At 40.6% G+C, this 144,179-nt stretch overlaps 1 protein-coding gene and 1 long non-coding RNA gene across 3 annotated transcripts; one reads left to right on the top strand and one right to left on the bottom strand.

The window, feature by feature from the left end:
• The first annotated feature begins 24,678 nt into the window (after positions 1-24,678).
• LOC126473357 (zinc finger protein 239-like) lies at positions 24,679-123,137 on the top strand. Of its 2 annotated transcripts, XM_050100362.1 has the most exons (5): positions 24,679-24,849; positions 26,458-27,307; positions 46,783-47,046; positions 91,637-91,921; positions 122,588-123,137. In XM_050100362.1, exons 2-5 carry the CDS (start codon positions 26,978-26,980, stop codon positions 122,798-122,800), a joined length of 1,092 nt encoding a protein of 363 aa, XP_049956319.1. In that variant the 5' UTR covers positions 24,679-24,849; positions 26,458-26,977; the 3' UTR covers positions 122,801-123,137. The 2 variants fall into 2 exon arrangements, with proteins under 2 accessions (XP_049956319.1, XP_049956318.1); XM_050100361.1 differs by lacking the exons at positions 24,679-24,849; positions 26,458-27,307; positions 46,783-47,046; positions 91,637-91,921 and adding an exon at positions 97,396-99,926 and having other exon boundaries at positions 122,588-122,722.
• On the bottom strand, positions 92,997-96,457 carry LOC126473358 (uncharacterized). Its single transcript, XR_007586441.1, has 3 exons — positions 95,878-96,457; positions 93,646-93,758; positions 92,997-93,477 (listed from the first exon to the last, which is right to left on the bottom strand). It is a non-coding gene; the product is annotated as an uncharacterized LOC126473358 (long non-coding RNA).
• Positions 123,138-144,179: the final 21,042 nt, after the last annotated feature.

Raw genomic sequence — 144,179 nt, 5'->3', positions numbered from 1 at the left:
CACTCACAAAGACAGACATTCTTAAGTTTGTTAGAGTTAAATTCAAGATACCAAGATTCCATGATGTGTTTATGCGGGATACGTTACCGAAGATTATGTGGAAAACTGGTGAATGCGGTTTTGTGAATTTCGATGGTGCTGGAGGCCCCGGCACCCACTGGGTGGCATAAATTATGAAAGACGTGGATACTTTCTACTGTTTCGACTCATTTGGCGAGTTGCAGTCACCAGAACAATTACAACAATACTTCAATCACAGAATACATGTGCTCTACAATTATCGACGCTATCAGGACTTTAATACACACCTATGCGGACGTCTATGCATCATGTTTCTCTTGACGTTCACAAAGAAGAAGCACACTATATAAAGAGGACGTTTAAACATTCATTCATCAATCAATCAGATGCAATGTTGTACTCTTTGATGTTGAAAGGACGATCATCTGTATTATGTACAAATTACTTCCTGCCAATTGATCTGAGCTCTGGTCAATAGAGTATAGCATTGATTGGACTAGAGACGTACAACAGCATCCCGAATATCACCGAGACTAGCAATAAACTGCATCTCGATATTAATGGTCAAAAAGATATTCTGGAAATAGAACCGGGTGCATACAATATCGACGATTTAAACGAAGTCTTAAAACAGTCTGGAAAAGGTATTGAACTACGAGCAAACCTCAATACACTTAAAACTGAAATAAGGATTGTAAATGCAACGATTGACTTTAAGCACAAAGGTTCAATAGGGCGTCTGCTGGGATTCACAAAAGGACAGATTTTGAAGAAGGATCCAAGTATATTTTACAAGTCGGATCAGACAGTGGACATACTCCAAGTCAGCACAATACATGTCGAGTGTAACATTGCAATGAACTCCTATCTCAACGATAGTCTAATTCACACTATTTACGGATTCTCCCCCTCAGTTGCAACGGGGTATAAGATTGTTGAGACCCCTGCCAATGCAATATATCAGCGGCATAAAACAAGCGCACGCAGTCCACAGCGCGCCGCTTCGCTAACATCTGCGAACTACAAGTTTCTTAAATCGGTTGGTCTGAAGCCGCGCAAAGACGTCATCACTCAATATAGCCCATCCAGTAGAGTATGATGAGAGAATTATACGTCAGGAATACTTCTCTCATAAACCTTACGCTTCAGCCACGTTTAACAAGAATGATGAAATCAGGATTGTCATCCAGCACCAAGACGCGCTCACGCTTCCGTCCAAGAGTTTCATATATCTGGAGAGGTCATTCAAGAAAACAGACGGCAGCGATACAGTGGGATCCAAGCTGATGCGTAACTCTTTAGCATTCCTCTTCCAAGAGATACGCTATGAACTCAATGGCTCTGAGATAGACCGTACACTCATTGTTGGCATAACATCAAGCCTTAAAACATACGTCTCGGCATCACCAGCAGATTAGCATAGTTTAGAAAACGCAGGATGGTTCATAGACGAGCCAGAGGATAGATCAGTTGAAGAGTACAGGCGATTTACTGCATGCATACCTCTAAAAATGCTTATGGGATACTTTGAGGACATGAGGCAGATTATTATAAACGCTAAACAAGAACTCATTCTCATGCGGAGTGCGACGGACAATAACTCATACATTCAAGGAGCTCAAGAGGAGAATATGATCACAATCAACAAGATAATATGGAAAATGCCTCACATCAGTCTATCCAAAGAGGAGCGTTTGAAGCTTTTAAAAGTCCTGAATTAAGGTACATTTCTGTTACTGACATGGGAGATTTTCGAGCACCCAGTGTTACCGACAGCGAGCAGACAAACATAGGCTATTAAAACATCAAGCCATCTAGAGACACCAAGATTCATCATACTTACGTTTCAGACTGATAGAAGAGGTAATACAGCAAATGATTCGACTGTGTTCGATAGCTGCAAGTTAACTAATGCCAAAGTCTACCTCAATTCAGAATTCTACCCATATGACAATCTACAACTGCAGTGAATCAAAATGTATTCAGCCTAGCGTATGACATGTATGCAAGATTTCGCCCTTCTTACTATGAAATTGCTGAATGAGAGGGAGGGGAATGTCTACTCAGTCCACGTAAATTCAAAGAGCTTTCACCGATAATTGTAATAGACTGCTCTAAACAGAATGAGATAATTAAGTCTGGACCTACAGATGTGCAAATTGAATATGAATCATCGACAAATTTCCCAGAACACACTGCCATGTATGCTTTAGTTCTATGTGATCGTGTAATCAACTACTGTCCGCTCACAGGTGTTGAGCAGCGAACTGTATAAATGGTTAAGTACTGCCCCGTACATAGATCATTTGACGATGGTGTGTCACCAAGTGAACATAATTGCGGATGCTCAAGGATTCTATGACAGAGAGCGTAGACAGTTTGTATTTAAAGATGTTGTGTTTGTAGCGTACACACAAGATGCTGGAATAATAGAGACATTTGCTGCAAATATTTCGTCACGAAGACCCTTCAAGCAAGTATAATAATGTCGTGTGACGAGAGCCTCCCGTCGGGTAGACCGCTCGCCTGGTGCAAGTCTTTTGATTTGACGCCTCTTCGGCCACTTGCGCGTCGACGGGGATGAAATGATGATGATTAGGACAACAGAACACCCAGTCCCTGAGTGGAGAAAATCTCCGACCCAGCCGGGAATCGCCGGCCGCGGTGGTCTAGCGGTTCTAGGCGCTCAGTTCGGAACCGCGTGACTGCTACGGTGGCAGGTTCGAATCCTGCCTCGGGCATGGATGTGTGTGATGTTCTTAGGTTAGTTAGGTTTAAGTATTTCTAAGTTCTAGCGGACTGATGACCACAGCAGTTAAGTCCCATAGTGCTCAGAGACATTTGAACCATTTTGAGCCAGCCGGGAATCGAACCCGGGCCCTTAGGATTGACAGTCTGTCTCGCTGACCACTCAGCTACCGGGGGCGGACTTCAAGCAAGTGATGTGCGCTAAGATGAGGAAGAGTGCAAAGTGGTTAACTCATTTCTCCATGGAATTCACTGGGATGATCCTGGCATACCCTGTAAAGATATGGTGACTGTGCTTAAATTATTCGATCACATGGAAACCATAGTCTACGTCAAGGGAAAGGACAAAATCTCCTGGATGCGATGAATGTTTAAATTTGCTTCTATTCAAGACCTGGAATTCTACGGCTGTCCATCAACCCATCGACTCAAGAACATTTATCAAAAAAGTGCTATTGTATCTGTTTATGAGAATGTAAAATTACTTTGAAGTTGGATGAGAAATAAATAATTTTTTGTTCGGTAACAAGGTTTGCATTTTTTTTTCTTTGACACTCACGTCCTCAGCGAGTAAGTTTATTGGCGATACTCTACCTGAAGAGCATTCCACTGTAACTGCCTGAGCCACCTATCGCAGCCGTTGAGAGCACTTTCACCTGACGAGTAACGCCACCTGCACCATTAATATACGCCTTTCACCTCGCCTGCAGTGAAGGCTCTGAAAGTGAGCACTCAGGGGCAGTGCGTCATGTACCAACAGTGCACGGGTGATCGCTGCCACAGGCTGCAGCCCATCGCGTACCATTCAGAACTCTCGTTGAAACAGTCTTTTAAAGCAACATACCTTATAGGCATGTGCTGTGCAATGTGGATGTAACGAAGCATTGTACACAAATATATTTATCATGTTTTAATAAAAAGAATCATGATTGAGGCTTGAAATAATAACAATCGACATTTTTACAATAAAATAAGTTAATTTATTATTAAATTTACATTTTTAACAGTATTTGTGTAATATGATTCTAGACATATGTCAATCAGATTTTACATTATATAAGTTTACAGATACATGATTGAAATTTAGATTTTTTGACGAAAAATATCAACGTTATGCTGTTTGCAGATATGTGATTCAGATTTTACATTACACCAGTTTACAGATAAATTATTCACAATTGCATTTTTTTGACAAAAAATGAACATTATGCTCAGATAAATGATTCAAATTTACATTATATATCAGCTTACAACTAATGCAGAGGTACTACTGCTACAAGCTAATTACACTATATTACATGGTAAATACTATCACTAGTGAAGTCTCACCCGAAAAAGAAACGACTTTTAAGTAAAGGCGAACGTATTTCTTTGAAGTGGGTGGCTCTAAACATTTTCCACTACCCCAAGCAATTGAACATATATTTCTTTGAAGTGGGTTGCTCTAAACATTTTTCGCTACCACAAGCGAGTGAACATATATTTCTTTGAAGTAAGTCGCTCTAAACATTTTCGACTACTATAAACGAGTGAGCATAAGTATAAACAATTTAATTGGGTGGAACTGACATACTTAAAATTAGTTCTGACTGGATGGCTAGCAGTAGGTGAAACTTACAAACTAAAAATATATTCTATAACCACTCATACACAAGCAGATATCAAGTGTGAAAAACTTTGTATTTTCTTGATATATTAAGTAGTAATAACGATGAAAAATATTTACATAAATAGACTTTTTTCTAAATAATTTTTAGGTTTACATTTTTTTCGTTTTTATGATTTTCTTTTTTTCTTTGGTAAAATAATGAATATCTATTTACACAGACATACACTTAACACAGGCTCCCACACTCATTCACGCACTCAGACATACATGGAAGCACGCAGACTGATACACACCACACACGCACTCATCCAATATTTATACTATGATAAAAGAGCCATACTATTCGATGCATAATCCCGCCCCCCCATCACCACATTCAGACGCTCATTCTCTCTCTATCAATCAACCAAAGTCCCCCACCCCTACTTTCACTTCAAGTAAATAGTGTGAGTATGGGAGGGTTTCCACCCCATCCTCACAAATGACTCTTTTATCGCCATGAGGAGACAATCCGACTTTAGACTGCAGCACAGTGTACACGTCGTGACCTCGAGATTGAATGCTAGTTTGCTGAATCATGTGTGGATGAGCGCCTTGAATGATGCGACCATACAGACACTGCAAATAGTCTTCAACCATAACAGCACGAGATGTCGCGTATCTAACACCCTTTGCCTGCATCTGAGTGCCCCCATATATTGCACGATATGCATACATTTTGGACCTCAATCCCACCAAATCTACAATCGGTAAACCATTCGACTTGTCTTTCGTGAAACCGATAACCCTCTTGTTCTGAGGAACAATACTGTAAGGATTATCGGCCGCATAAGAAGATGTGTCGAATTCTTTACCATTGCATCTAATTACTTCATATGGATTTGCAGTTCCTGATCCAGTAGATAAAGCTGTCTGTATCCATATAAAGTAACTTTGGTTCTATGAAATGAGGTTTCGCAAACTCGTAGAATTTTGAAATATCCAGTATGCACATCCCCAAATAGATAGGCTTCATAAACTCTACTGCAGTCTTCGACATCTCCAAAGCAACTAAATGTTCATTGAAGATAGTGGCACGCTTAAAATTTGGCCTGGCTATACACTTTCTCACGCCATAACGCCCTTCCCATTCGGTTCTAATCAAAATATCACGTTCATTTCGTGCTTTCTGCACAGTTTTCCTGAAAATGGAATTATTCATTACTTTATAAAAGTCTTTTTCAAAATCATTACTCGAGACCGCCCTCTTTTCGGTATTTAGTTCAATATACTCCTTCAACCAGGGGGACTGCTTGAAGGAGTGTGCCCGGATGATTCTAACAAGCTTCAACCCTAACCTGATGCACTGCTGGAGGTGACAATAATGAATAATGTACCTCTGCTTATCTCCAACAGTAGCCAACAGTTTAGGGATGGTGCTTCCTCGCGGAATTGGCTGCTCTGGACATAATGGCAAGTCGCTTGTCTCTCCATGCAAATTATTAGGATATGTGATGTCTGTCACAAGCACATACCTTACATCAGAATCAAGCCCAAGACCCATTATTTGTCCACCTAACCCCTTCAATTTGTTTTTGGGCACCCATCGAAACCCACCAACCGACAGTGGCTGCATCATGGCATGCCCGTTTAAGTTGTTCACATCTAAGTGCACAATGTAACTAGAATCAAGGGGTGCGTTGAACTTGAAACCCATCCATGGGTTATTTGCCTTGGCGTGGATGTGAACACATTGACAAAATCCCCCAGGGGTCCCTCGCTCAAAAAATAGAAGCATTGCAGCATCGGTCAAAAGTTCAATGCTGCACACCGTTTTTTGAGCATAGCGTCCCAGGACAACCCAGGTGCTGTGTAATAAAAGGCGTGGTCCAGAGAGTATGTGGTCATACATACACTCTGGAACTTTTTGAAAACATCTGCAAGCAAATGCACTTCCGTGTCCACGTATAACCTTGCATATTCTCCAATATTGGGGATGCTGAATTCCTGATAGACATTCATGGCATGCACATAATCTGCTGTCGTTATGGCATCGCCTGTGAGAGTACTGGTAAATGCAGATATGTGGGAAGCATGGTTTCCTTTAGTTTTGCCATTCTATCAACATACTCATATCGAAAAACTCCTTTCCTAGTCGCAAGTTGGACCTTTTCCTCATCGGGAAATACAGTCAAAGTGATATGCTTATTACTCCGAGGTAAAGTCTCAACCAGTTTCTGGAGTGAAGTCTGCGTAAAGCGTAAAGAGTCAAGGAATCAGAGCTTAAATTTTGGAGTCAATTGTTTTGAGAAAGAAATGTACTTCTCAACACTTTCAGGGAGGACACTGACCTGATCTTTCTTCATACCGAAAGTAGCCAAATTCTCACAAGAAAATGAGCATCATACCCTCTCAAATTATGAAAAAAGACGGGTATGTGTCTAAGTAACTTGTTCTTCAAATTGCATGCGTTATGAGCTGTACCATGGAACTTACCTGTAAGATGGCAGTGGTCTTTACGAGGAGTTTCTGCTTTTCTATCTAAGGCTAGGCTACAAATATGACAATTAACCGCCTTTTCATACATTTCATAATCTTCCTTTGAATCGATCATGGGAATGCTGGTGCTGTAGAGCCAATCAACTTCCCATGAACGTTTTTCAAGCTCAGTGAGAAGCCAAACCATAGGATCGTTCCCTACATAAGACTGGTAGCGGTTAAGTTTAGAATCATATCCACATACAACTTGGAACACTGCTGTATAGGGTAGGTGTTTTTGTGCGAATTTTGTGTGCGAGGCTAAGGCGTTCCCTTCACAATGAGTAATAGGAGCCAGCAGGCATTAAAAGTTGTCATACACTACAAAAGGACAACGCTGCTGGTGGTGAGCATTTTGAAATTTAATGAAGTTATTTTCCTCAGTGGGCATAATCACACGTACCGCGTCCTTGGAAGCACAATCTAATAGATGTAACGCTAATAACTCTTCAGATGAAAAATAATTCAAACACTTTAAACAAATATGCTTTTTATAGCAATTTTCTGTTAGTTGGGAGGAAAGGAGTCGCGACATGTCGTTGATCCAGATGTTGTGATAGTTATCACCTTCAGAGAAGAGCAACATGTTTACATGCAACTCTCACTCATCTAAAGATTTTGAGAAATGGAGGCGACTACCTACTGTGTGCTTGTCTTGCTCATCTGACTTGTCATTCTTCTTCTTCTCCAGGCCATGAACGTGAACCGATATTCCGATATTCTGAGACAAATTTATGTATGTCCTGGGTCTTTATAGGGAACTCTATACCATCAAAGTTATACTGTCTTGTAATATCATTGACTTTGTAACTGCTCGGACGAGCAGGATGATATTTGTAATTTCTCTCACAAGCCAGGACTGACCATGCAAAACAATCTTGATCTTTTGTATTTTGGACATTAATGCAGGCCCGCGTCTTCTCAATATCCTTAGGGAGTTTAATATAACTGGACGCCCCATTTATTGGATCATAGACATATATATGGACGTCGAGGTGTGGTATACAGCTAAGTGCTTTAGCGGACCCATGTACTTCCATCTCGGAAAATCAGGCCATAATAGAGCTCAAGGTGGATTCACCATACCACTCAGCAATGGATGTGCTCCAAGAAATAACGCCATTATCATCCCATAAATAGTACAGAGTCGTTGTCTCTGTGTCAACTTGATGTTTAGGGGGGTGACTCAATTTGCAGCATAATACTGCACTGCACTTAATGGCGATAAATCTCGGATCTTCTAGGACTTTGATGAGCTCGGTCTCCAAGACAGGGAGGCATGCCTCTAAAAACCTGACAGGGTCGCGGTACCTCCTTCCCGGATTCTCAATCCTAGTGAAAGAGATGCGCCCCTCAAAAGCCCTAGCAACTGCTGAGTATTCTAGGGGGGTCATTACGCCATTATTCTGATCCAGTTCACTATCAATAGGACGGGGGAGAGCACTACCGCTAGCCACAGGATAATTATTATTACTATTGGTACTACAACTAGGGGTCCAGCCAGTCAAAGATGGAGCTGGCGATGGCGCGTAATCTGCAGGGAGGGGTATGCGGATGGGCACACTAACCTTGCATTGGAGGTAGGGATGAAATGGCAGAGGAGGAGGTGGAGACGGTGATTGCCGGCTGGAACAACTGGGCTGCGGCGATGGCCCCTGGGGTGCGATGCTCCTGCTACCAGCCGGTGGGGCAGGAGACCATTTCATGTGCTGTTCTTCCTCTCCTGCCGACTGCATTACCCATGGGTGCCAGAGAGTCTGGGGTGGTGCTGGGGGAGGCGCTTTGGCTTCTGCTGCTGCCTCTTGCACATCTCTGATGTGGGCTACACATGGCGGAGCATGTCTCTGTAGCTGTGTGCCCCCGATTCCCGCCCCTGCAACCACCGCTCTAAGTATACGGCACACACTGTGTGATATACCTGTAACATAGGGTATACGGCACACACTGTGTGATATACCTGTAACATAAATAAGAAAAATGTAAATTTAATTATGTAAATTTGAAAGAGCAATAAATAATAAGACTAAATAATGGTAATTACTTGATGCAATGATAATGTTCAAAACTATTCACCTTCTCTGCTCTGGCTCCATGGTTTGAGCAACTCATTGCCACATTCAGTCAGGTTTCCCACCCACTCAGTCAGATCGAGCTCCTCCGCTAAAAGATCGTTAATTTGGAGTCTTTCTGCAGCGGCTGTCATTTCATCCCCCGCCTTGCATGCCATCCACAGTGCACCCCTCCCTATGGGTGGAATGATCATCATCTATAATAAAAAGAAAAGAATATGTCCAAGAAAGCTCAATCTAGACACTTGGAAAACGAGTATATATATTATAGGAAATTATTTGATTTAAGAAGTAAGTTTTTATTACAAATGTACTTACATTCAAGCTGTGCTTGAGCCCTCTCTAACTCCAGCTGCTGATCAAGCTCTTCCAGCATTTGCGGTATGTAATCTAGAAAGTTGGAAAAGACCGAGTATAATATCGAGTATGGAAGAAAATGTCTGTAGAACAAGCGCAAACACTTAAAGGGTGCAGCAGTCAGTGGTCCAAAACAGATATAGAGGCACGGAACACACGTATACAAAAACACATACAGTCCATTTAAAGACCTAGCAATCTGCATAGAGAGTGGACCGAAACAGATGTAACATAGAGACACAGGACACATAGACACACACATGCACAAAATCTGTTAAAGGACGAAACATTCTGTACAGAATGCTGTCCAAAACAGATATAACTTGCACACACTGAGTTAAAGGTTGCAGATATCAGAACAGTGAAAATGTACTGACCAGGTAATTGAACTTCCTCTACATGGCACCTTTTGCTGCTGCTGCCATTGGCACTATCGCTGCTGTTGGTGCTGCCTGTACACTTCATATTGTACGAAAGTAGACTGACGATGACGACACACACACGTACTGAACCAAGTAAAGGAGCTGAGTGAGGGTGAGTTGGGTTGTTGTTTAGTTTATATAGGGTCTATGACGTAGAGTCACGTGACTAATAGGAGAGCAGCATTGTAGGGGTGGAGTGTGCTACGTCATGAAGGAACACTATGCCCCTAGTGGGAAAATGTGAAATTTCTCATTTGTTCATTGAATATCGAATTGGTACATTAAAATTGGAATGGAATTAAGTAATTAGGTAATTGATAGGTTAGATAGGCAATGTGGATGTTACAATAGTTAGGGTATTTACAGAAGACTATCTCTGGTGCGAGTATGAAAATGCAGGCATCAGGCTGTGGCGTCAGGGGTGTGCCCTCGCGGGCCGCTGACACTACGCGTATGCTGTTATGAATGCGCGTGAGAGAGAGGCACTGTGCAGTGGTCGTGTGTGTCCTAGAGCACATGGTGAAGAAAATCCATGCAGCCATATTGAATAACAATACTTGCGTCATCACCCGACGTCATGGTAGCGCCCTCTGGTGGCGACGAACTGAACTAAGCCAGTTGGAGTCCAGACCCAATGGCGAACACATCTACTTGAAACTGGTTAAATAATAGTCCTTTTTTCTCATGAGTCCTTAGGTGGAGGAGTCGACTGAGGTTAATACAAGTGTCCTTTCTTTCGCACCAGCAGCGAAACCCCAAGTGACCTATTCCCCCCCCCCCAAAATTCAAACTTGGCGCCAGTTCGTAGGAGTAATTGGCGGTCGGTTGACTTAGGTTAGTGGAGATAGCCCAAGTGAGATATCTTCCCGCGATTTTCATTGCTTAGTACAGATACTAGAGGTGGGGTGCGTTATCCTGTTGGAATTTGAACTTTGTGCAATTTTTCCGCCAAAATTCAAACTTCCCATCATTTTGGATGACGTCATGGCCGCCCTTTTGGATGAGGTCATGCACTGTTGCTAAGATTACGTGACGCCATTTTGGATGACGTCATCGCTGCCATCTTTGGTACATCTGGCAACAATGCAGAGTGGACTGAAATATACATTGTCCCAATACTTGGGCTGGCATGAAGATCAAGAACGAAACAGCAGAGGGGGGCACTAGTAGACCAGCACTAGGAGATGGACTAGAAGAGAGACACAAAAAGAGCTGCATTGGTATTAATGATAGCAGTGGCTTATGAACTTGTGTGATGAACTTGCGTGGAAACTGTATCTCTCAAAGGACATTGTTTATTTGCATGTCGCCAATTGCTTACAAGCTATCATGTAAAAAGGAAAGTTGAGTATTGTCAGTTCAATTACTGTAATAAATTCCATTAATATAATTTGCTTGTATGTTTTCTAGTTGTCCGTGAAAGCTTCCTACGCACCCTATAAGAGATGAGTGGGCAGGATTCCACAATAATAGGAACTGTTGGTCGTTCATCTTCTCTCTCTCTCTCTCTCTTTCTCTCTCTCTCTGTACATTGCTCTAAATGTCCTACAGTGACGTTCTACACTGCTAGGAACGAACGTGATTGTTGATTTTATGTATTAGTGCTGGTAGTGGATTACTGTATTTGATATTCTTGTTGAAACTTTCTTTTCTGACTCCGTGGTGATAAAAGTGGAGGGTTGCGCCATTAGCAGCAGTACCTGTGAAAGAATTGCACGCCATATGTATCCTCAAGAAATATACTAGGAAGTGTGTTTGCCATATTTAGCATGACCAAAGAACTGATGATTTTGTAATTTGATAAAGCGCAATTGGCGTGGTCCTTTGATACTGTTTGCCAGTTTTGTGTTTAATGAAATTAAAAGTACAAGTGTAAGAAATTTTTGTCACGCCCGATAGGGCCGCCCCCTAATTCTAGGTTAGATGTGAGTGCACTACACTCTCTTAGGATAGTGACGTAGCATAAGTGGTGTCTATGCAGATTTATCGCTAATAAGCTAGTTTACTTCAGAATGTATCTATCTTAAGACGTGCTAAGCTATTTAAGCTTTGTTGCATGAGAAATAACTAATTTGGACCGATGATTTAGCATATAGAGAGCATAGCACGTAATTGTGTACCATTAAAGTACCATTGGGCATTAGTAGTTATGTGTTGTGTTGTCCTGTGGTGACTGGTGACCAGAAGTTCATAGCTGTTAGATATGATGTACATTGTTATTATGAGGTAGTTCTCTTTGACGAGAATGAACTGATTAAAATTGGAATTCACGTGTCCTTGAGTGTTTTAAGATGGAAACCTACGAAAACCAAAGCCAGTTTTTGATATCATTTATTAAACTGCATGTGTAACACATGATTTATCTTTCGAGTAAAGAAGGCCAGCCTGTTTTGCATTTGGTAATTTTGCTTAACTGAAGCTGTCGTCATTGAAGGCCTGTCTGTTTTCGATTTGGTAAGTCTACGTAGGCTATTATTAAGGAAAGCCTGGCCGTTTTCTATTTGGTAATTTTTGTTAACTGAAGCTGTTATTAAGAAGGCAAACCTGTTAACTGTTTGGTAATTGTACTTAACTGAAACTGCTATTATTGAATGCCTGTTAAGAAGGCAAGCCTGTTAACTGTTTTGTAATTGTACTTAACTGAAACTGCTATTATTGAATGCCTGCCTGTTTTGCATTTGGTAATTTTACTTAACTGGTGCTATTTTTAAAAGAAGGGCTGGCTGTTATCAACTTGGCTGTTTTACTTAACTGAAACTGTTATTGTTGAGGTCCTGGCTGTTCCCGTTTTAATTAAATTAAGAGCTGTTTTATAATTTTGTGTTAGCGGAAACTCTTATTGATCATGGCCTACCTAGTTTTATTGCCCTGTTATTGAGACCTGATATCTCACTCAGTCTGTGTTGTAATTAACTGAAATTGTGACTGCCAAAGGTGTGCTTTTTTCAAAGGTATTATGTTAACAAGGTAGTAACAGGAAATGACACCTGATGGTACAAGGACCCATACCTTTCGCTTTACATCCCTTTATCTATAATTTGTAACACCCCACCCGTCGCTTATCTGGTTTTGGCGTGTGTTCACCCCAGGTAATTGACTAACAGATCAACAGAGAGAGCAAAACTGCCACAATGTCGGATAATGCAAAGAAAGTAACAAGGCCCTGTGACTCCTGATTGAACTGCGGTGGCAGTGTTGACATCCGGCAGCTATTGAACGCACTGGGTGTGACCGGCTGCAGATAGTAGCACATGTCGGAACGAATGACGCCTGCCGCATGGGTTCTGAGGCCATCCTTGGTTCCTTCCGGCGGCTGGCTGATTTGGTGAAGACAACCAGCATCGCACGCGGAGTGCAAGCTGAGCTTAATATCTGCAGCATAGTGCCCAGAGTCGATCGCGGTCCTCTGGTTTGGAGCCGTGTGGAGGGTCTAAACCAGAGGCTCAGACGACTCTGCGACTATAATGGTTGCAAATTCATCGACCTCCGTTATTGGGTGGAGAACTGTAGGGCCCCCCTAGACAGGTCAGGCGTGCACTACACACCGGAAGCAGCTACTAGGGTAGCAGAGTACGTGTGGCGTGCACACGGGGGTTTTTTAGGTTAGAGGGACCCCCCCCCTTGGGCGAAACGATAAAATACCTGACGGCTTACCAGAGAGGACATTATCATCGTTGATAAAGAACGTCCGTCCTCAGAGACCAAAAACAGGAAAAGTTAACGTAATATTGGTAAACTGCAGGAGTATCCAGGGCAAGGTTCCTGAATTAGTATCTCTTATTGAAGGAAATAGTGCGCATATAGTATTAGGAACGGAAAGTTGGTTAAAACCGGAAGTGAACAGTAACGAAATCCTAGACACAGAATGGAATATATACCGCAAGGATAGGATAAACGCCAATGGTGGAGGAGTATTTATAGCAGTAAAGAATTCAATAATATCCAGTGAAGTTATTAGCGAATGCGAATGTGAAATAATCTGGGTTTAGTTAAGTATCAAAGGTGGGTCAGATATGATAGTCGGATGCTTCTATAGACCACCTGCATCAGCAACCGTAGTAGTTGAGCGCCTCAGAGAGAACCTGCAGAACGTCGTGAAGAAGTTTCGTGATCATACTATTGTAATAGGGGGAGACTTCAATCTACCAGGTATAGAATGGGATAGTCACACAATCAGAACTGGAGCCAGGGACAGAGACTCTTGTGACATTATCCTGACTGCCTTGTCCGAGAATTACTTCGAGCAGATAGTTAGAGAACCAACTCGTGAAGCTAACGTTTTAGACCTCATAGCAACAAATAGACCGGAACTTTTCGACTCCGTGAATGTAGAAGAGGGTATCAGTGATCATAAGTCAGTGGTTGCATCAATGACTACAAGTGTAATAAGAAATGCCAAGAAAGAAAGGAAAATATATTTGCTTAACAAGAGTGATAGGGCACAAATCGCAGAATATCTGAGTGACCACCATCAAACGTTCATTTCTGAGGAAGAGAATGTGGAACAAAAATGGAAAAAATTCAGAAACATCGTCCAGTACGCCTTAGATAAGTTCGTACCGACTAAGGTCCAAAGCGAGGGGAAAGATCCACCGTGGTATAACAATCATGTACGAAAGGTACTACGGAAACAAAGAAAGCTTCATCATAGGTTTAAGAGTAGTCGAATCATAGCTGATAAGGAAAAGCTGAACGAAGCGAAAAAGAGCGTAAAGAGAGCAATGAGAGAAGCATTCAACGAATTCGAACATAAAACATTGGCAAACAATCTAAACAAGAACCCTAAAAAGTTTTGGTCATATGTAAAATCGGTAAGCGGATCTAAATCCCCTATTCAGTCACTCGTTGACCACGATGGCACCGAAACAGAGGACGACCGAAGAAAGGCAGAAATACTGAATTCAGTGTTCCGAAACTGTTTCACTGCGGAAAATCGTAACACGGTCCCTGACTTCAGCCGTCGCACGGACGCCAAAATGGAAAATATTGAAATAAACGATATCGGAATTGAAAAACAACTGCTATCACTTAGTAGCGGAAAAGCATCCGGACCAGACGAGATACCCTTAAGATTCTACAGTGATTATGCTAAAGAACTTGCCCCCTTTCTATCAGCAATTTATCGTAGATCGCTGGAAGAACGTAAAGTACCTAGCGACTGGAAGAAAGCGCAGGTCGTTCCCATTTTCAAGAAGGGTCATAAATCAGATGCGAATAATTATAGGCCTATTTCGCTTACGTCAATCTGTTGTAGAATAATGGAACATGTTTTGTGTTCTCGTATTATGACGTTCTTAGATAATACAAATCTCCTTCATCATAACCAACATGGATTCCGCAAACAGAGATCATGTGAAACTCAGCTCGCCCTATTTGCCCAAGAAATTCGCAGTGCCGTAGACACTGGCGAGCAGATTGATGCCGTATTCCTGGACTTCAGGAAGGCATTTGATACGGTTCCGCACTTACGTTTAGTGAAAAAAATACGAGCTTACGGAATATCGGACCAGGTTTGTGATTGGATTCAGGATTTCCTAGAAGAAAGAACACAACATGTCATTCTTAACGGTTCAAAATCTGCAGATGTAGAGGTAATTTCGGGAGTACCGCAGGGAAGCGTGATAGGACCTTTATTGTTTACAATATACATAAATGACTTAGTTGACAACATCGGTAGCTCCGTGAGGCTATTTGCAGATGACACGGTTGTCTACAAGAAAGTAGCAACATCAGAAGACTCATACGTACTCCAGGAGGACCTGCAGAGGATTAATGCATGGTGCGACAGCTGGCAGCTTTCCCTAAACGTAGATAAATGTAATATAATGCGCATACATAGGGGCAGAAATCCATTCCAGTACGATTATGCCATAGATGGTAAATCATTGGAAGCGGTAACGACCGTAAAATACTTAGGAGTTACTATCCGGAGCGATCTGAAGTGGAATGATCACATAAAACAAATAGTGGGAAAAGCAGGCGCCAGGTTGAGATTCATAGGAAGAATTCTAAGAAAATGTGACTCATCGACGAAAGAAGTAGCTTGCAAAACGCTTGTTCGTCCGATTCTTGAGTATTGCTCATCAGTATGGGACCCTTACCAGGTTGGATTAATAGAAGAGATAGACATGATCCAGCGAAAAGCAGCGCGATTCGTCATGGGGACATTTAGTCAGCGCGAGAGCGTTACGGAGATGCTGAACAAGCTCCAGTGGCGGACACTTCAAGAAAGGCGTTACGCAATACGGAGAGGTTTATTATCGAAATTACGAGAGAGCACATTCCGGGAAGAGATGGGCAACATATTACTATCGCCCACATATATCTCGCGTAATGATCACAACGAAAAGATCCGAGAAATTAGAGCAAATACGGAGACTTACAAGCAGTCGTTCTTCCCACGCACAATTCGTGAATGGAACAGGGAAGGGGGGATCAGATAGTGGTACAATAAGTACCCTCCGCCACACACCGTAAGGTGGCTCGCGGAGTATAGATGTAGATGTAGATTAATTGATTCAGAATTGATCCCTGTTAATTAAAAAGGGGTGCACATTGATGTTATATTCAGCTATTGAACACCAGATGCAAATGTTGAACATAAAATTAATTAAGAAAGTGACTTGGGATTTCAACTACTTGATTGATATCAAAAGTAATTCCTGTCGACTGACCCAGGCGTAATGCGAAGTGCGAGAAGAATTCTACAATACACGGCCCATGAAACCCTCACGCAAACTTTGCCAACGTGATCCAACAAATTAATCAGTGGCCAGAGCGGGCGCAATATCACCGAATTCAGCGTGGCGGGGCGTCGTCGTTATGTGGACGTCGGCCGACCTCGTGGTGCTGCAAGGCTGCGCTCGTCTATTCACTTCTAGCTATCTTGCTCAGTACATAGCTGAACGAAAACTTTCTATCTCCAAACTCAATCGTTCCATTTGCTAAGTCCTAAACTGCAGAGATGCTCACTCTTTCTCAGGCAAGCTGAGTCAAGAACGCCACGTCCGCACTCTAGGTAAGCTGGGAACGGAAGACCACTACAGAGACATCTCCCAGTCCGCTCTTCGCCTTGGTTTCCCCTCCAGCAAAATCACTTACGCCAATTGCAGCGCTGACCAATGCCTGCTCAGGGAAGTGAACAAACTCCCACAAAATTTCCCTCCCTCTCAACTTCAGCTATTTAGCTCCTCCCAGGCCACCCATCAAGGTTAGCGTTTGCACAAGACACCAATTTTTCCGGAATTCTGACTCCCAGGAGAGTACTTCAATTTCCTTGGTCCTATGTTCCCATCGGAGGCTGGTGTATTTCATTCTGTCGCTCTTCACCTGATTTACTTCAGACTCTGCGGACCGAGAATTCAGTGTGAAGTCGCTATAGTCATGAACAAGCATATTTTGGCCTCTGTTGACTGATCCACCGTAGCTTTGCGAGGTTTTCTCGCATGTTTCACTGAAAATGGGACGACGGACATTTATCAACAGGCGTACAAGTTCTCTGTCTGCTTCCCGGTACACCAGCATGGGGTCAACCACCCACTCACTGTCACTCATCTTAAGGCAGCTGGAGGCCGCGCCCCATTACCGCTTTCTCAGACCTTGAGCCGCCCTAAACTGCCTATTGTCGCTTCCCTTCACCGCTCCCTAACCGGCCACAGTCAATTCTGAATACTTTCGTGTGATAAACCAGCCTCCAGTAAACTGACGCGTTTCCACAAAGTTTTCATGTCGTGTGAATTACTTTAAAACCATCACCTAACATTAATTATTCCAATACGTCCATACTATACCCTCTACAAGACGAATTGTGCCTTGCCAGTCATTTTTGTTCAGTCCTACTGTTCGCTCAACGTGAGTTAGGTGATCTTTAATGACTTCATGTAAGGGGCATAGTTCTTGCCATCTTACAAACTGTAGGTTTCAACTAGTATTCAGAGCATAGTTGCATTCTGTTAGCAGGATGGGGGTGGGGGTGGGGAGGTTTAGAATTGTCTACCCTTTCTGTGATCATTTGTCATTTCCTGTGATTATTCCTTTAGTGCGTAAGGATCTCTTATTGTCTGTTGAGCATTGTATTAATTTATTCCATTGTTCACAGGGAGATAGCTTGCTGTGGATCCAAGGGGATGCCCCAGAATTGGGCATCTAAAGTAGGAGCACTTACAGTAATTATAATTGTTATTTGGTGTTTGTGCATTTGTGTAAATTATCTTCTGTGCACCTGTGCCCTCAGAGATGTCGTGTGGTCAATGGGCAAGAGTTGCCTCTGATTGACAAGGAGCATGGCAGTTTGTTTTCATAGGCCCATGCTGTACTGTCAAAATTCTGGGTCCAATTAATTTGCTTGTCAGGCATAATTGGTATCTGGAGTTTGGGTATTTGTGTAAATTATCTTCTGTGTGCCCCTGCCCTCAGAGGTGTCGTGTGGTCAATGGGCAAGAGTTGCCTCTGGTCAGCAAGGTGCGCATTACTTTTTTTCATAGGCCCATGCTCTACTATCAAAATTCTGGGTCTGATTAACTTGCTTGTCAGGCATCTAGCCACTGGTAAGATCCTCAGATCCACTTAAGCCCATTATTTAACCTTATGCTTCTCCTGTTGAAGGTACGGGGGTCCAATGGTTTAAGGAGTGGAGGCTGAGCTGTGGCAGAGTTGTTCATGTCGCCTTTCGAATTCCTGGCGCCACTATCTCGATCTGTCATGTGATGTCCCTCTGGCTTGAGGTCACTAAGACCTTTGCTTGAGGTTGTACATGGAAACGGGGTATGTTGTCGCATGATGAGTTGACAAGGGGTAATGGAATGAGGAGGGCTGTGTGAAACGTCTGCCCAGCACATAAGACGAACATTGGCACAAGCATCTTGGGCACAGAGTCCGGCAAGTGGTTGCTGGACACATTTATGGGACCAAGTTGAATGCTGTCTTCACACATAGACTGACCAGCAAATGTTAGTGACTGGTGCCTATAGCCACATCATTGCTCTGCAGATTATGTACTATGGTTTGGTGCGATTAGTTGATTTGTCGGTTTGATAGGATATCAAAATAGTGTGCAGGGTCTATGGTGCAAAAGACATATACCTACTTATTGAATGGGACCATACATTTACATTGAGAAGATTGATTTAGTGTTGTACCACAGATCTGCTAGTAAGTGTTTTGGTGCAGTGTCATTGCCATAGTTCGTGGTAGTTTTCCACACGCCACTCACAAATTCAACAATCGGACCGAGTCTTTACTATAAAAAAAATAAATAAAAAATAATAATAATAAAGACTCGGTCCGATTGTCGAATTTGTGAGTGGCATGTGGTTTGTATTTGATTGCATTGTTGCTGTCACTGCAAGCTCCTTGACTTTCTTGTTTTACTGTGAGTCCACTATAAGTTAGAGAAATTATCTTAGAGTAGAAAGAGGTACTATTGCATGTGCAGCGATAAAGACAAATTTTATGTAAGCAATTGGCCAGCAGACACTACAAATTAACTACAGTCCTTGTGTGATGGGTCTTGTGCACCATCAACAAGTGCGGGACAAGGTGAGTGTTGTCTGTGTCTGATGACATGTCCTAGCATGGAGTGCAGCCCATGTCTGTTGTTCCAGCATTGCCGCATGTATTGCTATTATTCTGTTTGTCTGACATGAGACTAATAGCAAGCCGTGGGTCGTTCATTTTCTGTCTCTCTGTGTTCATTGCTATAAATGTCCTACAGTGACTTTTACACTCCTAGGGTGGAATGTGATTACTGAATTTACACATGTGTGCTGCTGGTGGAAGATTGTATTTGAAGTTCTTGTTCGGACTTGTTTTTCTGGCGCCATGACGATAAAAGTGGAGGGTTGTGCCATTAGTGGCAATGACTGTGAAAGCATTACATGCAATATGTATCGAAACTGGAGTGGCCCTTTGCTACTATTTGCCAGTGTTGTGTGTAATTAAATTAAAAATATAAGTGTGAGAATTTTTTGCCCCCAATAGGGCTGCCCCCTAATTCTAAGTTGCATGCAAGTGCACCACACTCCATTAGGATAGTGTCGTGATTAGTCATCTAGCATAAGTGGTGTCTATGCAGGTTTAGCGCTGTTAAGCTAGCTTACTTCAGAATGAATCTACCTTAAGGCGTGCTAAGCTATTTAAGCTCTGCTGTGCAAGAAATAACTTGTTTGGGCTGACGATTTAGCATATAGAGAGTGTAGCTTGTAAAGTGGTTCATTGGGTACTACTAGTTATATGTTGTGTTGTCCTGTGGTGATTGGTGACCAGAGGTGCATTAGCTGTTGGATGTGATGTAAATTGTTATTGTGGGGTAGTTCTCGTCGACAAGAATGAATTGATTAAAATTGAAATTCACTTGCCCTTGAGTGTTTTAACATGGAAACATGTGAAAACAAAAGCCAAGTTTTGATATATTTTTTAAATCGCATGTGTATTATCACAAGTTAATCTTTCGAGTAAAGAAGGCCAGCCTGTTTTTCATTTGGTCATTTTGCTTAACTGGAGCTGTCATAATTGAAGGCCTGTCTGTTTTCGATTTGGTAATTTTAGTTAACTGAGGCTGTTATTAAAGAACTCCTGGCCGTTTTCTGTTTGATAATTTTACTTAACTGAAGCTGCTATTACGAAGGCCTGCCTGTTTTCTGTTTGGTAATTTAACTTAATTGAAGCTGCTATTATTGAAGACCTGTCTGTTTTGCATTTGGTAATTACACTTAGCTGAAGATGTTATTAAAGAACGCCTGCCTGTTTCCTATTTGGTAGCTCTACTTCACTGAAGCTGTTATTATTGAAGGCCTGCCTGTTCCCCTTTTAATGAAGAGCTGTTACATAATTTTTTGTTAGTGGAAACTCTTATTAACCAAGGTCTACCTGTTTTTATTTCCCTATTATTGAGACCTGATATCTCAGTCAATCTGCATTGTAATTAACTAAATTGGCACAGGATGTAGGGTTAAAGCTCAGCCCATCCAAACCCCAAGTGGTACTGATTGGTCATTCTAGGCTCATAACATGAAATATCGGGAATCCCTGCCAAATTTAACCCTAAATAGGACAAATATCAACTTCTCTCTCTCAGAAAAAGTCTATAAGAAATAATAGGTGAAAATCTTAATTGGACTGCGCACATAACTTCGATATGCAAGGTGGCATCAGCATCTCTCCATGCTCTACAAAAGCATAAAAAGCTCTTTCCTCTTGACCTCAAAAAGAAATCTGTACAAACCCTTAGATTTCTAATTATTGATTACAGAAATGTTATCCCAGAAGGTCTCGCTGAGGAAAGCTGACAGCACTTAAAATTGGTTCTGAATGCCCATGTTCGTGATGTCAGTGATGTTCAACTCTTTGATCATATTTGACCATCATATGTACAGTTATCCAGACGCAGACAAGTGCAGAGTTTTCCTTACCCCCTGTCCCCCTGTCTTGTCTTCTCTCTTGTCAGTACACAATGTCCGCCCCCCCCCCCCCCCCACATCTCTATTCGGTCCTAACCCTCTTGTCTGAACAACATCTAACGAACACCCTTTTCCAACAGAGCAAAATCTCTTTTGTACATCTCCATCGTTTAGCCACTTTCTCAAAGTCCTTCTCAGTAACAGGAGCCACCTCTCGAACATCCTCCCGCATTACATTGGATAACTGAATAACATCTGCAGCGTCAGAAGACAGTTAATTATATATCTGCTGAAGCAACATTAATGATTACAGTTGTCCTGAATGAAGTCGTTACTCCTGCATGCATTTATTACCAACTTCTCCCTGTTTTCTGTAATAGGTCTTTCAAGGGAATAGAAAAATTCTGTATGAAATAAATATGCCAAGTACCAGCAAAGAATTAATTTGTATACATGTGATAGGCATAAGAGATAACACCTCAGATAATATTTATTTCTAAAACAAAAGACAAAAACTTTCTATTATTATTGTTCCATTCTGTCTGTTAGAGTATTGAGACGAAAGTCTTAGCGTAATCTACCAGACGCTGCACAATTATTTAGTTGATAAAGTAAATAATTAAAAGTATTGGTGCTTTATTGAAAATGACATACTACCAGACATAATTGCTTCCATCATAAACAATTTGTATTTTGTAGTAATATTTCGCAACAATCAGCGAGAGGACACACTGAAGCGCGAAAGATGCTGGTATAGGCGTGCATATTCAAATACAGAGATATGTGAACAGGCAGAATACGGCACTGCGGTCGGCAACGCCTATGTAAGACAACCATCTTGCGCAGTTGTTAGATCGGTTACTGCTTCTACAATGGCAAGTTATCACGATTTAAGTTAGTTTGAATGTGGTGTTATAATCGGCACATGAGCAGTGGGACACAGCATCTCTGAGATGGAGATGAAGTGGTGATTTTCCCGTACAACCATTTCATGAGTGTACCTTGAATATCAGGAATCCAGTAAAACATCAGATCTCCAACATCACTGCACCCGGAGAAAGACCCTGCAACAAAGGGACCAACGACGACTGAAGAGAATCGTTCAACGTGACAAGTGCAACCCTTCTGCAAATTGCTGCAGATTTCAAAGCTGTGCCATCAACAAGTATCAGTGTGCAAACCATTCAATGAAACATCATTAATATGGGATTTTGGAACTGAAGGTCCATTCATGTACCCTTGATGACTGCACGGCACAAAGCTTTATGCCTCGCCTGGGTCCATCAAGACTGACATTGACTGTTAATAACTGGAAGCATGTTGCCTGGTCGGATGAGTCTTGTTTCAAATTGTATTGAGCAGATGGACGTGTATGGGTATAGAGATAACCCCATGAATCCATGGACCCTGCATGTTAGCAGGGGACTGTTCAAGCTGGTGGAGGCCCTGTAATGGTATGAGGTGTGTGAAGTTGAAGTGATATGGTACCACTTATACGTCCATACAACTCTGACATGTGAGACGTATGTAAGCATCCTGTCTGATCACCTACATCCATTGGTGTCTATTGTGCATTCCGACGGACTTGGCAATTCCAACAGGACAACGCAACACCCCAGACATCCAGAATTACTACAGAGTGGCTCCAAGAACATTCTTCTGAGTTTAGACGCTTATGTTGGCCACCAAACTCCCCAAACATGGAGATTATTGAGCAAGTCTAGGATGCCTTGCAACATGCTGTTCAGAAGAGATCTCCACCCTCCCCCCCCCCCTTGTACTCTTACTGATTTACGGACAGCCCTGCAGGATTCATGGTGTCAATTCTTTCCAGCACTACTTCTGACATTAGCCGAGTCATCGCCACGTTGTTTTGGGACACTTCTACGTGCTCATGGGGTCCTACATAATACTAGGCATATGCACCAGTTTCTTTGGCTCTTTAGAGTAATTGACGAAGGATAAGGATCATCAACTAGCATTTTGTTAGTGGTCTCATATTAGAATGTATGTCCCTTTAAACCAACAACCTGTATCTTTTAAACATCGAAGTCATATATTTCCTTGTCCAGCGACCATAAGTTACAAAATAACATTTTAATTGTTTTAATTACGAGAGCCATTATTCTCTTGAGGCTTTGCAAAAATCACTGCAAAAAATCACCATAAAAGTCAAGCAAAGTTACATTAATACTAAAACTAAAAGTCTATTTGAGAGATGGCAACTCAAACCTGTAATACGAATATTTATCTCATTCCACAAATAAGCCAACCTTTATTTCTCAGTATTCATAGCTGGTGCAGTCTCCTAAACTTCCTTTCCACAGAACTCGATACATCAGAAATTCTTTTCATATATGCCACTATTATTATTGTTATTATTGTCATTATAATTATTACTAATATCACTATTAGTGGCAGCAGCAGTAGTACTAAAAGCACTGCCACCATTGACTTTATTATTTCATAGTCTGTATTATTTTCTCACACTGTCAATATAGACACTCAGATCTTTGGAGCACTACTTGTCATATTAAAACTGTTATTTCTGAGATAACTGTGATATAAAAAATGTACTATATGTGTGAAACACTGGTTCGATGTAAGAGAGTACGATATTGCAGTGCCTGTGGCGTATGCATGTCTGAAGGAACAGGCAGTTGCGAAACATACAACCATCAGCTGTATAAGGGAATGAAAATGAAAATATATGATGGACCGGGACTCGAACACAGAGTTCACACTTTTACGCGAGTGGTCACCTAACAGCTTTGGCCATCCATGCAGGACTCACAACCAGACCCAAACCGAGCGAGATGGCGCAATGATTAGCACACTGGGCTCGCATTCGGAAGGACGACGGTTTATTCCCGCGTCCGGCCATCCTCATATAGGTTCTTTTCCGTGATTTCCCTAAATCGCTCCAGGCACATGCTGGGGTGGTTCCTTTGAAAGGGCACGGCCGACTTCCTTCCCTATCCTTCCCTAACTCAAAATGAGACCGATGACCTCGCGGTGTGATCTCCTCCCGAAATCGACTCCCAACCCAACCAGACCCAATTTTTCGGGCCTATTTTCCTGCTTTTTTTTTTTTTGGTCAAATATACATATACAAAACTTTTCGGTTCTTTCGTTGCTTTGTTGATGAACATGGAAGAATACGAACTGAACGCAGTCGATTGTGTCTTATTCAAACATGAGATTTTGTGTCATAGTATTTGTTCCCTTAATGATCAGTAACAAAGTATTCAGGTTCCTGCAATGATCTCTGGATTCCTCTTTTTGCACTTTCATTTGTTCAATGTGTAGCCAACGTTAGAAATGTCAAGAAACGGGATAGTTATTGAAAAATGAGCACGATTTCTACGACGATTGTGGCATTTGATCACATGTTCCTGCGTCCATTTAAATTTTACTAACAACTTTACAAAAAATTTTAATTTTTGACTTTGGACTGTAATTTTCTTCAAAGGAAAATAACAAACAAAGGTCGCAGCCGGATGGCACATTACACCATGAAACGTTGGCTGCCTGCGAAAAGTCATTTGTTTATAAGCAAGGGAAAGCTCTTTGCAGTCTATAATTTGTGTACAGCGTTATGATTGTTTAATGATTGGAGTGTCAGTACGGCATAATTTTCGCTATTCTGTTACGTATAAGAAGTTGTGTGCTGTAGGTTTTGCTTCACGAAAATGTGAATCACATCTAAGGTAGGAATTATCTAAGGTTTATGCCCCTGATTGACAGACAAGGTTTTGATTGTAGCGACAGTTAAAATTGCAAAATAGATGCGTCGCCTCTATACTGTGCTGTGTAGTAAATAATTCGAGTGCAAGCGGTACAAGCGAAATTTAGGGCTCGATGAAAATTGTTCTTTTGAGTAGTTAAAAATCCATTAATTTACGTAGGCGTGTATAATTTATTATGCGCCTTCACATATTCTCCTGTTTATCGTAGTTTTAATGTGGTGTTTAGAATGTATGTATATGTAGGATATTATTTTTTGTGATCGATAATTTGAAAGCCGAAGTTTGCTTTGGCACTTACTTTTTTTTTTTTTTTTTTTTACAGTAAACAGGATAACACTGTGAATACAAGTTTCATGTATTCGCTTCCCCTACCACTCCCTGTTAAAGAACTGGATTTTCGTGTGACCTATGTATTTTCGTCATTTTTATCGATACTCAGCTTTCTTGTATATTGGTGCGGTACGTAACGTTAAGAATGAAAGGATGACACGTGTAGGGATGTAATGTGAAGTACATTGCAAATGAACGCATAAGAATACGGTTACTTCATAGAACATCTATACAATCTCCGATATTACAGCAACATAGAAGCAGCAGCAAGCCAAGTGGTGGCAGAGTTTGCTCAAAACTGATTGCAGTTATACCTGTCTGCTTCTGTTTGCGTTTTTTATAGTTAATGTAAGATACTGTACACAAAATGCGACTGGTCTGTTACCATCACTCCCTGTTAGTGTGCCTCATTAAAACACAATTTAAGCAGGCCTTGATGCTACTTACCTTCTTGCTATTTCTGAATTACTGTGCTATCAGACAATGCAGAGATAGTTTATGAAGTAACTACTTTTCCAGTAGTTACCGTTTTTCACATATATTCAGCAGCCTGTGTGATAGTAGTCAAGACACACAATATTTATAAAGAGCAAAACTCACCTCAGTGACTCATCGTATTAATTGGGTCAACGCTATCCATTGTAGTATAATAATGATTAAAAAGACCATATCAGCAGAAAATTGGAGTTAACTATTTACCAGATTCACAGCAGTTGATGTTACTGTATTCATTAGCTGGTCTGTATGATGAGATTGGTGCTGTAAATGATTTCCATATAGGGCTACTGAAAAGTATGTGCATGGTAATAACAAAAAAGTTTTAAAAATGACTCATGTGACATTACTATAAGGTAAGGGGTATCCGAGCACGTGTTGATGAAATACCTGTCTTTCAGACAGTGCAAGTGGATTATGTAGTAAAGATATATAATGAAGGCCTTTTTTAATTTAATTGTCTGCTAATATCATGAAATGGGAATCTGTGTGTGTTAATTTATCAGATAATATTTGTATTTTGTTCTCAGCTAGTTTCATCACTTACAGTATAGTACCAGCTCCCCCCCCCCCCCCCCCTCCTCCCTTTTCCCCTCCCAGACAGTTTGTTTCATCAAGCACATGTGCTGCTTGATACTTCTGCAATACTGTAATCATATCTGCTTGTTATTGCTTGAATCTTTTGATATATAGCCAGCCTTTATAAATTAAGTTATACTGAGATTTTGATTTGATATGTTGCAGAAATGCAAGACTGTCCCTGTTCGAGAACATGCATGTGCTGTTTGTTGAAGCCTGGGAAGCAAAACAAGAATTGTGAGCAAATCAAGTTTGAAAACAAGGGCAAGCCCATCATACACATGGCATCTATTTCACATCCTGTGTAACACGTATGAGGATAAGTGACTTATTTGTAATTGAGTCCTAATGCAAAATAAAAGTTCGACCAGAACAGTTCATATTAACCTGTCGAGTGCAGTGGAGTACCCACACACTCAGCTCGACACACAACCGAAGGAATCTTGTATATTTTGTAGAACGTCAAAGTGTCCTCCAACTCATGACGAAGTCTGCTATCTTCTTGAAACAGAAGCGGCTAAGAGAAACCAACACACACCCTTTAGAAAGAATAACATTCTACTTTTGATGATATCAGGTGATAGCAGTCTCTCTCTTTGCTAGTGGAATGTTGCAGATGAGTTAGAAAGGATCTCTTCATGAATGTATGGTTCTGCCATTAGCAGAAATTTTGTAGCTGTAGCGTATGTTGCCATCACCTGGTGCAAGTGCAGGGCGGCTGCTGGCACGGCTTTGGGTGGGTGATCCTCGGCCGCCAGGCTGCTCTCCACCACCTGCGCCACAAACTGTCAGTCGTGGCACTGAGACAACACCTCCAAGGCATACCCATCGTCCATTTGTGTGTGGCCACTGCGGTAAGGCTTATGCACAGTCATCACACCTAGCACACCACGGACGTACACACACCGGAGAGCGTCCATTTGCATGTCAGTTCTGTGGAAAGACATACATGCAGTCATCACATCTGACCCACCATCGCCGCACTCATACTGGCCAACGTCAGTTTGTATGCAAGGTGAGAATGTTATATATGTTGGCACTGGTATTCTATTAATGATTTTTCTTATTCAGTCCTCCTCCCTACACATCCACTATATTTATCCTGTCACTCTCCTGATACATCCTCCTAGTGCATTCACTCTTACAGCATATTTTCCCGTGACCCTATAATCTGTAGGTGTGTTTATGAGTTGCTTATCCATATTTTATTCTAAATTTGTTTCAAATTTGAATTGAGAACAACTGTCAACACACTGAGCAAGGTGGCGCAGCGGTTAGCACACTGGACTCGCATTCGGCAGGACGGCAGTTCAGTCCCGCATCTGGCCATCTTGATTTAGGTTTCCCGTGATTTCCCTAAATCGCTCTAGGCAAATGCTGGGTGGTTCCTTTGAAATGGCAGAGCAGACTTCCTTCACTAATCCGATGAGATCGGTGACCTTGCTGTCTGGTCTTTTCCCTCAAAAACAATCCCAACTTCCAACCTAGTAACTTAGAAGCAGATATCCTCAGTGTAACAAAGCTGGTTAAAGTACTTCATAATGGCAAGTGTTCGGGCTAGATAGCATACTGATTGGGTTGCTATCAGAGTATGCCAATACACTAGCCCCATACTTAGAAATTGTTTAAACTGCTCACTCAACAAAAGATCCATTCCAAAAGGCAGAAAAGTTGCTTAGGTCACATCAATACTCAAGAAAGAAAATAGGAGTAATCCACTGAATTACAGACTTATTTCACTGGCATCAATTGACAGAAGGATTTTGGACCACAAAGAAGTTTTACAGGCCCTCTGCTGTTCCTAATGTACATAAATGAATGATTTAGGAGACAATTGGAGCAGCACTATTAGACTTTTTGCGTGTGATACTGTCATTTACCATCTGGTAAAGTTATCAGAATATCACAACCAATTGCAAAATGATTTAGACAAAATATCTGCATAGTGCGAAAAGTTGCATTTGTCTCTAAGGATAAGATCTTCCACAAGAGCACAAAAGAAATCCGTTGAAGTTTGGTTACACGATAAATGACTTGAATTTAAAGGCTGTCATGTCAACTAAATACAGGAATTACTACGAACAACTTAAATTTGAATGATCACTTAGGTAGTATTGTGGAGAAGGCAAATCAAAGATTGCTTTTCATTGACAGGCCACTTGGAATGTGCAACAGGTCTGCCAAAGAGACTTCCCACACTACGTTTGTTTGTCCTTGCTAGAATATTGCTTTGCAGTATGGGATCCTTACCAGATAGGATTGACAGAGGACATTGGAAAAAGTCTAGAGGAGGGCAGCTCATTTTGTATTGTGGTGAAATAGGGTAGAAAGTGTCAGGTATATGATAAGCGAGTTAAGTTGGCAGTAATTAAAACAAAGGTCTTTTGAAGTGTGATGAGATCTTTTCATGAAATTTTAATCACCAACCTTATCCTCCAAATGTGAACTTTTCAGTTTGTTTTCAAATTTTACTTTGCTGTCTGTCAGTCATTTTATATCACTGGGTAAGTGATAAAAATGTTAGTTGCAGCATTGTGCACCTCTTTTTTTGTGCTGAAGATAACCTTAATGTGAAGTAATGAGTGTAAGTTTTTCTGGTGTTGTCATTATGTAAATCATTGTTCCTTTTGAACTGCAGTGGATTATTTACAACAAACTTCACGAGGAATAAATACACTGTGAAGCAGTAGTCAGAGTGCCCAACTCCTCAAACACATGTCTACAAGATATCCACGGGTCAGCACCAGTTATTATTCTTACAGCATGTTTTTGAACTATGAAGACTTTCTTAAAAGATCAGTTACCCCAAAACATGATTCCATATGACATATTTGAATGAAGATATGTCAACTTATAGATTTGCCACTCCCTAAGATTTGCAGTGATCCAAAGTGCAAATGTGGCTGAACTGAGTTGTTTTAAGAGTTCCAAAATGTGCTTATTCCAGTTTGAAATTTCCACCCTATTCATTATTTCCTCGCCCTCTTACACATGTAATTGGTGTAGTATCCCTAGATGAGCAAAACTCGATATATTGTGTCTTTTTAAAATTCAGAGTGAGACCATTTGCAGAAAACCAGTCAAACGTCATTGTTCACCATTTCTTCTTTTTTCGTATCTGTACTTGGATTGATTACAATATTAATGTCATCTTCAAAAAGAACTAATTCTGCTTGTTGCATATTAGACGGAAGATTATTTACAAATATGAGGAGCAATAGTGGATCTAACATCCAGCCTTGGGGAACCCCATACATGATTTCTACACAAGTCAGAATAACAACCACAATTATGAAGTACAAATTTCTACATTCTTTTTGTTGAATAAGACATTATCCGCTGGTTGGCTATATCGTCAATTTTACAAAACATCAATTTATACAGGTGAATACTGTGATTTACATTATCAGATGGTGTAGGTAGGTCACAGAAAATACTAACCAGTGCTATTTTATTATTTAATGCTTGCCAAATTTTGTGACTGAACGTGTAAGTGGCAGTCTCAGTAGAGCAACTTTCCTGAAATCCTGAATGTGATTCAATGATTATATTGTTTCTCAGGTGAGATAATATTCTAAAACACATTACCTTTTCAAAAAAAAAAAAAAATTGAAAAAATGATGCCAACTGTGAAACAGGTCTTTAGTGTATGACATCTCTCCTATTGTCTTTCTTGAATAGGGGTTTGTCAATGCAATATTTCAATTTCTCTGGAAAAATGCCTTGAGATAGTGATGCATTACACATTTCAGATAAAACTGAGCTTATTATGTGGGAACAAATCTTTCGTACTATATTGGAAAGACCACCAAAACCGGATGAGATTTTATTTTTTAGAGAATGGAATTTTTTTTTTTTTTTAATATCAGAAGGAGAAGTTGGTGCATTCATATGATTGAATTTTATGAGAGTTCCTTTGTCAACATACTGCTGTGATTTTTCTCTTGAATTTTTTCTCCCTGATGTTTGTAATGTATTTAAGAAATGATTATTACATGTATTTGCTACCCATGACCCTCCATTCATTTCAGTAGTCATGTTATCCTGTTCTGTGCCTGGTTGTCCTGTCTCTAGTTCCACTGTTTCATATAGCATTGTCTGTTGTTGGAATTACTATATGACATTATGTGCATGTTTCTTGTTTTTAATAACTTTTCTTACTAGTTTTGATTTGTTTTTTAGTGTACAACTAGTGCATAATGTCTACTTGTTCTTGCTAGAAGGTACATTTCTCTTTTCCTTTCACAAGATACTTTAATCTCCATAGTGATTCATGATGCTTTACATGGATGTTTAATGTCTCTTCTGACTAGCTTATGCAGAAAGCTATTTTAAAATAATGATGTGAATGTACCACAGGATAGATTAACTTTTATGTTGGCATTTGGTTCATTATAAATTTCATCCCAGGACATCTCTCATAAACTATTGATGAAATCATTTGTCCTCGAATCATTAAGTATTCTGATTTCCACTGACAATTTTAAGGCATTGATATTTATCCTAGCTGTGCATCATGATTAGACAGAGCATTTGTTATTGAGGAAACAGTTATGTTCTTGTTTTGAGCATTATCAAAGAAAAGATTATCAACTAGGATCCTACTTTCTCCACTCGTTTTGTAACTTTAATTACTGAGATCAAATTGCAGGATCCAAAAAATATTTCGATGTCACTTTTCCTATCAAAATTCCTTAGAAAATTGAGAGGTGCTAACTGCTTGCTCTTGTGTGACAGCATACTAAGAAATCAAGATTCCTCATAAACAGTTTAGTTTCCCAGTGGGAGTCTATATACAATTTCAATTAAAAGTTAGATATTGTTTAGCATTAATTCACAAGCACACACTTCTATGTGTTGATTACTAGAAAATATACTTGTTTCAATGTTTTTGAACTTGCATTCTGTAGCCTTACCTGAGTAAGATGCTAGAATGTAATGTTTTGTATGTAACTGATCTAACCATGTGGTTGTGTGGTGCTCAGATAGGCACCGAATGTCTATCTTTTCAGAGTACTCTAAATTTTTGAAACGGACAGAAAGCTCTTGTACCTTGTTACGCAGTCATCTAATATTTAGATGAAATAAGCTAACTTACTTTTCTGTGCATTCTTAAGCATTTTTAGGGCTGTTTTGTTATTTTGACTTCTTTCAAATCACATTGCCTGAATTCTGACTCTAATCTAGAAAAAGATACCTCTCTGACGCCAGTAACCACACGGGTCTTGCTTATGTGATGGTGCACGACTGCCCCGCTCCCACCCTCCCCGGTATGTTTACTGCAAGTAGCTCAGCTAATGTATCTTTCCCTCTCCTATTCAGGTTTAGGCCGTGTCTAGTGTATCCTCGTCTCCCAATTATAACAACAGGTACTGCAGTCTTATTTGATTTAATTTCAGTTAGCAACATCTTCTTCAACTCAGTGTTAACAGAGCTGATAGCGGTGTTAACTCGGGCTGTTCAAGGCACTGTGGGACCACCACCACCTCATATTTGTGCATATACACTCCTGGAAATGGAAAAAAGAACACATTGACACCGGTGTGTCAGACCCACCATACTTGCTCCGGACACTGCGAGAGGGCTGTACAGGCAATGATCACACGCACGGCACAGCGGACACACCAGGAACCGCGGTGTTGGCCGTCGAATGGCGCTAGCTGCGCAGCATTTGTGCACCGCCGCCGTCAGTGTCAGCCAGTTTGCCGTGGCATACGGAGCTCCATCGCAGTCTTTAACACTGGTAGCATGCCGCGACAGCGTGGACGTGAACCGTATGTGCAGTTGACGGACTTTGAGCGAGGGCGTATAGTGGGCATGCGGGAGGCCGGGTGGACGTACCACCGAATTGCTCAACACGTGGGGCGTGAGGTCTCCACAGTACATCGATGTTGCCACCAGTGGTCGGAGGAAGGTGCACGTGCCCATCGACCTGGGACCGGACCGTAGCGACGCACGGATGCACGCCAAGACCGTAGGATCCTACGCAGTGCCGTAGGGGACCGCACCGCCACTTCCCAGCAAATTAGAGACACTGTTGCTCCTGGGGTATCGGCAAGGACCATTCGCAACCGTCTCCATGAAGCTGGGCTACGGTCCCGCACACCGTTAGGCCGTCTTCCGCTCACGCCCCAACATCGTGCAGCCCGCCTCCAGTGGTGTCGCGACAGGCGTGAATGGAGGGACGAATGGAGACGTGTCGTCTTCAGCGATGAGAGTCGCTTCTGCCTTGGTGCCAATGATGGTCGTATGTGTGTTTGGCGCCGTGCAGGTGAGCGCCACAATCAGGACTGCATACGACCGAGGCACACAGGGCCAACACCCGGCATCATGGTGTGGGGAGCGATCTCCTACACTGGCCGTACACCACTGGTGATCGTCGAGGGGACACTGAATAGTGCACGGTACATCCAAACCGTCATCGAACCCATCGTTCTACCATTCCTAGACCGGCAAGGGAACTTGCTGTTCCAACAGGACAATGCACGTCCGCATGTATCTCGTGCCACCCAACGTGCTCTAGAAGGTGTAAGTCAACTACCCTGGCCAGCAAGATCTCCGGATCTGTCCCCCATTGAGCATGTCTGGGACTGGATGAAGCGTCGTCTCACGCGGTCTGCACGTCCAGCACGAACGCTGGTCCAACTGAGGCGCCAGGTGGAAATGGCATGGCAAGCCGTTCCACAGGACTACATCCAGCATCTCTACGATCGTCTCCATGGGAGAATAGCAGCCTGCATTGCTGCGAAAGGTGGATATACACTGTACTAGTGCCGACATTGTGCATGCTCTGTTGCCTGTGTCTATGTGCCTGTGGTTCTGTCAGTGTGATCATGTGATGTATCTGACCCCAGGAATGTGTCAATAAAGTTTCCCCTTCCTGGGACAATGAATTCACGGTGTTCTTATTTCAATTTCCAGGAGTGTAGTTGCCATTCTTATTTCATTCTGGTCGTCCCATTACTGTAATTGCTGTCCTTAGTCAGACTTTCCCCACTCCACCTACTACAATAACCTGATCCTATGTGCCAAAATATTTGCACAAATTCCCTGTATCTTCTGTCTCCTGGCTAAGCACAGCATATGGCTTCACAATACTTGTGATCCTGTTCCTGTCCTGTACCACCTGGCATACATCCTTCCTGTGGCTACTATGTAGCAGCAAGGCTCTTCTTCCTACTCTGTTGGTACCAAGTTACACTGAGTTTCTTTGCTAGAGGTCTGCTGCACTCAACAGTGGCCTACTTCTGGTAACACATTAAACTTATTCAATACTGCAAGCTCAGCTGTTGGTGAAAAAGTTGAACTCTTCCCCTTGTGCCAATTGCTTGTTACCTTTACCCGGTTCCCACAATCTTTTCCCCCTTCAGTCTATAGATTTCAGATTTCGCATGTTCTTATTCAGCCTGAAGGGTACAGATCTTGTCTTCTAGAGTGTGGGACAGTAGAGAAATAGTCTGAAAGTGTTTCGAAGAACCCCTTACCAGGCATTTAAGTGTGAATTGCAGGGTATTGATGTAGATGTTAAGGAAAAAAGAGAGAAGTATTGGTAATTGTGGTATTGCTTTTGCATAAATTTGCAACCAGCTCATCTTTTTCACTTTAGTAGCTTGCTCAGTAATTGTTCCATTGACATTGGCTGATGTTTTCCCCAGTTATTTTATTTTGTGTTTGTGATTCTTGATGCATTTTAGGCATTAATGCAAATAGGATGTAAATTCAGGCAAATGTGATGTCAGTGTTCTGTAAGCGTTCTGTAATATCAGTTTTCTTCATATTTTTTGTTGTCAAGGAATAGTGTCTATACTTATTGTTTTATCTCTGCTGATACGTAGACTTTTTAAGTATTTAGAAAAGTACTGAATTAGACTACTTGGAACTGGTGTGCACAGCCCAGAAATAAGGTATAACTGTGATTAGCAGTTTGTTGCTGTCTTTTGTATCATCATCAGTGTTTTGTCTGTTGATGCTATTGAATTGGAACATATCTGTTAGTCTTTGGATTTCAAGTAATGGTGATAGAGATACAGTAATAAAATAACTTAATAAACAATTTACCAATACATTTAATTTACAGAAGAGGGAAAACTTTGTTTATATATTTATTTACATGTCAAGTTCTGTAGGACCAAGTTGAGGAGCAAATCTCACAGGTCATGGAACGTGTCAATACGTGAAATTACAACATAAAAGTAATAAGATAAAAATAAAATGTTTATGAACCTGAAAAAGTCAATCCTTAAGCTTAAGTAAACATAATTAACAATACAACAAGAATCAGCGTAATTTTTTTTCAAGGAACTAAACAGAATAGGAGTGACCCACGAGGAAACTCTTCAGTTTTCATTTGAAAGCGCATGGATTACTGCTAAGATTTTTGAATTTGAGTGGTAGCTTATTGAAAATGGATGCAGCAGTGTACTGCACACCTTTCTGCACAAGTTTTAAGGAAGTGCAATTCAAATGCAGGTTTGATTTCTGCCAAGTGTTAACAGAGTGAAAGCTGCTTATTCTTGGGAATAAGCTAATATTGGTAACAAGAAATGACAGTAAGGAATATATTTATTGAGAGGCCAATGTCAAAATACCCAGACTCGTGAACAGGGGCCAAGGGGTTCGTGGACTTCCACTTATTGCCCAAACTGCCCATTTCTGAGCCAAAAACATCCTTTTAGAATGGGAAGAGTTACCCCAAAATATGATACCATACGACATAAGCGAATGGAAAATAAGCATACAGTATTTCAGAATTACCGGTAATACTAGAGGGCATATAATTTATATAAATAAGGAACAGGAGTGGCCCCAACACTGATCCCTGGGGCACCGCTCATTTGACCGTACCCTACGCAGACCCCATATCACAGCCGTTATCAACATTGTGAATAATGACCTTTTGCTGTCTGTTGTTAAAGTAAGAGGTGAACCAATTGTGAGCTACTCCCCATATTCCATAATGATCCAACTTCTGGAGCAATATTTTGTGATCAACACGAATGCCTTGGTTAAATCAAAAAATATGTCTAGCGTTCGAAACCTTTTGTTTAATTCATCCAGTACTTCAGAGAAAAGAGAATATAGCATTTTCAGTTGTTAAGACTTCTAAAGATGCAGCCTTTTCAATAACTTTAGCAAACTCTGATGGCATTGAAATAGGTCTAAAATTGTCTACATTATCCCTACTGAGTACTTTCAGTGTTCAGGAAACTGACCATTCCTAAAGGAAAAATTACAAATATGGCTAAATACAGGGGTAACACTTGCAACACAGTACTTTAATATTCTGCTAGGGACTCCATCATAACCATGAGAGTCCTTAATCTTCAGTGATTAAATTGTTGACTCAGTCTCCCAGTCTGTATCACAGAGGAGTATTTCAGACATCAATCTCAGAAAGCCATTTTCCGAGAAAGTTATATGATTTATGTAGAAACTAAATTTTTATTTAATCCACCAGCAATGCGCAGAAAACGATTGTTAAATAAGTGTACATATATGTGATATATCAGTAACAGAAATATTTTTACTACGAACTGACTTCATATCGTCGACCTTGTGCTGCTGACCAGACACTTCCTTCACAATTTACCATATGGTTATAATTTTATCCTGTGAATTAGCTATTCTATTTGCATACCACATACTCTTTGCCTTCCTAATAACATTTTGAAGCACCTTACATTACTGTTTGTAATGGGCTATTGTAGCTTGATTGTGACTATTTATAACATTTTGATATAATTCCCACCATGTTCTACATGACATCCTTATCCCACTAATCATCTACCCGGGCTGCCTGTTACTGCTAGTTTAGAACATTCTAATAGAAAGCAACTCTCAAAGAGCATGAGAAATGTGTTATGGAAAGCATTATATTTATCATCTTTGTTATCTGCGCTATAAACATCCTACCACTATTGTTCCTTAACGAGGTTTAAAAAATTCACTGTTGCTGTTGGTTTAGCTTTCCTACATAGTTTTTAATTATGTGACTTTTGTTTGAGCACAAAAGCCTTTTAGTGTTAAAATTTGTGCATCATGGTCTTTTACTAACAGAATGCCCGTGTAGTAATGAAGAATGAATAAAAATACTGTATATGGCTACGCTACTGTTCCCCTGCACCCTAGTCGGAAAAAACACAGTTTGCATCAGATCATACGAATTTAGCAGATCTACCAACGTCCTTTTTCTTGCACAATCATGTACAAAATTAATATTGAAGTCACCACATAGAACTACTTTCTGGTGCTTCCTACAAAGTGAATCAAGAACCCTCTCTACCTTGAGCAGAAACTCTCTGAATTCCGAGTTAGGGGACCTAGAAACAGCAACAATTAGAAGTTTAGTTTCACTACTTTCAACTGCCGCTGCACAACATTCAGATATTTGTTCAATGCAGTGTCGTAATAAATCTATGGACCCAAATGTTTTTTGCGTAGGTAGCCACTCCCCCACCCCGCAAAGAACTCCTTGGAAAAACAGCCAACTAATCTGTATCCTGGTAATGGAAGCCTCTGAACTGTCAAATTACTTAAGTGGTGCTCCGATATACCAATAATTTCAGAGTCAACATCTATAAGCGGTTCACTAATTTATCTCTAATACATCTAGGCCTAATATTTTTATGAATTATGGTAATTGCTTCTCTACTAGGAAACATGACATCCTCTGAAGGTGAGCCCTTTTAGAGAACTTCCATTAAGCAGGTATACCTATCAGCTGACTTCAGTCTAAAAGAAAAGTGCACCTCAACACCAACTACTACAGGAATTTTTCCACAAGTGATTCCACTACCACCCACTACACTGTAACCTATAAACTTCGCCAGCCTCCCCTTCCCATACCTATTGAGATGCAGGCCATGCCTAGTGAAAACTGATCTACTGATACACCCAACTGGCAACACGAAAATGTGACCCATGCCCTCCGCCATCAGCGCCTAAAAGCCGCATTAAGATGAGGCCGATCATGACGCTGAAGCAGTTGCAGGAAATGCATATTAGCTCCACCAGTTTGAATAGGTATCTTTACCAGGTCACCACCGACATCATATTCCCCGTCCCTATCGAGATTGTTTCCTGCTCCACCTACTGTCACTAACCGATCCTCCTTTGTAAAATTCCTACATAATTCCCCTTTGCTGTCAGTCATCTGAGCCAACTCTGCACTAGGCTTCACAATGCTGATGACCTGGTACTCAATCCCCAACACTTCCTGCAACTGCTGGCCCACACCTCTACCGTGTGAATCTGGATACTGATAGTCACAAATTAACTTGGAGGCATATTTGCAGTAGAAAGGATTACCATGAGTCTGGAGGCTGCATGAAACATTTTGCCAACAATGTCCACAAGCTTTGACTGTGGTATGATAACAATACTGTATTTTTAAACATGAATGTTTGATATGTTTGGGCTTAATATTTACAATGTAGGAAAAGATAGATTGCTGCTTAGCGAAAGATGACCCATTGACCTGCACACAGGCACAACTAGAAGACCTTTACGCATTAGCTTTCAGCCACAGCCTTTATCAAAAATAGAAAACACACACACACACACACACACACACACACACACACACACACACACACACACACACTGATACAAACGAGCAAAGCACATTTCTCTCATCCATGACTACCATCTCCAGTAGCTCGGACTGGAATGAAACCGTCATGTAGAGTGGAAGCAGCAATTTGGAGAGGAAGGGTGAGTAATAGAAGTATATGGGTGGAGGGAAAGAAGAATGTGCAGCATTGGGAGGCTGTGGGGTGAGGATGCAAAGGAGGAGGGGAAATAGTGAAAACAGAGAGAAGCTGGAAAAGATGGGCAGGGGCTTTGGCAGAGGATGGGAGACGAGAATAGTGAGGAGGTGATAGGAAGGAGAGGGTGGAAATTGTTTGATGGAGGGTGTGGGGACAGCATGTTACTGAAAATATTCCGGCTTCCACCTAAGGTAACATCAACGTACAGTAACATACTGCCCACACATTTTCCACCCAACAGTTTCCACCCCCTCTGTGCTGTCACCTCCTATTCTCACCTCCCACACGCTTTGTGTGCTGCCAATTCACCCCCGCATCTTTTCCTGCTCCTCTACTTTCTCACTCCGTTTCCCCTCCTCCATCCCTCCCCAACAGCCTCCCAACACTGCACCTTTTGGAAGTCTAGTACCTGCACAGTGCTCTTCTCTCCCACATGGCCCATACACTGCTATCCCCTCCCCACCACTACCGCCACTACCGCCACTACCGCCACCACCACCACCACCACCACCACCACCACCACCACCACCACCACCACCACCACCACCACCTCCTGATTACTGCTTCAGTTCTATGTGACAGTTGTGTTTCAGCCCGAGCTGCTGGAGGTGGTGGTCACGTGTTGTGTAAGGTGTGCCTGCTTGCTTGCTTGCTTGCTTGCTTTGTGTGTGTGTGTGTGTGTGTGTGTGTGTGTGTGTGTGTGTGTGTGTGTGTGTGTGTGTGTGTGTGTGTGTGTGTGTGTGTCCTTTTCTGATGAAGGCTGTGGCTGAAAGTTAATGTGTAAGTGTCTTTTATCTGTGTGCGTCTGCAACTCAATGTGTCACCTTTACGGCAAGTTGCAATTTATCTTTCCCATACACTGTTAATATTCCAGCCCAAGAGTTTCCATTGTTTGAGCTTAATATTTTTCATGTACTTTCCATTCTCATTTTTGAAGTGCTGAGTAGAGTCTGTTTCAGATGTTCAAATAAGTACATATGAAAACTGTAAGAGACAACATTGTGATAATATGCAGTATTTGTTGTTGTTGGGCAGTCACTTTCAGATTCAGTTTTGGTTGTTCTTAGTTGTACTTCATTTCCTTGGGTGCATCTGAGCTAATTCCATACACACATAAATCTTCTGTGGGGGGAAAATGACACACATCAATGGAATAGGTGAATAGCGGTACACCCTCTCATAGTCATAGTTCAAAGGGACACTATAGTGAGGTTAAAAAACTTGCAATTTTGGCAGTTCTGCGGAGAATGATTGAAGGGGAACATTGTTGCCAGAATGCACCTACCAATTGCCTACTGCAATTGGTGCTTTGTTGTGTTACCCAGCTATCAGAGAAACAATGTTACATTACTTTTCACTTGGGCTGATTTGAAATAAGTCAGATTTGATAGTGCATGAAAGAAAGGGTATACAGGAAGCCTAATTCTGCTATGCACTTCATTCATTTCGTCGAGCTGGAAGTGTGGGATTTTTGGCTGGGACATCTTTACAAGTTCTCTTAACTCTGCTGTATTTGTGCTAGGTTCAGAGTCCTCTGATGCAACACTTTTCTGTATCAAAAATAAAATATCTGCTTTCCTCCGCTGCATTGTCGGAACTTGATACATAATGGAATGGTGTGACACATGTCCATTGCTGTTGTTGAATTCTGAGGAATATTTTGGAGCAGAAATGGAAATTTTGGCATTCATTACACCGTGAGTCACTTTGGAAAAACACAGCAATAAGCAGTTTCGAACACAGCCAGAAGCCAAACCAACATGAAGCCCAAGTATTCTACTACATTTGCCTGATGTTTTAGTTGTTTCTTTGGTCGTGTAATCTGTGCAGTCTTTTGTCAACATGTGTCATTCAGTCACCCACAATCGGCAAGCCACATGATATTTTCAAATGAAATGCTCCTCACAGTAGATAACTGGCATTTCTGAGCTACTATGTTATTTCTGTTGATGATAAACATTAAGGACAAAAGTTTTAATGCCAAAAACAAGCTTGCGAAGATAATTTCAAAGAGACATCTTGCTCCCAGTAAATTGTCTTTATTAAACCTAATAATGACCACACACGTTGAGAGATTACATCTTGCTGGAATATGTTCTTCGTAGTTATCCATCCAGCAAAACTTCTTTCCTTGCCTGGTGTTTCAGGGGAAGCGTGACTTCATGTTGCTTCATCATTCACATCTTCTTTTCTTTCCTTTCCATTCTATTCTAATTCTCATCACAATAGGTTTATGAATGTTAAGTGGAGTGGCATTTCTGTCCACCAAGCATCTAAAACTAGCCTTCCAATTCAAAATACACACAGAGTACACAAATTCGCAGCTGTGTTCATGGATTGGAATTCCACTTCCAACCCAGCTGCATTCAGATTGTGTGTCGGCGGGATGCACTATAACTGCTGACAATGACCTGTCCAAAATTTGATTATAGTGTGTACAGTAAATTTTGACATTGCTGACAAGGTACTGGCCTTTGTGCAAATTGTCATTTTATTGCTAGTTGCTGATATGGAGTGTTCACCATACAAAGTTTTGTATATCAGAGTTCCTCCCTAACATTTCTGATAGAGGTTCAGTATGCCAAATAAGGGCAAGTTTACTTAATTTTGTTGGATATAAATCACAACCTCTTATGACAAAAGCATTTTGTTTGTACATTTTTCTTACAGCATTACAAGGTTTCTTTGTACATTTCTGTGTATACAACTGCTATTAACACAATAGGATACATATGAAATTTATTTCTTTGCTTATTGAAGGATGCTAAATACAGTTTGACTGGGTGTTGTATCTCCAAACTCTGTCCGCCCACTTACCGCCATGTGTCTTCGTGTAGTAGTCCTAGAAAATAGGAAGAATTAACCTTCCTTGTGGTAAACAGTTATGATGTAGAAAAAAAAAATCTACATCTATACTCTGCAGACAACTGTGAAATGTACAGAAAGGGATTTCCCATTGTACCAGTTCTTTCATCCATGTATGAAGCACAGGAAGAATGATCACTTAAAAGCACAACCTCATGCACTGTAACTAGTCTAACATTGTTTTCATGATCTGTATGAGAGCGAAATATAGGGTCCTGTAGTAAATTTATAGATTCGTCATTTAAAACTGGTTCTTGAAACTTCATAAATAGGACTTTGTGAAATAGTTTGAAGTGCCTGCCATTTCAGTTTTTCAGCATCTCCTTGGATCAAACAAACCTTTGACCTATTTGTTACATGTCTCACACATTTCAACAATATTCTGTGATGGGTAGATAAGTGTTTTGTAAGTAGTCTCCATTGTAGACCGATTATATTCTCCCAATATGTTACCAGTGAAGCAAAGTCTTCTACGTACTTTATGTACTGCTGAGCCCCAAATGATCTTTTGATTTCATATCCCAACAAATTGTAACACCAAGTCTACATGTGAGCTGATGGATTCCAGTTGTGACTTATTCATATTGTAGTATTAGGATACTACCCATTTTTGTTTTCTTTTGTGATGTGCACAATTTCACATTTCTGGACACTTCGAGTATGTTGCCTGTCTCTGCACTACTCTGAAAGCCTGTCAAGATCTGACCGAATTGTTGTTCAGTTTTTTTTCATGCAGCACTTAATTATAAATAATTACATTGTCTGTGAAGAGTTTGAGGTTACTACAGTGTTGTCTTCAAGGACATTAATATACATTAACAGAGAGTGCCACAATACAATTTTGTAACGCGGTTTACTGCAGGGTAGGAGTAGGTGAGTGGTTCTCAGCTGTAGGTTGGCGATGTAGCGGGTGAAGAAGGCAGCAGTCAGTTGATTAAACACTTTATTAATGAACACAAACAGATGCAGTTCAGGACATCTGAAACAGACTACAGATGATGGGTGGTGATCCTCGGTCCCCAGTACTTGGGTAAGGGTGTGTCGACGCAAGCATTTCCTGTGGTGTAGCAGTGAGCCAGTGTCTTCGTGCCTGGGTTGAACACTAAAGATAGTACTTGTTGATTCACATGCTGGTGGAGGCAGTGTCATGGATTAGGTGATGACTGATACAGGCTGAACAGCCCAGCTGTTAAGACTTGCTGAGGGGCTGGTCCTAGTGGTTTAAATCCCATTTCCATGTGCTGAAGATCATGTTTAACGAGGCCGTGTCAGAATATCTGTAACCAGTCGATGGACTGGTGTAGCGCACTCAGGGGGTTGATCAGTCATGCAAAGGGAGTCGGTGTGACATTCCTAACATGAAAGCTCTGACTACAGAAGCTGTGTCTGCTGATGTTGCTGAGCTGGCAGGGCATTGGCGAGCAACTGTGGCCTGACTTAGGTTGCTGGGCTGTGGTACTGGCTCTCAGTATTTGAGCTGTTACATTTCCTCCCTCCTTGGACTAATCTAGTCTTCTGGATTCTGGTTTTGTTGGTCTGACTAACCAGACACTTTCACATGTATTCATTGCTTGAATAAGACTGCTGTGTCCTCCTTTTCATTATATTTACAGTCGGTATGGTATTTCCCCTCTTACAGTGCTTAAGCAATGAGTTTCTACACCCTTTTTTCTTTCACAATTTGTTAATGTTCACTGTGGTTGAGTCACTTCTTCACTGGTACTGGGATGACTGTTGTATTGTTGTGGATCCGCTGCCTGAAGGAAGGTAAGGATAGGATTTGGGCAATTCTACATCCGAGGTGGCAGTACACAATACTTACTATGTTCAGAATTACACAAATGGCAGATGTGGTAATCCCTATGGTTTTGAATTGATCTCTTCATTTGTTCTTATGTTTCCTGATGTGGTTGAGTAGATCTCCCATTGTCACATGATCATATTGTGCTGCTGTCATCTGGTGCAGGGTAGCTAGAAGAAGTGCGTCTAACATGTTGTTTAGGAAAGACGGGTTTTCCTTGGGCAGGACTTTGAAAGGTGGGTCCGGAAGATGAATTAATGAGTAGCTGGTGTTTAGAGTTGCGGTTCTGTTAATAACCAGAAAGTGAGATCTGAAATGTTGCATTGTGTACCATTCATTAGCAATCCCTGACCTTGTAGCTTCATGTGCTGGGCACTGCCAAAATGTCCTTGGTCACAGCGGGTGGCAATGACTACTATAATTTTCAGTACTTAGAGTTCAGCCAGTGTGACCCTATTTTCTGGAAAAATTCAGTTTTATTTGTAATGACCTCTTTGACCTTAGTTGTGGGCTTCTCAGAGCAAAACGTGGGGCAAACAGTGACTTACCTGACACAGCACTCCAGTGGCTCAACGGTGGAGAGTAGTCCTTCCTCAAATCCCTCATCTTAAATGGCTGAAATGGGCAAGAAAACATCAGTTGTAAAGAACCTTCAACCCTTAGGGCTACACACCAAAGCGTGTCACACATACTCACTTGCTACCAACCCACTTTCTGTCTGCTTAGCTGTTACTATACCAGCTACATACAAAACAAAACAATTTATTTAAATTAGACACACTAATGTTCTATTAACAGTTCTATAACCAATTTCCTATATGCAAACGTCCTCCATGAACCGTTCCTGTAGAAATAACGCATCATAAATATAGGCATAATTCAAACTGACCAATAATTACAAATATTCAACTCACCTCATGATCTTAAGATGTATGAATGTGGTGGAACAATCTCGGGTACACTCTGCGTCATTTTCTACCCTTTTGTTATGCTTTCTTTACTCGAGTCCCTTCCCCCTTCAGAAGGAGTTCCAGCAATTGAGGCAGAGCTTCCAGCCCACCTTGAAATGGGCAGTTTCTACTCAAAGAACAACTGTGGGTTTGGGCAGGGAGTTGTATTTAACATTAACTGGGGATGTCGTTTAGACTACGTGATAGGGTCTTTAGTATTTCAGGATTAATTTCTCTGTTTTACCCATCAGAACATGAGGGTTATACATCATAATTCACTGTCCAGTGTGATACTTAGATAATTTTGCTTTCTTATTGTGAATGTTTTCCTGTCTTTCAAGAGTCTTTGTGTCCTTTTTTCACTTGACACCTTATTCCTTTTAGCCTAGCCTTTCAGTAACGTTCTGAACATAGGATACGGCCTCCCCTGGAAATAGGTTGACATAATTCAAAATATGAGGAAGTTTTTCTACCAAAAAGGATCTCATAGAGTGAAATATGTGTTTTTGAGGATTTTTGAATTATACGCACTAATGACATGCAGTAACAGGGTGTCCCAATTATCGTGACTACTATTCTCATAATAACTTAGTATTTTGCTCAATGTCCCATGCCCTCTCTCATGTTTTATTGTTCACTTGAAGGGCAAGTTTGTAACTTCTTAATGTGCAGTAGTCGAGATAGCTGCTTAAAAAATTCAGACATAAAGTTCGTGCATTGGTCTGTTGCTATTGCTTCCGGTGTGCCGAATTTCAATAGCCAGTGGTTAATGAAAGCGTGAGCCACTGTCTGATTGTTGGTTTGTTATGGCAGTTATGGCCAAGTACATTCAAAAAATGATTGATTGTTTAGTGAAAGGTTTATCTGCTTCATGCAGCCTTTGCAGTTGTATTTGCGAACACTCTATGAAAAATCTTTGAATGCAATGGATGAAGCTCTTTATGAAGTCCTCAGTGTATTGTTTCCACTGTGACCACCAGTAATTTACCGCAATGCAGTAGTCCATGGCTCCTCATCCTTTGTGCTCAGCTGTTTCCAGGTCTGCTGTGGATAGTCTTTAGTGTGATGTTTATTCAGCAAGTCCAGACCCAGAATGATGACGTAGACAACGCCCACGAAAAGCAGAACTTCCGTGCACATTCAGAAGTCTCTCCCTCCAGCCACCATTACCTGTGGTCCTGTATCCAAAAACAACTTACAAGACCTTTCCTTTATATAGCTAAATAGAGAAATGTCTGTTACTGATTTTGCTCTAGGATCTCCCATAGTCAAAACTTACTGGGAGCGTTGCACAGTGGTCACATCACCCCACAGACCATTTAACGCAGAAGGCAAGTGTTGCACTGATTTGGCCATCTATGTGCGTTGGAACATTTTTGAAGAGAGTGCTGCTCCACATTTGAAATTGTACTTTCGTATGGAAAAGTTGAATTTGTCCTGGAGCACCATACCTGTAACAGTCTACCAGTGCATTAAGGGATACCCATTTCTCCCTGGGTCTTCTACAGAATCAAAGCTACTGCAGTTGTCACTGCTTCGTCCAGGTCTCTTGGAAACTCGATGCTTACTTTCTGTAACATTTCAGATGGCAGGCCCTGCGGAAATGCATCATGTGCACATTGTTCTGCTTCCAGCAAAGTGGCTTTATTGGCACAGTCATCACTCATTGATTCATAGGCATTGACAAAGATTTGCCCGATATGGTCCACAAAACTCTTACTGACTCTCCCTGCTGCTGTGATACATCATTAAATTATTCACAGTAATGCTGCAGGGTGTTCTTCTTTCTACAAATGTCCACTAACCTTTTCTGAAAGTCTGCGAAACACTGAGTGTCCTGCAATTTCTCATTGCACATAGTGTATGACTTGGCATTCCCTACTAATTTTAAATGAGCTGCACTTAACGACTGTTCATCACTCCAGTTCCCTAATTTCACATCCGTGTCCAAACTGTCTGTAAATACAAAACTACCTTCACCAGATCCCAGTATCACCAATGAGGCCATACCAGAATCAAGGATGGGTGGACACAACAGAAGATGGCCTTCCATTCTTTCTCCCTCTACACAAAACCTCGTCATCTCTAACCTTAGCTACCTCGTCAGCTCTAGCCTTAGCTACCTCATGTAGTAGATGTTGAATTGTTTCCTGGGTTGTTGCTTTCTCATGTACAGCCGTTTCGCTCAACACTGCCACCACAAGCGTATAGTTTAATCAAAATAGACAGGAAAGGACAGACACAATGAGACAGGTCCAAAATAAAACATTTTGTTCTGTCACTTACATAAAAACTTGCACAGACCACCACTGCTGCTGCACATCTTTCACTTCAATGCCCCATTGGACAACCATTTACAGTTCCAGCAGGTATTCTGACACAAAATATTGTAACAATTTTTATTGCAGCATAGGAGTGGGCGACTGTTTCTCTATTTGAGGTTGGTAGTGGAGAAGGCAAAGAGGACAGCCAATATGTTTATATATCACTTTATCAATAAACACTAACAAATATGGTTCGAACCATCTCATCTCCATCCCTCAGGTGTGCCAATGCAGCATTCCTCGTGGGGAGTAGCAGTGGCCCAGCTACCACAGTATGCTGGTGAATGGCGGCTGATGACCGTAGGATGGGGTGGTAGTGTGGCAGCAAGACGACATGTCTTTGCCCGGGTTGGATAGTCGAGCATCAGTCATTGGTTTGTGGTCCTGTGAAGGCAGTGTCATAGATTCAGTGACGACTGACACAGGCTGTGTGTCATAGGGTGACTCAGCTGTGATGACTTGCTGGTGGTTTAAATCCCATTTCCATTTGATGACTGTTGTTGAAGGACACGTTAAGACATATTGAGCAGGATCAGTGGCCTGGAATGGTGTAATCAGTAGTTTGGTCGATCATGAGGCGGGACTCCGCTTGTTGTCCCCCTCGCAGAAGTGTCAGCCGTGGAACCCCCCTCTGTTGATCCGGCATTGGCTGGCAACTTCAGCGTGTGTGTGTGTGTGTGTGTGTGTGTGTGTGTGTGTGTGTGTGTGTGAGACTGAATACAGAATTAAAATGAATGTTGTTTTTCTGTGTTGACTGCCATTCTAATTGTTTGTGTTTGCAGGTATGTGGGAAGTCGTACTGCTATTCATCTCACCTAGCAGTACACACAAGGACACACACAGGTGAAAGGCCCTTCACATGCCAACAGTGCGGGAAGACTTTCGCACAGTCATCGCACCTGTCACATCACCGCCGTACTCATACAGGAGAGAGACCATTTGTGTGTAAGGAATGTGGGAAGTCATACATGTACTCATCACATCTTGTAGTACATCGACGGTCTCACACTGGTGAAAAACCATTTATTTGTCGAGACTGTGGTAAGGTCAGTACTCCGAAATAACTCTTGACCAATAATAAATATTTTAATTCCAAGTTATTATTTTCTTTTGTTTTGAATAATTTTAGTTTAGCAGTTATGTTGTAAGACATGGTCACTATTCAGAATTTTAGTTTCTGTGTCATCTGATACCTATCAATACAGAGGAGGTTTTTGATGTGTGACACTTGTGAATGTAAGCATATGGCTTATTGCTACAGGAAATGAGTGACAGTAGAGGCTCATTTCAGAATATTGCTGAAGTGTGTGGTACCCATACCAAATAGGACTAACAAGGGATATTGAATATATACAGAGAAGGCCAGCATGAATGGTCACAGGTTTGTTTGACCTGTGCGAGAGTGTTATATTGATGCTGAAGAAACTGAACTGGCAAGACTCTTGAAGATAGACGTAAACTATTCCAAGAAAGTCTATTAACAAAGTTTTAAGAATTGGCTTGAAATGATGAGTCTAGGAATATATGTCAACGCACACACAGAGCCATTCAAACACTGACTCTTCTCGTACTCATACGTGAATGGACCAGGAACAAACACTAATAACTGGCACAATGTGACGTACTCTCTGCCATGCAGTTCACCGTGGCTTGCAGAGTAGTTCTAGAAATTTATTTCCTCATTCTTATCTTTTATGCCATGCGAAAGTGACTTCATATTGATACAGTTTGGAAGCTCCACATATAAAGTGTTTGCCTCTAACAGTGAGATATCGCATCATTCACAACTTCAGAAGTTGCCTTGTGCCTGCAAATGCTCAGATGTTTCAGTGGAATGTAGTACATCGTATTTATCAAGGTTCATAACACCTCCTCCCAGGTTCTCTACAGAGTAATTTACATGTAAAGGAGACTTCAGCCAAACTCCCCAGAGGTACAATAGAGGATTGGAAAAGGCTAAGGAATGCTCAGCTGCACACATAAGCTTCTCATAAGCAAAAATGTCTTTATTTTATACAGTGTATTCCATCCTCCCAAAAATAAATTAAATCAAAACAATATTTATTTATGAATCTATTAGGTACATCCCTTCACAAACCATGAATCTTGCTGAGGTGGGGGGCATGCACACCTCAAAGATACAAGAAACTGTGGATGCAACCACCTTTGAGGGTTATCATTGTAGAAGCTAGACCAATTACTGAAAAGAGGCAACAAACCTTTTCAGTACTTTTATGGACAACAGTCTGGGTAATAAACTGATCTGGCTATGTAACATTAACTAAAATTCCTTGCTAAGTGCAAGGGTAAACTACAGCTGTTCAATTTCCTGTGGACATGCAGCTCTGCTATATGCCTTAATGATTTTTGTGCCCTCATAAGTAAAATATTCTAGAGGTAAAATAGTCCCCCATCGGGCTCTCTGGGCAGGCCTACTCAGGAGGATGTTACAAGGAAAAACAAAACTGGTGTTCTGCGTGCCAAACTGTGGAATGTTATAACCCTTATAGGTGGATAGATTAGAGAATTAATAAAGGAACATGGATAGGCTAAAGTTAGATATAATGGGAATAAATGAAGTGCGGGGACAGGAAGAAAAGTATTTTTTGTTCTGTGAGTACTAGGTTAACAACACAAAATCAGAAAAGGGTAATGAAAGAGTAGGTTTAATAATGAATAAGAAAATAGGAATTGTGAAAAACTGGTATGAACAGCCTAGTGAACACATTACAGTAGCCAACTTCCGTACAAAACCAACACCCACTACAGTAGTACATGTTTATTCCTTCACAGACCTCCCCTGCGGGTCCGGGGGTTCGAACAGGCCCGAGGTATGCCTGCCTATTGTATGAGATGACAAAAAGAAGTCACACATGTTTCGGCCTTTATGTGATGATCCCCTGTGGGGGTTTGACCTCCATTTTTCAAAATTTTCCTGAAGAGCGAGCCAATTGGGAAAGGGCGCCTTACATGGTGCATCGTGTCCATCGTGCCTTGAGATTTTTAGCCCACTTCCTCATCGTCGGACTACAGTCCAGCTCATTCTCCATCTCTTGGGTGAGGACGCCTTCCTGGGTGAGTTTTCCACCAAGCACTATGCAGTGTCTCTTTTTGTGCCGACGATGACCGTGGACTTCTTTGCACCTGATATCCAGCATGGTAGCCTGTCCATTGTGGTGAGGCCACCGTGTACCCTGTTGGTTGTAGCCCCCTGACAACACAGGGATTGTTCTGCTGATGCCTGCGCCGTTAACTCCCCAACCATGCCGGGGTGCCTGTCACCCTGGGGCATTGGGACTCCCAGCAGTGGCCATCCTGCCAGGTGGCCTTTTGTGCAGCACAGTGGTGCCCTGGGGAGGGCCCCTGGTAGGAGTGGGGGGCATCAGGGCAGATGACGCGCGATGAAGCATACCACGTCATCACTTGCTGGTGATTAAACACCAGCAGTCTCTAAGTGTTCAAAGTCTCAGTACAATGCAAGAAAGTACTGATGGGGACTCATTTGTTTCGATGAAGCCACAGTTTTTTTTGTAGAGCATTTAGAGGAAAAGTTTGGGGAAGTGGAGGGCTTTTCCAAAATGCTATCTGGGTCAGTATTGATAAAAACAGCATCCTCTGCCCAGTCACGTACTTGTAACAAGTTGGGGAATGTTTCTGTTACCATCATGCCACATAAGAGCATGAATATGGTCCAGGGTATTATCTTCCACAGGGACCTTTTTGTGCAGTCTGATGATGAGCTGCACGCCAGTTTAGAGCGACGAGGTATTCATTTTGTGCGGCGCATCCATTGGGGTCCGAGGGATAATGAGGTTGCCACTGGTGCCTCTATCTTGGCCTTCAAGGGCGACACCTTACCTGATAAGGTCAAGGTGATGGTCTACCGCTGTGATGTCAAGCCATATATCCCTCCCCCAATGCGGCACTTTAAGTGCTGGAAGTTTGGCCGTATGTCTTCCCGCTGTACTTCCAGAGTCACATGTCACAATTGTGGACGTCCATCACATCCCAATAATCCATGTGCCCCGCCTCCTACCTGTGTCAACTGCGGAGAGCATCATTCACATTGCCCGCCACACTGCAGGATTTTATAGAAAGATAGGAAAATCGTGGAATACAAGACCCTGGACTGCCTGACCTACACTGAGGCTAAGAGAAAATATGAGCACCTACATCCTGTGGCTATGACCTCCTCATATGCCACTGCTACGAGAACAGTTGTAGCCCCATCAGTTCTGCGAATTCCAATTAGCTCTCAGAGCCAGAAGGCTGCACCTGCCCCCTTGATGGTGGGGGGCACTTTCCCCCCTGTTGCTGCCACACCACCTACCTTGGGAGCAGTCTCCCCCCCCCCCGCCCCCCCCCCCAAACCATTGGGGACACCAGTCCCCACTTCTCAGCCGGAGAAGCCTAAGTCTTCTTCAGCTCCTCTTGCAAAGAAGGGGTCACTCCCTTCCAGGTTTCTGCTAATGGGAGAGATGACACCCGCCAGTGGCTGAAGTGCCCAAAAGCAGCTGGTTGTAGGGCTTCACACTTATCAGTCCCGGAGACTGAATTAGTGAAGTCCTCCCAGCCAGAGAAACCCAAGGAGCAGCGAGAAAAGTCCAAAAAGAAGGTCCTGAAATTGCGGTGGCACCTACACCACCGCTACCTATAAGCTGTGCGTCTGGGGATAAGTTGGAGATTCTGGCGTCTGCTGAGGACATAGATCTTGCCGGACCCTCAGACTCGATGGATATAGACTACTCAGGCAATAAGGCAGTGGCAGCAGGTGACCCAGAGGTGTAAACTGCCTCATTGAATGTTCCATACCTTCCCAGTCTCATGACGACTTCATCCTCCAGTGGAATTGTGGCGGTTTTTTCCACCGCCTGGCTGAGCTGCGGCAACTGTTCAGCTTTACACCTGCTTTCTGCATTGCTCTCCAGGAAAACTGGTTCCTGGGAATGCGTGCGGACCCCTGCCCTCTGTGGCTATAATGGATATTACAGGAACCGTAGCGACTATAATCGAGTGTCAGGTGGAGTTTGCGTTTATGTCGTGAACTCAGTCTGAAGTGACACTGTGCCCCCTCAAACCCCTCTTGAAGCTGTGGCTGTCAGAATAAGGACAATGCAGGAAATAACTGTCTGCAATGTACATCTTCCTCCAGATGGTGCAGTATCCCTGAATGTATTAGCTGCACTGATTGACCAACTCCCTAAACCTTTCCTACTATTGGGAGATTTTAAGGCTCATAACCTCTTGTGGGGTGGCACCGTGCTTACTGGCCGAGGTAGATATGTTGAAACTTTACTGTCTCAGTTCGACCTCTGCCTCTTAAATACTGGGGCCGCCGCCACATTTTTGTGTGGCTTGTGGTAGTTACTCGGCCACTGATTTATCCATTTGCAGCCCAGAACTTCTCCCATCTATCCACTGGAGAGCACAAGATGACATGTGTGGTAGTGACCACTTCCCCATCTTCCTGTCACTGCCCCGGTGTCAGACCCATGGACACCTGTTCAGATGGGCTTTAAACAAGGCAGACTGGGAAACATTATCCTCTGTGGTCACCATTGACAAGGTAACATCGATGTGATGGTTGAGCACGGGACTACAACAATCGTTACTGCTGCAGAAAACGCGATCCCTCGCTCTTTAGGGTGCCCCCCGGTGAAAGGCAGTCCCTTGGTGGTCGCTGGAAGTCGTTGAGGCAATTAAGGAGCATCGGCGAGCCCTACAGCAGCATAAGCAGCACCCTTTACTGGAGCACCTCATAACCTTCAAGTGGCTCTGTGCCAGTGTTCACCAGCTTATCAAAAGACAGTAGCAGGAGTGTTGGGAGAGATACGTCTCGACCGTTGGATGCCATACATCAACAGCCCAAGTTTAGACGAAGATCAGACATCTTTTTTGGGTACCAGACCCCATCTGGTATCCCCGCCATTAACATCAATGGCGTGTTATCTGCTGACGCAAACACGATTACTGAGCACTATGCTCGAGCCTCTGCATCGGAGAACTACCCCCCCCCCCCCCCCCCCCCCCCCCAGCCTTTTGCATCTTCAAACGGCAGATGGAAAGTCCTCTTGTTCGCTACACGCCACAGTGAACCCTATAACACCCCATTTACATAGTGGGGGCTCCTCGGTGCCCTTGCACATTGCCCTGACACAGCTCCTGGGCCAGATCTGATCCACGGTCAGATGATTAAACATCTCTCATCTGACTACGAGTGACCTATCCTCATCATCTTCAACCACATGTGGTGGTGTCTTTCCGTCACAATGGCGGGAGAGCACCATCTTTCCGGTGCTCAAACCCGGTAAAAACCCGCTTAATGTGGATAATTAACGGCCCATCAGCCTCATCAATGTTCTTTGTAGGCTGCTGGAACGTATGGTGTGTCAGCAGTTGGGTTGGGTCCTGGAGTCACTTGGTATGCTGGCTCCATGTCAGGGCGGCTTCCGCCAGGGTCGCTCTACCACTGATAATCTTGTGCCCTGACCGAGCGGGGTGGCGCAGTGGTTTGCACACTGGACTCGCGTTCGGGAGGACAATGGTTCAATCCCACGTCCGGCCATCCTGATTTACGGTTTCTGTGATTTCCCTAAACCGCTTCAGGCAAATGCCAGGATGGTTCTTTTGACAGGGCACGGCTGACTTCCTTCTCCATCCTTCCCTAATCTGATGAGACCGATGACCTCGCTGTTTTGTCTCTTCCCCCAATTCAGCTCAACTCAACTTTTGTGTCCCTTGAGTCTGCCACCCAAACATCCTTATCCAGATGCTAACACCTGGTTGCCGTCTTTTTTTATTTAAGAAAAGCGTATGACACGACCTGGTGTCATCATATCCTTGCCACATTATACAAATGGGGTCTCCAAGGACCGCTCCCGATTTTTATCCACAGTTTCCTGTCACTTTGTACTTTCTGTGTGCAAGTTGGTGCCTCCCCTAGTTCCCCTCCATAGCCAGGAAAATGGGGTCCGACAGGGCTCCGTATTGAGTGTATCTCAATTTTTAGTGGCCATTAATGGTCTAGCAGCAGCTGCAGGGCCGTCCGTCACACCTTCTCTCTATGCAGACGACTTGTGCATTTCGCACTGCTCCACCAGTACTGGTGTTGTTGAGCATCGCTACAGGGAGCCGTCCACAAGGTGCAGTCATGGGCTCTAGCCTACAGTTTCCAGTTTTCAGCCGCAAAGTCGTGTGTTGTGCACATCTGCCGTCATCGTACCATTCATCCGGAACCAGAAGTTTACCTTAATGATGATTCACTCACTATAGTGGAGACCTATCAACTCTTAGAACTGGTTTCCAACACCCGATTGACTTGGCTTGTTCACCTCAGTCAGCTTAAGCAGAAGTGCTGACAGCACCTCAATACCCTCTGCTGCCTGAGCAACACCAACTGGGGTGCAGATCGCTCTACGCTGCTGCACCTCTGCAGAGCCCTTGTTCAGTCCCACCTTGACTATGGGAGTGTGGCTTATGGTTTGGCGGCACCCTCAGTGTTGTTTTTACTTGACCCAATGCACCACTGTGACATTCACCTAGCAACAGGAGCTTTTAGGACGAGTCCGGTGACCAGTGTCCTTGTGGAGGCCGGAGTCCTCCCATTGCAGGTTAGGCATGCGCAGTTGTTCTCCAGTTACGTTGCACATGTTTGTAGTTCTTCTGTGCATCCGAATTACCGTCTCCTTTTCCCACCCACGATGGTTCATCTTCATCATTGGTGGCCCAGGTCAGGGTTAACAATTGCAGTTTGTGGGCGATCCCTTCTCCCTGAACTAGAGTCCTTGCATTTACCACCTGTACTTGAGGTTCCTTCACAAACACCTCCATGGTGTACACCTAGATCGCGGCTTCGCCTGAACCTTTCACATGGCCCTAAGAACTCAGTTAACCCTGCGACTCTCTGCTGTCACTTCCTCTTGATTCTCGACATGTACTGGGGCCATGAAGGGTTTACACCGATGGCTCGATGGCTGATGGTCATGTTGGCTTTGCCCATGTTCATGGAAGACATGTAGAACAGCACTCCTTACCAGATGGCTGCAGTGTTTTCACTGCAGAGCTGGCGGCCATATCTCGTGCTCTTGAGCACGTCTGCTCATGCCCAGGCGAGTCATTTTCCCTGTCTGCTGACTCCTTGAGCAGCCTACAGGCTATCAACCAGTGCTACCCTCACCATCCTTTGGTAGCAACCATCCAGGAGTCCATCTATGCCCTCAAACAGTCCAGTCGTTCAGTGGTGTTTGTCTGGACACCTGGTCTCGTCGGAATCCCAGGCAATGACAGGCTGGCGAAACAGGCTACTCGGAAACTGCTTATGGAAATTGGCATCTCTGTAACTGACCTGCGTTCAGTATTATGCCGCAAGGTTTTGTGGCTTTGGGAGACAGAATGGCGTAACCCCAGTACGCACAACAAGCTAGGTGCCATTAAGGAAACTACGAATGTGTGAAAGACCTCTGTGAGCACCTCTCGTAGTTATGTCGTCTCTGCATTGGCTATACGTGGCTGACGCATGGTTACCTCCTCCGTCATGAGGACCCACCTCAGTGTCGCTGTGGCTCACGAATGACAGTCGTCTATCTCTTGCTGGAGTGCCCACTTTTAGCTGCTCTGCAGTGGACTTTTAACCTTCCCAGCACCCTACCTTCGATGTTGGGCGACAATGCCTCAACAGCAGCTTTAGTTTTAAGTTTTATTCATGAGGGTGAGTTTTATCATTTGCTCTCAGTTTTAGCACATGTTCTTTGTCCGTGTGTGTCCTCCACCCTAGTGCTTTCAGGGTGGAGATTTTAATGTGTTGCAGAGTGGCTGGCTTCTCCTTTTTTATTCTCATTGTCAGCCAGCCATGGTAACCTGCTTTCTTGTTTTAACCTCTTGTACGTGTTTTGTGCTTCTTTGTGGTTTTCTTCTCCCCTTTTGTCTGTTTAAGTGTTTGTTGCGCTTCAGTCGTTGTTGTGGTTTTTCCTTTCACTCTGTTTTGTGTTGTAAGTCTCATTGACATATTCTCACCCTTGTGGCATTGTTTCCTTCGGAACAAGGGACCGATGACCTCGTAGTTTGGTCCCTTCCCCCCTCTTTTAAACCAACTTTCACAGATGACGAAGAGACCGAAAGAATGTTTGACGAGATAAAGCAGTACAATTTTGCTCTAAGCATAGTTTAATCATTGCTAACAGTATAGTTTAAGAATCCTTATAGGAGGTTGTACACATGAAATACACCTGGAGGAACCGGAAGATTTCAGATAAATTGTATAGTGATAAGGCAAAGATTTCAAAAAGATTAAAGCTAAGGCAATTACGGAAAGGTAGAAAGTTAAAGGAGACAGGATCAGGACATTTTAAAAGAACCAGAAGTTGAGTTTCAAAGATACACGAAGCTGTGCAACAGATGCAACCAAAATGGGGGAAATGAGTACAATACAAGATGGATGCATAGCTCTGAGTGATAGAATCCTATGGACAACAGTGAATCAAATAGACAAATAGAGAAGGTCTAGTAGAAGTCTGTGGACCAGACAAGAGATATTGATTGTAACTGGTGAAAGGAGAGAATATAAAAATGAAGTGAATGAAACAGCCAAGATGAAATATATAGGTGTCTAAGAAATGATGACATAAAGTGCAAAATTAGGAGACCGTTGGAGTAAAGAGAAGCCCTAATGAATATTAAGTGCTCAGCTGACAATCTAGTACTAAGGAAAGAAGGAAATGTTGGAAGGAATGTGTGGAAGGGCTATACAAAGGAAACAGACTTGAAAAATGTTGTAGAAAGGAAGAAAAAGTAGATGATCAGATAGGTAATATGATACAGCAAGAAGGATTTGACACAGCAGTGAAAAAATCTGAGGGAGTAGATGTCAGGCCCTCAGAATTATTGAGATTTTTGGAACAGCATAAAATATGAGTAAATCGTCCCACCTTTTATGCAAAATATGAGACTGTTGAGTAACCTCAGACTTCTAAAACAATTAATTCAAATTCCAAAGAAGGCAGGTGCTGACAGGTGTGACTGTTATCAAGCTGTTAATTATGTCATACTTATGAGAGATACTGACAAGAGTTACTTACAGAAGAATGGCAAAACTATTGGAAGCCAAGCTCAGGAGAGACCAGTTTGGGTTCCGGGGAAATGTAAGAATATTCAACACAGTACAGACCTTATGTCTGGCCTTAGAAGTAGATTGACAAAATTTAGAGAGCTTTTGACAATATTGACTGAAACATACTCTTAGAGATTCGGGAGGTAACAGATATCAAATACAGGGGATGAAAAGAGACTGATTGAGGAGGGAATCAGATAGGTTTATAACATGTATCCTTGATGTTATTTGATCTGCCATATAGCAAGCACTAAGGGACACCAAGGAGAAATTTGAAACTGGAATTAGTTGGGAGAAAAGAAATAAAAGCTTTTGGGTTTGCTTATGGTGGTGTATTTTTGTAAGATAAAGTCTGTATTATTAAACCACTTTACTGCCTGCTGCACTGTGACTTGTGAAACTGTGGCTCTTGGGGGGCCCAGACAGGAATTGCTCACATTAGATTCAGTTTTCATTCCAAAAATGAGTTCTAGTGGGTGTGGAACATGTCAAAAAGTATAACATAAAAAACTTAGAACATTTGAATATAATACTCACTTCCCTGGTCAATGGTCAGGATATTGTCGAGGTATGTGAATACACTACAGTAAAGTGGAACTGCTAATATTTAACAGGATTAATATACTGTCATAATGCAACATGATTATGCACTTTTAATAAATTTATCATATACAAAATACCTAATCTTGCCTGTTGTGACAAAGTGCCGTGAAACTGAAATCTAACACACATTTTTACTGGTCTGACATCCTATTAAGATATTTGTCTATAGATTAGGAAGAGTTTCCCTACCAAAATGTCTTTAACTCTGTTTGAACTATGATTTAGCTGAAACCAAGTTTCTGATTGTTGCTTGCAATTTATTGAAAATTTGTGTTCCTGAGTATTGGACTCTTTTTCTGGTTTTAGGCCTTTATGTAGATTGTCCTTATTCGTAGTATTGACACTAGGTATGGAGCTGTTGTTTGGAAATATAGACCTATTATTTGCAACTAATTTAATTAATTAATAAATATACTGAGAAGCAGTGGTTAGAATACCCTGTTCTTGAACAGGTTTCTACATTATGTTCTTGAGTTTACACCACAAATGAGTGTTATTACACACTTTTGCACTCTAAAAATGTTTGCTCAGTTTGACAAGTTTCTCCAGAGTATGACCCCATATGATGTAATAGACTGAAAGTAAGCAAAGTATGCAAGTTTTTTATATTTATATCTCCTATGTACGACATTATTCACAGTACAAATACAGATTTGTTTAGGCACTTCAGCAATTCTGTGATATGCCCTTCCCAACTGAATTTATCGTCAAATTGTAACCCCAGAAGTTTAAAATCTGTACTTGACTTCCTATTTATTGCAATGTTTGTATCATCTGCAAACCAAACAAACTTAGCATCTGTCAGTGTAACATATGAGAGGTCATTAATGTATACAAGAAAAAGCAACAAGTCCAGGATGGAACTTTGAGGAACCCCACATGTAATTAATTCCCAATCAGAAGAAGACTGATTGCTTACTCCACAAGTATTTTGCAACAACCCCCTCTGTTTCCTGTTAGTTAGGTAAGACTGGAACCATTTTGTGACTGTGATTCACATCTCCAAACTCTGTATCCTCACATTTTACTTAATCTGTATACAATTGGGAACAGCTAAGCAGCTCTTGATTCGTCTGTGGACAGGAAATTCCTTCAAGTGATAATAAGTGATAAATGTTCACTCATAATAAACAAACTAACTGTTCATTCATTAGAGAAATACAATTACCTTTGCATTCTTCAAAGCCCCAAAGTGATCATGATGGCTACGACTGATAATATTCAGACTTCGCATAAGTAACAGATTCTTATACTGTCTAAAAAATTATCGCAGTCAGACTTATCCAAATATATGAAGTCCAAAACTGAGTACTCCACATAAATGAAGTCCAAAACTGAGTACTCCACATAAATGAAGTCCAAAACTGGGTACTCCACATAAATGAAGTCCAAAACTGGGTACCACATAAACTAAGTTCGGAGTAAGTGCAAAATTAAACTGTCCAACATGACCCCAAAAAATAATCAAAACCCTTATGAAAATTCTTAAGGATCCAGACTGTGTGGCTAATGTGCTTTGAATATTGACAAAACTGAAAACCCCCCCCAGGGGGTCCACAACTCTTTTGTGGATACGTGCGTAGCGAGCACGGGACCCCGAGCTAATGTGGCTCTCCTTCCTTTCCGGGCTGCATACCTTCCTTTACCACATCCTACCCTATCCCCCCCCCCCTCCCTTCACCTCTGGCTCTTTCCTTCCCCTTCTCCCCCTCTGGGAGTATGGTTTGTGCCTACGTCCGGAGACGGACGCTCGTCAATGTAACGCATTCCTCGCCTTCTCTGCTTGTATGTCTTTATCCTTCCTTTGTCCTTCTCTTTTCCTTACCTCTTCTCTTTACCCTTGTCTCTGCTGCGGTGTTTGAGACCTCTCTTCTTTCCTTTCCCTTTCTTTGTTTTTCCCTTTCTCTTTATTCCTCCCTGTGCGTGTCTGAAGGCCGACCCACGCATTTTCGTGCGTAGCTGGTGACGGGGTAATGCGTAATTCCCTGCCCCGGGTAGACAGGTAGACACGTACGTACTCCCTGGTAACGGCCAGGCCCAGGGAAGGGCGATTACCTGAGCTGATAACTTCCGAAAGTGCCGATTGGTCCCTCCGTCCGTTTGTCGGGAGGTGTGACCTGAAGTGTGAACAGTCACCTAAGGTGGGAGTGCCCTCAGAGAAGGCTCCCACAAGGGAGGAGCGCGCCATCGGAGACGCCAGTAATCATGGGGGGATTCTCCCGCAATGGTTTCCTCATCTTCCACTGTGTCTGCTCACAAGCATAAGTTCACTGAGTCTCAGCCACAGACAGTTCTTCCATCATTGCCACAGTTCCTTGTTGTTTCTCGGTCTGACGAAGGTCACGACTTCTCCACGGTCAACCCTTTCATTATTCAGAAAGGTGTCGACGCAATTGCAGGTCCTGTAAAGTCTTGTTCCAGATTACGGAATGGCACCTTGTTGTTAGAAACAGTCAGTGCCCTCCAGGCACAAAAATTGCTGCGTACTTCACTGCTCCACACCTTCCCTGTCCGGGTGGAAGTGCACCGCTCTTTAAATTCCTCACGTGGAGTTGTTTATACACGCTCCCTCGACGGATTGTCTGATGAGGAAATTCAGCACTACCTGTCTGACCAGGGCGTAACGGCTGTTCATAGAGCTATGAAAAGGGTTGACACGAACATTGTTCCAACCCGTACGGTCTTCTTGACATTTGACAGAGTTCAACTCCCATCAAAAATAAAAGCGGGCCATGAAATAATTTCCGTTCGCCCCTACGTCCCAAACCCTAAGCGTTGCTGTTGGTGCCAGCGGTTCAATCACACCAGCGAGCCTTGCTCCAACCCGGCCAAATGTGTTACGTGTGGCAAGGATGCCCATGAGGGTGCTTGTCCACCTCCATCCCCTCGTTGCATCAACTGTATGGGTGACCACGCTGCTTCCTCTTGAGATTGCCCCATTTTTAAAGACGAAAAGCTCATTCAGGAAATCAGAGTGAAGGAAAAGGTGTTGACCTTTGCTGCTCAAAAATTATTCGCGATTCGAAAGCCCACTGTGCCTCAGACTGGAAAATACAGCACTGTCCTTGCCTCTCCTCGGCCAACAAAGGAGGCGGCTACGCAGACTTGTGATCTCACCTTTAGTGACATGGTCGTCAGATCGGCCAGCGCAAAGATAGCCCGTTCAACCTCCCCACTTTCGCCTGCTCAATCTATCGCTCACCCTTCATCGGGTTCTGCTAAATCTCGATCCCAAAAGTCAGACACCCGGCTTTCCAAAAAAGAGCATACTCATGAAGATTTTTTACATACCCCAACTTCACAACCATCGGTTCCTCCTTCATCTAAACATCATGTTTCCAAGAAAGCTAATAAGAAACCCAGTTCCTCTCATTCTCCGCCACGGCGTGTCTCATCTACAGCACCACCTGGCGGTAACCGCCCTTGGCCGTCTTCTGTGTCGCCGAGGCGCACTGCTGGCGGCCGATCAACCGGCTGATCGCTGGTGGCAGGAGCTGCTCCTGAACAACCTATGGATCAGGATCTTTTGCCTTCGGCTGAGTGCCGTTCCACGCTGTCGGTCGCAAGCTCTGAGCAGTCGTTGAGTTGACGGCACCCTTGGTCACATTCTTTCATTTTCTGTCCACCCTATGTCCATTATCCATTGGAATATCCGCAGCATTCGAGCCAATCGGGATGAATTGACGATCCTCCTACGATCCTACTCGCCGGTCATCTTCTGTCTTCAGGAAACAAAGCTGCGTCCCCACGACCACTTTGTCTTCCGCCATTTTCAGTCAGTCCGATTTGATCTCCCCTCTGTCGAAGGCACTCCAGCACATGGAGGACTCACGATTCTTCTCCATAATACTCTCCATTATCACCCAATCCCCTTAAACACTTCCTTCCAAGCAGTTGCTGTCCGTCTTTCCCTTTCTGGATACACCTTCTCTCTTTGTAATGTATACATTCCATCGTCCACATCAAAGGCACGAGCTGATCTCCTTCATCTTCTTGGTCAGCTTCCACCCCCCTATTTGCTGATTGGGGACTTCAATGCCCACCACCCGCTTTGGGGATCTCCACATCCATGTCCGCGTGGCTCACTATTGCTAGACGTCTTCCATCAAGCGGATCTTGTGTGCCTCAATACTGGGGACCCTACATTTTTGTCTGCCTCCACGACAAATTTCTCTCATTTGGACCTTTCGGTCGGTACTGTTCCGCTAGCTCGGCACTTCGAATGGTTCGCCCTTGCTGATACACACTCAAGTGACCACTTTCCATGTGTCCTTCGATTGTAGCCACAACTGCCATATATGCGCCCGAGACGCTGGAAGTTTGCCCAAGCCGATTGGACACTTTTTTCATCTCTAGCGACATTCGATGACCGTCACTTTCCTAGCGTCGACGATGAGGTCACTCATATTACAGACGTTATTCTTACAGCTGCGGAACGTTCAATACCACGCACCTCCAAATTGCCCCGGCGCCCCACAGTTCCTTGGTGGAACGAGGCATGCCGTGACGCAATATGTGAGCGGCGACGTGCTCTTCGCGTTTTCTGCCACCATCCTACTTTGCCAACTGTATCCGCTATAAGCAGTCCCGTGCACGATGCAGTCGCGTCATCCGCGATAGCAAGAAGGCAAGCTGGAAATTCTTTACTAGCTCATTTAACACCTTCACTCCCTCCTCGGAAGTTTGGAGTCGGATTAGACGGTTATCTGGTGCGCCTAGTTTCTCCCCAGTCTCTGGGCTCACTGTCGCGCATGATACGTTAGTGGACCCTGTCGCAATTTCTAACTAATTGGGTCAACACTTTGCTGAGATTTCGAGCTCTTCAAATTACCCGCCAGCGTTTCTCCCGAAGAAATGTGCAGCGGAAGTGCAACCTCTTGCTTTCTCCTCTCAAAATCGTGAAAGCTATAATACTGTTTTCTCCATGCAGGAACTCCAACATGCACTCTCTTCTTCTCGCTGCTCCGCCCCAGGACCGGATGGTATCAACATCCAAATGTTGCTGCATTTATCAACCCATAGTCTGCGTTACCTCCTTCGCCTTTATAATCGAATTTGGACCGACAGTACTTTTCCCAGACAATGGCAGGAAGCTATCGTCGTTCCTGTTTCGAACCTGGAAAGGACAAACATCTCCCCTCTAGCTATCGCCACATTTCTCTCACGAGTAGTGTATGTAAGGTTTTGGAGCGTATGGTGAATTGCCGTTTAGCTTGGTGGCTGGAGTCCCGCAGTCTTTTAACACCTGCCCAATGCGGTTTCCGAAAGCATCGTTCTGCAGTTGACCATCTTGTTGCTCTCTCCACTTATATCATGAACAATTTTCTCCGGAAACGCCAAACAGTAGCAATATTTTTTGATCTGGAGAGAGCATACGATACCTGTTGGAGGACAGGCATCTTCCGCACACTGTTCTCTTGGGGCTTTCGAGGTCGGCTGCCACTATTTCTTCGCGAATTTATGGCAGAGCGCACATTTAGAGTGCGGGTGAACACCACTCTCTCCCATACTTTCTCCCAAGAAAACGGGGTACCCGAGGGCTCCATGCTAAGTGTTGTACTGTTTGCCATTGCCATAAATCCAATTATGGACTGTCCCCTTCCCGATGTCTCAGGCTCCCTCTTTGTGGACGATTTTGCGATCTACTACAGCTCTCAACGGACCAGCCTTCTTGAACGACGTCTTCAAGGCTGTCTCGATCACCTCCACTCTTGGAGCATCAAAACAGGCTTCCGCTTTTCTCCCAGTAAGACCATTTGAGTTAATTTTTGGCGTTGTACGGAGTTTCTTCCACCCTCCTTACATCTAGGACCTGTCAACCTCCTGTTTTCCGACGTCGCTAAATTCTTAGGTCTTATTATTTGACAGAAAACTGTGCTGGTCCTCCCACGTTTCCTATCTTTCGGCTCGCTGTCTGCAATCCCTCAACACCCTCCGTGTCCTGAATGGTACCTCCTGAGGAGCGGACCGAGTGGTCCTTCTCTGCCTCTATCGCGCCTTAGTGTGCTCGAAATTGGACTATGGAAGTATAGTTTACTCCTCTGCTCGGCCGTCTATTCTTCGGCGTCTCGACTCTATACACCACCGTGGATTACGTTTAGTGTCTGGAGCTTTTTACACCAGCCATGTGGAAAGCCTTTATGCTGAGACTGCTGAACCTCCGCTGTCCAATCGGCGAGCAGTCCTTCTGAGTCATTACGCTAGCCATCTGTCTTCCATGCCTGCTAATCCGGCCCATGACATTTTTTCGACGCCTCCTTGGATGTAGGGTATGCAGGCCGCCCTTCCTCCCTACTACCACCGGGAGTCCGCTTCCGTCAACTGCTCCATTCTCTTTCCTTCCGCTTTCCTAAAACTTTCTTGCCAACGTGGGGTACAGCACCGCCTTGGCTCCGTCCCTGGACCTGCCTGCTCCGTGACCTTTGTCAATTTCCCAAGGATGGTACCCCTTCACTTGTTTATTGTCGGGCATTTGTTGCTCTATGTGCACAAATGAAGGAAGCCACATTTATTTACACTGACGGCTCGAAAACATCGTTAGGTGTAGGGAGTGTCTATATTGTTGGCGACACCCCAAATCGATTTCGGCTTCCCGACCAGTGTTCGGTTTATACTGCGGAGCTTTAGACTGTTCTCCAGGCTGTCCAATACACCCGCCACCATCAGCGGATACAGTATGTTATCTGTTCAGATTCTCTCAGCTCTCTCCTCAGTCTCCAAGCTCTCTACCCTGTCCACCCTCTGGTCCACCGGATTCAGGACTGCCTGCGCTTGCTCCACTTGGGGTGACGTCTCGGTGGCATTCCTCTGGTTCCCAGTACACGTTGGTGGGAAATGAGGCGGCCAATATAGCGGCCAAGGCTGCAGTCTCTCTTCCTCGGCCAGCTATTCGATCGATTCCCTTCGCCGATCTACGGAGTGTTTTATGTCGTCGTGTTGTTCTTTTATGGCACCCACATTGGTCGACACTTCCCCATAATAAATTGCGGGACGTGAAAGCTCCTCCCTGTGCTTGGACCTCTTCCTTCCGAACGAGTCGTCGGGAGGAGGTAATTTTAACTAGACTCCGGATAGGGCACTGCCTTTTTAGCCATCGACATCTTTTAAGCGGCGATCCTCCCCCACTCTGTCCCCACTACTCTCAGCTGTGGACGATAAGACACCTTTTAATTGAGTGCCCCTATTTTTCTCCGTTACGCGCCCGTCTACAGCTGTCGCCTGATATATCGTCCATTTTAGCAGATGACACGCGCTCGGCCGATCGCGTTCTCGGGTTTATTAGTGCCAGTGAGATGACATCAGTCATTTGAAGCTCTTTTTGGGGACAACCAACCCCTTTCTGTAGTGGATTTTTAAGCTTTCCTCCTGCTTTTAGTTTCTCCAATTTTCTGAGTTTCGTTTCCATTGCTGCTGGTTTCCATTTTCGTTTAAAAAGAGGAGGGCTAGCAGAAATCCTTGTGTAACAGAAGAAATATTGAATTTAATTGATGAAAGGAGAAAATATAAAAATGCAGTAAATGAAGCAGGCATAAAGGAATACAAACGTCTCAAAAATGAGATCGACAGGAAGTGCAAAATGGATAAGCAGGGATGGCTAGAGGACAAATGTAAGGATGTAGAGGCATATCTGACTAGGGGTAAGATAGATACTGCCTACAGGAAAATTAAAGAGACCTTTGGAGAAAAGAGAACCACTTGTATGAATATCAAGAGCTCAGAAGGAAACCCAGTTCTAAGCAAAGAGGGGAAAGCAGAAAGGTGGAAGGAGTATATAGAGGGTCTATACATGGGCAATGTTCTTGAGGACAATATTATGGAAATGGAAGAGGAGGTAGATGAAGATGAAATGGGAGATACGATACTGTGTGAAGAGTTTGACAGAGCACTGAAAGACCTAAGTCGAAACAAGACCCCGGGAGTAGACAACATTCCATTAGAACTACTGACAGCCTTGGGAGAGCCAGTCCTGACATCTGGTGAGCAAGATGTATGAGACAGGCGAAATTCCCTCAGACTTCAAGAAGAATATAATAATTCCAATCCCAAAGAAAGCAGGTGTTGACAGATGTGAAAATTACTGAACCATCAGTTTAATAAGTCACAGCTGCAAAATACTAACACGAATTCTTTACAGACGAATGGAAAAACTAGTAGAAGCCGCCCTCGGGGAAGATCAGTTTGGATTCCGTAGAAATACTGGAACACGTGAGGCAATACTGACCTTACGACTTATCTTAGAAGAAAGATTAAGGAAAGGCAAACCTACGTTTCTAGCATTTGTAGACTTAGAGAAAGCTTTTGACAATGTTGACTGGAATACTCTCTTTCAGATTCTGAAGGTGGCAGGGGTAAAATACAGGGAGCGAAAGGCTATTTACAATTTGTACAGAAACCAGATGGCAGTTATAAGAGTCGAGGGGCATGAAAGGAAAGCAGTGGTTGGGAAGGGAGTGAGACAGGGTTGTAGCCTCTCCCCGATGTCATTCAATCTGTATATTGAGCAAGCAGTAAAGGAAACAAAAGAAAAATTCAGAGTAGGTTTTAAAATCCATGGAGAAGAAATAAAAACTTTAAGGTTCGCAGACGACATTGTAATTCTGTCAGAGACAGCAAAGGACTTGGAAGAGCAGTTGAATGGAATGGATAGCGTCTTGAAAGGAGGATATAAGATAAACATCAACAAAAGCAAAACGAGGATAATGGAATGTAGTCGAATTAAGTCGGGTGATGCTGAGGGAATTTGATTAGGAAATGAGACACTTGAAAGTAGTAAAGGAGTTCTGCTATTTGGGGAGCAAAATAACTGATGATAGTCGAAGTAGAGAGGATATAAAATGTAGACTGGCAATGGCAAGGAAAGCGTTTCTGAAGAAGAGAAATTTGTTAACAACGAGTATAGATAAGAGTGTCAGGAAGTCGTTTCTGAAAGTATTCGTATGGGGTGTAGCCATGTATGGAAGTGAAACATGGACAATAAATAGTTTGGACAAGAAGAGAATAGAAGCTTTCGAAATGTGGTGCTACAGAAGAATGCTGAAGATTAGATGGGTAGATCACATAACTAATGAGGAAGTATTGAATAGGATTGGGGAGAAGAGAAGTTTGTGGCACAACTTGACCAGAAGAAGGGATCGGTTGGTAGGACATGTTCTGAGGCATCAAGGGATCACCAATTTAGTATTGGAGGGCAGCGTGGAGGGTAAAAATCGTAGAGGGAGACCAAGAGATGAATACACTAAGCAGATTCAGAAGGATGTAGGTTGCAGTAGGTACTGGGAGATGAAGAACCTTGCACAGGATAGAGTAGCATGGAGAGCTGCATCAAACCGGTCTCAGGACTGAAGACCACAACAACAACAACAACAACAACAGCAAACCATTTCCTAAGTCACAGACGGGCGCTAATGACCATAGCAGTTTTGCGCCCCAAAACAAAAACAAAAACAAAAAAAACTAAAAAAAATCTGTTAACTACAGACTGCCCTCCACACCTGCCCCACTGGCTGTTAAAGATACCAAAGCTAACTGTCATTAAAAACATATTTGATTACCTATTTAAATTTATCAATAGATGTTTCTTTTTGCCATGCATCTGCCAATATGCTCACAATTTTGATATGATTGATACCATTTTAGTAATGTTTGAAAGAATGGAATGCCTTTTGTCTTACTAAACTACAGGGTCCGGCAATAAAACATACCGCATTTGATGTAGCAAGCGTGCGAGTTGTAGTGAGGATACGGATGTGGAGTGTGTTTTGTTTGAAAGCAGTGTACGTCCAATTTTAGGTGTGCACCATGGCGTGGCTTGGTGAGCATCGTGCATTTGCTGTGGAGGAATTTATCTGTAACGATTGTTCTGTGATTGGTACTCAGCTAGCATTTCGGAGATGATTCGAACTTGGCAGACATGATTGTGTCATGGATAGAAAACCTATTCAGCTGTGGGTGTCAAACCTTAGGAAGACAGGTTCAGCACTGAAAAGAAAACCTACTGGCTGTCCTTGGACAGCAACAACGCCAGAAAATATGGTGTGCGTGCGCGCGCGCACACAACAGTCGCGAGTGCGTTGAGCACTTAAACATGCAGCTGCCCTGGGATTATCTGATAGGAGTGTAAGAAGAATTCTTCATAGGTAACTTCATATGCACCCCTTCAAAACGATGGTTACCCAGGAATTAAATGAAAAAGATTTTGAAACTCGCAGAGCTGCACGTGTGGAAATTCTTCAAAATATTCCACTTTGCGCTTTATTTTTTCAGATGAGGTCCATTTTCACTTATCAGGAACTGTAAACAAACAGAATTTCCCTTACTGGGCTTCAAAAAACTCTTGTGAAATTAATCAGTGCCCACTACACAGCCCTCATGTGACAGTTGGTGCACCATTGCTGAATGTTTTGTGTGGGGACCATATTTTTTCGAAGATGGTGGCCACACGGTAACGGTTATTTCAAACTGTTGTTTTCACATGCTAGCGACCTTCCTCCAGCCTACGCTAAACCAGTTTATTGCAGATCATGAAGATCAAGAAGTGTGGTACCAGCAAGATGGAGCGACATCCCACACCTCTCAGCATTCTACGGAAATGTTGAGCGAATTGGTTCCTGGTCATCTTGATTCTGTGCTACTAAAAATACAAGAAACATAAGAAATTCACTATTTTGCCTAGGAATAGTTAATGATTTGCAATTTGATTCTTAAAGTCATCTTTAATTTGACTTACTGTTCAGGTCCATGCTGCACTTTGTAAAGTTACAAATTTTCATTCATAAGCCTTTATCTGTCTTTAATGCTCTGTAGCTTGTGAAGAAATCAGGCTATCACATACTGCCTTGTCATATTTTCTTTCTTTGGGGCCTTTCTGTTGATGTACCACATTATTACACAAACTATTACTTCGCATATTACTCCTCTCTTGTGTGAAAATAAGTGTTATTGATCCACGAGAGCTGTGCATAATATTTAATAATCGCTTCTTCCCTCTAGTCAGCAAGTTGAATTGCAGTATTACTGGTACTGGTTAGTGTGAAGAACTCTTGAGAACTGATGTAAAAGAATACTAGATCACATGCAGCTACAGAAAACAAGCAAAGGTCAAATAAAACCAATTGTTAAAACACTAAAGAGTAAACATTTTCATGGCTGTAATGAAATTTCAAGTAGGATTGTGGAGGTCAGGACAAATACATAGTACTCAGTCATATGCGCAATATGTCTTTCAGGTATCGTCAGTATCCTCACAGATTGAGACACTCATTTGTGAAAAGACTAAAAATGGTGAAAGTGATTATTTAGAGCATTAACAGCAATTTTTTTTTTTTGCTATGAGTGTTTTGGAAATGTTCTGAGAAAACAGTGTATTATAAGAAAGTAATGACACAGGTCACAGTTTGGTTTCAGGAAAGAAGTATCCTGAGAATGCAATTTGTTCTTGTATTTGTGAGGCACTAGAAAGGCTAACAGATAAATTGATAACAGTAAGTATTTTCTTTGATTTAACAAAAGCATTTGATTTTACGGACCATAAGTTGTAACATTAGGAAGTAGGTTGTCCTCCAGTGTCGCCAAATAGGGTTAAAGTTTATATCTGATGGGGGTCATATAAAGTGGGAGGGAGCATACTACTCTGATTGGTGGAAAAATTACTGAAAAATTTTATCCCTTTGCAGTACAGTGTAATTGGATGGACCAAAAACTCTATAACACTAACATTTATGCGTGTTTTCCCCTGCTTCCACTTAGTGAGTAGAGTTTTTATCTACCCAGTCAGTCCGTGCATGATAGTGCACAGTTCCAATATGTTCCAAAAAGCCACATGTGAAAATGCAGTTTTTTTGTGGGGCTCATAACTTGGGCTCTATTGATCACAGAGATAGGGGGTTAAGTGTTTTGGATAGCCCTTGGCCTAGTAACCAATTGTATGCCTATGGAAGAGTGGACATACTGTAGCTATCCTACTGTACAGGGTCAAAATTTAAACATTATGCGCTTCTTCTATCCCAGGACAATTTAGCAGATTGGTTGGTTCTTTTGCATTACGTGTGGTCTAGCGTGGCCCTTTGGTGGTGTACAAAAGCACCATTTGTTTGTGAGCAGTTCCTGGAAAGGAAAAGAAGAGAGAGAGAAAAAAAACTATATGTTCTCAAGATTACATTCTTGAAGCTCATTGAAGCCATCTTCAGTATCACTATCCATTACCGAGATCCAGAGGTTCAAAACTATCATACTTATGCAAATAGTATCCAATCTGAGACATAAATGTAGTTTTAACTGTTACAGTGAACACGTGGCAAGGGTTCTAGGGTCATTGCAAGGGATCTCAGGTCACCAAACTATGTTTTTAGTAAATAAAAATTTGACATGCTGCCTCTTCGTAATGAGCACTTCATGCTTATACAAATATGCGCAATGTGGTACTGCAGTGACAAAAAATGGACTAAAAGGGGTCTCAGCATTCCCAAAAAGAACTTAAAATGATAGCCAAAAACAATGTAAAATTGGGAAGACTGCAAATATTTCTGATTACATTTTTACTCTTTTTGAGATACAAGTCGTAAGCAAGGCATTTTCAATGAATTGCGATCAGTGAGCAAAGTATCCAGAAAAAATGCAAATCAAATGATTTTGTGTTAACCTTATATTATGGTAATTATGTGTCATTTATATTTGTTGAAGTACGTAAATGTGTCGAAGTATATAAACTGTCAAAACTTTACTGTTCTATAGAATTTGTTTCATGTAAGCAGCACTTCCTGCTGTAGCATGGAAAAGAAGGGAACCAGTGGAAAAATGCTCTTGTTTGAGCACAAATAAAAGGTAAATATCTTCCTCTTTAGAAGATTAACAGGAAGATGAGGAAACAGCTGTCTCAATTCTCATTCCACCATTGTCACAAAAAATTTTGGAATGCAAACATATTCACACTTTTGTGTGCTGAAAGAAAGTAACAGAGACAGTCACAGTGAAAAAGAGAAGAGACAGTACCAGTGGGAGAAAAAGGGAGAGAGTGGGGGGGGGGGGGGGTGAAGAGAGTAACAGTGAAGGAGCCTGAGAGGAGATATTGATGGTCAGTTGGACCACAATTTTAAACACTTGGGTATAGGGGAAAAGGAAGTTGGACCTTCAGAAGTTTTGAGCTGCTGAGGTATGGTGCACATAGAGGCAATGGGAAAAACAGCACAAGGAGACAGTGTGAGAGAGGAGGCAGTGACAGTGCGATACAAGGTGTTTGAGAAGAGTAATGAGATTCACTTTGTATCTACCAAAGTTTTTATTTTTTCAAACAACAATACTGTTGCCCACAAAGTTGTTCCCTTTGGCAGCTGTACACTTTGCATTGGTGGAGTCATTGTCCCCAGTCTTCGTAGCAACACTGAAAGGCTTCAACTTGTAGGGCCTTTAATATGTCAGTCACATTCTTTTGAAAGTGCTTATAAGTCCCAAAATGACATCCTTTTAAGACATATTTTAATTTAGGAAAAGAAGAAAGGTCAAAAGGGCTCAGATCATGTGAATAGGGAGGCTGTGGAATAACAGGAACACGTCTTGAGGTTAAAGATCCCATGATGGAAGCGGCCTTGTGACTTGGGGCATTGTTATGATGCAATGTCCGGTCTCATTTCAGCCACCCTTTCCCTTAGCTTTTCAAGGATGTCTTTGTAAAACACCTGGTTGACAGTTTGTCCTGGAGGTACAAATTATATATGCGCAAACCCAGTACTGTCAAAAAAGCAAATCGGCATTGTTTTCATCTTTGATTTGTGTAGTCGAGCTTTTTTCGGTAAAGGAGATGTCGCATTGTGCCAATCCTAAATTTCCAGCTTTATCTTGGGATCCTATTAAAAAATGCAGGATTCATCACCTGTGGTCAAACAACTGAACCATTCATGGCCATTTGCAGTCCTCTCAAAATAATCACACACATTGTTCTTTGATTGTCCTTGTGCTCAGTTGTGAGGTTTTTCGACACCTTCTTGGCACAAATCTTTCGCATGTGCAAAACTTGGGTGAAAATTTGACACAGTGAAAGTGTTTAACAAGTCCTTGTTGTTAAATGTCGGTCTGCTCTCACAAGAGCACACACACGTTCAACTTTTTTTGTTGGTTTTCGAACTTGAAGTTCTGCCTGAGTGAGATTCATCTTCAATGTGTTCTTAGCTGTCCAAAAAAAAGATTTGTGCCAGTGTAAAACTTGTACCCTTGATAAGGAAAGTTCCCCATAGGCCTGTTCTAAGTTTTCAAAAGGTCACATTCACAGATTCCCCAAATTTAACATAAAACTTGATTGCATAATATTGTTCTAAATTCCACTGTTCCATTTTCAGAATGCGCAACAGAATCACAACTTCAGTAATGGCAGTCTCAAAAATCACGTAATGGTTGTATGGAGTTGAAATTCAGCCTGAGCATCTGGAAGGGATGAACACACTGGTTTACACAAGTAGAACAACACAGCATTGCCAGATCACTTGCAGTGTTGTTAGTCTCATTTTTTACCCGCATACCTCATATACTAGGGGAGAAAAGAGACAGTGGAACAGAAACGTATATAGACAGTGGCAGTGATCGGGAGATGCTGAGTATGAAGGTTTGACTACAAAGAGAGACTGGATAAAATGATTTAGCATGTTCTTTGTTAAAAGAGCATGAATGTGTTGATACGCCAAAATTTTTAATGATGGAGGCAAAATAAGGATTGAGGCAGCTGTTTCCCCACTTTTCTGTCAGTCTTTTTAAAGAGGAACATACTCACCTTTTTTGTGCTCTGGTAGCAGTATTTTTCCACTGATTTATATTATATTTTCAAAATTTGATTATTTTCGTTGATGTCTTGCCCTTTGCAGCATTATTTTGAAAGACGTAGAATGTAATATAAATGATGTATCCAGTAGTGTTTTTCAACCTCCGTGTTGTGATACATTGGTATGTCGCAAATACGTGTCAAATGTGCCAAGAGATTTTTAGTGTCTTCTGTACTTCTGCAGATAAAGTATCGAGAAAATAAAAGATTTATCACCAAATTATTTCTTGGAGTAGCCCAATGTGCAATAAATCATCCGTCATTATACAAGATTATACACATTTAAATATTTATCTTATAATAAATACATTTTTTGCATTTATCTCCAGACTGAACTATCTCTCACTCCATCAAAAATCTTCACACAAAAATTTCTCATTTATTGCGGTTGGCAGCATCCTTCAATCTTTTGTTGGACTGGCCGCCATTGTCTTAGACTCTGTCAGTATTGTCAGCTGTGTCAGTAAAATATGTTCGTGGATACTCAAAGTGGGGTTTCTGGAAATTCTGGATTATTCCTCTTTCAGTTCGCTACATATGTATAAAAAGGTTGACATCATCATCTCAGTCAGTTTTTCTTGGTAATCAATCTTCACATGTCTTTAGTTTTACTGCTTGGTAAAATTTTGTACTAGTTTCAGTAGTTTAATGTGCGTGCAATTCTCTAGTCCACTATTCTCATTGTGGACAATTTGTGTGAGGGTAAGCTGAAAAGTAATGTACACCTGCTTGCAGAACGTAATCAAAATGACTTTGAGAAACGTTCTAGGTGGCATATGCAGATAACATTCCCCTGTATAAAAGAGCGCGGTTTTAATATGTTGGGTTTATCCAGTGTGTTTTGAATAGCAGAAGTATGGGGACATGCTCTAGTGCTGTTCCGTGAGTTAAACAGCACGTTGTTATCAGATTTTTAATTATTGGGAAAGTGAGTCCTAGCGATATTCATCATGGTTTAAAGGCTTTTTATGGTGGCAATGCTGTTGATAGGTCTACTGTTAATCAGTGGCATGGTTGTGAGCTGGAAAAGTCACAATTATTGATGGAACATGCAGCAGACATCCAATCACTGCCAGAGACATTAAACTTTGATTCAGTGTGGCCAGCGAAATACTTAAGGGTATTGCAAACTGCATTGGAGTATCCAATTGAAGTGTAAGAATGCTGTATCGTCAAACGGGGTGATTTTGGATACCGGGGCGAATTTGGACAGTATGGCTTATTTGCTCCGTGCTACTGCATAGAAACAAAGAGTTACTTATTTTAACATCTGTGCGCCAGTTATTTTAAACGCAAGATTGCATTTACCACTTTCCACAACTTTTATTTTGCGTCAGTTGTTTCCATAGGTGAATAATTGAGGAACAGTCTGTGTTAAAAATCCATTCATTATCGTAAAGTGGAAACTTTCTATTTTTGCGCCGAGCGGGAAGTTATTGTAACTGTAATCGTCGACGCGCTCAGTAGCTAACAGCATTGAGACAATTTCTGTACAAGTTTGCGAGTTTCTCGTGCAAGGTTATAAAATAACGACGGTTTATGTAAAACTGTGTATAGTGTGGGGTGTTTTCGGACAATGCTAAGAACGTATAAGAGCAGGAGAGGTGCTACAGTACGGTGTAATTATGACCCAGAACTTTTAGATAAAGCTGTTTGTGATATTCAGAGTGGTAAATTTTCGTACAGAAAAGCATGTGATTTGTGTGGTATACCTAAATTAACCCTACAAAATAAAGTGCAGGAAGCACATCCGAAAAATGGGACAGCCAGTGCTAAATAAAGAAGAAGAAGAAGAAGAAGAAGAAGAAGAAGAAGAAGAAGAAATGTTGAAGCAGGGTATCTTGAGGGCTGCACATTGGGGATTTCCCTTCACTAAATTGGATATTAGATATTTAGTTAAAGGCTACCTTGATAAATCTGGCCAAAAAGAGAAGAAATTTCAAAATAATTTGCCAGGAGAAGAATAGGTGCATTTATTCCTCAAACGTCAGTCAGAAGATCTTTTCGTTCGCTTAAGCGAAAATATTAAACCAGCTCACACAAAAGTGAACAAAGAGACTGTTTATTTTAATTCTTGCAAAATAAAAACTTATCTGTAATATTGAAATTCATTATATCATTCCATATCACTTATTCGTAACAAAGGGCTGTCTTGAAATGCCACCAAAATCAAATAAAAAGCATGTAGAATTTTTTAAAAAAAAAAACAGGCAGTAACTGTCCGAATTCACCCTCTATATACTGCAACTTTGGACAGAGATTTAAGACATGTGTCCGAAATCACCCCAATCCATGGGGTGACTTCGGACACTTTAACTGCCTCAGATAAATATACCTACACATACACTTTCTGGTTCTGGGATATTTTATTTGTTACACATATACCCTACCACTTCCATAACCATAACAATCAATTTAATCTAACAATATATACGAAAGTTACAATCAAAATAATGACAAAACCGTCCGAAATCGCCCCGTTTAACTGTACAATCTGTGCATGAAGGGGCACCATGCCTTCTCACAGACAAGAACTAATAGCACTGATTGGAATACTGCAAGAAACTTTTACAGTGCTACCATGACGAAGGAAACTACTTCCTTTTGAATATTGTGACAGTGGGCAAGACATTGGTCCATCATTACAACCCAGAAGAAAAGGCACCAATGGCAGAGAGCATGGCTCAAATTCCAGTGGGGCCAGTTGAGTCTATCAATAGATCAGGTTTCACTTGATATGGCTTGCATCTCAATAGGTATTGGAAGGGGAGGCTGGCAAAACTTACAGGTAACAGCGTAGTGGATGATAGTGGAATCACTCGTGGAAAAATTACTGTAGTAGTTGGTGTTAGAGCTGCACCTTTCTTAGATTGAAGTCAGCTGATAGGTATACCCTACTTAAAGGAAGTCCCTCTAACAAAGGAATCACCTTCAGAGGTGGTTAGGTATCCAAGTAGAGAAGGAATTGACATATTTCATTGAAATATAAAAGGTAGTAGAGATAAAGTTAGTGAAGTGCTTGTAGACATTGACTTTGACATTATTGGTGTATCATAGCACCAGTTAAATAATTTGACAATCCAGAGGCTTCCTTTACCATGGCACAGATTGATTAGCTGGCTGTTTTTCAAGGAGGTCCTTGCAGAGTGGGGGGAGTGTCCATGAGTTCATAGGTGTATCACAGCTGTGCACTGAACAGGCATCTGAATGTTGTGCAGGGGCAGTTGAATTTTGTGCAACTAAACTTCTAATTGTTGTTGTTGTTGTTGTTGTTGTTGTTGTCTGTAGGTCCCCTAACTCTGATGACTTCAGGGCATTTTTGCTCAAGCTAGAGAGGGTTCTCGGTTCACTTTATAGGAAGTACCAAAAATTAGTTATATGTGGTGACTTCAATATTAATTTTGTATATGATTGTGCAAGAAAAAGGATATAAGTGGATATCCTAAACTCGTATGATGTGATGCAGACTGTGTTTTTTCCAACCTGTGTGCAGGGGAACAGTAGCACAGCCATAGACAATATTTTTATTCATTCTTCATTACTAGATGGGGATTCGGTTAGTAAAAAGACCATGATGCACAAATTTTAACACGAAAAAGCTTTTGTACTCAAACAAATGTTGCATATAATTAAAAACTATGTAGGAAAGCTAATCCAACAGCAATAGCGAATTTTGTAAACCTCGTTAAGGAAATGGAATGGCGGGATGTTTAGAGATAGATGACAAATATAATGCTTTCCTCAATAAATTTCTCATAATCTTTGAAAGTTGTTTTCCATTAGAGCATTCTAAACAGGGTACTAGCAGCAAAGGCAGCCTGGGTGACTGACTGGTGGGATAAGGATATCGTGTAGAACAAAGTGGAAATTATATCAAATTGTTACAAGTATCCACAATCAGGTTACAGTACACCATTACAAACAGTATTGTAAGGTGCTTCAAAATGTTTTAGGAAAGCAAAGAGTATGTGGTACGCAAATAGAGAAACTAATTCACAGAACTAAATTAAAACCATATGGTCAGTTGTGGCGTAAGTGTCTGGTCAGGAGCACAAGATCAACGAAATAGTCAGTTCGTAGTAAAAATATTTCTGTTACTAATAAGTCAGATATATGTACACTATTTAACAATCATTTTCTGAGCATTGCTGGTGAATTAAGTAAAAACTTAAGTTTCTACAGGGGATCATCTAACTCTCTTTTAAAATGCCTTTCAGAGACTGGTGTCTGAGATATTCCTATGTGATAGTGACAAGGGAGAGATTGGGTCAATAATTAAATCACTAAGGTCTAAGGACTGTCATGGATATGATGGAATACCTAGCAGAATATTAAAGTACTGTGCTGCACTTGTTAGCCCTGTACTTAGCCAAAATTTTAGTTTTTCCTTTAAGGATGATCGGTTTCCTGAACAGTTAAAGTACTCAGTAGGGATAATGTAGACAATTTTAGACCTATTTCAATGCCATCAGAGTTTGCTAAAGTTATTAAAAAGGCTGTGTATGTAAGGATACTTGAGCATGTTGTTGTTGTGGTCTTCAGTCCTGGGACCGGTTTGATGCAGCTCTCCATGCTACTCTATCCTGTGCAAGCTTTTTCATCTCCCAGTACCTACTGCAACCTACATCCTTCTGAATCTGCTTAGTGTATTCATCTCTTGGTCTCCCTCTACGATTTTACCCTCCACGCTGCCCTCCAATACTAAATTGGTGATCCCTTGATGCCTCAGAACATGTCCTACCAACCGATCCCTTCTTCTGGTCAAGTTGTGCCACAAACTTCTCTTCTCCCCAATCCTATTCAATACTTCCTCATTAGTTATGTGATCTACCCATCTAATCTTCAGCATTCTTCTGTAGCACCACATTTCGAAAGCTTCTATTCTCTTCTTGTCCAAACTATTTATCGTCCATATATCGCTTCCATACATGGCTACGCTCCATACAAATACTTTCAGAAACGACTTCCTGACACTCTTATCTATACTCGTTGTTAACAAATTTCTCTTCTTCAGAAACGCTTTCCTTGCCATTGCCAGTCTACATTTTATATCCTCTCTACTTCGACCATCATCAGTTATTTTGCTCCTCAAATAGCAAAACTCCTTTACCACTTTAAGTGTCTCATTTCCTAATCAAATTCCCTCAGCATCACCCAACTTAATTAGACTACATTCCATTATCCTTGTTTTGCTTTTGTTGATGTTCATCTTATATCCTCCTTCCAAGACACTGTCCATTCCATTCAACTGCTCTTCCAAGTCCTTTGCTGTCTCTGACAGAATTACAGTGTCATCGGCGAACCTCAAAGTTTTTATTTCTTCTCCATGAATTTTAATACCTACTCCGAATTTTTCTTTTGTTTCCTTTACTGCTTGCTCAATATACAGATTGAATAACATCGGGGATAGGCTACAACCCTGTCTCACTCCCTTCCCAACCACCACTTCCCTTTCATGTCCCTCGACTCTTATAACTGCCATCTGGTTTCTGTACAAATTGTAAATAGCCTTTTGCTCCCTGTATTTTACCCCTGCCACCTTTAGAATTTGAAAGAGAGTATTCCAGTCAACATTGTCAAAAGCTTTCTCTAAGTCTACAAATGCTAGAAATGTAGGTTTGCCTTTCCTTAATCTTTCTTCTAAGATAAGTCGTAAGGTCAGTATTGCCTCACGTGTTCCAGTGTTTCTACGGAATCTAAACTGATCTTCCCCGAGGGCGGCTTCTACTAGTTTTTCCGTTCGTCTGTAAAGAATTCGTGTTAGTATTTTGCAGCTGTGACTTATTAAATTGATAGTTCGGTAATGTTCACATCTGTCAACACCTGCTTTCTTTGGGATTGGAATTATTATATTCTTCTTGAAGTCTGAGGGTATTTCGCCTGTTTCATACATCTTGCTCACCAGATGGTAGAGTTTTGTCAGGACTGGCTCTCCCAAGGCCGTCAGTAGTTCCAATGGAATGTTGTCTACTCCGGGGGCCTTGTTCGACTCAGGTCTTTCAGTGCTCTGTCAAACTCTTCACGCAATATCATATCTCCCATTTCATCTTCATCTACATCCTCTTCCATTTCCATAATATTGCCCTCAAGTACATCTCCCTTGTATAGACCCTCTATATACTCCTTCCACCTTTCTGCTTTCCCCTCTTTGCTTAGAACTGGGTTTCCATCTGAGCTCTTGATATTCATACAAGTCGTTCTCTTATCTCCAAAGGTCTCTTTAATTTTCCTGTAGGCAGTATCTATCTTACCCCTAGTGAGATGGGCCTCTACATCCTGACATTTGTCCTCTAGCCATCCCTGCTTAGCCATTTTGCACTTCCTGTCGATCTCATTTTTGAGACGTTTGTATTCCTTTTTGCCTGCTTCATTTACTGCATTTTTATATTTTCTCCTTTCATCAATTAAATTCAATATTCCTTCTGTTACCCAAGGATTTCTACTAGCCCTCACCTTTTTACCTACTTGATCCTCTGCTGCCTTCGCTACTTCATCCCTCGAAGCTGTCCATTCTTCTTCTACTGTATTTCTTTCCCCCATTCCTGTCAATTGTTCCCTTATGCTCTCCCTGGAACTCTGTACAACCTCTGGTTCTTTCAGTTTATCCAGGTCCCATCTCCTTAAATTCCCACCTTTTTGCAGTTTCTTCTGTTTTAATCTACAGGTCATAACCAATAGATTGTGGTCAGAGTCCACATGTGCCCCTGGAAATGTCTTACAATTTAACACCTGGTTCCTAAATCTTTGTCTTACCATTATATAATCTATCTGATACCTTTTAGTATCTCCAGGGTTCTTCTATGTATACAACCTTCTTTCATGATTCTTAAACCAAGTGTTAGTTATGATTATGTTGTGCTCTGTGCAAAATTCTACCAGGCGGCTTCCTCTTTCATTTCTTAGCCCCAATCCATATTCACCTACTATGTTTCTTTCTCTCCCTTTTCCTACACTCGAATTCCAGTCACCCATGACTATTAAATTTTCGTCTCCCTTCACAATCTGAATAATTTCTTTTATTTCATCATACATTTCTTCGTCATCTGCAGAGCTAGTTGGCATATAAACTTGTACTACTGTAGTAGGTGTGGGCTTTGTGTCTATCTTGGCCACAATAATGCGTTCACTATGCTGTTTGCAGTAGCTTACCCGCATTCCTATTTTCCTATTCATTATTAAACCTACTCCTGCATTACCCCTATTTGATTTTGTATTTATAACCCTGTAGTCACCTGACCAGAAGTCTTGTTCCTCCTGCCACCAAACTTCACTAATTCCCACTATATCTAACTGCAACCTATCCATTTCCCTTTTTAAATTTTCTAACCTACCTGCCCGATTAAGGGATCTGACATTCCACGCTCCGATCCGTAGAACGCCAGTTTTCTTTCTCCTGATAACGACATCCTCTTGAGTAGTCCCCGCCCGGAGATCCGAATGGGGGACTATTTTACCTCCAGAATATTTTACCCAAGAGGACGCCATCATCATTTAATCATACAGTAAAGCTGCATGTCCTCGGGAAAAATTACGGCTGTAGTTTCCCCTTGCTTTCAGCCGTTCGCAGTACCAGCACAGCAAGGCCGTTTTGGTTATTGTTACAAGGCCATTGCAACTACTGAAAAGGCTGCTGCCCCTCTTCAGGAACCACACGTTTGTCTGGCCTCTCAACAGATACCCCTCCGTTGTGGTTGCATCTACGGTACGGCTATCTGTATCACTGAGGCACGCAAGCCTCCCCACCAACGGCAAGGTCCATGGTTCATGGGGGGGGGGGACTTGAGCATTTTGTCACATAATTTGCTATCAAATGTACAGTTCAGCTTTAGAAGTGGTTTAACAGCTGAAAATGCTATATTCTCTTTCCTCTGTTAGGTACTGGATGGATTAAACAAAAGGTATCGAATGCTAGGAATATTTTTTGATTTCACTAAGGCATTTGATTTTGTTGGATCACAAAATATTGCTCCAGAAGTTGGACAGTTATGGAATACGGGGAGTGGCTCAGAATTCTTTTCACCTCATACTTTAACAATGGTCAGCTGTGATGGGGGGTCAGGGAAGGTTACGGTCAAATGGAAGGGGGGGGGGGGGGGTGCTGCAGTATTAGTGTTGGGGCCAATCCTGTTCCCTATTTATATACAGGTAATTCTAAAATATTTTTGTTTGCTAATGACACTAGCTTGGTAGTAAGGGATGTTGTGTGCAACATTGGCTTGGATTCAAATAGTACAGTTCGTGACCTAAGTTCATGGCGTGTAGAAAATAAACTAACACCAAAACACAGTAAGACTCAGTTTTTACAGTTTCTAATACACAATTCAACAAAAGCTGACATTTTAATTTTACGGAATGGGCATATTGTTCATGAAACTGAACAGTTCAAATTTCTAGGTGTTCAGATAGATAGTAAACTGTCATGGAAAGCCCATGTTCAGGATCTTGTTCAAAGACTTAATCCTGCCATTTTTACTATTCGACAAGTATCTGAAATAAGTGTTTGTTCGACACAAAAATTAGTCTACTTTGTTTATTTTTGTTCCCTTACATCATATAATATTATATTTTGGAGTAACTCTTCCCATTCCCAAAGGATATTTTTGGCTCAGTATTAGGCAGCTCGGGCAATAAGTGGTGTAAGTTCATGAACTTCTTGTCCATCTGTAATGCTGCGCTTTGTGCACACACGATACTCTTTAAAGCCTGTACTATGGTAAGTTGACGGGCTTCACCTTGTGAGAAAGGATTTTTGTATAGATATTGTCCGCGTGTACCTGAATGGAGGCAAATCAGACTTACATCCACTCTGTAATAACAATGATACGTCAAGCAAGTCCGAAATGCAACTACACGTCAGGACGGACCAGAAACAACACAGAAGATGATACGAATTTGTTAACAATACGGTCGCCAGCCTAAGTAGGCATTAACTGAGTACAAGTTGATGTACGTTCGTGCAAAACAACACGTAGTAACACTGCATAATGTGGTAAATTTTAGAACCAGAAACTCTACTGAACTGATAATTTCACTATCTGTACTAATATGGATAAACCATAAATACATAACATTGCACTATAATGTTTACTATAAAACTTCGTACTGTCTATTTATCTGATTAAAATCGGGCATAGGTTACCCTAGAAATAGCACTTTCGAAACACACACACAATGTCAATCTTTGATAAAGGTAAAACACTGATAAATTTTGGCCTTTATATTGACTTTAACTTTGTTGGTCAAATCAGTTCAGTACACTTCAGAATTCAAATGAATAAGAAAGAGGAGGGGGGGGCACCTTGAAACTGTTGTGATCTCTTTATTAAAACAACTAATTACTGAAATCATTATGCATCAAGATTTCCAATATATGATTTACTACTCCTTTTGTCTTATTTCCTGCTCATTTAAATACCATTATATCTGTCTCGAAATAATTAAACTTCATTACTAAATCAATTTCAAAATTATCTTCCAACTTTGTCAGGCCTTTGTTATTCGTCTATTAGTTCATTCTAACATAGCTAGGTCTGCAGGTAATTATTATTAACATAAACTTTAATTCTTCATTTCGGGACACTCGGATTGCACAACATTTGGAAAGGACCCTGGCTAGGTTAGTTGTGAGGATAATTAAATGATAGGACAGTTCTGGTAAAATTTGTTATTGAACAGTATGGAATAAAAGTAACACTGGTCCACACGAATACAATACTAAAAGTTTCAACCTGTTTGTATCGATGTGGCGGTTGGCGGGCTGCGAGATGGCGAGGCACAGGGCACACATACAATCACAGCTATGGCTCTTGATGTATCGGCACTTTATTTCTTCATAGCATTGCAATACTTTTCCATTTAGTGCCTATGGAATTTTGCCATGCTGTATAGGCGTCGGAACGGCATATCCGAGGCTCAATGAAACTACGTCCTCCGGGAGAGCCTCCTCGATCCAGAACGTGTTGCTCAGACCAATGCCCAACTCCGACTACCACTGCTGAGCCCGTTATACCGTGCAGCGCCTGTGTGCATTTTCCCGCGCTCGCCTGCCATCCACCTTTTACCTCTCCCTTACAGACAGGGTATTCACCCAAGGTTTTGCATTCTACATATTCTAATACATTGCCTACGCATGGACCAGACGCACAACTACGATTTTAACATCTTACAACAGTCTCAACAATTGTTACACTTCAATTCTATTGCAATATTGCTTGAAATTTGACATAAACATTAATATTCACATCGAAATTTGTTTACAGTTTTCTTTAACATAATGGCATGAAACAAAAAAGAAATGAAATCAGAACATCGATTACACTAATTTATTGAAAATCAGAATAAAAAATTATTGTATGTACACTAGTACAGCGTTGTTGTTGTTACAAACCCCTGTTCACTAGTATGGGTATTCTGACATTGGCCTCTCATTATATAAATTCTTTACTGTAGTATCTTGTTAACAATGTCAGCTTACTCCCAAGAGTTAGCAGCTTTCACTCAGTTAATACTAGGCAGAAATCCTATCTGGATTTGGATTGCACTTCCTAAACTCTTGTGCAGAAAGATGTGTAGTATACTGCTGCTACCACAAGAATTCAAAAATCTTAGCAGGCCACGTGCTTTGAAATCAAAACTGAAGAGTCTCGTCATGGGTCACTCTTATTCTGTCGAGCAGTTCCTTGAAAAATTAAGCTAATTCTCATGTCACATTGTTTATTGCGTTTACTTAAACTTATGGTTTGACTTTTTTGGATTCATAAACGTTTTATTTTATCTGTTATTACTTTTATGTTGTAATTTCATGTACTGACACATTCCAGGACATTGGAGATTTGCCACTCAATTTGGTCCTACAGAACTAGACATGTAGATAAATAAATAGGCAGAGCACTGAATATAGACACCCATCTTCTCCTCAGGCGAAAAAGTTCAAAACAGAACCACCCACCAAAAAAAAAAGGAAAAAAAAGACGAAAAGCTTCTGATTGTGTTTTGGGATGCTCCCACATGTTTACATAACTGATTGTCTGTTATAAGGGATAACGGAAAATTCTTTAGTGCATAGAGACGCTAAAACCCCCAACGTCAAGTTTGTTGTATTAGACACAGCCTAGCACCAATAATCTGGCAATCTGATAGTGCTTGACCACACGTTACGTGCAGCTGAGGAGGCTCTGCGAAATATGAAAGTTCAACTGGTTCCAAGCCCTCCTTACATCCTCAGTCTTGTGTTTGTTTTATTCATTTTTCCCCTCTACTCAAGAGAGACACCAGGGGTAATCATTACACCGCAAACAGTGAGATGAAGGCAACTGCAAGTCCTGGATTCGAGAAAAGTCGGAAGAATTTTTCAGTGATGAAATAAGAAAACTTGGCACACTTTGAGAAAAATGTGTTAGTCATAATAGTACATATGCTGAAAAAGAAATACATGACTCTGAAGCTTAAGAATTGTACTTTGATATACTTTTTGCCCAATCTTCCTAATTGTTTTGTTTGTGTTTTACAAGCATGTGTGCTTTACTTTTGAACTTATACTTGTAATGGGGGAAAAGAAAGCCTCCAACTTTGACAGCTTTTCTATGTCTGAGGAGAGTGGTGATGAATATACTAATATTTGAAAGAGAACAAAAATTGTGCTGTCTTTGTCATCTGATAACCAGAAAAATGTAAACCCAGTATCAAGCAAGCTCCAGCAGTACAGTCACTATAAAGAATATATAAATTTCAAATTTACGTGGACAGATGAGGCAAGCAAGCCTACATCAAAATGATTGGTGTAATGTGGTGTTGTCAAATGGGTTTATGGTACATAACAAGCTGAAAAGGCATTGGCAACAAAACCATCTATCAACAACCACTAGAGTATTTTCAACATATGTGTACATTCATTCATCTTCTGTCATGATGGAAATAAGAGTTAAACTCTCAGGTGAAGTCCTTCTGGCATCATTCAAAATTTCTGAAATGATTGACAAGAAACAGAAACCCCAACATGTCGGCAAGCTTATTTTACTCGCATGTAAAGAAATTTTTGTTCCTGGGTTGGGACAGGAAGCAGTTGGAATAGATTTCAAAAATACTTCTATGATATAGTTAATCGCTGCATTGTGGGCACGTTAGTTGATATTCAGAGTAACATTAGAGAAAACTTAACATGTAATTTGCACTACAGTTAAATGAAAGCAGTGACATTTCTAAAAACACTTAATTATTATCTTGTGAGAGTTTTTTTTTGTGTAAATCAGGAGTTATTGAGCAATTCCTGTTTTGTCGAGAACCGGAAACAATCCCCACTGGAACTGATACACGCTGAAGTGCCAAAAAAACTGATGTAGGCATGCATATTCAAATACAGAGATGGGTGAACAGGCAGAATACAGCGCTGTAGACAGCAATACCTATATAAGACAAGAAGTGTCTGGCGCAGTCTGCTGCTACAATGGCAGATTATCAAAATTTAAATGATTTTGAATGTTATGGTATAGTCGGCGCACGAGCGATTGGACACAGCATCCCGAGGTAGCGATGAAGTGGGGATTTTCCTGTACGACCATTTCACAAGTGTACTATCAGTATCAGCAATCCAGTAAAACATCAAATCTCCAACATTGCTACGGCCAGTAAAAGACCCTGCAACAACGGGACCGATGATGACTGAAGAGAATTATTCAGTGTGACAGAAGTGCAACGGTTCTGCATATTGCTGCAGATTTCAGTGCTCGGACATCAAAAAGTGTCAGCTTGTGAACCATTCAATGAAACATCATCGAAATGGGCTTTCGGCATTGAAGGCTCACTCGTATCCCTTGATGACTGCACGACACAAAACTTTACACCTCGCCTGGGCACCCCCAACACCGATATTGGACTGTTGATGACTGGAAACATGTTGCCTGGTAGGATGAGTCTCGTTTCAAATAGTATTGAGCAGCTTGACATGTACAGGTATGGAGACAACCTCGTGAATCCATGGACCCTGGATGTCGGCAGGGGGCTGTTCAAGTTGGTGGAGGCTCTGTAATGGTGTGGGACGTGTAGTTGGAGTAATAGGGAACCCCTGGTACTTAAAAATATTACTCCGACAGAAGAGACTTATGTAAGCATCCTATGTGATCACCTGCATCCACTCATGCCCATTGTGTATTCCAACAGATTTGGACAATTCCAGCAGGACAATGCGACACCCCTCATGTTTAGAATTCCTATAGAACACGTGAAGCAATACTGACCTTACGACTTATCTTAGAAGAAAGATTAAGGAAAGGCAAACCTACGTTTCTAGCATTTGTAGACTTAGAGAAAGCTTTTGACAATGTTGACTGGAATACTCTCTTTCAAATTGTAAAGGTGGCAGGGGTAAAATACAGGGAGCGAAAGGCTATTTACAATTTGTGCAGAAACCAGATGGCAGTTATAAGAGTCGAGGGGCATGAAAGGGAAGCAGTGGTTGGGAAGGGAGTAAGACAGGGTTGTAGCCTCTCCCCGATGTTGTTCAATGTGTATATTGAGCAAGCAGTAAAGGAAACAAAAGAAAAATTCGGAGTAGGTATTAAAATTCATGGAGAAGAAATAAAAACTTTGAGGTTCGCCGATGACATTGTAATTCTGTCAGAGACAGCAAAGGACTTGGAAGAGCAGTTGAATGGAATGAACAGTGTCTTGAAAGGAGGATATAAGATGAACATCAACAAAAGCAAAACAAGGGTAATGGAATGTAGTCTAATTAAGTCGGGTGATGCTGAGGGAATTAGATTAGGAAATGAGGCACTTGAAAGTAGTAAAGGAGTTTTGCTATTTGGGGAGCAAAATAACTGATGATGGTCGAAGCAGAGAGGATATAAAATGTAGGCTGGCAATGGCAAGGAAAGCGTTTCTGAAGAAGAGAAATTTGTTAACATCCAGTATTGATTTAAATGTCAGGAAGTCATTTCTGAAAGTATTCGTATGGAGTGTAGCCATGTATGGAAGTGAAACATGGACGATAAATAGTTTGGACAAGAAGAGAATAGAAGCGTTCGAAATGTGGTGCTACAGAAGAATGCTGAAGATTAGATGGGTAGATCACATAACTAATGAGGAAGTATTGAATAGGATTGGGGAGAAGAGAAGTTTGTGGCACAACTTGACCAAAAGAAGGGACCGGTTGGTAGGACATGTTCTGAGGCATCAAGGGATCACCAATTTAGTATTGGAGGGCAGCGTGGAGGGTAAAAATCGTAGAGGGAGACCAAGAGATGAATACACTAAGCAGATTCAGAAGGATGTAGGTTGCAGTAGGTACTGGGAGATGAAAAAGCTTGCACAGGATAGAGTAGCATGGAGAGCTGCATCAAACCAGTCTCAGGACTGAAGACCACAACAACAACAACAACATAGAGTGGCTCCAGGAACACTCTGCAGAGTTAAACACTTCTGCTGGCCACCCAACTCCCCAGACGTGAACATTATTGAGCGTATCTGGAATGCTTTGCAATGTGCTGTTCAGAGGAGATCTCCACCCTCTCATGCTCATGCAGATTTATGGACAGCCCTGCAGGATTCATGGTGTCAATTCCCTACAGCAGTACTTCAGACATTAGTAGAATCCAAGCCACATCATGTTGCGGCACTTCTGCGTGCTCGTGGGGTCCCTACACAATATTAGGCAGGTGTAAGTTTCTTTGGCTCTTCAGTGTAAATGCTGCTGTTCAGAGTTTCTTTCAAGATAATGGACTCAAGGTTGATGGATTGCTTTGCTATATGTACTGATGGCATAGTTACAATGAGAGAAAATACAAAGGTGCTTCTAACTTCTGCGCAGAATAAAAACCCATCAGTAATAACTACTCATTGCTTTTTACATACTATCTCTGATGTTGAAGACTACCGACAGAAATGGTTTAGGTGATGCCATTCAAATGGTTGATTCAGTTACCAATAATGTAGAAACTCGTCCTTGAAAATCGTGACTGTTTGAGAAACTTTGTCAAGAAATGGATGCGGATCGTAGTGTTATTCCACAGCAAAATCCATTGGCTTTCCAAAGGGAAGATACTTAACAGAGTTTTAAAAGACAAACACTTGCATTTTGTGAAACTAATGATGATAAGTTTGGTTAATGTGAATCTCCTGAAACCTCATTTACCGAGCGAGGTGGCGCAGTGGTTAGCACACTGGACTAGCATTCGGAAGGACGACAGTTCAATCCCGCGTCTGGCCATCCTGATTTAGGTTTTCCGTGATTTCCCTAAATCGCTCCAGGCAAATGCAGGGATGGTTCCTTTGAAAGGGCACGGCCGACTTCCTTCCCTAATCCGATGAGACCGATGGCCTCGCTGTTTGGTCTCTTCCCCCAAACAACCCCAAAACCTCATTTGCTGTTCTGAGATGGGGAACTCTTCCAGTATTTTCAACAAACTTTATGCTTTGAATTCAAGTATGCTGGGACAGCATGAAACGATCTTATGCTCAAGTGATGAAATCAGCTCATGGGGTTGTTGTTGTTTCCTTTTTTTTTTTTTTTAAGGATCTCTGACATAGGAGAGAATAATCTAACAGCTTCTCCAGCTACAGCTATCACATAAAGTGACTTGAATACAGAAGGAAAAAATCAAATAAAGGAACACACTATAGGGCACATACCTAAGTCAAAATATTTACCCTTGATCTTGACTGTTGGCTTAGTTTGGTTGGTTGCATCTGATGAGGAAAACCTATCCAAAGCAGAATTAAACATCTTCAAAAAAGAGAAATTAAAGAAAATACTTTCTGTTTTTTGGATCTCAAATAAAAATGAATATCTGGGTGTCGTGAATAAAGCTATATGTTATTTATTGCCCTTTGTAGTGTCTTCCATGTGAGAGTCTGGATTCTCTCTGTTGAAGACTATAAAATGTGACTATAGGTCTCAGCTCCTGGACATGGACAGTGAGGGGTGTGTGTGTATCTGTGTGTGTGTGTGTGTGTGTGTGTGTGTGTGTGTGTGTGTGTGTGTCAATAGTTCCTCCATGCATAGATCTACTTTGCAAAAATCACCAGGGACAAGTATCTCACTAGTTTTAAATTTTGTCTTTTTACATTTCTGATGTTATTGTTTATTTTATATGTTCCTGCTTAAGAGCCATAATTCTATGTTCTTATGTTTCTATGCAAGTGTCTTACATGATTAGCTTTGTGAGATTAGTATATCATAGTTTGCACATAAAAAAATGTGTTCTTTGTACTTTGTGTGGTTTTTTCATGTTCTTGTTTAAGAGTAATAAGCTTGTTTTATTTCATGCTTTATGCTTGTTTCTGTTAAAGAGCCTTGCATAATAAAGTTGTAAAATTTATATGTCATAGTCATTCCATAATTTTTAAAAATGTATTGAGTGTACTGTATGTGTTTCCTTTTTTGCAACTAGGGAAAAAATCACATGTAGGGATGTAGCAAAAGTTTGGAACATATTTCCATGTGCCTGAAAGGAAAAGGGTTAGTCAGCAATGTTGGCAATTGGCATTCAGAGAAAAGATTAACTGTTACCTGCAACAAGACACGATACACACAATTTCTGACATGTAATTCTTCTAAAAATAATCTGATTTCCCAAGATGGGCAAACAGAAATTTTATGACTGAGGATACATGGAAAGTTGTCTTGAATCACATTCAAGATCTCGTGCAGAAACTGAATGCTGCTTCTTTCACTATAAGAAACACTCGGAAATGGGCAGTCAGACAACAGATTTGTAGTGTTGGTTTGTGAACTTCTTGTAGGCTATTGATGAAATTTCAGATTGAAGCCAGATCATGCTGACTTCTTGCCACAGTAGTTCTGCTGGCAACCATCCCGCCATCTTCAGGTGAGTGGCAGACACTTGCCTGAAGATGGCTGGATGGTTGCCAGCCGAAATATTGTGGCAAGAAATCGGCATGATCCGGCTGCAATCCCAAAATCTCATCAAAAATTCAGTACACCGGGAAAATTTAAAGAATCACTTCTTGTAGGCTATTGTTCAGGTGCCTTGGAATCCCAACTCTGCCATCTTATGTATAGATTTCATCATGGAATTTATCATCTTCAGTATTGACTCGTAAGAAGAAAATGCAAAACATTTAGTGAACACTTGATGGAAAAACGATATGCACTTAGATAATGCTTTGCTATGGCAGTACAGAAAGGTGTGCAGCTGTACAGTAGATTTCATTTTCAATAGGCTTCCAGTACAATTGAAAAAAAAAGTGATCAACTCAAAAGTATTCAAGTTGAAAGGTTTTCTTGCAGGACACAGGAACTCCTTGCGGTAGTTGAGAAGTTTTATCTGAAATGTGTTGTTTATTTGTATATTGTCTCAATATTTTTCTTATTTTGTAAATTCATTTGTGTACTTCATTTATAAATTTTCTGATCAGCATTCTGTAAACTATGCAAAGACTTGATCCATTACCAACTAGCTTCCACTTGTGTGGTATCAGGGTGTTTGACAAATAAAAATAACCATATGTATTCAAATACTTGTAAGTGAGCTCCCACACATGCTTTTGCACATAGCCCGAAGGCTGCCATCTTGCAAAATCCCACTTGCAACTTCATGAAACAAAGTTACAGTGGAGCTGTGATTAGCATCCAACCATGTCACACAAGAAAGGAAATGCCATTTGTTTACTATGCAGTACTGTGTTGCAGCGTACACTGAAACTAGAAACAATAATACAGTGTGTTCCACATAAAACTAGTACACCTCACACCCGAGATGCAAGTAACAATGAACTAACTGAAAATGAATAGATAATAGTATGAATGTGAATTTCTGTAGTTACGTTCCATCTAAGATTGTCTATTGTATGAAGATTGTCAGCATACACGTTGCTTTTTAGCGAGCTCATTAAATAAAATACGCAGTGTAAAGTAGCCAATGTTTGAGGCAGTGTTGCCACTTCACAGGCAATTCGACTAGAGATGATTAACTGGTACGCGAGGCATACCAGTGTTATGTGGTACACCCTGTTTTATTAGGCAACAAATGACAGTGTCTATTTTATGTGTTTTCCTCCTAAATACATCATAATCGTACATGTATAACTGTATCTCGCAAAATAAACAGTAGTAAATATATGTAAAGAAACAAAATGGAAAAAATACAAGCAAAATCGCATTTTGTAAGGTGCATCATTTTGAGCGACATTACAACTACCACTCCAGAAAGAAGACCCTTTAATAGTAAACATCGAGACAGGAAACCATTAATGATACTGACATAGACTACGGATCTTAATTTGTAACAGAATATCTGCACGTTGGGCGATAGTGAAGCGCACGGAGATGGGAGGCTGGCAGGAGAACGGGAAAGACACAACCAAGGCAGGCAGGCCTAAAGAGCTGAAGACAACAGCAAACGTAAGCTCCTGGAAACCCCAGGTGGGTGGACCGTGGCTTAGCGGGAGCCACGTGGCAGAGGACAAGGAGAAGACACAGGGGCTCGTTCACAAAACGCGTGGCGCCATGTAGGTGGTTTTCCTAACGGTCAGAGCGGAAGCTTCTGGAACAGTCTGGAAACTTCTAGAAGCTTTGGTCGATTGCAAAACTGAGATTGGTCGGTGCTCAGAAACGAACACCTTCCAACAACATGATTGGCCACGCACATTAAAGGGGGGAAGAAAAAAGAACAGGAGCTACAAAAAACCGTAGCGACTTTGAAACACTGGTTCCTGGGGCGTCGAGGGGAGAGGTTGGTTCTGGCGAGGTGTGCGACCTTGTTACTGGGACAGAGTACTTGTAGCGAGAGCCTCAGGATCATTTGGTGTTCCATGGCAGCCGTGGAGGTGCCTACGAAGCTTTTGGCGAGGTAGAATTTATATCTCGCTGAGGCGAGAACCTTTGCAGCGATAAGCATTAGATCACTGTAGTGGTCGTACATTCGCAACGGCGGTTAGGGAAGTAAAGTAAATTGCTGATCACGTGTCGTTTTCATTCTATGCTGAGGCTTCACGTTGTTAGTCGTGAGTGTAGTTCTAAATATAATTGCAATTGCCATAGCTGATGTCAGTATTCCGCACTTGAATTAACGACTGCGAATATATCACAGGACAGTGCCAGACAGAGCGATTGCCAAATGTGAATAGGCAGAACTAAAATGTTGCTCGTACTGTGTAATCTTGTATAGAGTAAATTGCAGAACAGTAAAGAATTTAACACTACTGAGTGTATCATTTCATAGCTAGTACTTTCCTTTTTCATTTTATTATCTCTTTATTTGTGTATTTCATGTTTGCAACCATCTGGTGGAGGCAGTGTTTGCAGGTCAGCACATCTGAACATTCTAGCATATACTGAGGATATGGTTAGAAACCAACCAGACTTGCATACGACTACTTGATGTCACATACAGAGCAAAGGATAAACTTACCCTTCTGGAGAGTGCATAAGTGTCAGGGTGACAAATTAGCATTGTAAAATCCGTTGTGCAAAATTTTTCATTTATACGTTCGGCTCACAGGCTTACCCATCAGCAGAAAAGAGCAAAACAGAAGCGGTAGTTTACAATTTTATCCACATGAGGAAAGTTGGACAGAAAAAGGCCCTGTGTGTACGCATCATGCAAGTTTATCACAAAGCAGTAAATATCTGATATGTTAATGGAATTCATCATATAAGTTTTATTCCCAGGGATTTGATAGCATGTGGCAATGAAATTACAGCATGGAACTTGGGGTCAAGTAAACTCTTGAACTGTGTCCATGCAGTACTCTTTTCAAGACTTTCTCCCTATGGTATAAACATATGTGGTTAGCTAAGCAGCATTAGCCTAATATGTTAAGTAGTCAAGAAGTAATTACACTAAATTTTTTGTCTCACTTGGCGGTGCACATTCACAGGTAGCTCAGCTGGCAGAACAGTTTGAGTCAGCCTTGTGTGGCTATTCTCCACTAAATTTTATCATGACAAGTTTTACTTCCAATTTGTAATACTTGCCCATAATTGCAGTCTCCTGTGTAATATGTACTGACGTGTGTTGTACTAAGAGGGAGAGAGGGAGGTGTGTGTGTGTGTGTGTGTGTGTGTGTGTGTGTGTGTGTGTGTCTCTCTCTCTCTCTCTCTCTCTCTCTCTCTCTCTCTCTCTTATCTCACTGATACTTAAGTTTGCATATTAACTTCTTTCCATAGGCATTTGCAGAATCATCAAAGTTGGCACAACATTCACGTACTCACACAGGAGAACGTCCATATTCCTGCTCAGAATGTGGCAAGACCTACTCTCATTCTTCACATCTTGCTGCCCACCGCCGCACACATGGTGGTGTGGAGGATGAAAGGGCATTTGCTTGCCCTTGCTGCCCTCGAGCTTTTGCTGCAGCTACAAAATTGGCTGAGCACGCCAGATCACACCTTCAGCAGCAGCAGCAGCAACAGCAGCATGGCCACAGTACAACTACATTGTCATCTTGCAAGGTGTTTAATTATTTTGGTTCAGTTTGCTGGCGATCACTATTTTTTTGGATTAAGCTATATATCTTTGAAAGGTTTTATATCTTAGTAAATTCCTGTGTAGAAAAAACTGTCTGTAGCCAACAGTGGCTGCTGTGTAAGAGCACATAAACACCCAAACATTTGACACTTTGGGATCTATTGGTTACTTTTCATTGACTGCTGTTAAACGTAATGCAGATGCAGTAACCTGGAATATACGGCTCTTAAATCTTCTGCACTACAACTCTAAACTCCTTGAAATAGGGGTGAACCAAAATCGCGTATCTGTTACAAATATCACAATAACAACTTTACAGACTCTAACTACAATTTCAGTCACAACTAGGAGTCGCAAGTAGCGTTTAACAGTAAATGCAGTGTGCCGTCTGTTGGCCAAATTTTGTTCTTCTTTCTGTGAACCTTGCGTCATGCTACGGAGTCTAGCTGGGATTTCAGTGACAAATAGTAAGAAGCGCATTTAACATTCAACACCATGTGCCATCTGATGGCTTAAGTTCGTACTACTGTATTTCTTTCCAACATGCTATCGAGTCTTAACTGTGATTTCTGTGACAAGTCACAAGTAGCAACTAAAAAGTGCAGTTAATATTAGATGCCACATGGCATCTGTTGACCTACATTCGTATTTCGTTCTAAGAACCTTGTGTCTCATGATATGGATGTATTACGTACTTATGCTCGAAGAAATTAACCAAGATGCTAATTTGCTCTGGGACAAATTTTATACTCGGTTGAGAATTGGTGCAACCAGTGAGTGTGAAAGCCAAATAAAGGTTGTGCTAATAAGTAGACCTATAGTGTAGCCTGAAATTTTCTTGACATGTTTAAACATATTTTTCATAATAAAAGCTAAAACTGTAGGGTAATTTCAGAAAACAGGTAATGGATAAGGCTCTGATGAGTATATTGATGCATATTACACACATATGTCGAACATAAACTACTAAAAATGCAGTCTGGTGTCTATTATGTAAATTTATCAAATGTTTTAACAACCGTATTCACAAGGCGGATATTTTTTTCAGACAGTACAATATGTAGTTAAACATTTGTCTGTATTTTTCAAATATTGCATAAATACTTGATCTAGTGCCAACTTTTAACTGCAAGATCAGTATTTTCCACTGTTTTCTCTTGCACATTATCAACCTTAAAACACGCAGTCTTCCAACCTAACATAGACCATGGCTGGTCAGTCTGCTATCACAACCACAATTTCAAGGTGGGAGAGATGGACAGATCAATATCACACACTAGCAAGTCATTATCACAGCAGAAAATTCTGTGGTAAAGGGTGACTTAAATAAGGTGTACTTCACATTTAATTATTATCCCTTTCAAATCACATAATGACTTCAGTGACCCTCTATACCAGTACTGATTTTGCACACTTATGTTATAAATTATGGCTCTCTTAAGCTGTGAGTTCCTCAAGAGTCGTCTTGAATCTTCACAATTCTCTCTTCTAGATGTGGAGAGGTACATAGAGCAGCCAGTAATCAAGATGGGAAATGAGTCTGGAAAATCATGGAATTATTAAACTTTTATACTGCTTTTAATTGCTAACAATATAATTTACATTATAAAACTGCTAATATGTCTGGTAATGAAAGAAGTTGAGTGGGGGGATTTCACACTTTGCATAAACGATATCACTACATTATTTTATGAACTTAGAAACTAACCTTACTTCTGATGAAGAAGTTGTAAGGACGCTGTGGCAACTTCTCCAATTCTTCTGCCAATGGTATTTCAAATTATCGGTATATTGTGCAACAGAAAAATGTGATTCAGGTGCCTGTGAACATAAGAATGTGGTTAGAATCCGTATTCTAAACCTGTTACTCTTATGTTACTGTGTTGTAATTTGCTTCACTGCAAATTTAAACGCAGCCAAAACCTCTCGGACAAACAGAAGCTAAACGATGTCAAACTTAGCTTAAGGAGGGCTATGCGTGAAGCGTTCAGTTAATTCAAAAGTAAAATTCTATGTACTGTCCTGACAGAAAATCCTAGGAAGTTCTGGTCTTATGTTAAATCAGTAAGTGGATCGAAACAGCATATCCAGACACTCTGGGATGATGATGGCATTGAAACAGAGGATGACACGCATAAAGCTGAAATACTAAACACCTTTTTCCAAAGCTGTTTCACAGAGGAAGACCGCACTGCAGTTCCTTCTCTAAATCCTTGCACGAACGAAAAAATGGCTGACATCGAAATAAGTGTCCAAAGAATAGAAAAGCAACCGAAATCACTCAACAGAGGAAAGTCCACTGGACCTGATGGGATACCAATTCGATTCTACACAGAGTATGTGAAAGAAGTTCTGCCCCCCCCCCCCCCCCTTCTAACAGCCATGTACTGTGTCTCTAAAGGAATGGAAGGTTCCAAATGATTGGAAAAGAGCATGGGTAGTCATTTCTGGAAACCCAGAATGTACTCTGTAGGAATCAACATGGATTCTGGAAACAGCGATCGTGTGAGACCCAACTCGCTTTATTTGTTCATAAGACCCAGAAAATATTAGATACAGGCTCCCAGGTAGATGCCATTTTCCTTGACTTCCAGAAGGCGTTCGTTACAGTTCTGCACTGTCACCTGATAAACAAAGTAAGAGCCTACGGAATATCAGACTAGCTGTGTGGCTGCATTGAAGAGTTTTTAGCAAACAGAACACAGCATGTTGTTCTCAATGGGGAGATGTCTACAGATATTAGAGTAACCTCTGGCGTGCCACAGGGGAGTGTTATGGGACAATTGCTTTTCACAATATATATAAATGGTCTTGAAGATATTGTCGGAAGTTGCATGCGGCTTTTAGCGGATGATGCTGTAGTATATAGAGAAGTTGCAGCATTAAAAAATTGCAGCGAAATGCAGGAAGATCTGCTGCGGATAGGCACTTGGTGCAGGGAGTGGCAAGTGACCCTTAACATAGACAAATGTAATGTATTGCAAATACATAGAAAAAAGGATCCTTTATTGTATGATTATATGACAGCAGAACAAACGCTGGTAGCAGTTACTTCTGTAAAATGTCTGGGAGTATGCGTACGGAACAATTTGAAGTGGAATGATCATATAAAATTAATTGTTGATAAGGTGGGTGCCAGGTTGAGATTCATTGGGAGAGTCCTTAGAAAATGTAGTTCATCAACAAAGGAGGTGGCTTACAAAACACTCGTTCAACCTGTACTTGAGTATTGCTCATCAGTGTGGGATCCGTACCAGGTTGCGTTGACAGAGGAGATCCAAAGAAGAGCGGCACGTTTCATCACAGGGTTATTTGGTAAGCATGATAGCGTTACAGAAATGTTTAGCAAACTCAAGTGGCAGACTCTGCAAGAGAGGCGCTCTGCATCGCGGTGTAGCTTGCTGTCCAGGTTTCGAGAGGGTGTGTTTCTGGATGAGGTAACGAATATATTGCTTTCCCCTACTTACACGTCCCAAGGAGGTCACGAATGTAAAATTAGAGAGATTCGAGCGCACATGGAGGCTTCCCGGCAGTCGTTCTTCCCGTGAACCATACGCGACTGGAACAGGAAAGGGAGGTAATGACAGGGGTACATAAAGTGCCCTCCGCCACACACTGTTGGGTGGCTTGCAGAGTATAAATGTAGATGTAGTAATTTGTGTTAAGATTCTCAACACCACTCTATCAGTATTTTCACACTTGTTCCATTAATACAAAATTAAAGTCAAAGGAAGAACATAAGTAAAACATACTTACTATTGACTTTTTTTAATATGAAATTTTGTCTTTGGGCAAGCGTATCATTCGTATATCATGTAATAGCTGTGGAAGAATCGATGGAAATACCATTTCATGTAACTTTTTGTCAGTTGGGTTATTGAAACGTTAACCTTAGGTCCTGACAGGTAATCGCCTATACAGGCGAGAATATATTTCTTACTGTATTTGCACGGCGAGCATCCCGGTTCTCGATGTACATCTAGCGGTTCTCGGCTAACGCTAGCGGTCAGAATTTTCTAAGCCCAGAGTCTGGGATGTTATTCCGGACGCGTGCTATAGTAGTCTTTATAGCAGCACGCGTCTGCGCTTGTCATATTTGTAAACAGAGAGCGATAAGCAGTTACGTAATCACTGAGGTCAACGCTCACACAGAGTCAATGCCGTGTGGCTGATGCAATAGGTAATGTGTAGTTTTTTGTAAGGATAAGGAGAGGGAAGTTTATTTAGTACGTGGACCTAAAGTCGATAAAGTTGCAGGTCTAGAAAATTTTAACAGCCGGGACGCCATCGCTTATCGGACATTTCAGATCGCAGAGGTCTATTCGGACAAAACTTCATGCTGTAATTTATATGGAGCCATGTTTTCGCTCAGCTCACTCGTTTACAAAAACTTATCGAGTGTTTATCATATGATAAAAATAGCCCTTTCTGCGTATTGTCATTCCCAAAAAACGTCGTTTCGATATCTCGAACCGTTTAGGAGATAACGACGATTTTTACGACCACTTGATTCCCGAAGCGCAGGAAAGGATTCGGACGCGCCGCGAGCGACCCATCCGCGGATATAACAGCCAATATCTCAAGAACGAAAAGACGTACCATTCCGGTCTCAACTTTAAATACAATTTAGATATATTGGTCACATTTCATACGCAATAATGTATGACCTTAAATGAGCTATACGGATAGTCTACACAGTGTGATTTTACCTTTGCAAATTCTTAAAAATTTCGTGCAGCCATGTTTTCACAGTTTCGTGCAGCACAGTAACTATGACGAATAACGAAAATAAATTCAGACCTTTATCGGGCAAAGATGTCAAGCTATAAGATGCGGAAGAATCAATTTTTTTCACCGAACAGTTTTCTCGAAATCGGATGATAGTATTCCATAGCTAGCGTCGCGTCCGTTCTAGAACTATACCTGCGGTTGTGTTCAAGCTGTCGCGCTCTGTCAGTGGCTTCTGTCGCTCACTTAGGGCACGGCCTTGGTAGAAATCGGAGGGAGAAAAGTTGCGAATTCGTTAACTGCGATCCTGAATTGTGACAAATCGCAGTACCGAAAACTAACATTCACAGAAATCACCGATATCGGAAAATCGCATTTTAGCCTATCCGTACCGTGAAATTCGGCGTCAGGGGCGCGAGCACACCTTCTGTTGTGCACGTGTTAAGCAGCTTCTGCGCATGCGCGACTGGCCTGACGCAATTGCCTTATGGGTCAAATACATGCGAATCAGATGAACAGTGTGCACGGTTTGTTCTATGCGTTACATCTCAACTAGAAGTTTACGTCAATGCCACTAGATACGCCCACATATTTCCATTCGCTTGGCAATTCCATTAGGTGCTAGCACACCTGTCAGATGTGCCAATTCACTCGGTGTATAGTAAATTAAATCGGACGTCAGTATAGGTTGTAGTTATACTGACAAAAAACTTATTACGTGAGTTTCTGAATGAGTTATATATATATATTAAGTTTTGGATTTTATCTTATATTTATCCTTTTTATTCCTAACAGAAGAGTAGATCAATTAAGTTGGTTTCATTTACCTGTAGTCAGGTGACCATGTTGATAGACATTAAGGTGTACTACCTGAATTTAATCAGTTCCATAAAAGACAGTGTGTGTTTGAAGTTGATTTGGTGCTGTGTGGGTGACAGTATGGACACGAAACAGTGAATCGGATTTTGTGTGCAGGGTCAAGATGAACTCTGTTGAATCTATTTTAAGAGCTAACCGAAAACTAAATTACCAGGATAAGTTAGCTGCAAAGGAACTAGGGCCCCCTAGACCAGATCTCTTGATTGAGAATGTGACAAAATCAGTTAAGCGTGACTACAAGCGAACATTTAACAAAGAATTGTATGATAAGCATAAGTGGCTGTGTGGGTGCAACTTAAGACAGGCACTGTATTGTTTCCCATGTCTGATTTTCAGCCCAGAAGTCAATTCGTGGACCAATAAAGGTGTTAGAGATCTTGTACATTTGTCTGAAAAAATAAAAAAGCGTGAAAAATCCCATGTACACAAAAATGCAAACATTGAACTCTCAGTTCTTGGTAAAGTGAACATCAGTACTCAGCTTGACAGTGTATACAGAGAGTCTGTCAGGAAACATAATGAGCAAGTGGACAGGAATAGACATATCCTCTCCAGGTTAATAGACTGCATAAAATTTTGTGGGGCATTTGAGTTAGCTTTACGTGGTCATGATGAAAGGGAAGATCCAGAAAACCCAGGAGTCTTCCGTGGGCTTGTAAATTTAGTAAGTGCTATTGATGGCTCAATGAAGGAGCACTTAGAAACAGCAACTGTATTTAAAGGTACATCCAGAACAGTTCAAAATGAGCTTCTGGATTGTATGCTAAGTGTATGCAGAGAAATTATAACTCAAGAAATTTTAAATGCGCATTATTTGGCTATAATGGCAGACGAAACAACAGATGTGTCCACCATGCAACAGTTGGTGATTGTGTATAGATACGAACTTAATGGCTCTGTTGTGGAGAGGTTTTGGGGCTTCTTTAACCCTGACACACAGGATGCTGAGACGCTATTTAAGGTGATAAAGTCTGAATTGCAAAAGCATGCAGATGGAAAGAAGGAAAAAGTGATCGCACAATGCTATGATGGTGCTGCTGTTATGAGTGGAGGCATCAATGGTGTTCAGGCAAGGATTAAGCAGATGTATCCAAGGGCTTATTACATTCACTGCTACGCTCATCAACTTAATCCGGTTTTGCAAAAAGCTGCATCTGTAAACAAATCTGCTAGAATATTTTTTTCTAATCTCTCAGGCTTTCCAGCTTTTTTCTCCCGGTCGTCACACGGAACATGTGTGCTAGACAGAGTTGTGCAAACTAGTCTACCACGGATAGCAGCTACAAGATTGGTGTTTAACATTCAGACAGTCAACACAATTAGAGAGAACAAGGAAAGTATGATAGAGTGTTTAGGAGAAATTACCCTCTCTGATCGTGTAGATGACAAAACCAGACGAGAAAGTTATGGCCTCCTCTCCAATTTGAAAAATCCTGAGTTCTTGTTTTGGCTAGAATTTTTTCATAGGATCATGCCACATGCAGATATACTCTTCAGGAAACTACAACAACAGAATGTTGAAGCGATAACTGCTAGACAATACTTATTGGAGTTTGAAGATGTAATTACAAGAATAAGAAATACTGCCATTGAAGAAATTTCATTTGCCACTGAAGAAATTTCGTCATCGTGTGAAGAACAAATTCAGAAGAAAAGAAAATCAGAAACCAAAGTAGAAAATGCGAAGGAAGTTTGTGATGCCATAATAAGTCATATGAATGAAAGATTTTCATTCACTGATCACCTTGTGGCATCAAAATTGTTAGATGTGAGCTCATTTTCTCTGTTTTCGACAAATTTTCCTGAGAGAGAACTTGATATTACTGTTGAAATGTACCCATGGTTATCGAAGGTGCAGCTGAGAACAGAGCTAGAAGTACTCTATAGTAGAAAAGACTTCCAACGCGCAGGTGGTGCTGTTGCAATTCTACAGCTTCTATTAGACAACAAATTGGATCTAGACACTTTTCCGCAGTTATGTGAACTAATGAGGATAATTATAACTACTCCTCTTACAACAGTTGAACCTGAACGTTGTTTCTCAACAATGAAAAGGATAAAAACCTTTCTTCGAAACACAGTGACAGAGAACAGGCTTTCGGCATTGGCAATGCTCACAATTGAGAAAAAGTTTGTTAATCATACTAAAGACTTCAATCATAGAGTGATTGAGACATTTGCTCGATTAGAAAACAGACGCATGGATTTTCTTTATAAATAGGCAATGTCAGTCATGCTGCAGTGTAGTTTTCTCTGTTTAATATATACCTACAGTACAGTGTAATGTGTATTAATATTAACTTTTGTGTGGACTATACGGAAGAATAGGACATTTCGTAAGAAGAGGTTATGCCTGTTCCCTGATTCAGAAACTGAGATTTGGTGAGTGATAAAACTTAAGCAATAGTAATATTTAGCTGACGAGATGGAGAGTAGTGAAAACTTAATGATTAATGGAAAATCTCACATAAAGGTGTGAAACAAATACTAAGAAAGAGATAGAGGGGCTGGCCAGTACTTACCTCAGCTCAGTACAGCCGATAGATACACAGAACAGAACAGAAAATTTACGTATCCTTGCTTTCGGAACTTTGTTCCTTCGTCAGTGAGGAGAGAGGGGAAAAAAGGGGAAGAAGGGAAAGTGGATTCAGTTACTCACAACCCAGATTATGAAGCAACAGGGGAAAGGTTTACCTCCCTGTTTACCTTTCCCCTGTTGCTTCATAACTTGGATTGTGAGTAACTGAATCCACTTTCCCTTCTTCCCCTTTTTTCCCCTCTCTCCTCGCTGACGAGGGAACAAAGTTCCGAAAGCTAGGATACGTAAATTTTCTGTTCTGTTTTGTGTATCTATCGGCTGTACTGAGCTGAGGTAAGTACTGGCCAGCCCCTCTATCTTTGTTAGTAGTGAAAACGTTATATTATTTTGCTCTTGTCCGAAACCCTACTAAATTATGTACAAAACAATAAAATTTCACAAAAACAAGTCTTTCTTTCATCAGATTATTATTATTATTATTATTATTATTATTATTACTGGCCGTGGCTGCAGTTGTAAAAAATTTTTCGTAATCACAACTGTTATGCAGCAGACGCTATTTCATGCATTGGGTTACATGTTGAAGAATTTAACACTCGAGTGCTTAAACTCACGCCAAACTGTAGTCAGTTGAAGAGGAAATGTTCAAGGAGGAGCATGTAAAAACAGATAAATGAAAAGGTCTTTGCAAGATTTGTAGATGTCTACATTATACAGTATCCGTATTGTACACTTTCATTGAATGAATACTTTCTTTAGTTTAGCTATGTTGCCCCAGGATAATGCCATGAGACATCAGATAGTGAAAATATTAGATGAGTTAACTCCATTGTCTTCAACCAAACATACAGCAGATGCTCTCAAGTGTGATACCAAACAGAGCTTCTTAATTAGTTTAGCTCCCAATTTACTCAGTTTTATCTGACTGGACCCAAGGTATTATATACATAGTCCAAAATTTCGTAATAAAGGTCTTCATGATTGCGACTTTAAGACACAAACTGTCTAAGAAGAAAATCACTTTAAAGTTTCTGCATTGAGTAATGTGTTTCCTTATTAGGTACAGTCTGGTAATAAAGAACAAACTTGTTTTAAATTGTTCTTTGCTGTGTTACGACAAATGCTGTGTGCCCACTATCAACCAGAAGGTCAGTGTGTAGACAGCTGCTAATCTTTATGTAAGATTTCTTCAACAGAAGTAACAGCAATTTGTATTCTGTTTTTGAGCTCATTAACATCACAAGTTGAAGGGGAAGTGAGAATGTTCCTTCATGTATCTCCATATGAAAAAGTCACATGGGATCATGCCTTGCCATCTCGAAAGCCAAGAATGTAGACTGATGTTGTGGGTTCCTGTGCACCCTATCCTGCATGGAGACAATGTAACATTCAGCTGTCATCAACCTGAGTGTTGGTTTGTACACAACGATTTACTAAGCATGTTGCTATTGGAGATGATCCGCCTTTGCCTTCACATGGCTATTGATCTTACTTGCCTACCCAGTTACAGTTCCCCACCTACAGCTTAATGTGGACTCCAAACCTCAGTGCAAACTGGCACTTAAGACATTACCAAATTGAAGCAGTTTTCACAATGATTTCTCAATGTGGCAGTGTATTATTGAAAAATTAGTGTACTTTCTTGTTCGTGTGGTGAGGCTCCATCCTGTTGGGGCGTGAAATCAGTAGTCCTCTTGAAGTTGTGGAAAAAGTGACATCTCCTGGATATCAAGACAGTTCAAGCCAGTCACTGTGTTATCATCAAATGTCAATCCAAGTGAAGTGATAGATTAAAAATTAAGTTGGCTTCTTAACCATTTTTAAATATTTTGCTTTTCTTATGTGTGATTGCTCTATAACTGTGAAGTTCAGTACTTTTTTAAATTTTACCTTACACCATTTTTACTTGCAAGTGCACAACAGTTTTTCAATTTTGAGACATTAGTGTTAATTTTAATATCTCTGCACTGAGCTAAGTCACAGCATTGCAGTTGACATGATTGTTTTTAGGAAAATCTCCTCTACAACAGTGTTTATTACTCAAAATACCCTAAATTCAAAAATAACCCATCAAAATGACCTCCGAAAGTTTTGGTATTGAAAACTTGGAAACTGCCCTTTTTAGACCCAAAAATAACAACGAAGGAGTGATCAATCAGAGTTTATTTTTTTCCCTCTGGTTAGATATCGTAAACTAATAGACTTATACAGAGCATGAAAATTGACGAATGTTTCCTTAATTTTTTATAAATTTTTGAAATTTGAAAATCTTTGTTTGTGAAGTTTGGGGCCTATTATCTCTGATGGGACTGACTATAAAAATTTGATTTTGCACATTTTCTATGTCTATATGATGGCAAACTGTATTTTTCAATTACCATACTTTCGAGATGCGGTGTTTCCTAATCCTAGGAGTGACTGTTAAGAACACTTATTTCTTCAAAGAGCTTTAGTGATATAGAATAAGGCCTCCCAGTTGCTGTGGTAAGTTCAAGCTTTCTTAATGTTTTTCATTGGTACCCAACTTCGTTACTAGTACATTTTTGAATGATGATCATGGGTTGGCAGGGTGGTAAAAATGAACAAAAACACCGTTTTCCAAATATATTCTTTCAATCTGTGCAAACCACCATTGTCTATCATACACACATGCCACTGTGTCATTCAGTGTTAGACTGAGATTAATTTTGCTGACACTGTGGTCCACTTAAATTTCAGTTTCTGATGTTTCTTTGCATTGAACTAAGTTTTCAGCAATGCCAAGGAATTTGTAGAATTGCTTTGTTTCTTTTATTGATATACAGATTTCAAATCTGGTTTGAAGTGTTATTCTGATATGAAGAACTACCTCTTCTTTCTTGATGGGAAAATATGTGATGCCTTTAGTATTATCTTTGGAAAACACATATATGTCCTCCGTTGTAAGAATTTGGTCTGCATTCTTTCTTTGTAAGCTGGCTTTACTCACTTCAGATTTTGTTGTACCTCTTCCTCCATTTCATGCATTTTTACCATGGCAAGAGACAAAAAGTACCATTTGGTCTGCAAGCTGGAATCTGCTTTTGTTTGCAAAGATTTGAAAAATTCTTTTTGTTGTTGTATTGACCACCACTTCCATGTGAGAAGTATATGAGCTCCTCAACCTTGGGCAAATTTTTTAATGTAATTTGTTACATACTTTTGAAACACATGGACAGCTGAAGTGATGTGCTCCAAGTAGTCACTTAGAATGCAAATTGATGAATTGCAAACTTTGTCTCTCATTTTTGAAGTACTGAACAAATGGATGCACTGTTGGCCTGGTCATTGACCCAGTGGTACCTTTCTATTTCATCTTGAACCACAAGTGTAAAGTTTTCTGCAAAATCAGCTAAGACTATGCATTCAGTTTCATAAAGTTGTGCCTTTTTGTCCTTCAAAAACTTGCTTTCGAGTTTAGAAACGTAAGTGGTGAGTGTTGAGATTTTCTAAGTTATCAAGTAAAGATTCAAATTAATCTTCCTGAGATTTAACGACTGTTATCATTTCAGCCCTGTCAGTTGTGATCCACTGTTCGAAGGTAACTCCTCATAGTTGTTATAGAATTCAAAAGCAGCTTCTTTACCATGGCATTTATCATACAAACTCATCATGAAGTCACAGTTGTTAGTGTCACAGACCATTAAATCTAGTAACTTTTTGTAGCTAACATCATTGAGTTTTGCTCCTGGAGTCATCAGTTTACATTTTGAGAATATAAGCAAACACGTACAGTGTATGTTCCTGAAGATCCAGTCAAAATAAACCACATAGGGTGAAGGTCACAAAATTTTGACCTTATAATTTTGCATTCAGGATCAGCATTTTTGAAAGCTACATAAAGTTCATTTAAATTTTAGAGCAGTAGTCGTTATCGCATTGTTACTTTGTTTATAACAACTCTTGCTATCTTTGCTGCCTGAGCACATTGTTCCATTTTCATCTTCAAAAAAACTGCTGGATCTTTTCAGTTGTTTCTTCACTTAACACCTACTCCTATCTTCTTTCCTAAAACTGGTAGATTGCCTTGCTCTTTCATTAATTTTCGGGTTAGTCGAACCAAATGATCAACAACGTTGAACTTGTGAACCATTTTTTTCTCTTGACCATGAATCAGGGAGCAAACTTAAAATTTTAACTTTTTCCTCTTTAGGTGTCACTGAACGCTTGCTTTTCAATTTCTGAATTAAGCTCAAATATTCAGTGTTGGGTCATCCTGGAGGTAGGTTTTCTTCTTTTTTAGAAATACTGTTGGTATCTGCATTATTATAGCATGATTCTTACTGTTTGTCTTTTCTAATTTTGTCTGAAATTTATTGCACCTTGCTTTTCTGTTTCTGCTACTCAGTTTTTTTATTTGCAAAGTAGGAGATAACTGTAAATTAGAACAATCCAAATCCAAATTGCTACTAGCTTCGTAATTAGGAATATAAATGTCATTGACAAGGTTATATGATTCTGATCCTGGATTCATGATAAGTACTTTTAAGTCAAAATTTGAGCACAGAGAATTTCCAGGAATCACATTAACTTTCTCTTGGGAAGCTGTTTTACTTGCACTGCACAAGAACAGATGTTCAAGTTTTATTTCCCTCAAAGCTTTAATAACTGCTCTTTTACAAAAAATGTGATTGCGTTTCAAAATATATTTTTTTCTCATGATACCCACAAAAATTTTAATACAGAAGAACCAACTCGTAATTTAAACAAATTTTATCTCTCTTCATGAAAGTAATTAACATTTTTTAAGTTTTTTTTGAAACTGAACCCATAAACTGTTTCGTGGCACACTCACTGTTGTACAATAGAGCTCTGTTCGGCCATTTCATTGCATTCCAGTTAGTCATTCAATTTTATTTAATATTAAGTTTTAAAATTATGTTAATTAATTTAAAAATTACACTCACGAGAGAAGCATTTAAAATATTCTACACTCTCAACTAAGTGCATGCATCCACTCTAACAGAGGTTTCTGAACAGACTGACAACACCACCACACTCAGCAAATGTAGTGGGTGTACACAGTTTATGTAGACACTTGCCACTGACTACTGGGCTCCTGCGTAGACTTGTAAACCTGTTGACTGAACTCTTGTAAACACTTTTCTTGAGGACTAAACTCGTGCACAAAACTGTAGCCTTCTCAACAACAGACAAATTTCACAAGTTTATTATTTTACTTTTATCATTTTCATAATTTGAGAATAAACCTAAATGTAAATGGGCAAATTTTTTAACATAGAACTGAAACAAAAACTCTTATTGTTCAGTATTTTATTATTATAATAAATAATACTAATTGCATACAGGGTGATAGTGTCAGCTAAATATAAGTTCCAACTAAATTTTATTACAATGAAGCAATAAGCCAGTTACATAGGCAACAACCATAAGATCAACTGTAGTGTAATGTCAATTATTTCATCATTTTCAAGAATTCATATCTTTGTTCACAGTCAAACATCAATGTTGAAATTTTTACAGTACTTTTCTATCATATGGGTGTACAAAATGTTTGTGTGGCAATGATGACATTCAATAATCAGCACTTCAAAACACTTTGGGTATGACATGCTTGACCTAACTCACCTTGCAGAACAATGAAGTCACTTCTGTCAGTCTGATAAAGAAATTTGGCTTTTATTAATCTCTTCGAGGCAGTCAGGTTATTTGAAATGAAGTGTTTCATTCCGTACTACTGGCTAGTTTCAACTGTTCGCTGAATTTCAAGAGCACGTATGGTATTGTGCCGTAATAAAGAACCAAACATGAGATAATACAGTACTGGTACTCCTAGAAAATTTACATCCCAAAACCACATTGAAAAGCTTAATATCAAGTTGGGGCCTATGTCTTCATGAATATGGACACACAAATGTGCACCTTAAGCCATATTATCCATTCTAGTATGGTTTACGAAATTCCGGTGCTGTTGGAGTATCCTCTGATGACCTGTTTCCTTTATGACATGATGTAAGATCTCGTAATGCTTTATACATACATACAGGCTTCCTACGTCATGGTGGCTGCGCACATACAGAGGCGCCTGTTTTCTGGCGCTCTCTAGCAACTGTTGAAATGAACCTACAGAGTGACAGTTGTTAAACTGTGTGAAATAAAATCATCATGACTTCTGAATGGTTTGTGTTAAGATGTTCAAACTTCACAGTTGTCCACAGGGCATGATGGAAATTAGTGTGGGCTATGTGGTTTGGTTTAGCAACGAAGTGCACTTTCATTTGGATGGGTTCATCAGTAAGCCAGATTGGCACATCTGGGGGACTGAGCACCCAATTTCGCGATCTAAAAGTCTCTCTTCACCCTCAACGGGTGACTGTGTGCTGTGGAATGTCCAGTCACGGAATAATCTGTGCAATATCCCTTGATGGCACAGTGACTACTGAATGGTACTTGAAGATTTTGGAAGATGATTTCATCCCCATTATCCAAAGTGACCCTGATTTTGACAAGATGTGGTTCGTGCGTGACAGACCCTATCGAAGCAGAAGAGTGTTTGTTGTCCTGCAGGAACACTTTGGGGACCGCATGCTGGCTCAGGGGTACCCAGAGGCCACTGGAAGGACCTCGATTGGCTGCCATATTCTCCAGATCTGAACACGTGTGTCTCCTTTTTGTGGGGCTGTATTAAAGACAAGGTGTATAGCAATAACCCTAAAACCATTGCTGAACTGAAAGCTGCCATTCAGGAGGTCATCGGCAGCATCGATGTTCAGACACTCCAGCGGGTCACGCAGAATTGCGCTAGTCATGCGCGCCACGTCATTGCCAATGATGCGAGGCGTATCTAACATGTAATAACCTAAATTCGAATATCTGTAGTGACATTTACATGTTGAATAAAGTGTGTGCACACCATAGTTTGTAAATAATATAGTTTTTTCATATAGTTCAGTAATTCTCACCCTGTATTTCTAGCAGGCCGCAGGAAAATATTGTCTGTGGTGGTTTGAAAACTGTTACTTTAAAAGTAAATTTACTTTTATGCAGTATGTATTGTGTTACATATGAGAATGTGCGATAGCTTTCTTAAACCACAGTGTGTTTGACTCTCATTTAAAACTTAACTCTTTGAAAACCAGCCATGTAAAAGAATTTCGAGCCCAGAAGACCAGACATTTATCCCATTATTTAAAATTTTTGGATACATTTGTGTAATGTATCTTGAAGTGTAACACACACAATAAAAGACCAACATTATAGCTTTTCTTGTAGCTATTAATGTTCTAGACCAGTATTATATGTGAAAGCTTAACTTTTCTTGCAGCTACACTATGTATATCAATTCAAACCCTTAACTTTTCTATTCGTTTGTTTGCACTACTAAACAATGCTGTTGCTGCTACATGACTACATTACGTGTCCTATGCTCTGAATATCTGCTGTCATTGGCTGGCGAGATCAAGTTACTTGAGCCATGATTAGCTTACAAAAGCACAACACACTCTCAATATCATTGCTTCGGAAATTAACTTTCTGTGTTTGGTGGTCGGTGTTGATTTCTAAAACACACAACATGTTTGATATACACTGATTCTTCTCCAGCAAGTCCTCCAGCCAATTAAAAAATTATCAGTGCTGCTTCCAGGTGACATAAAGATAGCTGCTATAATCAGGTTGTTGTTCCCTGGCTTTAAATTTATTGCTGCAACTTCTAGTACCATTTTATTGCCCAGGTTGTCAGTCCATGTGACTTTTTCACCTGCTATATCACTTTTACTGTAAATGCCTACCTGATCACCTTTATGCGTCTTCCTACAGAACAAGTTTATGAGCTTGTAATTATTTAGCATTTGTCTATATGTTCATCTTCCTTACAACCCAGTTCATACGCTATGAAGAAATGTGGTTATTTTCGTGTAGTTATGCACCCAACTGCTCTCTCTTATTCATTATGTACTAAACATTCTGGTATATGGTTAGTTTGGTGTGCTTTGCTCTATAAAAGATCAGCTGTTTTGGCAGATACAAGAGAAGCATTGTGCAACACAAAAAGATTTACTGTTCATACTCTTAGAGTGTATAATCGAAGAAGAGTGAAGCAGTGTATTACTTCCTCAGGTCCACAAGAAGGAGAACCTGAAGGCTGTAAGAGAATATCATGAAATAAGATCACTTGTTGATAAAAGAGAGAGATAGTAGTGTTCCTTCCACAGATCTTATGTGAAATTGTCCACAAGGATGTTATAAAGAGAACAAACTTGTTACAAAATACATAAATTTCTAGTACACTGCAGTGCTTATGAGATCCTTATGCTATTGTAGGCACACAATCATCAAACAAAAGTCAGTTACAACATTTAGATATATTGATCACATTACTCCTCTTGTTTGATGTTACAAATTGTACATACATCAGTTGATTGCACAAAAAAAAAACATTCGTGGGGCAAGAGTTGCCTACAAATAAATTCTTTACACTCCTCTTAAGCTAAACTTATTAGTAGCTAAATTTTTTGCGACTGATGGTAAGTTTGTGTGTTTCTGAGTGATGGGCTTCTTTCTAAACCAAAGTATGTGACTGTATGTGGATTATTCTTATTTTGGTATTGTTCTAGGAACTGAGCTGTTTGCTTGAAATAAAGATGTATTATTTATGACAAATTTCGTTAAGGATTAAATACACTGTTCAGTCGCATTATTGTGTCCCTCTTTCAAAGGGCTGAGTAACCACCTTTTGGGTTTCAATTCAGAGAGTTTGGAGACGAGGAGTATCGTAAACTTGTCCTGGTGCTCTTCGATCCACAAGCATACAATGTGAGCTGTGTGTGACATTGCGTTGCCCTGCTAATACATGCCATGACACCTACGAGTAAGAAATTGCACGTGAAGTTGGACGTGGACCCCAAGGATTGTTGCATACTTGTATTGATCCATTGTGCTTCCAGAATGACGAGATCACTCAGGGAATGCCACAAAAGCATAATCCAGACCACAAGGCTCTCTCTTCCAGAGATTGTTGCAAGGTGTTTGCTTTCAGATGTTTTATGCCGTACACAACCATCATCATCTGTCTGATGGAGCATAAAACATGATTCATCTGAAAAGGCCTTATGTTGTCACTCAGTGGATGTCCTGTTGCGGTATTGATGTGCAAACTCCAGTCTTCGTTGCCGATGAACAGCAGTCAGCACGTGTGCATAAACCATTCTCCTGCTGCGGAGGCCCATATGCGGCAGTGTTCACTGAACTGTCATTAAGGAGACTGTTGGTAATCCCTTGGTTCATCTGAGTGGTCAGTTACTCAAAAGTTACATGTCTGCTCACCCATACACCTCTCCACTTGGGTTGTTCACCCCTGTCATCTATCACCAGTGGTGCACCACAGTTGCCTTGGCACTGGTTTCAGAGAGCACCATTTTGCCACACGCAGTATACTTTTAGCTGTGGCAGCCCATGAACAGTTTGGCAATGCTTCCATCCTGGGCCCAAAAGCCAATGATCATGACCTACTGGATATCAGGTAAATTGCTCTGCTTCCAAATTGCGACAGTGATTGCACTGTTTTCCTCATCCGTCCGATACACTTTATATATCCTCCACTGCTAGTGCTGCCGCCTGCTGTCTGTGAGTGGCTATTGCACATTGAAATCAAGTGTAGGCTTTGGTCACAGTAATGTGACTGGACTGTGCGTATTGGGAATCAGTAGTTAGTATCCCCATTTCCTTGAACTGGCTTTTGCAGGACATTCTTGGGTTCATAGCATAAATAATTCATGTTAAATAGTTTTGGATTCTGAAAACTTTAAATTTACTTACCTCAGAATATGATTCCGTGTGACGTAATGGAATGAAAGTAAGAAAATTATGCTGGTTTTTATTTATTTTCATATCACCTACGTCTGTTAACAGCATTGCAAATAAAGATTTGTTTATGCACTTCAGCAGTTCTGTGGTGTGCTCCTCCCAGTTGTATTTAACAAGCTGCGTTCCAAAAAATTTGCTGCTGTCAACCTTTTCTATCTGCTTGTAGTCATATTTTAGACATGCATATAATGTGTCATCTCAAAGTTTGGTGTCAAAGAATTAGCCAAGAGCCATTTATTAATGTTCCTAAAAATTTCATTAATCGGTCTTTCAAAAACTATACTCATTTGGTAGTTATTGGAATGTTTGCATCATCTGCAAACAAAACAAACTTGGTGTCTAGTAATGGTACTGATGAAAGATTGTTAATACACACAAGGGAAAGTAGGGTGCCCAGAATGGAACTTTATCAGACACTTTTAAATAGTCCCCATAGAGTGAAAATTTATGGTTTAAGTTGCATGAATGTTTTCTGAAGGCCCACTTCATTTATTCCCAGAGAAATATCATTTGCAGCATTTCCTGTTGCAACATAATACTGTAATTTGCTTGAAAGATATTGTGATTTGCATATTAAAATGTCTTTGGCATATCGGAGCATGCTAAAGTGCGCGTCATTTATGTTGGCGGCCGAGTTTAGGTTCGTTCTGCGCATCTGACTTCACATAACCCAGCCAGCCAATGAACAGAGAACGACGTTGCCAAATCTCGACTGCAGAGCAGAGCACGGACGAGTGTCTTCAGATTTAGAAACGTTCAGTCATAAATAAAGTAATAGAACAAAAGCAATATCTTGGTAGCAGATTTCTTTTATAGAAAGTTTCGAAAAAGCATTCTTTATACCAATTAATTAAACCAAACAAGCAATAAGACTCCTAATTCAAGCGATAGCAAGGAAAGGTGTTTGCATCAATCTCACGAACCGCTTTTCGCAAGAAAGAACAGCGGTAATTGTTTATTTCCTATTGTACTTCGATGATGTTTGAGTAATTCATAGTCATACCAATAGTGTTTGTCAGTATTTTGTGTGTCCTCTTAGACTCCTCATGGAGTTACATTGTACGACAAGCTGCGTTAGCGTAACGGTTAAGGTGTTGGGTTAGTATGCGAAAGGTGAAGAGTTCAAACCCTGTGGAGTGCTTGATATTTTCTTTATTTAAAAACAATATTGAAGTGTCTTACTGCACGAATTTTATTCGTTTGAATGAAAATTTTTGAAATTTCTAGTGCTTTGTCTCTTCATTAACCCTTTCGCTGCTGCAGACACGTGCTGCCCGCATTCCGCGCTGTGCGCGATTTTGTCATCACTGCACTGCTCGCCTGTGCAGACACATGGTGTTCCCACTGCTTTGACACACTTATCATTCGATTTCACAAAAACTATTTGACCCAAAAATTAGATTTTTACACATCTTCTTGACTGATACCTTCCCCCCATAAATGACTTAATTTTGTTTCGATGTTCAACCCAGTTATTGTACAGCATTAAATGTAGTAAACCATTGCACGAAATTTTGAAGAGTTTGCAGAAGTAAAAGTCCATAGCGTGTGTGTGTGCCATACCTTTCATTGATTGAAGTGCTTTAAAATAAAGCCAAACGTGGCCGGTGTAAATAAAACTTTTGTTACAGTCGCGAAAGACGGAATATTTCTCAATATTACATACGACACCTATGTGGTACTTAAATTAAATGAGATATAGTTATACAGTAAATTTTATATGAAATTTAGGTATCTTGTCCACATTTCATTCTCAACATTGTGGCAACTAAAATCGACCATACAGAAAGTATACTCTATGGACTTTTACCTCTGCAAACTCTTCAGAATTTCGTGCGATGGTTTACTATATTTAATGCTGCATAATAACGGCATTGAACATTGAAACAAAATTAAGTCATTTATGGGGGAAGGTATCAGTCAAGAAGATGTGTAAAAATCTAATTTTTAGGCCAAATAGTTTTTGTGGAATCGAATGATAAAGAGTATCAAAGCAGTCGGAACACCATGTGTCAGCACAGGCGAGCAGTGCAGTGACAAAATCGCGCACAGCGCGGAATGAGGGGAGCACGTCTCTGTAGCAGGGAAAGCGTTAATGCGGCCGTGATGGCTTTACTTCATGAACTGCGCGCTCCCCCCTAAACATAAGCTTGCAAACTATGCTATACTATGGCGCTGCTTCTCTTGGCGCGTGCGTCGTGTGCAACTGGCAACGCAGCAACCTCCCGCGTCTGGGTGGGCATGCGCGAGCCGCCAAGATAAAAGAATTGAACTATAGTAGCTTGTAATTTATCTAACGAGTTAAGTACATCCTCACTGTACATGTGAACAGCATCTCAAGATTGGAAACCTTTCAAAATATGAACTTTGACAACATACTATTTGTATTAGATGGCCAAGAATTCACACATGTAATACCTTTCCTAGAATTTTTGAAAAAACTGGCTAAAATGAAACTGCGCAGAAGACTGGCAGTATTTCTTCATCGTCTTTCTCATATAAGAAGGTTAAGTTAAACTTCCTTCAGTCAGTCAGGGAATGTTCCATTGATAAATGACTGGTAACACAAGTAAGTTGGTATGTTATAAAATTCAGAACAACAATTTTAAACTTTGTTGTTATTTCATCATAACCACAAGACTTCTTTTTTTTATTTTAAAAATTTTGTGGTGGCATTACTATTTCTCATGTTGTGATGATCATATTTGTATTACTGAAGTTATTTTGAATGAATGGGTGGTGTGAGATAGTCCACAGTAGCATCTGCTGAACCTGACAACTCTATCTTTTCAGTAACAGTTTTGAAATGCCTGTTAGTTTTGCAACACTGCATTACATCTGTTACCAGTCTATCGCTTACTTCTAAAGGTATCTGCTCCTCTTATTTATGTTTATGCAAGCCACCTCCTTCACTACATCCCATATTGAAATTACAATGAAATTCAGACCTTGAGCTGCTTACAGGAATTGATAAATATCAAAGGGGACAGTTGTAAATGTGTGCCCTGACAGGGACTCGAACCCGGGATCTCCTGCTTACACGGCACACTCTCTATCCATCTGAGCCACTGAGGACACAGAGGATAGTGCAACTGCAGGGACTTATCTCTGGCACACTCCCCGTGAGACCCACATTTCCAGCATACTGTCCACACACTACATTTGTAGTCCCCTGCCCACAATACTCATTACTCATGGCAGTCAATCTACTGATTCCCGTAAGAGTTTGGTCAATGTGAGGGCATCTGCACTGAAGAAGATCAGTGGCTGGTAAGCCTTACCTATATGAAGATGGTATCTGTTCTTTCAGACATGTCTGAAAGAACACATACCATCTTCTTATATCCCATATTGTCTTTCTTACCTGACATACCTTTTTTTTCTTAATGGGTTTGCTGCACTGTCTGTATTACAATATTTGATATACCTTTTTCCTTGAGTAATTCGTGGCTTGTTTGTAGACTTCAGATCTAGTCTGAGTTTTGGGAAAAAACAGCTTTCAAATAAGGTAAGCTCTTGTATTAATAGATGTTTTGTATTTTTCGGTCATATTATAAACTTGGTATATGTTTCCAAAATAATGAGATGGAAAATAAACGGAAGTCAGAGCTCATAAAGAGACTTGCCAAAAGTTTTTCTTCCTGTGACTCAGACGTGAAAGGGGGAAAGTACAGTAGTAAAATAGTCTTCATCAATCTCTCCCCTTTCTTCCCCAGAATGTAAAGTGGCTTGTGGGTCGTAGATGTGTGTGTTTCCGGACAACAGGGTAACTCGTCTACATGGTCTAATGTGCTAGGGTCCTGAATAAAAAGTTCTTAGTCAACTTTCCATGTCAAATTAGGATAAGTCATACATTTCAATGACAGTTTTCGTCATTATAGCCAGTGCAAAGTCAGGCTGTTATGACACTGGTGAAGCAACCAGTCAATCTCGTGCCCAGATAAAGCAATCTGATTGGCCAGCTTAGCGAAATACCTTGCCAAGAAGCGGAGAAATTTCTGATCCTATATAAAATTACTCACTTGTTGGCCTGTCTGGTGTGGCTAAAGAAGACAGGAAAAGGAAAGCTGAAGTTTAAAATTTTGCATTTAAAAAAATCAATGCACACGAGGACTGCTCAGACATACTATAGTTCGACCATCACACAGAATCCTGTATGGAGGGACATAAAATAGGCGTCCCTGGCACTGAGAATCAACTGAAAGAGTTAAAAAACCAGTAAGTCACCATGTCCGTATGGAATCCAGTTCGAATTTACCATTGGGCCCTTGCTTAGCTTGCATTTATCAGAAATCTCTGGGTGTAAAGTACAAAGCTAAATGTTGGTTTGCTGCAGAATTCTTGACCGTATTTTAAGTAAATTTAATAAATTTGCTTGAGACAGGAAAGCTTCTGATCAGAAATCGGCATAGATTTAGAAAGAATCACTTAAGCAAAAGTCGGTTTGTTCTTTTCTTGCACATCATGCAAACCATGAATGAAGGCCACAAGCAGACTATTAAAGAAGGTTGAAGCATGTAAAATAGGTTATCAGATCTATGAGCGTCTAGAAGACTTCTTAAGTTATAGAATCCATTATGTTGTCCTGTACGGCAAGTGTCCTCAAACACGAGGAAATTTTCGGGGGTGCCCCAAGAATGTGTGATAGGACCACTTTTCTTCCCTTTACAGATAAACGATACATGTAGCAGTCTGTTGTTATGTGTTGATGACCCTGTAGTGTCTGGGAAAATGTCGTCATTTAGTGACGGGGAGAATACAGGATGACTTGGATGGAATTTCTAATTGGTTTTATGAATGGCAGTTTGCTGTGAATGTAGAAAAATGTAAGTTACGGCAGGTGCGTAGCAATAACAGTCCTGTAAGGTTTGAATACAGAACTAGTGGTGTGCTGCTTGACACAGCCACATCAATTAAATATCAAGGCGTAACATTGCAAAGCGATATGAAATGGAAGGAGCGCTTTAGATCGGTGGTAAGGAAGACAAATTTTGGACTTCAGTTGGTTGGGAGAAATCTAGGAAAGTGTAGCTCATTTATAAAGAAAACCATGTATGCAATACATGCGCAACCCATTTTTGAGTATTGCTAGAGTGTTTGAGATTCCCACCAGGTCGGGTTAAATGAAGACATAAAAATAATTCAGAGGCATGCTGCTTGATTTGCTACCAGTAGGATCGCTTGATGTGCAAGAGTTATGGAAATGCTCTTAAACTCGAATGGGAATCCCTGGAGAGAAGTGTCTCTTTCGTGAAACATTATTGGGAAGCACAAGGAACTGGCAACGCCATTTGAATGTGAATGGCAAAGGGAATAAATACTAATAGTACAAGATACCCTCTGCCGTGCACAACTTGGTGGCTTTTGGAATATGTTTGTAGATGTAGATGTCATTGTGGAATCATGGAGGTGGCAAATGGTGATATAGTTTCCTCTGCACCCAGAGGTAGCATTTGTGCTCATGGGCCAATGTAGCCTGTAGCATCACTGCTCATATCGGATATTAAACTGTTCAATGTATTCCTCTGTGACCTGTCTTTGATAAATACCTGCTTGAACACATTGTTGAATACGGATCTGGTGTATCATGTCTTGCCTGATAAAAACTTTATCTATCTTTCTATTTGTTGCACCATGGGGGGTGTGTAAGCCCTTCTGGCTTTTTTGAAAGGTACTGTCTTGGTTTTGTAATGTCACAGACTATATACCCAATCCTTCTGAACACTCGTCAGATGAGTACTTTCACAGCCAAGAAAGCTTGTCCAAAATTGACCTTGTGCTGTGTATTGGGGTGTTGAACACATTTCTCTTCTGAGCTCAGTGGTGAACACTGTGCTTCCTGAGATATGCATCGGCTTTCAAGCCACAGAGTGGTTGAGCTGTCCATCTGGTTTCCATTCAACCACCCCAGCTAAGAAAGACAACATTGTATCCTTTTCTGTTTCCAATTTTAGATATAATGTTCGGTTTATACTATCCACGTAATCAGTGAACTGTTGCAGCATCTCACCGCATTGGGGCCAAAACGAAATGTGTAATCTGTGTAATTGCAGAAACAGGATGTATGGACGGAGGCCCTGTTCAGCACTCATTCTTTGAAATCCTCCATGAAAAAAGAACAGCAAAAAAAGTAGGTGGTGACACTGGCAAATCTATGGCAGTTCCTTCTGTCCCCTATATAAATAAAAAAAGGGGAGGACTAATTAACAGGGATAAGGGGAAGGAGGAGGAGTTGGACAGAAAGAGAGGGAAGAGGATATGGACAGACAGAGAGAGAGGGAGGAGGAGATTAAGAGGTATATGAAGTTCCAATTCATATTAGAAATGTATGCTTTCCCTTTTCTTACTTCTCCAATTAACCGGACTCAACCGCAGCAATGCGTGGCCAGAAACAGCTAGTTTCGTAACAATTGCCAGAAAAGTACATTGTTTGCTGAATGTGTGAAAGCAATTTGACAGTGAAGTTACTTGTAATGATATCTTCGTAGACAGAGAGCTTTTAACTTAATGATCGTCCTTATTTCTTATTTTCTCCACCCTTTCCATAAGCATGGTACATTAAAATTCAAATCGGAAGATTTTTATACTGCAGTGTTTCAGATACAACTTGCAAATTATGAAATGTTGACTTTTCCAATTTATTATACAAGACTAATGGCAAATGTCCCCCCATGATTGCACTACAGTTTTAGATAATAATGTTTTCTTCTTTCTCAGCAAATATGCAATTTGCATTGCCAGGTACTTGGAGAACCTTTGTGCTCATCACATTTTTTCTTAATTTAGATTTGTTATTTTTTGGAATTGCAGCAGCTGATGTCTGAAAGTTGTTTTCTCACATTTCTTCCATACAGTTTGGAAATTTAGATCTATGTGCAATGCTGATTTTCAAATAAAGTGAACAACTTATAAAACAGCCCTGTAAATGAATATGACTATTGCCTTTGTTCATTGTTCCTTGTCATGGATTAAGAAGAGGTAATAGAGTTTAATTGTAGTAGTTGTCTTGAGTCTGTAGACTTGTTTGTCACAGCTCTCCAAGTTAGTGTAGCCTGTACAAATCAGCTATTCCTCTGTGCCTTAGGCTGTGACCTGTCCTTTATTTTAGCCAAGTTCTTCCATATAACTCTCTTCTTGATGCCCCACCTCTTCATAAGTTACTGGATCTGCCAATCAGAACTTCAGCATTGTTCTGTAGCAGTGCATTTCGAACATCTCTGTTCTCCTCTTGCCTGTACTCTTTGCCTTTTGATATATTGCAGTACTCCATACAAATAATTTCAGAAAAGGCTTCCTAACAGAAAAATTTATATTTGTTGTTAGTGAATTTCTCTTTTTCAGAAATACTTTCCCTGCCTCTTAAAGTCTTCATTTTATATTCTATTGACTGGTGGCATCCATCGTCTGTTAATTTTGCTACCCAAATAGCAAAGTTCATCTATGGCTTTAAGGTCATATTTTCTACTCTAATTCCCTCATCATTGCCTGATTTAAATTGATTCACTTTATTATCAATTTTGCAATGTTGTTGTTGATCATCTTAAAACACTATCTATCCCATTTAAACAGTCATCCAAATCTTTTATTGTTTCTGACAGAATTAGTGTGTCATGAAGACACCCTGAAGTTTTTATTTCATTGCCCTGAACTTTTATTTTATTTTCCAAGTTTCCCGCTGGCTTCTTTTAATGTTTTCTCTCTCTATCGATTTGAATAACACGAGGGATATGGGTACAACCCTGTCTGATTTCTTAATCCCTGCTTTCTATTTCATGCCCTTTAAGTCTCAGAACAGCAGTCTGGATTCTGTATAATTTGTATATGACCTTTTAATCCCAGGATTTCATCCCTGATAATGTCAGAATTCCAAAGAGTATATTCCAATCAACATTGTCAAAAACATTTATCTAACCTACAAATGCTACAAATTTTTCTCACAATATTGTGCCTCCGACACCTCTGTTATGTATTTCAGTTTCCATAATATTGTGTTTTAAGTTTTTTCCTTCATATAGTAATATACATTCCTTCCACCTTTTAACCTTTCTTTATTTGCTTGCCATTTGAGCTCTTGTTCACACAACTGCTATATGCAGTGTCTTTCTTATATTCATGGGTGCTTCTACCTCTTTGCATTTTTCTTCTAGCCACTACTGCTTTGCCTCTACACAAATCTCATATTTAGACATCTGTATTTCTTTTGTTCGTTTCACTTGCCACATTTCTGTATCTTCTTCTTTCATCGCTTAAATTTAATATAATTTGTGCAAGGATTCATACTCAGCCATGTCTTTTTGCTAGGTGTTCTTCTACTGTTTGCACTGTTTCATGTCTCACAGCAATCCATTCATCTTATTGTATTTCTGATGCCTATTTGAGCCAGTGGTTGCCTAATGCTCCCTTTGAAACTCTTTGTAACCTCTGGTTCTTTCAACCTATCCGGGTCCCATCTCCTTTAACTTTCTACCTTTCTGGAATTTCTTCCACTTTAATTTACATTTATTAACTAATAAATCATGCTCAAAGACCACGTCTGCTCCTTGAAAGAGTTTGCAGTTTAAAAACTTGTTTTCATATCTCTGTATTAACATTATATTGTGTCAGAATCTTCAACCAAACTTGGTACGTGTAAAAAAACTGTCAGGCAGCAACCAAGTATCTGTCAAAGGTGTGGGGGTGAAAAAGGAACAATGGAGTTCCCAGAATTTACTCATCCAGTATTTGAGAATGAAAGTACTTAGCAAGCTTCAACAAACTTAACACACAATTTCAAACCTTTACAAAATTGTTTCTTGCTGATAACATATGCAAAATTATGGAAGGAAAAATGTGTATCACCTCCTACTTTCCCATATTCATGCCATAAATGTACTGCATGAGACGTAACATTGTAATTTACTAGCTGCAGTGCCCAGAGTTGCCCAGGATGTTTATATCTACTACAGAAAGTGACTGGCCCTGTGCCTTGTTGATACTTAACAGCGACTGCAAGCCACATGGGTAACTGCAACCGCTTTAAATCGAAGCACATGTTTGAATCACTGGGTTTCAACAGAATGCGTCGAAAGAATACTTGATCACCTGTGGCATTCATAGTATGGGGTTCTAGGTTTCCAGTTCTGACTTTCACAAATATACACCAATTTCAGAGCAAAAGTTTAGTAATAACAGTTGCTTCCTAGATTGTGCTTTAATTCCTTTTTAAATTACAAATTAAAGTAATACGAGGGTTGACTGAAAAGTAATGCCTCCACCTTCGTAACTATTCAACAGTTGGTAGCTTTGGTATGTGGCAGCTACTGGCTTATTCTGTAGCCTCTTCTCTACTGCTCCAGTTGGTGGGAAGCCTTAGCATTGAATGGTTGTGTTGTTACAATGTAAAGTATGGAACCCTGCGCAGACAGTCGGTCAATGCGATTTAAGCAATGTGCAGTCATTGAATTCTTGACAGCAGGAGGTGTCACCAAAGGAGATTCATCAGAGAATGAAAGCAGTTTATGGTGATTGTGTTGATATGAGTGCTTTGCGTCATTGGGCAAGTAAGCTTAAAGATGTTGAGGCGGGAACATCTGACCTGTGTGACAAACAGTGTTGGATGTCCTGTGACAGCAGCTGCAGAGTTTCACAAGCAAAATGATGACAGATTGATTCAGGATGATCGTCGTATCACTCGGAGAGAGAAATTGCAAGCACAATCAGCATTTCACAAAAATTTTTGGTCACATTATTGCTTCGCTTGGCTATCGGAAGACCTGTGCGCAGTGGGTGCCCTGGATGCTGACTCCTGAAATGAAAGCGCACAGACTTGAAATTTCCCCACATCTTTAAACTTACTGGCTCAACGACGCACAGTACTCACATCAACACAGTCACCATAAACTGCTTTCATTCTCTGATGAATCTCCTTTCGGGTGACACCTTCTGCTGTCAAGAATTCAATGACTGCGCATTGCTTAAATTGTGTTGACCGACAGTCTGCACAGGGTTCCAAACGTTACATAGTAACAACACAATCATTCAAGGCTAAGGCTTCTCGCCAACTGGAGCTGTAGAGAAGAGGTTACGGGACCAATTCTGCCAACTATTGAAGAGTTACGAAGGTGGAGGCATTACTTTTCAGTCAACCCTCGTATATCTGTAATGCATAATGTGCCTAAAATCAACTGTAAAATACAGAATTTTATCATTTCAATACTCTACATTTTCCACAAGAAATGTTTTGACTTTTAAAATATGCTGTATGAAAAGATTTAGTTGTGCTATCTGTTGTTACATTTAGAAGTATGTATCTCACAGTGTTTCTGACGAATTAATAATAAAAGTAACTGTGAAAAACAGATTGAAACATCTTCTAGTGTCTACGTCATATGTAACAAATGAAACTATTCAATAAATAAACAATCATGTTTCTGTCAAAGTCTCGAGTCTTCATTCGTCCCGCCATGTAGTGAAGTGTGATGGTATTATCTCGAGGACGGGTAATGCCACTGTAATTTATTCACGGAATAGGAATTAGTCATTTTACCACAATATATTTTGTTTGTTAGGTATTTAATTATTTTGTGTGTGTTATATTCTTTCACCGGGTCATAGTGGAATGCTGCATTTGTTAGGTTGTACTATTTACTTCTCCTCATCCGCACTTTTCATAGGGTGATATTTTCAGGACTGGCTTGAGTTCACAGTCTGTTATTACAAGATAGTGTTGCAATTCTAGATTGTTCAATCCGTTCATTTCATTGTTCTTTGGTTGTTCTGCTTCGCAAGGTGCTCATTGTCATTTGTCGGGAACTTCAGCGTGCTTTGCGCCATTAGTCTGTTTCATTTTTTTTTCCCCTGTTCTTTCTGTTTCTGCTGTTATGCCTCAGACTTGGCAACATCGCCTCCTCTTTTACATTTGAGCATTATCTAAAATATAAATCAAATCAACTTTTTACTAACAAATACACTAAGTATGCTTTAGATGCTTTTCACATTTTATTTTCAGTTTATATTTAATCACTGTCAGTTTGACTACTCACACTTCACTGTTTGTTTTTATTCACTCACTGCACCACTTTTTTGATTCCTTCATTCATCACTGATAAGAAACTAACTTTCAAACCCACGATGGGTTCTGCTTTATATACCCTTAACAATTGGTAGTCCCATCAGTGACGAATTCCTGAACATACCAGAAAGGCTTCAGATGGTCCACAGTATTCCAGAATATTCCACAACATTAGTGTGTGTTCTGGAATGTTCCACAATAATCTGGGATGATCCCGAACATTCTGGAATCTTCCCGAATGTTCCAGACTATTCCAGAACGTCCTGGATCATTGTGGAACATTCTGGAATGTTTTGGAAATTTCAAAAGGTTGAAACTTCACAGCCGTTATATCTTCAAAAGTACACCCTTCAGATAAAAACAGGAACGTTCTTCATGGATGGGGAATTGAGGGCTACCACACCATATAACTCACAAAATCTTACTGGGACTCGTTTCTGAGTTTTAGTGGTGCGCACATTATGAACTTACTTTTATAATATGTATTGATTCTCTCTGTACTACTAACTGTATTCGCAACACATTTTACAGACAGTATGTAAATATATCACTGAATGTAAATGCAAAATTATATCATTTGACACTGTATATTTCAGGAGGTATGATGTCATACACAGTGAGATCAGTATAAAACTGCTGTATCATGAATGATATTTAACTTCATTACTTCTTTGCTACTCACCGTATCCGCAATAAGTTTTGTAGACAGTATCCAAATATGCCATTGAATGAAACTACAATATGATATCACTGTACGAAACACAGTTAACGAGATATGCTGCCATAAACATTTAGCACAATGCCAGAAGCGACATGGTACGGGAGTGGGCACGCAGTTGTAAATGAATCCTGGGCAAAGCCAGGTTTGTCCACTAGTGTACTCATAAAGCTTAAGTCTGAAATGCACAAAATTGTAAGTAAAAGGAGAAGACTAGTGATGGGTGTGTTGTTTATGGTTTGCTAACAGTAGAAGTATGTATTTGGAGAAATTAAGTTAGGCTGCTAGCATATGTTGTCTCCAGACTGTTGACCTGTTTAAAAAAGACAAATAAGCACTTCCTCAAGCATTAAGGAACATACATAAGAAATAAACAGTTGATCTCTTTCTTAAAACATATTAAAATGAAGTTCATATTCTCTGTCTTTAACACTATTATGCCAGTGATTTGAAAAGTTTGTGGGAAGTAAGTCAGTATGTTGCGTTTGGCGGTCATGCGGTTACAGGCACCACGTCACTGATTGCACGGCCCCTCCTGCCGGAGGTTCAAGTCTCTCTCTCTCTCTCTCTCTCTCTCTCTCTCTCTCTGTTTGTGTGTGTGTGTGTGTGTGTGTGTGTGTGTGTGTGGTGTTAGCATAAGGTAGTTTTAAGTAGTGTGTAAGTCTAGGGACCGAGACGTTAGTGGTTTGGTCCCATAGGAATTCACACACATTTGAACATTTTGCGTTTGGTGATTTTGTGTGAGAAGAATCCTATATACACAAGTCTTACAATTTGTTTTGATTTCACGAACAAACCTACGTGGTTGAAGTATCAGTAAATTTTATCTTTGTGTGGTAGTCTTTCTTCTTGTTCCCTGTTGCTGAAATTTTATTGATTACATGCCATTTCAGGTGTGTGGAAAAGCTGTTACAAGAAGCGCTGATTCTCCTGCAAGTGATATCCCCCCCGTCTGCCAAGAATGTGAGGAGAAAGCATTTTCACATTGCCTTGCTTTGTCGTGGCATGCTCATATGCAGACACAGAATGGAGAACGCCTGAAGTTGACTGTAACAGCAACACAACCAGCACTGACACTGCCACGTCCAGCAACTGCAACACGCTGAGAATGTTATAATCAGACGAATATCTTATATGTCTAATCTATGATGTTTTTGGATATGATTACTACAAACTATCAGGCAATTTCAGAACCCCTCCAAGTGCATTTTTTAACGATCTGTTACTTACCATAATTGATTATTTCTTCTTAAGAATGGTGGGGGATAAGGTTATTGACCACCTAATTTTTGTGCATCATTTGTAACAAAAAGTGTATTGTGGAAGTCAAGAATTGGCTTGTAAAAATACTTAAACATTGTGAGCTGGATGCAACATAATTTTACAATAAAATAATTGCAGATACTGTTGTAAATACGTGTAATAAATGTTTTCTCTGTGAAAGTACTGTTCTTGGTGTTTGTGTTGCAACATTATTTTACTTGTTTACACACTGGCTGGGAAATGTAATTTCACTGCCTGTAATTAAGAATAAAGGAAAAATACTTATTGAAAAAGAATACTTCAGAAAATGTGAAATAGCCATATAAACGGCACACAAAAATTTGACTGGATTGACAGGTATGGTAGGAAGTTGCATTCAAACAAAACTAATTCTGAGAGCTTCAGTGTCTTGTGTTTTAACGGCTGTCACCAGGCTCACTTTTGCTTTAGACCGAAATCCTCTTAGATTGCAGTGAAGTGTTCTAAACCTTCATATGAGTTTAAATTGTTTTCTGAATTTGAACTTCAACCCAAATTTATGCCATTCTCATTCGTTACTCCACCACCTATTATCCTAGAACATTTTGTGGAAATATTAATATATCAAAAGTCTAATTTTGGAACAGTGTGTTAATCTGCTACAAAGGTTTAAAAAGAATGCAACTGTTGTGTAACGTGCAATTTAGCCTTATTCTTAGTATTAATTGTTTTCTATCATTATTCCATTATATGTATGGAAAGCTTCATAATCCGAAGAAAATTCCTTATACTTCATGTTTTAGGACATAGATAATTTATAACCAGGTGTATGATGACTAATGAGCTGAATAATTTCCTCATACTTGATTATTTAACTGCCCATATTTATTGTGTGTGTTTCTCATGTACAAAAGTAATTGTTTCTACCTCTGTAAGTAAGTCCATAAACTAAAAGTAAATACTTACATAGGCCCTATTCTGTCTTTCTTGTCATCTCTATTTTTTACCTACACATGCTATTTTCAGATCATAATGACAGGTACACAGTATTTTAAGTAGGCATTCTTTCATGTCCACTCGTTCTTTCTCAATGAAACTAGTTTTCTTTCAGATGCAGGTAACATATGATAGTAGATTTGCTCATTGTACAACTCAGTAGCAGTGTCTTGAACACCCAAGGGCTCATCACGCAACTCCAACACTGAGAAACATACCATCACATGTCCGCAGCTCGTGGCCTAATGGCTAGCATTGCTGCATCTGGATCACGGGGTCCCGGGTTGGATTACCGGCTGAGTTGAGGATTTTCTCTGCCTGGGGTCTGGGTTTTTGTGTTGTCCTCATCCTTTTATCATCATCATCATCATAATTCGTGACAGTGGCTCGATTGGATTGTGTGAAAATTGGACGGTGGGAAAATTGGGACTTTTTATGGGTGCTGATGACCACGCAGTTGAGCGCCCCATAAACCAGTCATCATCATCGTCAACAACAACAGCATCAACATTTCATCACTGCATTTTACTAGGCACAAAAGTCTTGCTGCCTTTGTGGAGGCAACACGTTGTATTAAAACCACAGACAGATTAAGCCTTGACAGTACTTATCTTTAGGAGATGAAATTCCCAGTGACACTGATAGATAAACATCAAATAGAATGCAGTGTTATTAACATTTGGAAAAGAAGGCATCTTCTTTAGAGAAGGAAGAGGAATTCTTTGGGGCAGGTTGAGAAAAGGGGCAGATCACTGGGACCTTAAGTTAAAGAGGGACCCACCTCAGCTGTAAGTGATTTGCCTCCAGACCACCTTCCAACCTCCCCCAAACCACATCCTTTCACCTCCCTGGGAAGGAACATGTTCCAGATATTAATATATTGTGTTCTAATTAAGTGTTGTTATCAACTGTACTGGGAGATCTCTCTCGTGAAGGTAAGTATTGGCCAGTCTTTATTCCTATTAGTGATTTTTAACAGTTTTCGGAGTTGAATTTTCATTTTTACACAGTTAACTCATTGTGTTCTCGTCTATGTGTGAATGATTTATCCAGCCAGTTATAAGTATGTACTGCAGGAAATCACAGAAACAATAAATCTTTGATGTAGGGTACTAGTGTTTGTTGTCTAACTTCAACATTGTTTTTTCCTACCAGCAGATTTGGTACATTTACCCTGTGCTGGACTTTTGATGGAGAAGAGACTTCTGATGTGTTGAGATGTGATAGTTCTCGTTTTTTGACACTTATGCAAATGGAATTTTGTTGTCTTATTCATAAAAAAGTTAATCATCCGTGACTGTAAGGTTTTCCTTTGCCAGGGCAATTTTGTGAAATCTTAGATTGGCAGGTGGCAGTGTAGTGATTTAGGAACTTTGCAGCTGTGTAATTTACCTCACCAGACAGACAGACTTACACAGTCATGCTAGAAAAAATATTTTGTCTCATTCACTGCAAAACTAACACAAGTTGTCCCTATACTACTCCCTCTCCCCTGCTCATGTCATCTCAGAGGTGGCTCCTGTCCACAAATCTACTAAAAATATTGCACATGCTAGAGTAATATACAGCACAACAATTTCACAGGAGAATAAAAATTATAATAAAAACAAAAAAGAGCCTGCTAGAAGAAGTGGACATAAATTTCTCAGTTTTTAAGCAATGGCATTTTGAGTAAAATACTTGATGGTGGCAGAGTTAGTCATCAAAGCTCAAGTGTTTTATTTGAAATTATGTGACTTGAAAATCGAAGATTTTATTCACGAATGTAACAATTATTATTAATTCTCAGGTTGAGTGAATTCATAAGTAACATAGTGTGAGATTTTTAACTGAGAGAAAGTTAAAAGTGTCTCCATATAGTTTGAAGCACCACTGTGAATATCATTTGATGTGCCTGCCTTCTTACACACATTCTGCTGAAGTGTTATGGTTAATAAAATCTTATTTCTTATGGCATTTCTGCTCTAAGTGAACATTTATAGTAGTGACTACCTCTGTCATAATCAGTGTTGGTGAGTATCACCAGTTCTTGCCATAGTGTGTCCAAAATTTTCATGTGGAAATAATGATGGTACCTTCCATTGGACAAATAGGTGTAGTTGATGTAAGTACAGGACCACCACTGGCACAGCCATTAACACACCTTCAGGCAGCTGAATGTAGATCGTTACAGTCACTTAGCATAAAGAGTTTGCTTTGATCTGTAGATATGTTTGATTAGTAGATAACCTCATTGCAGTGGTATATTTGAAATTTTATAAACTGTTTTGGAACAGACTGAATATGGCCAAACATCGATCTAGGCAGACAGGGGGTACTGGAGACATCCTCATCAATTCAGATTTCTCTTACACATTTCATTCTAGGGTTGCTGCAGAGTGTCAAGTCACCAGAATTTTTCAGTTTTTGCTGTCTTGACCTTGTGTAATAGTGTAATGAAAGTCCTGTGATCCAAAATACGCCTTTAAATGTCTGAGCTCTTCTCTCCTGGTGCAGAGTATGCTTATCCACAACATTATTGGCATTGACTGTGAGACTTGAAGTTGGCTGGGTGGTTGGTTGCATGGAGATAACTACAAGGTTGTCAGTCCCTCACTTGCAAAATCGATAATAGCATTGCTAAGCCAAGGTAAAAGTAATCTAAGCAAGTTATTGTGCTATGTGGAAAATAGTAAGATAAAGATGTGTGGAATATTGACAATGATAGGGTGACAGCTTTGCAGTGTGGGATCAGGATCCACAGGTCATTAAATTTTAGTGTATATGCCCATTGTGACTGTTATATATCAATATAACTTCGATATATGTATTTCGTTGTCTTATAAAATGTGTGTGGTAAATACGACTCCACACTTCTTTAGAATACAGCCTACTTTGATGGTTGTGATAGAGTGTAAAGGAAATTGTGTAGTTAGCTCTGCCATAATTTCATTTGATCTGTGTGTTTTGTAGTTTTGTGTGACTTGATTCAGTTTGGATTGTAGTTTATAGTCACTGGAGATCGCTTGGCTCTCATGTGGTGCAGGTAAACCTGAAAAGGCATTTTACTGATGGTCATAAAAACCAGTTAACTGATTTTCATTATATATTCATTAAACAGTTTGATATGTGACAAGAACATGGAAATATTCATTGTTATATACTTTTGTAATAAATTAGATATTAGGTTGGAACACAGTGAAGTGATCTGTTATATTTCAGTGTCTCCATGAGATCAATTAAGGAAAATGCATGTCACACAGTTGCAAAGACTGGATTCCCACTTCCTCCTTTGTAGGGCTTGAAGCTTCCACTTTGTAATGAAGATTTCACAATAGTGAGAGATTTGCATCTTCTGGAGAAGATTATGGTAGTGCCTATTAAAAGGCTGAATATATAACAAGAACTGATGGAGCTTAGGTGCCAAGGAGATTTCATTGACAGATAACATTACAATAAAGGATAAGGTCAAGCAGTTATTAAGTTTTTCCGTAGTTTTTGTGCTACTCATCGCAAAGGAAAGATAATTTGTGGTTAATGAACCACTTAATGAAATTGATTTTGAATTGCAGCTGAAGCTACAGTTTATATATTTGATCATTTTAAAGATAAGATGTGACACCAATAGCATTGAATATGTGTATGTCATTGGCCTGCAGGTGTTAGGTTTAACTTGGTAGACTGTACAGTATTTGGAAATGTCTTACACAAATATAATTGTTAATTCAAGTTTCATTGTACATAGCACTTCCAAGTGTATGAGAGTTAAGTAGGGAGGAAATATTGAGATGAGATGTTTTTCTGGAACACCTGCCTAGAATGAATGTTTAATGTACTGCTGGTGACAGCTACTTCTGAATTAAACTCATTGTTGTTTGAGGAATTCAGCCCTAAATAATAATCATCTTATTGCATGAGAAAACTGCTACTTTAAAATATTATTAATTGAAATTGACTAAGCCAAGTAACACCCCAAAACATGCAAATTATTATTTAGCAATAAAATTTTATTGAAGTACAGGATTAATTTGTCTTGCCACGGTATACAAATAAAATTTGTTTTGTTTTGTGAGCCTAACTGGTGGTATATATTTTTCACTAAATTGTTTAATAATTAGCATATATAACAAAGAATGTGTGTATTTGTGACCACCAGGAATAAAACGTGTTTTGCAAGCCTCTTTTGTTTTTATTTTTCCTTGGGTGTGGCTGCTCAGTCTCCTCAGAACATCTCATCTATTACTGTTTGACAGAAATGGGGGAAAAGTGTGAAGGTAGCTTTTCATATGGGTGGACAGCTGGTTGGTGGTCATTACCATGTAAAATTCTCTGATAAGATACAGTGAAGCTGGTATGTGTGTATTATCTGGCTTAGATTCATTGGCATCTTCATGACCTGGAACGATGGTAAGAAGACCCAATGCTCTTTCCTCCAGAACCTGAAAACCTATTTTAGAACAGATTTTGCTTGATCAGTGCTTCACATGGACTTTCTCAGCTCAGCGAGCTACCTCCCTGAATGTTGATGTCTGCCCTCTGATAGCTCCATAAAAACCTCTGTTCTTGTCAAACGATTAATCATGAAGAGTATCCCTGACTTAACAGCTGTGACCCACCCAAAGTCAGAAATTCCTTCCCCTTTTAACTTGGGCACTTTTGAATGCTGCCTCTACAGTGAACAGCAGGAATACACTGGCAGTGCAGTGTGCTATAGTAAATAGAGATTATAACTGCTAAACCTACTTCTATAGAACATCCATATATGCTATATTACTGCAACAAATAAGTCCAATAGTTGAAAATATTACTCATTAACTAAAGTAAAGCTTGGTTTGAACACCACAGGGCTTTACTGGGCATGGTCTCACAGGAGGTGGCAAGCTGTTTCCTTCTGACCTTTGAATTGACATGCAGTCCACAGTGTAACAGGCACTGTGAACCGTGAAATCAGTTTGATATTTTTCACGTTATGGCCAGCGATGATGGAAGTGATCAGTGACAGAAGAAAATACTGGGACTGATTGAGGACTGGACCTGAGACCTTTTGATCCATCCTCTGGTACTTTTAAAATCAGATACACAAAAAATCTCATGTATGAGTAACTTGAGGGTAGTATTTATCACTCCGGCAGTTACAAATCGTATAACTGTCAGAAAATGCTTACTACAGCTGATTCTCATATCCAATGAGAGAGAGAGACAGACAGACAAGTACATGCAAGTGCCCACACTTACTATGTCACACACACACATAAAAACTACTACCAATACTGCCGCCAACCAACTATATTTACCCCTTTTCATTTGTGAAGTAATATTTTAATATTATTCAATAATACATACTAGTCAGATTAATCACCAGGTAATTATGTTAAAAAGTAACAAGGACATTTTTTTTCCTTTCTTGTACAGCACCCAGACATGTCAACCATTCACTATAATACACTTTCATATAATATTATCCTGGTCATGAATTTATAAACCAAATGAATTCTACCACCATTACATTACTAAAATAGAAAATGAAACTTCACCACTTCAGACATTATATTTCTCACTAAACAGCTTCCAATACAAAATTTATTGATAGTTCCTTAAGCCAGCAGTTGAGGACAATGAAAGTATCGTTCAAGTGTTATAGTCTCTCAGCTGTTCCTTGGTATCTGTCTTCCATCAACTAATAATGAGGTCTATTTTCAGTCAAAGATGAGAAATTAACTGATCATTAAGTCTTCAATGAATATCGTTACACCATTTCAAAACTCTGAATCCAATTACATACTTTGTCTTTCCTATAGTATCAGATCCCATTGAAACTTTACCAACATTTAATAGTAGTTGTTGGTACTCATCTGCTTGGCAGGAGATAAAAATTTTACTGAAAATGGTTGCTTTGTCTTACTACATTTCAGATTGCTCCTGAACATCTCTCATCAACTAACTAAAACCCCATTACCTGCAAAATGAACAGCACTTTCATTGCCTGTAACATTGTTGTACAAATTCTAATAAATAATGGTGATTCCAGGTGGCCAGTTTTTTCTCTTTATTTTGAGGGCAGTGTCATTTCTCTGTGGACCCAAGTGGTGAGTACACTTTTTTCAGCAAGTCACATGCTATTTGCATGACAACGAATGCAACATCATACTTCCCACCGTTGACGTACTAGAATAATACAGTTATCATCAAATATGATACAATAAATGAACTACGTATGACACTGTAGTATTCTTCTTTAAGAACGGAGGACAGTGCTACTCGTAACCCTGTGGCATGCTCAAGCTATATATAATGACAGTCTTAAAAAATTGGTCATGTCCTTCACTAGGGCTTCTCATGTTTCTTAAATATATAAACACACACCAAAATGGCATTCCATTGTCTGTACAATAACATAGACTGTCTCGATGCCCCCCCTGCTTTCGAAGGGTCATTTTCTTGTGAATGACAATATCATAGGACCTGTCCTGTAAACCCATTTTGTGTTGGAGACCAGTCACAGGAAAGAATTATCCAAGATAAGTTGCCGCTCCTTGTGAAGCCTGCCAGTTGTAAATTTGCGTACATGGTCACTGTGAGATAGCGGCTAAGTGATAACTGTAACATACCCTTGCTGTACACGTATGCCTCAACACTGAGGAATTGAGAGGTGCTACAACAGCCATGCTTATTGAATCTCCCTCAGCACAGCCTCGTATAGTACATCCTAAATTTCCGTAATCTTATTTGATCCTGTGTTAATTTCATTAAGCAAGGGGGTGGTGTAGTTTTCTCAAGTCAATTAAGCCAAAAGTTAATGTAATTTGCTTGTAAAGGAGACATTTGACTTCATTCTTTACCTTTGCCTATTTAAGTTTGTGGTCTGTCTGTAATTACCTTGTCAGTGGGGCATTAAACTTTGACCTTAATTCATTTTTCTAACAGTCTCCTCTCTCAACCAATCCCCCTCCCTGACTTTCCAATGACCTTCCCCAGCCCTCGTCTTTCCACTAGCTCTATCTTTGTCTAAATATTTACTACCTTTATTCATGTTTTCTGAATGTACATTTCTTTGTGGGCATACCACAAAGGACACAGAATTCACATCTACATGTACGAATATAATTCTGAATCATGTCAGAGGGTACTTCATATCAATGTTAGCTACCCCGTTTCTTGTTCCACATTCAGATGAGGCGCAGCAGAAATAATTATATGTGTGCCTCTTTATACTGTGCCTTCTTTCTTGTCTTAGCCTTAGTAACCTTTCTGTATCAAAATGAATGAATTTTACAGTATTAAGAACCTCAAAAGGATCCCTTTTCCTTTGGTGCTGCCACGTATTTTCGTAATTTACTTATAGTAAACTGAATCAGTTACTTACAGTTACAGTGATTAAGCCTCTGAACTCTTTCAAACTCTCCCTTTATTGTAACTCTGAATCCTAAGCACTTCTGCTGTGTTTAACAGTCAGTCATTCTATAGCGTCAAGAATACATCACACCTTACCCTTCATCAGGAAAGCCTTTCCAAATACTTTAAACTTACGATGAATTCTGTCAGGCAGCATTCTCTCTTTGCAACTGATTTTGTTTTATTTGCTCCACTTCATAATATTCTGCAACGTTATCTCTAGATACGTAGTGAACACCACTGAGTTCTGTATCATACCACTAATGTTGTACTCCAATGCAGCCACATTTCTTTTCTCCAGTCAAAGTGCATTTCTCTGCATTGCGTTAAAGAAACACTGCCATTTGATAATTTATCTAGATTGATCTCAATTTCCATGCAGTTACTTACTGATAAGAGAACAGAATCATCAGCAAACTCAGTGTGTGCTGCTCTCGGCACTTACAAATAATTGATTGTTATTTAAGAGTATTTCAGCCTTACTATATTTCACTGTGACATTCCCAACATTACTTTCTTTTCTTTCGAACGGTTCTTAGATAAGATAGAGGCCTGCGAGTATAAAATAATAATAATAATAATAATAATAATAATCTGAGGCAGTATAATATTTGGGAAGGTATACTACATTCATACTCATTTTCTGTAGTTTTGCATGGCTGATGACTAACCCAAAGTTCTTAACTGCAGATGGCTTGTCCTACAATGTTGCAAAATACATTTGTCAAGATTTTGTGTGTGTTGTCAGTCCATCTTGGTGTCCTTACAGGTGTTTCAACTGGTTTTTAGATGTTCTTAAAATTGGCTCTAAGTATCCATACAATGTTGAGTAAGTACAGGACTTTCTTTACCAATTTTTATGGAGAATCTCTTAGTAGCTCCAAGAAATATCAATAGTGGAACATTGCAAATTATCAAATGTAGAAGAATAACTGACTTTTCTTAAAAGGTATATTTTCAAACTGCAATCTTTAGGGAAAAGTGTTTGTTATTCACTTTGGACAACTAGAGAATTTGGGCATTGAGTAAAGTTCTATTTTACTGTCTTTTGCCTGCTGCAAGTGACTGTTAAAGCTTCTTTGTACCTGAGAAGCAGTTCCTTAGTAAAGGAGTGGTTAGCCTTATCAGTTGTCTAATATTAGGGCAAGCTTCAGAGACTACAACAACCTGAAATGTGTTTTACTACAGAGATTGGTGTAATGTATGTCTCAAAGAACAAATGTGTTATGAAATGACTTAACTTTAACCCTCTGAGAGCTAATTGTTTGAGGTGGAACACATCGCAGTGACCATAGCAGTAGCACAGTAAGAAATATGGATAATCAAAATTTTAATGTTAACTTGTATTAAGACTCCTACTAGGCCAAAGACTGCTCCATTACCTGCTATTTTCTTCAGGAGCAGTGTCGTCACTGGGGAGCTGAAAAGCTTGGTGACAGCTGACCATGATAATATAAAGTATAATGCAATAAATGATTTGCATTACACAGAAACAGTTGTCAACTTTTTATTAATAAATTTAGGTTGCAAAGTTCAATTTATAGAAAAGGAACTCTATGTAGATGGTGCGCAGTTGACACGTCACCAAACCAATTGCTTCCTAATATAGTTAAATAGCAGAAAGACAAACATATTCCGTATACAGTAGTAAAATTCTGTATACAGTAGTAAAATAATATGTACTAATTGCTTATAAATAAAAACATAAATGAGCTTAGATAATGTTATTATTACAGACAATAAAGAAATGCAGTCGCGAGATGAATGGTAATAAGGACACTTTCTGTGCCGGAGTTATTGTGAAAAATATGTAACATGGAATTACAGAGGTGATGCTAATCATTTGCAACAATACAAATTACAATATGATCTCTAATATAGTGAGATATATTACTTTGTTACAATGCTCCCTTGAACAACTAAGGCAATGTCTGTTACAGATCTTGGAAGAGTTGTTCAGTTGTGCTATGCAGGGGCTGTTTTTTAATTACAGTGTTGGTATGTTGAGGCAGTAATTACGTAGCTACATGTAATGAGGTATGAAGTTGATATCAAACAATGGAAACTCCAGGTTGGCATTCCAGTCCAACATGTTGGTCATGTACACGTGAGATATGCGTCCTTGTATGAATGAATGTGTGTGTATATCCTTTTCTGAAGACTGCTGTGTCTGAAATCTAAGTGTGTAACAGTCTTTTTTGTTGTGCCTGTCTGCAACTCAGCATGTTATCTTTATGGTTAGTAGGAAGTATGAATTTGCTTTATCAAGTGTTTGTAAGTTGTCACATAATAGTTCCCCTTTTTATGTAAATACTTGTAGACAATTAACGCAGAAGAAGCGATTCTCTTATCATGACATTCGGTTAGACAAGGAAATCATTAAGGACTGCTTAACATTTTATAGAAAATTAGGTGTCATGGCTTAGTACGAATTGCTGAAATTTTAATTGAGCACAAGACTGTGTAGGTGAGCATTTGAAGACAAGTTGCTGTATGTGATTTACAATTATTAACGTAACACATTGTACTGTAGCAGTTTGAGTTGTTGCAATAAGTCTGTTAACTGCAAACATCTTATGTGCTTCGTTATTACAATGAGTATTTAACATTTCAACCATTTCTATAAGCAACATAGTCACTGGGTTATGATACACAAAGTTGTCACAATAGAAAAGGAATATTATTGTTACTTTGGTTTGTCAAACAATAGAAATTACACTTCGTTAGATGCTGTGTAGTAGGAGTGGTTGGATGTTGTGGTAAGCGATGATGCAGTGCAACGGATCTGAGGATGAAATGCATGCGACATCATCAGTTGTAGTAGGATCCATCTTAGTGATCAGTCCATGGATAGAAATGTCATTGACCTGAACAGCAGGCAGGAAGTATCTGCTCAACTCTCCTTAAATGTCAAGGTTTCCTCACTTCATTATTACCAGGTTACATGAAGCAGTGCTATATTTGAATTACTACTATGTAGTGTATGACCTATACAGGTTATACTGAAAGATATTCTTATTAGGACACAAATAAAAAATTTTCACAGTAAAGAACAAGGTGTAACTTTAATATACTAGATGGAAGCATGTTTAACATAGGAGAATCTGTTTGTGTTTCATTTACAAAGCGCTCATTGCTCATTCCACAGTAAATTAAACTACTAAAGTTTGTGGCGAATGAGTTTTTTAAATCGAATCACTTTTGTAATTAATGTCCACAACATGCACAATGTGAGTCTCTCTCCAGGGCACGTTTTATTGTTGTAAACATATAATTCAGTTCTATAATGAAGGCAAATAAAGCATTTGCAGTGACAAATTAGGAGTGCCATCCCACATCTCAAGACAGTTGGAACACGCCAGTGTACCATTGACTCTCGCATGTCGAAACTGTGAATTCCTTAGTGTGTGTGTCAGTGAAGTGTGCTAACAGGTGTCTCTTTTCATACACTGTTAACTCCATCATCCAGCACTATGCTAGGAGCAGATAGCATATAGCACGGTTCATCCCCAGGTAAGTTCAAAATACATCATAGAATGTGCGCCCGTCTTTCAGTTTTTGTGGTCCATGTCAACACACCCTAACATATTGTTAGTTTTATTATGCAGTAACTGTTATCGATGTGTGTTCATCATTGTCCCACATTCTCATCACATATTCTCTAACCTTTTCTTTAGAAATTATTCACAGCATCACAGTCCATTAGTCTACTATTTACAGCCCATGCTTTTACATCTCCCCCATGCATCTCAAGAATGCACAGTAAAACTTAGTTTATAGTAATGTGTTTACAAAAAAGTTTTACATCCATTTTGCTATGTACACGGACTACGAACAGAAGTAGTTCCGATTTGATTAACTCTAAACTGCCAACACAGTGTCTCTTCTGACATATAAAGTAACTGATCTACTGGCTGGTTCTCAGGCCCACAATAATGAATGTGGGGAAAAAAAGCATTGTTCCCCGTTATACAACAAAATAATATCGCTGGTGCTTCTTCATGTGTGGCATCGGAGACCATGCAACCTTAATGGATGGTCGAGGACATGAAGAGTTCCTGGGTCGACGTCTCGGAGGTATGCTGACAGTGGACAGTGCAATGGCTGTTACAATGGCACTGGAAGGAGCACCTGACTGCTGAAGAGTGTAATCTCTCGGTCCCTGGTTTAGGCGATTCACTCCGTGTGAACACCTTCCAGCCTCTGCCTATCTATATTTATATTCCACTGAAGTACCACAAGGATTTGCCTGTCTGACCTCTAGTATGGCTGAATGGTATTTTGAGAAATAGCGTTTGTGTGTTTATCCAAATGATGTTTGTATGTGTGACCATTTGTCTGCAATTGCTATGCCATAAATTGTCTGGTTAGCTATCTTAAGCGTCAGGGTATTGTGTACCTAGCTGGTGAGTTACATGGTGGGTCGATGTGGGAACCTTCTCACAGAGTTTTCCTGACTTCCTCTTGATGTAAGTGGGATCAACAGTTCTTATAAGACGTCCTCAATATGTGTGTTTGAAGTGCATCGGTCTGTGTTGGCGATGAGATGGAAAATTCCGTTTTGGAGCCTCTGAAGCTTTTGAAGGTGCCAATCTGTAGCCATTGACCAAACCTCAGATCCTTGGAAAATAGGGGGGATAACAGACCTGTGTATTCTTTGTTTCGTCTCTATGTTAAGCCCCAAACCCTTTAGGAGTGAGTATAGTTGGATAAAAGCAGTGTAATCTCTGCTCCCAGATCTATCTATCTGCTTTGTGAAGATTAAGCATTTATCCAGCACAAGGCCAAGATAAGCAACTGAGTTGCTCCATTCTAATCTGTCTTTTTTTTGGGAGTGTCAACTTTCTCATGAACACAACAGCTATGGATTTCTCAAGATTTATCCTGATTTTCCATGTGTTGCAACGTTTTACAGTTTTGTCAAGGTCCTCCAGTAGTTTTCTTGCTATCAAGTTGAGGTTGCTGCTAATTTTGTAAACCACCATATTGTTGCCGTACCATGCTATCTCACCACCTGCCAACTTTATCACAGCCTTGGTTTATAGAGTGTATAACGTGGGGCCCAGAACTGAGCGCTCTGCCACAGCATCCCTGGTTGTACTTAAGTGCTTGCCGCACCTTATGTAGTGCTGCCTACTCACCAGAAATGAATCAGTCATGTTGACCATACATCCTGGAATGTCTAACTGGAATAACTTGTAAATTAAGCCAATATGTCAGACTTTGTCAGATGCTTTCTCGATGTCAAGAAAGACCACTCCTGTGCTTTGTTTTCAGTATCTTATCATGCACGTGTGTTCGACCAGATGCAGGTGTTGGTGGATGGAACTGTGTTTGTAATGGAATCCAAACTGCTCGGGAATGAAAATGTTATTGCCTTGTAGGAATTTTGATTGGGCTGTGGGATAAGGCTCTCTAGTACTTTCCCTAGAAAGCACAGGAGTGAAATGGGTCAATAGCAATTTGCAGAGAGATAAGGTTCTTATTGGGTTTAGGTAGGGTTATGACCTGAGCGGTTCTCCCGGCAGTTGAGAAGTAGGTTAGGGAGAGGCGCTGGTTGTATAGTGTGGTGAGGTATGTGATTGTGATAGGAGGCAGGTGATTCAGATATGGGAAGCAGACCTTGTTCAGACTGGAGGATTTATTGTTCCCTAAGTGTCTGATTTAGGCACACACAAATCAATCAGAAACCAGTGTAAATTGTGTCTCTGCCTTCTCTTGCTTCCATTGAGCTGCTCATATGACTTATTTCTTCCTGCCTGTCACTCTTGTCATCTTCAACGATGTTAGTATGGAACCGTGAATTTAGTGATGCCACCAGTATTTATGCCTTTTCCTCATCATCATATACCTGTCCATTTGGGCCTTAGAGTGGCCTGCCTACCCTGGGAGTAGCCTTCTGCATTTTCATTATCTTCCATACATGGTTTACATCTTGTTAGGCATTCCTGAGTTTCTCTTCCCAGTAGAGACCTCTGTACTCTTATCAGTCTTTTGTTTTACCTGGGCTTCAGGCTGCCTAAGCAAGCAACAATTGGCAGGATCGCAGTAGCGGTACCAGTCCTTCCCCATGTAGCGCTTAGTGACTGCCAGGTTTCAGATATCAGGGGACAGGTCCCTGGCACCAGGTTCAGTGGTCAGCCTGGTGCTTGTCTGACAGCTGTGTCCACCTCTCTTTCATTTCACATTTGTTGTATTTCCTGGAGGTGGTATCCCACCAGGGTGGTTTACTGTTCCCAGTTAATTTGTTACATTATTTTTGCCATCCTCCAGTCTGTGTCTTTGACATTGGCACATTCCAGGACAACCAAACTGTGGTTTGTGTTCAGCTTATAATGGACCAGTGGCGCAGCCATCCATGGCAGACCCTTGCACAGGAAGACATGTAGGATTCCTGGTGTACAGTGAGGGTTACATGGGATGTGAGTAGGCTCATCAGGAGCAATTATCCCCACTTGGGGATAGCATCAATAAACCACTTCAATCTCCAACCTCCACCGTTTATAGTGTTGCAGCCCCCTCCACATTTCTGGAGTTCAAGTTCCCTGCTATTATAACTCTTTCATCAATGCCGCACAAACTCTGAAGGTCCTGTGGACCATAATTTCTTTGTGACGGTTTGTATCCCAAGACTGTCTTAATAATTTGATTGCCAATTTTAGTTCTATTCTGGCCGCCTCGGTAGTGGCCAGATTTTGCATATCGATTGTTTGGTGGCAAATCCTCCACCTCACAAGTACAGTGACTCCTCCACCTGTGTGAACTTGCCAATTGACCCTGTGGACAGAGTAATTACACACCTTAAATTGATCAGTCAGACGTGTCTCTTGTATGTAGGCAACATCTTTGGTGTGCCGTTCTAGAAAGAACTCTTAACTGCGTGTTTTTGGACAATATGCTGTGGCATTCCATGTTAATAGTTTAAACTCTCTTCTTCCGTTTCAGTCCATTAAAGAACAGTGACATAGCAGCTTCTACAATTATCAGCATTTTTGCGAATCAGTTTTCACAACACAGTCTGTTGCTATCATTCTTCTCACTTTTTGGACTATTGCTCCCAGACTGAGCCCTGCAAACAGTGTCCCAATGTATCTGAGTTCCCTTGGAAAACTTCAGAGATTGCTGTCCACCTGAGACGGCTCCTGTACTGTGACTGTTGCAACATTTGCTGCTACAGCGACCTCTTTTAGAACTTGTGTGCTGGTGATATCTGTGGTGTGGGCGTGGTACGTATTGGTGGCGGTGGGGGCAGGGTTGTCTCCTGTACAATCACAAGGGGCACCACTGCAGTAGAAGCAGTGGGGGGGGGGGGGGGTGTAAAAGCTTTTCTACCTTCTGCTGTAGTTGGGAATTAGCCAGGTCACAGTTGGAATTTTGCCTTTTGGGAGTTTGAATGCAAACTTGAAGCAGCTGTGGTTGTAGGGGCAGTTTTCCACACCCTATGATTTTGTATCAATGTCTGACATACTTCACAGTCATGGTAGTCAGCTGGGTGAGAGCCTTTACAGCTGGCACAGACTGAGGTTGCCACTAGGGCTGTTGATAAAATATCAATATTTTCCCCCAATATATTGATATTAAAATTGCAATATCGAGTGCCAATATTTTTGTTTTATATTATATTTTTTCACAATTTTTGGTACGTATTTGAAGCTGTACTTTTGAAATTGTAGTAGAACATTATTTTACTTTTACTGTGTGCAGGAGTCTTACTACTTCTTGAGCTTTCATCACATCCAGTATTTCTCTTTGTCTGTGTGAAACAAGTGTATGTGGCACAAAAGAAGTTTGATTGCACTGGGGATGGAGGTGTGAATGTAATAACAAATTTTCCAATGTGAGGAACTAGCACACCCATTCCATTAAAAAACAAAATTTTAATGCAGCTAATGTGCTATTTCTTCACAAAAAATATCAACAGCCCCAGTTGCTACACTCTTCTGCTTGCATAGCTTGGCGAGGTGGGGGTTGCACATTTAACACATCTCAGCTGTAGGTTGCTGTTCTTAATAGAGTGACCTTCAGGCTCATTGTACTGGTCTACCGTTATCCAGAAGCTCAGTAGGTGTCACAATTTAAAAACTCTTTGTGCCTCATCGTTACTTTCTAATGCCTCCAAGAAGACCAGATCCCTATTGTGGCTCTAATTTTCCTCTCCTATCGAGGTAAGTTTCGAGAATTGGTCTACAGATGACACCATGAACCCTTCCTCTATTAACTCTTTCTTCCACCTCACCTCTAGTACTACTCTCAGAGGTTACTTGGGGTCTATCGAATATTTGTGGAACTCAGTCTCTTTCTTTTTGAGTTCACTCTTAACCTTTTGATAGTCCTCAACGGTGTCTGTCTGTATCTTTGTTGTCATAGGGCGGTAGACCGGCGTCAGTTGCCCCTTCATCCCCTCCTGCAACTTCTTGAGAAAAACTGAGATTCCCTTCGTAATGTAGGCAATTGGCAGTACCCACTCCTTTGTCTTATGCCTAACCATCTGCACTTTGCTCTTGCCTTCCACGTCCTCATTTTCCAGGGTGGAGTATGAGTTCGCAGTCTGTACATTAACCATGATCTGCTCCTGCTGTTACAGTTTTCCTCCACTATCTGACTCTTTCCTGTCTCATCGATAATGAACATTTCTTAATCACAACTAACTTCCTGCACCATCAGCACCCTCACCCTGTTTGTGTTAGCTGCAGTTTATGTGGCACGACTTTGGCTGCAGGTTCACTGACGAGTGCCACAGTGGTGTAATGATGAGGATTCCCTGTAACTTTCCATCGAACCCATACTAGTAGTCAGTCAGTTTTTGGTGCCGCCATGGGTCACTGATTAATATCTGGTTCTCATCTCCACAGATGACAGGTAACCACACCAGAGCCAGTTACTACACCTCAACAGACGTGGGTGTCCATGTAGTGTAATTGGTCCTGGCCTGCAAATTCCCTATGGAGGAACAGGAAGGATGCCCGACAGCGGCAAGATAAGAATTGAGCATGGCAAGTGAAGCACCAAGAACAGCTCCTCAGTTGCACAAATCTTGGCCACAGCCTCCCCACTCGCCAGTAAACTGGCTACAGTCTCGATATGCACATCTGTTAGGTGCAAACATGGCTGTTTTGCAGGACGAACATGACAGTTTCTCAGTCTACTATCCAACTCCCGGAGGAGAGTCCTTAAGGTGGCAGTATGAAAGCTCATGGGCTGCCCAGTGCATAGGATGCCCACTGCAGGATACATTGTGGACTCGTTCCAGTCACATGTTATGCAGAGGAAATTAGGTCCATGTTCACCGTGACCTCTTGTGGCGCAGGTCAGGTTGCATTGTGGCTGCCGATGAGAGTTGCGTGTACAGGAAGAATGGCAATGCTGACTACTTCTTGGTCCCAGGCCCACTTTACAAGTCTTTTCAGCAGTTAGCCAGCATTTTCAGGGAGTAGGCATTAGGAGTGATTTAAAATGGAATGATCATATAAAGTTGATCGTTGGTAAAGCAGATGCCAGACTGGGATTCATTGGGAGATGGAAGAATCCTAAGGAAATGCAATCCGAAAACAAAGGAAGTAGGTTACAGTACACTTGTTCGCCCACTGCTTGAATATTGCTCACCAGTGTGGGATCCGTACCAGATAGGGTTGATAGAAGAGATAGAGAAGATCCAACAGAGAGCAGCGCGCTTCGTTACAGGATCATTTAGTAATCGCAAAAGTGTTACGGAGATGATAGATAACCTCCAGTGGAAGACTCTGCAGGAGAGATGCTCAGTAGCTCGGTACGGGCTTTTGTTGAAGTTCCGAGAACATACCTTCACCAAGGAGTCAAGCAGTATATTGCTCCCTCCTACGCATATCTCGCGAAGAGACCATGAGGATAAAATCAGAGAGATTAGGGCCCACACAGAGGCATACCGACAATCTTTCTTTCCACGAGCAATACGAGACTGGAATAGAAGGGAGAACAGATAGAGGTACTCAAAGTGCCCTCTGCCACACACCGTTGGGTGACTTGCGGAGTATGAATGTAGGTGTAGATGTAGATTACAGATGCTTGGCCTAGATTAGGGATGGCAATGATTTCGGCTCGCAAGCCACGCCAGAGCCCGAGTGCCAAAGTGCTTGGCTTCACTGCTCATTTCTCCCACCACCACACCACCCTTTCTGAGCGCTACAAGGGAGAAGAGTGGAAAACAGTGAATGTCCCTCATTTAACTGGCAATGCAGTCACACTGCATAGATTTGAGTTTATATTTCACAATTCTCAACAGCACAGAGCACAAACAAAACAAGTTTTCAGTTTTAATTAATTATTTTTAGCCCACTGAAGAATTGGCATACGGTTGCCATGTAATCGTGAATATTTTAATTTCATAATCAAAAAAAGGCCTTACACATAAATATGTCGTTCGAAATAATGTGGCACTTTTGCAGCCTCATAATGGAGACTTTGAAAATCTACCTGAGGAAAGCAATGCAGAGGTCCTGGTTAGTTTTAATGTAAAAAGATTTGTCATTAAAACTGGAATTACCTAGCAATTACATTCGCACATGCACAGGGGAGCTTTTAACTGAAACAGCAAACGGTCTCAAAAACAGATGTAAGACTGACAGTGTCCTCAAAACCTTTATAAAACTATTCTTGAAATTCTTGCAAGGCCACAATGAACTCTTCACATCTCTCACTTTCGTTAACGCCATTGAGCCTAGGGAACTGGACTGTCTTTGTCATCATGTGCCACTTCTACAATGCAATTTTCTTTTGTTAATGCATCCCCATGAAATGAGAAAGAAGTTACAGTGCAGTGTCTTACAGTGAGCTGTATACAGTCAGGTCCACTTAAAATGCAAAGTTTCCAATCCATTCTAGATGTTCTAATTTTCATTCCTGCACTCCTTTTTACTACATATATTCAACAATAACGACTTTTAAATCAAAAAATCGTACTTTACAATAATGTATGAAGTTTCCATACTCCTTTTCATTTTCAATGAGAACTGTTGCAACTTACAATGGAATAACGAGTGTGACTTCAGAAATTTTACTATCAGTACCACCAGTTTCTTCAAGTGCTTCATGTCTGCAAATTTAGCACAAAATGTTTTTTGATGTACAGAACAATGAATCTCATCTGGCTGCATGATGTAATGCCATTTCATAGTAAAAAAGCAATATTGTCACTTATGCGAACTGAGGATTCTCATCGTTCTCTTCTGCCATTCCCATTCATTTTAAAGGATTGCAACGGTATATTGTTAGACTGCCTCTTCTTATGCAAACAGCCACTGGACCTGTGAATGTTCTTCATAACATGAACAAACAGTAAAAGGTAAACTCCCCTGACACCATGATTCTTCCGAAGTCAGATAACTGTACCAAATGAAAACTGCCATACTAAAGGAAATGTCACACTGTTCCGGGTATTTCCAAGAAGGACCGAGCAAAGCCAAGTCACAGGCTGAGCCTTGGCCCGCACACACTGCATGCATTAACTTTGGCACACCGTGGCCAGCCCTGGCCTAGGTATGAGGTCCGTCTAAAATATTCCGGAACTTTGTCCACAAAATTTTTCTACACTTACTTTATACTTATTGTGCATGGTCTCCTTCGAAATACTCCCCTCCATAATTGATACATCGCTCCCAAACCCATCTCCACTTCTGGAATAAGTCTTGATATCCCACTTGTTGGACCGTGCAAAGCGCTGCCTGCGAATTTCCTTTTATTTCGTTTACTATTGAAAATCTTCGTGCTTTGGAAATAAAAAAATGTCTGCAGGGATGAGATCTGGAGAATACAGAGGATGAGTCAACACAGTGATTTCGTTTTTTGTTCAACAGACACACACCAACAGGAATGAATGTGCAAGTGTGTTATCGTGATGCAAGATCACGAATTGTCTCGCCACATACAGGTCGTTTCCTTCTAACATTTTCTCACAGGCGTTGCAGCATGTCCTGATATACTATCGATTGACAGTTCGTCCCTGTGGCACGAATTCATGATGAATTAATCTTTCAGAGTCAAAGAAAATTTTCAGCGTGGCTCTGACATTTGACCTCACCTGATGAGCTTTTTTTGGTCATGGAGAATCTTTGCCCGACTCATTGTGAGGATTGAAACTTGGTTTCCAACACCATAACCGTAGACTCATGTTTCATCACCAGTTATGGCTCTCTTAAGGAACACCTCGTTCTCATTTGCGCGATCCAAAAGCTCTTCATAATTTGCGGGGCAGAGGTCTTTCTGGTCTTGACTCATGAGTCGTGGGATGAACTTGGTAGCAACATGTTGCATTCCAAGATGCTGTGTCAGTATTTCATGACATGATACAACTGAAATGTTACATTCTTCTGCAATTGTCTTCGATTGATATGCACAATTTTCGTTAATGTTCCTGACATGAGCGTTGTTGGCAGATGTTGAAGGGCGTCCCGAACAAGGATCATCTTTAATTTCCATCCAGCCATTTTTAAACCATGTAAACCATTTGTTACATCGAGTATGGCCTAAGCACTCATCACCATAGTTCCATGCAAAATTCTATGCTGACGCGTTGCTCCTTTAACTGTACCTCTCAAAATTCACAAACTGTGTGAAACAACATTCTACTCAATACAGCACTGAACAATAACTAACAGACATGCAACAATGAAACTACCAGCAGTTACACATTAAACACAGGCATGTGCAGGGATGCCAACCACATTTCGTATATTACATTTGTAGGCAGCAAGTCCACATTTTACAACAGAAAGAGGCCTACTACCATTACATATCCTTCATGTCACGACAGTGGTTTAAGTTTACGTACTCTTGCTCAGCGTAAGAATCGTGTTTTGTAGGCTAGGACAACACTGCATATTTATAGGACAAAATTCAACCTTT

The sequence above is a fragment of the Schistocerca serialis genome, chromosome 4 (genome assembly GCF_023864345.2).
Source record: "Schistocerca serialis cubense isolate TAMUIC-IGC-003099 chromosome 4, iqSchSeri2.2, whole genome shotgun sequence".
Taxonomy (NCBI): Eukaryota; Metazoa; Arthropoda; class Insecta; order Orthoptera; family Acrididae; genus Schistocerca; species Schistocerca serialis.
This window is presented reverse-complemented; position numbering and strand designations above follow the sequence as displayed.

Coding starts and splice junctions, on each gene's coding strand:
- LOC126473357 (XM_050100361.1), top strand. CDS start 97,648: ATGAACTCTGTTGAATCTATTTTAAGAGCTAACCGAAAACTAAATTAC.